The following is a 141,324-nucleotide window of genomic DNA, read 5'->3' on the forward strand; positions in this document are numbered from 1 at the left end:
GTTTTGAAACGTTTTTCTACAGTGCGACCCTGCTCATCTCAGGGTGGGGTAGGAGAGGTAAAATAGATCTTCATTGAGACTTCACCCAAGCACTGTAGCAACTGGACCGTTATACCTCCTAAGTGTTTTTACTCTACAGTTGGGGTTTCAGCATCATCCTCAACATACCACCACTAAATCTGACAATGGCAATGAATGTCATTTTTCCTAATTCACCTTCAAGTTCGATTTACTCCTCCCACTTACCTCAGCTCTCGTCTCGTGTCCACTCTCCTGCTCTTCTCTCTCCTCCCCTCCCACCCAGGAGATAGATATCTGGGGCCAGACTCTGGTGGACGAGGCCCGTGAAGGCAACATGTTGAGGATCACGAGGGCGTTCCACCCCGTCTTCACCGAGCAGCTCACCACCAAGCTGGCCTACCTGACCTGCAAAGCTCAAGCCTAGAGGAACAAGTAAAGGAAGAAGACTTTGATATGTGTCCTAAATGGCACCCTATACCCTAGTGCACTACTTTTGACCAGGTCCATAGGGAATTAAATAAACACTACTTTTCACCGGGGCGGGATAACACTTGAAGGAATGCACTTTGATTTCACGTATGTTCATACAGTTATTTTAGTTATTTTGCGTGTGATATATAGGCCTATTGCTACTACATTAAACAAAAAATGTTGAACAAATAGACAACGGGAGATGAGGGTATGAAAATAAAGGTTGGTATAAAATAAAATACATTTGGGGCTGTCGACTGCCAAACTTTGTTTGGTATCTTAATCTGCCTCTATACAACTTTGTATGTGTTGTTTGTTGATTCCTTTTGGAACGTTCCACAAATTATACCCACCCGATAGAGGAGGCGCAACCAAGAAGACTAGTAATACGTCGGGACTACATCAGATCTGTGTAGTTTAAGATCTGAAAAGTCAAAACGAGAGGATGTATGGTTAGAAATAATGACGCAGTTCGTTGGGGTTACAAATACATGGTACTGAAATTTAGTTCAGTTGAATTCCGACTCATATAGGAGTTTATTGAAATTATATAGTAGATATAATTGAAAAACAGCAGTGAAAAGTACAATTGTTGATATACAGGTGCAGTTGGGTAGAGGAGAAATTAAAACATTAATTCGAAAACAAAATGGGTTAGATCGCTGGCAGAGACAATGGGATGGAAGTAGTAAAGGAAGACGTTTTTATAGTACAAGGAAATCTGTACGGGAGATGGTGTCATATAATGAGAACAGAAGGGAGGAGGTTATGTTGTGTAGGATGAGATTCGGGCATATGGGATCGAATTTATATTTTGAAATTGATAGGGTAACATGGTACTGGAATGTGTAATGGCTATACGGTAGAGGAAACGGTTGAACATTCCATTTTGTGGAATGTGTGTAGGTTGTTTGACAGGGTCAGAGGTTGGACGGGAGTGGGTGGTATTTGGGGTGGGGGTGATGGGAGTAGTGAGGTTTGTACGGAGTTATTTTATTAGAAATCCGGGGTTGGTTAAGAGAATATCGTGGCATAGGTAGGTCTTCACACTCCAGTACAGTAGGTGGCGGTGTATGCGCTTGTCAGTTAATTGCGATTCGCCAATAAAACTTAAGATGAAGAAGAAAGGCAACGCAACTACTGCAGTACGTTTTGAGTTGGCCTGCCTACTTACTATATCCTGGAAACTTCCGTTAGAAACTGACTTTTTTTTCTTGCCATATGTAAGACATAGGCTACATTGTAGCCAATATGTTCCTGTCCGTAAAGTGGCCGGTTTAGATTGTTGTAGCATATATTTTTTGCAGTGAAACCATATTCAACTAAATTTAAAGACGTTGGATGTTTTTTTTACTTTATTGTTTGACTTTACGTAAGGCGTCTGAACAAAATGAAAGTGTGTTTCGTCGTGTGTGTGCTGAGCAGGGTGGTAGTTTCTTGTTCGGGAGAAAATAGTCGCTTCGAGAAGTCATTCAACTATTCCCCGGGAATGATGCAAGTCCTCCGGGAGACGCTCACGGATTTGTCCGAGGAGGCGCACGGTTACCTGGTCCACCTTCTCGGGGCAAGGTCCGTTGAAAATGCACAGAAGGTGAGGAACAAAGAATAGCCGGCTCTAAGTTTAGATTTAACAGTAGTCCGAATCATAAATTCTTAGTCTAATGATGTCAGTTCTTTTTTCGAATTAGGTAGGTGCAAGTAGTAACAAGTCGACCATATACGGGAACCCTTATGCACGCTTGTTTTAGTTCCGGATTTAGTGACCCATGTGTTTGCCTCAAACAGAACCCTCTCAACTCTCTCGACCCTCCTATCAGTGTTTCTTTCAGGTCGTCAAGTATCTGGCTGAGGCAGCGGCCAGTGGAGTGAATGTGGTTATGAAGTACCTCGCCCAGTTCCTGATGGCAGCAGGAGTTGATGGTAAACAGCTGGGATCATTCCTTATAATATTAAAGGCAAAACAGATGTTAGATCAACACTCCTATTCCCACTTTAGGAATACAGGCCCAGAAAGCTATTGCAATACTCTAGTCAGTCACCAACACTGTTCCCAGAGAGCTAAATAAACGTGCAGGCTTTTGTTTCAGCCCAGCACTAACACACCAAATCAATGTCTCGATGAGCAGTTGACTAGTTGGATCGTGTGTGTTAGAGCGGGGCTGGAGCAAAAAACCTGCACAACCAGTGGCTCCCTGGGACCAGGGCTGATAACCGGTGCACTATTCAATAATGGAACAGACAGTTGTCAATACAAAAATAATAATTTCAAATAAGTCATTCTATTGATTGATCCCACATCGTGCAACATCAACACACAACCCATATACAGAGCAATGGTACACTCACATTGTCACTTACTGTAACTGTTCTCTGTAGACACACAACACAAAACCGGATGAAAGTCTGACCTGCCAAGGGAGCCCTTTACCCACTGGCAGACATGCCCTGGATTAGGTGTGTGCGCCAGACGGGGAAACCTTTTTCTCCACATTGCCAACAGTAACCTACTAGGCTTTGACTATAACTACCGGTACAATAATTACATAGCAACATACTAAAACCACATTTTGCCAAGTCTTGGAATGGAGACAAGTAAAGGGAGCATTTTAAGATTGCTAGGCCAGAAAATGCACTAATATCATGTATCTATTTCTTTCTCTCCTCCAGTTGAAATGCCTGTTAACAGTATCACCCCAGATGCTGTGGTCTATATCGGTCAGTGGCTTCTGCTGGCTCTCATTGGCTACTGGCTGCTGTCCCTGGCCTTCCGATTGGTGGCGTCCACTCTGAGGCGGGTCCTGTGGCTACTGAAACTGGGTGTGGTTTTAGGACTGTTTTGCCTAATCCTAAGTGACAGCAGTGCTGGAACGGAGACTACGGCGCTGCGATTGGCCGGCCTGGTGAGCGTCTGCGTCCTATTGGGTATCGGGCATTCTGGCACCGGTGGCGACAACACCTACCTGGAGGATCAAGTGAGGGTGCTAGAGAGACGAGTGAGAGAAATGGAGAGGAGGAAAGACAAGTGAGGGGTGGATGGATGGGAACTGAAAGGCCTTGTTTTGTACATTAACCTAGGTCAAGGATCGTAACAAGGACGTTGTACATAAAGTTTTGTTTAAAAAAAAATATTGTTTTGCATAATGAAGCACTTTGCCTTTTTCATAAAGATCTTAATTTGTGTGTGAAACAGAATTGACAGCAAATATGATTAGCTTGTTTTAAAGGAAACAGACAGAGTATTGTGTCTTGTTTATTGAGGTGGACATATGCATGTCCTACAGACTGTTCTACAATAAATGCTTTTGATATTCACAGAATAGAAACACTAAACATTCCATAAGGTCTAACGATATGGCATTGGAAATCATATTTTCTTCATGTCTACACAGATCACCTTTCATTCTCGTGCCTTTCCAGTTATGGCAGCATACAACACAAACAAGTTCTCAAATAAAACAAAACGGATGCATACTTCCTATTACCTACATTTGAGATCTGTCCATTCCTTTTAAAGCGTGTTGGGTGTAGGGGGATGAGACAGTTGGTGAGAAAAGCAGTTTTGGGAAGAACGTTTTAAAAGTAACTCCAAAAGTTTAAGCGTAATCAAGAGGCCTTCTTATCTGCCCTTCTCCAATTGAGATTATCCCTTGACCAACTAGGGCCAGGAGTTTTTACTGTTCTGGTTACATGGTCTGGAAATGACCTCTCCCTGAATATAATCATGTAAAATACATTTCTCACCTCCTGACCTGACCAGAGGTTCCTAATGAATGTACCCAACGGAAGCAAATAGGTTGAAACGGGTAGGGACTAACTGAATTTGTCCCAAAAGGTTACTGTTTGCTTCATTGTGCACTTATGAATACACCCCAGGACAAGAAGGCACTGGATGCGTTTGCGTGATAAGGCTTAAGCAAACGACTAGATGAAATTTGAGGAGTGAAATCGGGGAAGGAGCAACTGCGACAGCCAAAATTTTGGGCACGTGGTTTTGTACCAAATCTCAGACGAACATAGCAGTGTTGCCATTGTTATAAAAGTATTTATTTGTAACGTTCAAATAATCATGTCTCCAACTCCCATATCACATGATCATAATTTGAAATCATGCGTGTGTACATTGTACAAACAATGAGAGACTCGTATCACATTCATTTTGTATATATCCACTGTATACATAAATCAAGGCAAAGTTGGTTCCTGTTTCAGTTATGTCTTTGGTCACGTTCGTGTGGGTCAAACAAAAACATCCTAGTGATTGGTTGACAATAGAGCCTCCCACAATGCAGGTGATGGCTGCAGGAGGAAGTTGGTGAAGAGCAACTGCAGAAACTTGCAGTCAAAACTTCATGACCTTTTTTTTGCAAAGTTCATGCAGTTGACATGTAGGCACAAGTGGGATCATTTTTATCCCCATAATGGGATCACACTTTGAAAGGTGGTGGCCACCAACTTAACAAAAGTGATCCGCTCAAACTGTCTGTAAAACCTTCAGGAGTGCTTCATTATTTAAGAGACGAATAGGATTTTATGTTTAAATACCAAAATGAGCCTTTTAAACCAAGATGATATGTGTTGCAAATGGCACCCTATAGTACACTACTTTTAAGGGGGATGCAGACAATGTATAACATCTTAATAAAATAGCGCCCTCCCAGTGTATTAATAAGTTATTTGACGCTACATGCCCACCCTGTTGAAATGACAGCAGTTTCATATGTAGAACTAAAATGATACACCATGCATATAATGAAAAATGGCTATACTTTGGGAAGTAAAGGCATTTCTGATCGTATTTGCATATATAGATAGATAGGATATACACACACATACACACTTTAAATATACACAACAGGAAGTGGCTACCTGACTGGCGGAGAGCTTTGCTTGGTCTACCGAGTGGATGATGAGTTGTCCTAGCACCTTCTGAATGTATGATTAGGAGTGATGTGGGTTCTGATACACTTAAAAAAAACATTTCCAAAAAGGTTCTTCGGCTGTCCCTATTTTTGGTTCCAGTAGAACCCTGAAAGGCAGTTATCGGTTGTGTTCCTCTCCTCAGACATGGCTGACGAATGCCAGATCTTACAACTCTTGGATAGCTATTTTACGTATCAGCTAACCACATGTTCGACTGTGCACGACTGCACAGCCAATGACGTGGCACGCAACCATTGGTTGATGCATGCAGCGTCTCCGCAGGGGAACACAACCAGTGTTTGATAGATGCCATACATTAAATTGGTGGAAGCCCTCAATGGCGCTGCCCATGCCAATACTGCCTTTTGGCCACTAGAGGCCTCTATATCATTCTCTATGGGCTACACACTGGCTACATTCCAATTCTCTTGTACACTCCCCTTCTAAAAATAAATGGACTGGGAATATGGTGGAAACTCCCTCAAGACAATTTTTTGCACCAATCCAATGCTTAAATGCATTAGAGGGAGTGGATCAGTGCACACTTCTGGAGAAGGGTGGGGATCATGGCCTCTGATTCAGTTTGACATGTTTTCCCCCCCACCCAGACATTTTGACTGACTTCATCACAGCTATACAGGAAATAGTCATTTTAAATGATCTCCTTTCCTTCACTAATATCCCATTTACACAGAGACAAAAAAAAAAAAAAAAAACTTTTAAATTTGGTTACTTTCGTTTTTGTATACGTGAAAGGTGTAGGGAGTAAAAAAAAAAAAAACATGGGTACATTTAAAAAAAGAGAGCTAGTAATGAAACCTGTTTTTTCACAGACCCTGTAACCAAAAAGAAAAACGGTATCTGTGAGAATAGATCTGTCTTTTTGCAGGGAAATTCATTAACACTTCCATTGTTTAACACCTCCCTAGTTTGAATCGCAAACGGGCCCCATGGTTTAACGGGGGTAACCTAAATATGCATTTTTAAATGTATAAATGTATAAATGTATGGGGACCGTCTTATGTCAGAAAACAGTATAATGTCAGAAAACAGTATAACACTCACCAGAAAAGGATAGATAGGTGATTTGAGGGGCAATGTCTAGGTCACAGTTACATCTACGACATACTGCTTCCTCTGCTATCTCTCCCCATTTATAGAAGTGGTCACAGTCAAGGAGATGAGCAAAGGAAGCCATTGAACCGTATTCGGGAGCCGTGGCAACATTACTAAGGCCGCTCCTGATTGGACCGATGACAGGCGTTCTACAGGAAGTTGGTGGGGGCGTTTTTTCCTGTGTCGATGTTGAACTGGAAGGCTCCGTCTGCGGAGTGCAGAGCTTCAGAGGTGGGCGGGGGGACCTGGGGGGGAGGAGGGAGGAACAATGTCAGAAGGTGTGTGTATGAGTGTGTGTGTGTATGAGAGAGTGAGTGAGTACTGACCTGGGGTGGTGGATGGGCAAGGAGGGGATCAGCAGGAGACATGTTCTCCATCTTTATCTCCTCCTTCCCTGAGGGGGCACTGTACATCACCGGCGCATACCCCTGAAACACACACAGTTACGCAAGCTTCCACACACACACACTAACTACACTCTGAGATGAGAAGGATCAAAACCAGAGTGGAATATGACAGCCACAAAGGAAAAGAGGGAAGTGGAGTGAGAAAAGACACTATGCAACGGTTAAGTAGAGATATACCATCGGCGCCACAGGGTACTGCTTAGGTGGCCCACTCTACTGTTAGTGGTCAGGCACAGTTAGATCGTAGAACAGGGGGAAGAGGAGTAGGGGCTGATTTATAGAGTTGTATAGAATCGAATAGGGTTGACTAGCAGAGTGGAATAGAACAGTACATGTTTTTTTCTATGTAGAACCTTGAAGGGTTCTTTGACTGTCCTAATAGGATAATCCTTTTTGGTTCCAGGTAGAACCCTTTCTACAGAGGGTTATACATGGAATGCAAAAGGGTTCTACCTGAAACCAAAAAGGACTCTTGTATGGGGACAGCCAAAGAACCCTTTTGGAACCCCTTTTTTCTAAGATTGTAGAGTATAAATCCCTACCATCGGAGGAGCACCAGGGTTGTACTGTGGCTGGTTGGGTGGTGGGCCAGTCCACTGTGGGGGCTGGGCAGGGGGGTACAAAGGGTCCTGGGAGGGGTAGCCTGAGTTGAAGCACTGAAACAAACCACAACAAAACACTGTCACACTCTTTTTGTTTCTTCTCCCGAGGAGTTTCACACCTGACGGGGGGGGGGGGGGGGGGGGGGGGGGGGGGGGGGGGGGGGGGGGGGGGGGGGGGGGGGGATTATGAGGGTTCACTAACAACCATACCAACCGCTGATATAATGAAGAGATGGGTGGACTCACAGAGAGAAACATAATGGAGGAGAGATGGATGGACTCACTGGTTGAGGTGGGGGTCCGGTCCATTGAGGCTGGTCTGGCATCCCAGGGTTGGGGGGAGGGTAAACCTGAGGGTAACCTCCCTGTACATGGAGGAGCACCACAGTAAAAACAGAGGGACTCAAACATACTCAAACACTATTGGTGTTGTGTAGTTGTGATTATGTTGTATGTTCTTGGATGCTATTTTTTACGTATCTGCACTCCTGCCTACACAATTAACCCTCGTGGCATAAATCAAGTATTTTGAATTGAATACTATATGCGATATACTCATACAAGTACTCTACATAAACAGATACTAACATGGACAACCACAGTTCCCAAAGTTAGATAGAAGGACTTATATACTCACATTATGGTTCATGACAAGACAAAGATAAGAAAACGACAGAGGCGTGGCCAAAAGTTGAGAATGACACAAATATTAATTCTCACAAAGTCTGCTGCCTCAGTTTGTATGATGGCAATTTGCATATACTCCAGAATGTTATGAAGAGTGATCAGATGAATTGCAATTAATTGCAAAGTCCCTCTGCCATGCAAATGAACTGAATCCCCCAAAAACATTTCCACTGCATTTCAGCCCTGCCACAAAAGGATCAGCTGACATCATGTCAGTGATTCTCTCATTAACACCGGTGTGAGTGTTGAGGAGGACAAGGCTGGAGATCACTCTGTCATGCTGATTGAGTTTCAATAACAGACTGAAAGCTTCAAAAGGAGGGTGGTTCTTGGAATCATTGTTCTTCCTTTGTCAGCCATGGTTACCTACAAGAAAACACATGCAGTCATCATTGCTTTGCACAAAAAGGGCTTCACAGGCAAGGATATTGCTGCCAGTAAGATTGCACCTAAATCAACCATTTATCGGATCATCAAGAACTTCAAGGAGAGCTGTTCAATTGTTGTGAAGAAGGCTCCAGGGCGCCCAAGAATGTCCAGCAAGCATCAGGACCGTCTCCTAAAGTTGATTCAGCTGCGGGATCGGGGCACCACCAGTACAGAGCTTGCTCAGGAATGGCAGCAAGCGGGTGAGAGTGCATCTGCACGCACAGTGAGGCAAAGACTTTGAGGATGGCCTGGTGTCAAGGGCAGCAAAGAAGCCACTTCTCTCCAGGAAAAACATCAGAGACAGACTGATATTCTGCAAAAGGTACATGGATTGGTCTGCTGAGGACTGGGGTAAAGTCATTTTCTCTGATGAATCCCCTTTCCGATTGTTTGGGGCATCCGGAAAAAAGCTTGTCCGGAGAAGACAAGGTGAGCGCTACCATCAGTCCTGTGTCATGCCAACAGTAAAGCATCCTGAGACCATGTGTGTGGTTGCTTCTCAGCCAAGGGCGTGGGCTCACTCACAATTTTGCCTAAGAACACAGCCATGAATAAAGAATGGTACCAACACATCCTCCGAGAGCAACTTCTCCCAACCATCCAGGAACAGTTTGGTGACGAACAGTGTCTTTTCCAGCATGATGGAGCACCTTGCCATAAGGCAAAAGTGATAACTAAGTGGCTCGGGGAACAAAACATAGATATTCTGGGTCCATGGTCAGGAAACTCCCCAGACCTTAATCCCATTGAGAACTTGTGGTCAATCCTCAAGGGGCGGGTGGACAAACAAAAACCCACAAATTCTGACAAACTCCAAGCATTGATTATGCAAGAATGGGCTGCCATCAGTCAGGATGTGGCCCAGAAGTTAATTGACAGCATGCCAGGGCGGATTGCAGAGGTCTTGAAAAAGAAGGGTCAACACTGCAAATATTGACTCTTTGCATCAACTTCATGCAATTGTCAATAAAAGCCTTTGACGCTTACGAAATGCTTGTAATTATACTTCAATATTCCATAGTAACATCTGACAAAAATATCTAAAGACACAGAGGCAACAGACTTTGTGAAAATGTGTCATTCTCAAAACTTTTGGCCACGACTATCTATTCCAATGACATAAAACACAAGGCATGCACAAACCAACACACCACAGTATGTAGTTAAGTGTATAAAGAATAAATGGATAATGTACCATGTTAGGATCTGGACCTGGGCCATGATAGAACGTCTGCAATAACCACAGAAAATAAAACTCGTCACGTTATTACCGCTCAACTACAAAACACCACGAGTTACTGCAACAATGTCATTATTATAGTAGTGCAGCATGGGAGACGAGGAGAGACCGATTAGAGGGAGGAACCTAAAGGGCAACTTCTAAATGGGATTTGTCCCAAACAGAACCATATTCCCGAGTGAACTAGTTTTGACCGGAGACCTATGGCGAGAATCGGGTGCCATTTCGTAGCCAAGCCACCATCTAACTATCCCTCACCGGCACACCAGGTCCAGGGGACACCCCTCCTCCGGGCATGTTGTAGCCGGGAGGGGGGTGCAGAGTCTCGGGGTTGTCCAGTTGGATGGCGGTGGTGTCGGGGGATTTGTTCTTGAAGATCCTCTTCCGGCAACAGAAACAGATACTGGCGGGGATACCAAGCAGGAGGAGGAGGGCCATGAGGGGGTTGCCTGCTTCACTCTCATGTTTGTCTGGAGGGAGGGAGGAGAGGGAGAGAGATGCAGAAGGAGCGAGTCGGGGAAGTTAATTTGAGAGACATTGCAAAGCCGTAAGGGGAACAGGAGGGAGTGATTGACAGGCGACATATGTTTCACTCTATGCATGTTGTATTCTATCCCCCCTCACCCCACCCCCCTCTTTCCCACTACCCCATAGCTTACTGAGCAGCCCTGTAGTCCTACAAATAACCAACTAATTAGTGACAAACAGGGACATATGAGCTGCGAGCCAAACAATGTGTATCCCGAATGGCACCCTATTCCACTATGGGCCCTGGTCAAAAGTAGTGCACTATATCAGGAATAGTGTGCCATTTGGAACGAAGGGCCAGTATACCAGACCATTGGGAAGGGATCCTGATGCTGTGTCTATTTCCATGACCTACTCGAACTTCAACATGACCTAACAGAGGTAATTTAATTCTAAGAATTCTATGCAGCCAACACCACTTGTCTCTCTCTATACAGCACCAGTTTGTATCTATCGGACTTGTTACTACTTACACTATGCACTAAGCATACTTGGATATTTGTGGACTAGTTTTGACCAGAGCCCAGTGTACCAAATAGGGTGCCATGGGGTGCTTATTACATATGCTGCGGCTACTGTTAATTATCTATCCTGTGGCCTAGTCACTTTACTCCTATCTACAGTGGGGAGAACAAGTATTTGATAACCTGCAAAATCGGCAGTGTTTCCTACTTACAAACCATGTAGAGGTCTGTATTTTTTTTATCATAGGTACACTTCAATCATTAGAGACGGAATATAATCTGTCCACACACTCAAACAGACTCCAACCTCTCCACAATGGCCAAGACCAGAGAGCTGTGTAAAGACATCAGGGATACAATTGTAGACCTGCACAAGGCTGGGATGGGCTGCAGGGCAATAGGCAAGCAGCTTGGTGAGAAGGAAACAACTGTTGGCACAATTATTAGAAAATGGAAGAAGTTCAAGATGACGGTCAATCACCCTCAGTCTGGGGCTCCATGCAAGATCTCACCTCGTGGGGCATCAATGATCATGAGGAAGGTAAGGGACCTGGTCACTGACCTGAAGAGAGCTGGGACCACAGTCTCAAAGAAGACCATTAGTAACACCACGCCGTCATGGATTAAAATCCTGCAGGGCACGCAAGGTCCCCCTGCTCAAGCCAACGCATGTCCAGGCCCGTCTGAAGTTTGCCAATGACCATCTGGATGATCCAGAGGAGGAATCATTAAGAGCATTGAAGATGGGTCATGGCTGGGTCTTCCAGCATGACAACGACCCAAAACACACAGCCAGGGCAACTAAGGAGTGGCTCCGTAAGAAGCATCTCAAGGTCCTGGAGTGGCCTAGCCAGTCTCCAGACCTGAACCCAATAGAAAATCTTTGGAGGGAGCTGAAAGTTCGTATTGCCCAGCGACAGCCCCGAAACCTGAAGGATCTGGGGAAGGTCTGTATGGAGGAGTGGGCCAAAATCCCTGCTGCAGTGTGTGCAAACCTGGTCAAGAACTACAGGAAACGTATGATCCCTGTAATTGCAAACAAAGGTTTCTGTACCAAATATTAAGTTCTGCTTTTCTGATGTATCAAATACTTATGTCATGAAATAAAATGCAAATGAATTACTTTTAAAATCATACAAATGTGATTTTCTGGATTTTTGTTTTAGATGTCATCTCTCACAGTTGAAGTGTACCCATGATAAAAAATTACAGACCTCTACATGCTTTGTAAGTAGGAAAACCTGCAAAATCGGCAGTGTATCAAATACTTGTTCTCCCCACTGTATATGTACAGTGCAGTCGCAAAATAGTCAGACCTCGACTTTTTCCCACATTTTGTTACGTTACAGAATTCCTGTAACGGAAGACTTGGTGGGTCCAAACTTCTTCCATTTAAGAAAGATGGAGGCCACTGTGTTCTTGGGGACCTTCAATGCTGAATACATTTTTTTGGTACCCTTCCCCAGATCTGGGCCTCGATAATCCTGTCTCGGAGCTCTAGAGACAATTCCGATATGGACCTTCGTGGCTTGGTTTTTTCTCTGACATGTACTTTCAACTGTGGGACCATAGAGACACGTTCGTGCCTTTTCAAAATCATGTCCAATCAATTGAATTTACCACAGGTGGACTCCAATCAAGTTGTAGAAACATCTCAAGGATGATCAATGGAAACAGGATGCACCTGAGCTTAATATTTCTGTATTTTACAAAAGCTTCTAAAAACTTGTCTTCGCTTTGACATTATGGGGTTTTGTCTGTAAAGTAATGAGGATGATTTATTTAGACAATTGTAAGAATAAGGCGTGTTACGTTACAGCCTTATTACCTCATACCCCTGCTCATCAACTGGGTATTGGTACTCTGTGTATATAGCTATGTTATCATTACTCATTGTATTTATTCCTCGTTATTTATTATTATTTTTTATTTTGCATTGTTGGGAAGGGCCCGTAACTAAGCATTTCACCAGTCCTACACCTGTTGTTTTAAGAAGCATGTGACAAATAACTAGAATTTTTTTTTTTTCATGATTTGGAACGCAGGACCAAGGTTTGGAGTGAAGTAGTATCCCTCCCAACACACTCACGATAACTCAGTAGAAGTGAGTAACGCTGCAGAGCTAACTAACAATCTATGGCAACACAGCGAAACCACAACCTGTGAGTTCCATCCTGACGATGGCGACCACCCGGTCTCGCGTGTCCTTCAGCATGTAGTAGCCCACGTCCGAGGTGTTGACGTTCTGGATGCTGATCTTGGTGGAAAGGGTCTTGACCCGGTTCCAATAGTCCGGGAGGTCCTGGGCCACCACTGCCCCATCATGCACCAGGGTGACGTTGACGTTGGCGCCCGAGAAGGAGAGCGTGGCGTCGGCCTGGTTGATGCCCTCCAATGAGATGTGGAGTTCCTCGCCCACCACGCACTTCGTGTACACACGCCTGGCTGAGAAAAGGAAGAACATGTTGCATTAGGGGAAAAGGGTGAGAAAAAGAGGGGAGGAGGGTGTACATGAAAGGTTGAGAGAGGGGGGTGGGTGAGAGAGAGTGAGAGAAAGAGAGACAAAAGGCCAAGACAATAACAAAGTAATTGTTATGGCTATCTAATTAAAGGGATAGCCATAGTCCCAGGGTCAGATGAACTCGTGGATTCCATTTATGAAGGACATTAGAGGTAGTTTTGCAAGCCAATGCTAACTAGCTCTAGAGCATGCGAGCTGTTCCTATAGACTTCCAGTCATTGCGCTAACGCTAGTTAGCAACTTCCTTCAAACTTAAGCAGAGACATAAAAATGGTATCCATGAGTTCATCGGACTCTGTGGAAGTAGGATGAAGGGCTTCGTGCCAAAATCCCGAAATGTCCCTTTAAACAACATGCAAAGCACTCACTGGTCACAGCCACTTTGAGCGAGGAGATCTCCTTGTTCCAGTAGTCTCTCTGGACATAGGTCCCCTGGTCCTTGTAAGTCACCTTCAGGGGGCAAAGGTCAAACACTTAACAGGGATGATAAAATCAAACTTTATTTATAAGTGCATTTAAAATCTCTTCACAAAAATGTTTAAATAATATATGAAATGAAGAGGTAGAGGATGGTAGGTGCATTGCTGGGACGGGACGGGTGTTAAGTAATATTAACAGTACCGGTCAAAACCAAGTGGTGAGTTTTGTTAGAAGTAGGATACCATCTCCTCAAATCCCCGCTTAATGACCTCTGGTATGATCCGAGTTGATATACTTTATTGTCCCCGGGGGGGGGGGGGGGGGGGGGGGGGGGGGGGGGGGGGGGGGGGGGGGGGGGGGGGGGGGGGGGGGAATTTGTAGACAATTAAAGAGACAGTCACTCACTTTGTCCAGATACCAGCTCCTGTCGGTTCCTGTCCCAGACACCTTTCCTCTGGTGGCCCGGGATCCACGGTCCCAGTACAGGTACGTCTTCAGGGGCTCTGCAGCGGGGGTGAACTCCAGCTTCTCAGCGCTCTTCGGGAGGTAGATCTTCAGCTGATGCCCGTGGGACAGACGCTTGTGCAGGTCGGGCACCACGTAGCCATCTGAGTGCGAGAGAGTGAGAGTGAGTGAGAGAATATGGATGAGAGCAAAAGTGGGGAGGGGGATAGAGAGAGAGAGAGAAAAAGGGTGTGTGGAAGTGAGGATTAACACATTTTACTCCACATTATCTGAAGCCGTGGTAAACACAGATAATGTAGCTTGAAACCCTTTTAAAAACAACTTTCATCTACAAATTCTTGGCATCTGCTGACATTGTCCCAAATGGCATCTTATCTTCACTATAAAAGTGCACTATGGGCCGTGGTCAAAAGTAGTGCCCTATATAGGGAATAGGGTGCCATTAGTGACGGGCCCTAGGTTTCTGCTGTTGCCTAATGCAGTTGGTGGTGTAGGAAGGTGTGGTGCAGGAGCCGTAACGGGCCCTACCAACACGGCAGTGTGCTTTTGAACATTCCTGACTATTCATCTTGAAATGTCAACCGAATATCATTTGTCCATTAACTGTGTTTTCACATGTTTTTTTTTTTTTTTGTTTTGTTCGTGACCTTTCAGTGGAATGTAAAAGAGCTAATAAAGCGGGAGTGCTGGTGACACTCCCCGCTCGCAACTCCCGGCTGGGGACCGGGTTAAAAATCATTATGTCATTCTTCCCAGCTTTCTCCCCTCTCCACCCCTGTGTCATTTCTCATTTATTTTATTTTCTCTTTAAAAAAAATATATATATATATGGGAATACACAGGAAGCTCCAACTCACCCACACTGAGAACAGTGCCCAGCAGGATCCAAAGACTCCACATCATCTGTATTGGCATATCACAAGAAATATGATAAATGATGTTATGAACAGGTTGTGGGGGGGTGTAAGACAGACAAACACCAAAGTAACTAAATTATGAATAAATAAAAGAATAACCCCAATTTACAGTGATGCTGATCATTTATACAGTAAAACTACACCAAAAAAATGTCTTCTGTGCAATCTAAATAGTCACAACAAAACCGGGGGGGGGGGGGGCATGTTAGGACAGTGTACCCCACCGTTTGGTCTTGGCTCTTTTGGTACTGGATAGAGGAGACTAGAGACTGAGGTTGCGTCCCAAATGGCACAGATTCCCTAAATAGTGCACTACTTTTGACCATGGCTCTGGTCAAAAGTCGTGCATTTGATAGCGAACAGGGTGCCATTTTGGCCGCAGCCTGTCCAGACTGGAAATGAGGTCTCTAGTGGGTCAGGAGAAGATGTGAAGAGCAACAGGGACGGGCAACTAGAGGTCCGCAGGCCCTTGGATCAATCCCCCCCCCCCACCCCCCAAAAGAAATATAGAATTGTAATCAGTAAACTTCATGGAACACAAAGTGTGACTGCCTTTAAAAAGCAACTAATCCATTTGAAAACAGCATGTGTGGCATCGATGTGAGTCAGAAGCAGTTCTTCTAGTGCAGTGATGGGAAACTGGAGGCCCTCAGATACATTTCCCCAAAACGTTGTGGGCAACAGCAGACCCTCATGATGAGTTCAGATTTAGAGATGAGCGCAAATAATGCAAATCGACGGAGCTCAAATAGTGATAAATAATGTAGGCTATTTGCAGCTTTACCTTTACAATTTGGAATGTTAAAGTAAAAATCGTAAAACTGAAATGATCACCCCCCCCCTCTTACTATAAAAAGTATAACTGATCCTAGATCCACGGCATTCCTACTCTGAGACACTTAGGGGTCCATGGAGTTACCAAGGTAACGTGGGCTCCCGAATCACAACCGTCCGTGATTGGGAGACCTATAGGGCGGCGCACAATTGGCCCAGCGTCGTCCGGGTTTGCCCGGTGTAGACCATCATTGTAAATAAGAACTTTCTCTGATTTGCCTAGTTAAATAAAGGTTACACAACATGGCCGGTCACACCGCTACCCCCCGTCATGTCTCAGAACAAAGTTTATTGTACAACCCTTCCTGTTGTTGTAATGCTTACAGTCCTCTCCCATACACAGCACAGCCAATGTGGAAAAATACACAGTTTACCCACATCCTCTGGAATTTGCTCGCTACTGAAGTGAGAGAGTGAGTGTGGAATTCGATGCTTCACATTTCGCGATTCTATGGCAATATGGCTCTGTGATACGCTATAATAGTTTTATACCTTTGTGTAGCCTAACCATCAAACAATTTCTGAAACTGTATTTTAATCATTGCCACACTAAACCGAAGGTGGGCAATATAATCAGTCACTTGAAATGATTACAGAGATGTTATAAAGACTCTGATCATATCTATGATTAGGCTACATCGACCATTCCACAGGCCTGTAGACCATCGCATGCAATTTATAATATGTATTTTTATTTTATTTTAAATTAATGATTTATTATGACGTATAACCTATCCTCGGGCATCTCTCCGGCATGATCTATAAAAACTAGGAAACAAGCATTACCGTTTGATAAGGATCGGACCATTCTCCCCCCCCCCCCCAAATCTAACTGCCTGTAGCTCAGGACCTGAAGCAAGGATATGCATATTCTTGATACCATTTGAAAGGAAACATTTTGAAGTTTGTGGAAATGTGAAATTAATGTAGGAGAATATAACACATTAGATCTGGTAAAAGATAATACAAAGAAAAAAACATGCGTTTTTTTTTCCATCATCTTTGAAATGCAAGAGAAAGGCCAATATGTGACTTAGGAATCTAAGGAATCTTTAGATTTTGGCCACTAGATGGGAGCAGTGAATGCGCAACGTTTTAGACTGATCCAGTGAACCATTGCATTTCTGTTCAAAATGTATCAAGACAGCCCAAATGTGCCTAATTGATTTATCAATACATTTAAGTTCATAATTGTGCACTCTCCTCAAACAATAGCATGATATTATTTCACTGTAATAGCTACTGTAAACTGGACAGGGCAGTTAGCTTATATTCTTGTTAATCTTTCTGCCCATTTCAGATATGTCTATGTCCTGGGAAATGTTCTTGTTACTTAAAATCATCATGCTAATCCCATTAGCGCACGTTAGCGATCACATAGAGGTTAAATGGCCTCAACCTGATGAGGATCCATAGAAAACTACAGTTAGTAGTGGCAGTCTCTGCAGAGAACTAGCAGTTCACATGGGGCTGTATAATCTACAGAGAATGATGCTTTTACTTTGGGAGTGGGACAATAGATTTTTGTTGTTGCTTAAATTCTAACAAACAATGATGAACCAGAACCACATTCAAGCAGATTTCTAGGAATGAAGGAAGTCTACTATTTTATACAGTGGGGCAAAAAAGTATTTTGTCAGCCACCAATTGTGCAAATACTTATTTTCCACCATAATTTGCAAATAAATTCATTAAAAATCCTACAATGTGATTTTCTGGGATTTCTTTTCTCATTTTGTCTGTCATAGTGTAAGTGTACCTATGATGAAAATTACAGGCCTCTCATCTTTTTAAGTGGGAGAACTTGCACAATTGGTGGCTGACTAAATACTTTTTTGCCTCTCTTTTAAAAAAGGTCCAATGCAGATGTTTTTATCTCAATGTCAAATCATTTCTGGGTAACAATTAAGTATCTTACTGTTATTGTTTTCAATGTAAATGGTAAAAACATTTTTTTTTTAAAGTAGCTTCTTAGCAAAGAGACATTTCTCAAGCAAGATTTTTGCTAGGACTGTCTTGGAGTGGTTGGAGTGGGGAGGGTAAAATTGAAAACTAGCTGTAATTGGCAGAGAGGTTTGGAGACAACGGGAAGGGAGGGAAATACTAGTTAATAGACCTTTCTTATTGGTCTATAAACTAATTTGACGCCTGGTGATGTCACAAAGCAGGCCAAAACTCCATCCCACCAAATCAGACTGTCTTTTCAAATAGCTATTACACTAAAAAGGGGATTATTATAATTTTCACAGTATTTATTCCGCGTTCAAATCTACCGGGAACTCGTAACTGGGAACTAGGAAATCTACGAATTCCGACTTTAGTGGGTTCGAAACAACTGAAATCGGGAAAGAAACGGGCTCCGACTGAAAAATCGATTTGAACGGTCAACCCGCTCGGAATTCCAACTCGGGAACTCTTTCTAGAGCTTCGACTTTCCGACCTGAAGATCACTGATGTCACGAGTTCCCAGTTGTCTTAAACGCGGCATTAACACTGCGAAGCCCGTCCAGGGCACACGTGACTTCCCACATTGATTCATTAGTGACAGAGTTCCAAATGGCACCCTGTTCCTCTTAGTGCACTGCTCTGGCCAATTCGTTTAAAATCTATCACTTGGTTTGTTTTTTTAACTTTTTATTATTTGGTCAATATTTTCTTAGCTCTTCGTGAACTGCACTGTTGGTTAAGGGCATTACACGGTAAAGTCTAAATTATAGCAGGGGTAGGAAGTCCGCAGGACATGGGCAGCAGGTAATAATTTATACTATTTACAACTGTAACAATGATAAATGTCCATTGGGGTGGAGGCAGGGTAAATGTCCATTGGGGTGGAGGCAGGGTAAATGTCCATTGGGGTGGAGGCAGGGTAAATGTCCATTGGGGGAGGGTCGGGTGTCAGCGGCATTGGAGTGGAGTGGCTGTACCAGGTTGTGATGCAGCTCGACAATATCTCGATGGTGTTCCTACACTGCGAGGACAGGTCACATTTCAAATCAAACTTAATTTGTCACATGCGCAGAATACAACAAGTGTTGACCTTACCGTGTAAAGCCCTTAACCAACAGTGCAGTTCACGAGGAGCTAAGAAAATATTTACCAAATAATAAGTAACTTTTTTTTTATCAATTGAGATTTTAAACGAATACGTCTAATTGAACAACCCCATGCCATGATTAGATAGTGAAAAAAACAATGTATTTAATCAACATTTCTGAACATGGATATGCAGTGTTTTGGAATGAAACACATTTACATAAAACACAGGATTGTCACGTTTTGGACTGCACTGTGCCATTAACGCCTATAGTGCGGTTCACTGTGACCGGGGAGATAGCGAGTCTGACTCAAAACAATATGCACACACGCACAACCCAGCTTGCACGAGACAGGGAGACTCGCACGCAAGCGCCCAGACACCATGGATTACGATGCAATAAAAATAACAAGAATCTCCAAAGCAAATTCCAAACAAACATCACCGAACAAGGCAATTGAAGTAAATCCTACAGAGTGTCAATTGCCTGTTGCAAAGAAACAGGCTGAATAAACAAAGCCACAATGGAACATTTCATTTTGAGCAGTAAACATGGATCTCACACACACTTCTTATTGTGCATGCAGAAGAAATAGATAGGCGACATACCTTGATATGAAAGAATCCAGGTGATTATTTAGCTGTTTTTCTCCTCATAACAGTGTCTCTCTCTATTTTCCGGGAGGAGCTTCACGCAGTGACGGGAGATGATAGAACTAAAAGGGTAGTCTGAGTTTAGTGGGAAAAAAACGCACGGGCGTGTTGAGGCTGCTAATGACGGACGGGCAGACAATGGACCTGATCGGACAGCTCAGAGCCTCTGCTCTTTTCTGTCCATAAGAAACAATTGGATTGGTGGAAGAGGCAGGGCAGGCCCGGAGCAAGGAAGGAGGGTGTGGTCAAGCAAGGCAGCAGAAATTCCTCGCGTATTTATGCCGCGTTCAAATCTACCGGGAACTCGTAACTGGGAACTAGGAAATCTACGACTTCCGACTTTAGTGGGTTCAAAACAACTGTGAACAAAAAAAAACGAGCTCCGACTGGAAATAATCGATTTGAAAGGTCAACCCGCTCAGAATTACAACTCGGGAACTCGGGCCTCTTTCTAGAGCTTCGACTTTCCGACCTGAAGATCACTGATGTCACGAGTCCCCAGTTGTCTTAAACGCGGCATTAACACTGAAGCCCATCCAGGGCACACGTGACTTCCCACATTGATTCATCAGTAAGATAGTCCCAAATGGCACCCTGTTCCTCTTAGTGCACTGCTCTGGCCAAAAGTACTGCATTACAGGGAATAGAGTGCCATTTGGGATGCAAGAGTCTAGAAGATACAGGAGGAGAAAATGTATCTAGATGATTCTCTCAAAATAATGGTAATTACTGTTTGAAAATGATAACTTGTTATAGCTTACTATTAATAGTCTTTAGAAGCCTATAAAACTTTGTTTTCTCAGAGCCTAGGCCTAAGTGATGTGCTCTAATTTAGGCGTTCATTCTAGTTTAGCTTACTCTAAAATGGTATTGCCTCTAACCTAAAGTGAAAGAAATTGTATTAATTCACATTGATAGCAATAAATTAAAGCAGGGGTAGGAAGTCTGCAGGACAGGGGCAGCAGGTAATCATTTATACATATTTACAACTGTAACAATTATGAATGTCCATTGGGGCGGAGGCAGCATAAATATCCATTGGGGCGGAGGCAGGGTAAATGTCCATTGGGGCGGAGGCAGGGTAAATGTCCATTGGGGTGGAGGCAGCATAAATATCCATTGGGGCGGAGGCAGCATAAATATCCATTGGGGCGGAGGCAGGGTAAATGTCCATTGGGGCGGAGGCAGCATAAATATCCATTGGGGCGGAGGCAGGGTAAATGTCCATTGGGGCGGAGGCAGCATAAATATCCATTGGGGCGGAGGCAGGGTAAATGTCCATTGGGGTGGAGGCAGCATAAATATCCATTGGGGCGGAGGCAGGGTAAATGTCCATTGGGGTGGAGGCAGGGTAAATGTCCATTGGGGCGGAGGCAGGGTAAATGTCTATTGGGGCGGAGGCAGGGTAAATGTCCATTGGGGTGGAGGCAGGGTAAATGTCCATTGGGGTGGAGGCAGGGTAAATGTCTATTGGGGTGGAGGCAGCATAAATATCCATTGGGGCGGAGGCAGGGTAAATGTCCATTGGGGTGGAGGCAGGGTAAATGTCTATTGGGGTGGAGGCAGGGTAAATGTCCATTGGGGGGGAGGCAGGGTAAATGTCCATTGGGGTGGAGGCAGGGTAAATGTCTGTTGGGGTGGAGGCAGGGTAAATGTCTGTTGGGGTGGAGGCAGGGTAAATGTCTATTGGGGTGGAGGCAGGGTAAATATCCATTGGGGTGGAGGTAGGGTAAATGTCTATTGGGGTGGAGGCAGGGAAAATGTCTATTGGGGTGGAGGCAGGGTAAATGTCTGTTGGGGTGGAGGCAGGGTAAATGTCTATTGGGGTGGAGGCAGGGTAAATATCCATTGGGGTGGAGGTAGGGTAAATGTCTATTGGGGTGGAGGCAGGGTAAATATCCATTGGGGTTGAGGTAGGGTAAATGTCCATTGGGGTGGAGGTAGGGTAAATGTCCATTGGGGTGGAGGCAGGGTAAATATGCATTGGGGCGGAGGCAGGGTAAATGTCCATTGGGGCGGAGGCAGGGTAAATGTCCATTGGGGTGGAGGCAGGGTAAATGTCCATTGGGGTGGAGGCAGGGTAAATGTCTATTGGGGTGGAGGCAGGGTAAATGTCTATTGGGGTGGAGGCAGGGTAAATGTCTATTGGGGTGGAGGCAGGGTAAATGTCTATTGGGGTGGAGGCAGGGTAAATGTCCATTGGGGTGGAGGCAGGGTAAATGTCCGTTGGGGTGGAGGCAGGGTAAATGTCCATTGGGGTGGAGGCAGGGTAAATGTCTATTGGGGTGGAGGCAGGGTAAATGTCCATTGGGGGGGAGGTAGGGTAAATGTCTATTGGGGTGGAGGCAGGGTAAATGTCCATTGGGGGGGGAGGTAGGGTAAATGTCCATTGGGGTGGAGGCAGGGTAAATGTCCGTTGGGGTGGAGGCAGGGTAAATGACCGTTGGGGTGGAGGCAGGGTAAATGTCCGTTGGGGCGGAGGCAGGGTAAATGTCCGTTGGGGCGGAGGCAGGGTAAATCTCTATTGGGATGGAGGCAGGGTAAATGTCCATTGGGGTGGAGGCAGGGTAAATGTCTATTGGGGTGGAGGCAGGGTAAATGTCCATTGGGGCGGAGGCAGGGTAAATGTCCATTGGGGGACGGTCGGGGGGGCCAGAGGCAGTGGAGTGGCTGTACCAGGTTGTGGGTTGGCGCCCCCCCCTTGGGTTGGGCCGTGGCGGAGATCTTTGTGGGCTATACCCGGCCTTGTCTCAGGATGGTAAGTTGGCGGTTGAAGATATCCTTCTAGTGGTGTGGGGGCTGTGCTTTGGCAAAGCGGGTGGGGTTATATCCTGTCTGTTTGGCCCTGTCCGGGGGTATCATCGGATGGGGCCACAGTGTCTCCTGACCCCTCCTGTCTCAGCCTCCAGTATTTATGCTGCAGTAGATTATGTGTCCGGGGGCTAGGGTCAGTCTGTTATATCTGGAGTATTTCTCCTGTCTTATCCGGTGTCCTGTGTGAATTTAAGTATGCTCTGTCTAATTCTCTCTTTCTTTCTTTCTCTCTCTCGGAGGACCTGAGCCCTAGGACCATGCCTCAGAACTACCTGGCATGATGACTCCTTGCTGTCCCCAGTCAACCTGGCCATGCTGCTGCTCCAGTTTCAACTGTTCTGCCTGCGGCTATGGAACCCTGACCTGTTCACCGGACGTGCTACCTGTCCCAGACCTGCTGTTTTCAACTCTCTAGAGACAGCAGGAGTAGTAGAGATACTCTTAATGATCGGCTATGAAAAGCCAACTAACATTTACTCCTGAGGTGCTGACATGTTGCACCCTCGACAACCACTGTGATTATTATTATTTGACCATGCTGGTCATTTATGAACATTTTAACATCTTGGCCATGTTCTGTTATAATCTCCACCCGGCACAGCCAGAAGAGGACTGGCCACGCCTCAGAGTCTGGTTCCCCTCTAGGCTTCTTCCTAGGTTCTGGCCTTTCTAGGGAGTTTTTCCTCGCCACCGTGCTTCTACACCTGCATTGCTTGCTGTTTGGGGTTTTAGGTTGGGTTTCTGTACACCACTTTGATATATCAGCTGACGTAAGAAGGGCTTTATAAATACATTTGATTTGATTTTGATTTGATGCAGCTCGATGGTGCTCCTGTAGAAAACTGTGAGGGCCCTCGAGGACAGGCCACATTTCAAATCAAATTGAACTTTATTTGTCACATGCGCCGAATACAACAAGTGTAGACCTTACTGTGAAAATGCCATTAACCAACAGTGTAGTTCAAGAAGAGTTTAGAAAATATTGACCAAATAATAAAAAGTAACACAATAAAATAACAATAACGAGGCTATATACAGGGGGTACCGGTACCGAGTCAGTGTGCGGGGGTACAGGTTAGTTGAGGTAATTTGTCATGTAGGTAGGGGTGAAGTGACTATGCATAGATAATAAAACAGCGAATAGCATTTGATTAATTGTTCAGCAGTTTTATGGCTTGGGGGTAGAAGCTGTTAAGGAGCCTTTTGGTCCTAGACTTGGCGCTCCGGTACCGCTTGCCGTGCGGTATCAGAGAAAACAGTCTATGACTTGGGTGAGTCTCTGATAATTTGATGGGCTTTCCTCTGACACCGCCTATTATATAGGTCCTGAATTGCAGGACGCTTGGCCCCAGTGATGTACTGGCCTGTACACACTAACCTCTGTACCGCCTTATGGTCAGATGCCGAGCAGTTGCCATACCAGGTCAGGATGCTCTCGATGGTGCAGCTGTAGAACTTTTTGAGGATCTGGGGACCCATGCCAAATCTTTTCAGTCTCCTGAGGGAAAACGTTTTGTCGTGCCCTCTTCCCGACTGTCTTGGTGTGTTTGGACCATGATAGATCATTGGTGATGTGGGCACCAAGGAACTTGAAACTCTCGACCCGCTCCACAACAACCCTGTTGATGTTAATGGGGGCCTGTTCGGCCCGCCTTTTGCTGTATTCCACGATCAGTTCCTTTGTCTTGCTCACATTGAGGGAGAGGTTGTTGTCCTGGCACCACACTGCCAGTTCTCTGACCTCCTCCCTATAGGCTGCTTCTTCAGCCTTCTGAGGTTGAAGAGTCAAAGTCGTGACTTCTTCACCATGGTGTCCGTGTGCTTTGACCATTTCAGCTCCTTGGAGTGCTGAGGAACTTGATGTTTTTGACCGTCTCCGTGGCAGCTCCGTTGATGAGGAAGGGGGCGTGCCCAGCCTGGTTTTATTTATAGCCCTAGCCCACTTGTCTAGACTATAAGTCTACTTCTTCTGGGTGTATTTATGTAACCTTTATTTAACTAAGCAAGAACAAATTCTTATTTAATTTGACGGCGTACACCGGACAAATCCGGACAACGCTGGGCCAATTGTGCGCCGCCCTATGCGACTCCAAATCACAGCCGGTTGTGATACAGCCTGAAATCAAACCAGGGTGTCTTTAGTGACGCCTCTAGCACGGAGATGGAGTGCCTTAGACCGCTGCGCCCCTCGGAAGCCCAGTGGTGAATGGTGAAAGCAGATTCACCCACATTTCAGCACTGCCTTTGACACATTTTGATGACTATATAGTATTTAGGCTATCTCTGTTATGTGTCCTTACCCCCATTGAAGTTTACATTAGGGTACGGGCGTCCCAAGGATTTTGAATAACACTATAGTTTGTTGGGGACTACAGACTAGGGGCGGGTTCGGAGGACCCGTGCTATCCCAGCATGCAATAGTCGGAGCTGTACCCATCACGCGCAGCCGCGGAACAGCGTGCATGAATACGGAAAGGAAAATTCATCCATCAAAATTTTATTTAGCCGGATTATTATTATATGAGAATCAACACAAAAACAAACTATATTTGGATCCGAAGAACATTCATTTATCTGTACTGATACGGTGATATTGGAGGAAACGAACGACCGAGGGTTTAGCTAGCTACTGAAAATGTCCCTGGTTTGTGCAAGTAAGTTCAAATGAATGAATGAGTTGAGCTGCCCTTCCGTAACGTTAGCGGTAACTATATAGACCGCACATATCACGTATGTTTGTGTATAAAAATGTCTCTTGAACCTTCCCTTATTATTGTCACCCTATGCATGTTATACATTTAAATTAGCAAGCATCCTTTTTCAAACATTGTACACTGGATCAGCTTGACATCGGTGTTACTAAACTCAGCAGAAAAAGAAACGTCCTCTCACTGTCAACTGCGTTTATTTTCAGCAAATTTAACATGTGTAAATATTTGTATGAACATAAGATTCAACAACTGAGACAAACTGAACAAGTTCCACAGACATGTGACTAACAGAAATTGAACAATGTGTCCCAAAGGGGGGGTCAAAAGTAAGTCAGTATCTGGTGTGGCCACCAGCTGCACTGAGTGCTGCAGTGCATCTCCTCCTCATGGACTGCAATCCCATTGACTTGCTCTGAGATGTTACCCCACTCTTCCACCAAGGCACCTGCAAGTTCCCGGACATTTCTGGGGGGAATGGCCCTAGCCCTCACCCTCCGATCCAACAGGTCCCAGACATGCTCAATGGGATTGAGATCCGGGCTCTTCGCTGGCCATGGCAGAACACTGGCATTCCTGTCTTGCAGGAAATCATGCACAGAACGAGCTGGTGGCATTGTCATGCTGGAGGGTCATGTCAGGATGAGCCTGCAGGAAGGGTGCCACATGAGGGAGGAGGATGTCTTCCCTGTAACGCACAGCGTTGACATTGCCTGCAATGACGACAAGCTCAGTCCGATGATGCTGTGACACACCGCCCCAGACCATGACGGACCCTCCACCTCCAAATCGATCCCGCTCCAGAGTACAGGCCTCGGTGTAACGCTCATTCCTTCGATGATAAACGTGAATCCGACCATCACCCCAGGTGAGACAAAACCTCGACTTGTCAGTGAAGAGCATTTTTTGCCAGTCCTGTCTGGTCCAGCGACGGTGGGTTTGTGCCCATAGACGAAGTTGTTGCCGGTGATGTCTTTAGAGGACCTGCCTTACAACAGGCCTACAAGCCCTCAGTCCAGCCTCTCTCAGCCTATTGCGGACAGTCTGAGCACTGATGGAGGGATTGTGCGTTCCTGGTGTAACTTGGGCAGTTGTTGTTGCCATCCTGTACGTGTCCCGCAGATGTGATGTTCGGATGTACCGATCCTGTGCAGGTGTTATTACACGTGGTCTGCCACTGCGAGGACGATCAGCTGTCGGTCCTGTCTCACTGTAGCGCTGTCTTAGGCGTATCACAGTACGGACAATGCAATTTATTGTCCTGGTCACCTCTGCAGTCCTCATGCCTCCTTGCAGCATGCCTAAGCCACGTTCACGCAGATGAGCAGGGACCCTGGGCATCTTTCTTTTGGTGTTTTTCAGAGTCAGTCGAAAGGCATCTTTTAGTGTGCTAAGTTTTCATAACTGTGACCTTAATTATCTTTGAAAGACAGGGTCCTGAAAAGGGGGGTTATTTCTTTTTTTGCTGAGTTTATTTATGTGCAAAGTACACTTAAACAGTAATGTGTTCTTCCATCTTCTGACTCTAGTAATGTTTGCCGTATTTATGTTGTAATTTCGGGCATGCTAATTTACCCCTCTCGCTCTACCGTCCATCCAGTCTCGAATGAGGTGCCGGAGCACCCCTGCGTGTCGCCGGTGTCCAACCAGGTGTTCGAGCGGCGGCTGATTGAAAAGTACATCGCCGAGAATGGAACAGACCCTATGAATGGGCAGCCTCTGTCAGAGGAACAGCTGATAGACATTAAAGGTGAGGGAGACATGGAGCAGAGTGTGTTCAGATCTGATGTAGAGCTGAAGTTGACACAGTAAGGGTTAGCCATATAATTGTACTTCCAACTATTCCTGCATGGTGCCCAGCAATCTCTAGGCTGGAGTGCATTCTGCCACTTCAACAATAATGATAACCCCACTAGTCAGGAGTCAAAAGATATCTCAACACATGAAGCTATTTTTGTCTCGCCCCCCCCCCCCCCCCCCCCCCCCCCCCCCCCGCGCTTCAGTCTCTCACCCCATCAGACCCAAAGCTCCCTCATCCACTAGTATCCCAGCCATCCTCAAAGCTCTGCAGGACGAGTGGGTGAGTCCATGTATACTCTCCTACACTCCCCTTTGCTGTGTCTGAACCGAGACACACACATAGACACTCCCCTTCGTACCACACAGTCTTCTAAATCTCTCTCTCTCTCTCTCTTTCAGGATGCGGTGATGCTCCACAGTTTCACCTTGAGGCAGCAGTTACAGACGACACGTCAGGAGTTAAGCCACGCCCTCTACCAGCACGACGCCGCCTGCAGGGTCATCGCCCGTCTCACCAAGGAGGTCACTGCCGCCAGAGAGGGTGAGAGACGTATACATACGCACGCACGCACACACGCTATACACGTATATACACTCAACACATGTGATTATACATACACTGGATTTCTGGTCGTAAAATTTGATTCGATCTTCATCTAAGTCACAACAATAGACAAACACAGTCTGCTTAAACTAATAACACAAACAATTATACGTTTTCATGTCTTTATTGAACACACCGTGTAGGGTGGGAAAAGTATGTGAACCCTTGCATTTAATAACTGGCTGACCCGCCTTTGGAATCAATAGCCTCAACCAAACGTTTTCTGTTGTTGCGGATCAGACCTGCACAACGGTCTGGAGGAATTTCGGACCATTCCTCTTTACAGAACTGTTTCAGTTTAGCAATAGTCTTAGGATGTCTGGTGTGAACCGCTCTCAAGGTCATTCCACAGCATTTTAAATTGGGTTGAGGTCAAGACTCTGACTGGGCCACTCCAGAAAGGCGTATTTTCTTCTGAAGCCAATCTGTTGTTGATTTACTTCTGTGTTTTGGGTCGTTGTCCTGTTGCATCACCCAACTTCTGTTGAGCTTCAATTGGCCGACAGATAGCCTAACATTCTCTTGCAAAATGTCTTGATGAACTTGGGAATTGATTTTTCTGTCGATGACAGCAAGCTGTCCAGGCCCTGAGGCAGCAAAGCAGCCCCAAACCATGATGCTCCCTCCACCATACTTTACAGTTGGGATGAGGTTTTGATGTTGCTGTGCTGTGCCTTTTTTTTCTCCACACATAGTGTTGTGTTCCTTCCAAACATCTCGACTTTAGTTTCATCTGTCCACAGAATATTTTGCCAGTAGCGCTGTGGAACATCTTGATGCTCTTTTGCGAACTTCAGACGTGCAGCAATGTTTTTTGTTGGACAGCAGGGACTTTTTCCGTGTTGTCCTCCCATGAACACCATTCTTGTTTAGTGTTTTACGTATCGTAGACTCGTCAACAGAGATGTTAGCATGTTCCAGAAATTTCTGTAAGTCTTTAGCTGACACTAGGATTCTTCTTAACCTCATTGAGCATTCTGCGCTGTGCTCTTGAAGTCATCTTTGCAGGACGGTCACTTCTAGGGAGAGTAGCAACAGTGCTGAACTTTCTCCATTTATAGACAATTTGTCTTACCATGGACTGATGAACATCAATGCTTTTAGAGATACTTTTGTATCCCTCTCCAGCTTCATGCAAGTAAACAATTCTTAATCTTAGGTCTTCTGAGATCTCTTTTGTTCGAGGCATGATTCACATCAGGCAATGCTTCTTGTGAATAGCAAATAAAAAATAAAAAAAATAATAGGGCAGGGCAGCTCTAACCAACATCTCCAATCTTGTCTCATTGATTGGACTCCAGGTTAGCTGACTCCTGACTCCAATTAGCTTTGGGAGAAGTCATTAGCCTAGGGGTTCACATACTTTTTCCAACGTACACTGTGAATGTTTAAATGACGTATTCAATATAAACGTGAAGAATACAATCATTTGTGTTTATTAGTTTAAGCACACTGTGTTTGTCTATTGTTGTCACTAAATTGAAGATCAGATCACATTTTATGACAAATTTATGCAGAAAAACAGGTAATTCCAAAGGGTTCACATGCTTTTTTTTTTGCCACTGTCCATTCTAACATACCTACACACTCTCTTTCACTTACACACACACACACACACACAAGCATACTTGCACACACTCTTTTATGTTCATCTGGAAACAGCTTTGGATGTTAGTGGCCATGGGGCGTCACTTCTCATTTCTCCTTTTCTATGTTTTACCCTTCTCTCTCCCCGTAGCTCTGGCCACACTGAAGCCACAGGCGGGATTGGTGGTTGCTCAGGCAGTCGCTTCCCAGCCCTCTGTCACGGTCAGTGATTAGCTCACAGCCCTCCAGTTAATGGGTTTAATTTGATAGTTAACTGGTTTGATGGTTAACTTCTCATAAACTTGAAGTCTTCTGTCTAACTAAGACCTGTAAAGTTGTATCTATTTGTAAAAATAAAAATATTTTTTTGGACAGCTGACGCAAACACACAGTTTCGAATAAGAAATATCCAATTCTCGTTTTGTTATTCATTCTGTATTTAATTTCACAGGCTGGAGGTGCAGGAGAGCCCATGGAGGTCAGTGAGCAGGTGGGAATGATACCAGAGATCATACAGAAGGTAAGAGATGATACATGACCTCACGCACATTCACATCCACAGTACAAGAGAAACGATACCACACCGTTATACTCGACCATCATGAGCGTTCATTGCAAATAGTACCATATAAGGCCGTGGTGTATAAAACCTTGAAATAACCAATCAACCATGCAGTCAACCATCCAATCAGTCAACGCAGCACAGAGTGACCTATACTAAGATGTCTGCCTCTCTCCACAGCTGCAAGACAAGGCCACTGTCTTGACCACGGAGAGAAAGAAGGTACCAATTCAAACTTCCCTGTTGTTATTCATAGAAGAACCGACCCAATGTCCAACCAGTTGTCAGCTGAGTATAAGCTATGGGCTGTGTCTCAAATGGCACCCTACTCCCTACACGGGGCACTACTTTTGAACAGGGGCCATAGGGTGACATTTTTGGGACATAGCCACGCTGGGAGACATTTTTGTCCGGACCTCACCTCTACCGTCTCTCCTCTTCCCACAGAGAGGAAAGACAGTTCCAGAAGAGCTGGTCCGAACCGAGGACCTCAGCAAGTACAGACAAGTGGCTACTCATGCTGTGAGTGAGTGAGTGTGTGTGTGTATGACCTCTACCTATGGCTGGTGTTGGAACACTTATTTTTCAAACCTTGGGCAAGTTCAGAAAAGTTCCTCCCTGTTTCAGATAATTTTTCTTCCGTTTCATGCCTACTGAACGCAGCCCTAAATGATGTTTCTATGTCTCTCTCTCTCTCTGTGTGTCTGTCTGTCAGGGTCTCCACAGTGCCAGTGTGCCTGGGATCCTGTCTCTGGACCTGTGTCCCTCCGACACCAACAAAGTGCTCACTGGTGAGACATACACACACACCGTCCACTGCCCATTGTAGATATACACACACACATTGTTTCTGTGTGAATTCCATCAAAGTGCTTCCTTCCTCAAGAAAAAATAATAATAATAAAAAAAGACTATGGCTGTGTCCCAACAGTTACTCTACATGTCCTATATAGTGCACTACTCTTGACCAGAAGGGTGACGTTTGGGATGGAGACCCTGGCCAGACCCAGATACAATCCCCTAACCTCTCTCTCTGTCTCCCTCTACAGGCGGGGCTGATAAGAACGTGGTGGTGTTTGATAAGAAGGAGGAGCAGATCATCGCAACCCTGAAAGGACATACCAAGAAGGTCACCTCTGTCATCTACCACCCCTCTCAGGTGAGACGCACACACTTCCTTTCCTTTTCTCTCCGTTGACGTAGTCAGCAGCAATGTCTTGCACTGGAATTACTCTGTAACTCTAATATGCCTTACCTCAACAATTTCTCTCTTTCTCTCTCTGCGCACTCTCCTCCTCTCACTCTCTTCCCTCCAGTCGGTAGTGTTCTCGGCCTCTCCAGACAGCACTATCCGCGTGTGGTCCGTTACCGGGGGCAACTGTGTCCAGGTGGTGCGGGCTCACGAGGCGAGCGTCACCGGGCTCTCCCTCCACGCCACCGGAGACTACCTGCTCAGCTCCTCCGAGGATCAGGTAAAAAAAAAAACACACACACACACACACACGTAACATATGTACACACACAAAAACACACACGTGGATTTGGATGTCGAGAACGCTACTGTTATGTAAAGACCTATTATTATGATTTTTCTCACAATCCGCCGTCTCCCCTTCTTTCTCCAATTGCTATCTCTTCCCTTCTCTCTCGCTCTCTCTCCATCAGTACTGGGCCTTCTCTGACATCCAAACAGGTCGTGTTCTCACCAAAGTCACTGATGAGGCTGCAGGATGTGGTGAGTGTTTCTATCTCTCTCCCACCCAATTATTATGTTTAATTGAGGAGATAAGACTGTGGTGAAAAGACATGAAAGATGGGAGTAAGTAAAAGTAGCTTTGTCCAAGCCAGAACGGCCCATATAGGGCAGGAGCATCTGTCCTGTTTCTGTAGTGTGAGGCAGCTTGATGTATAAGTACACCCCCCCCAGACATGACACTAGTCCACCACAGGGCGGTAGGGGGAGGGTGAGTGAAAGGGCAGTGGGCCGGATTCGAACCCATGGCGACTGTGGCAGCTCTAATCGCTGGACCACACCGTTGGACCCTCTCTCTCTTCCCAGACATTTTATTGGCCACATGTTGCTAGGGACAAGATGTTTTATTGACCACATGTTGCTAGGGACAAGATGTTTTATTGGCCACATGTTGCTAGGGACAAGATGTTTTATTGGCCACATGTTGCTAGGGACAAGATGTTTTATTGGCCACATGTTGCTAGGGACAAGATGTTTTATTGGCCACATGTTGCTAGGGACAAGATGTTTTATTGGCCACATGTTGCTAGGGACCAGCTTCCTCTCATTGTCTGTCAGTATCCAAAAGTAGCATTTTCTAAATGTGGGGTCAGAATTTGTTCTTAACTGACTTGTCGAGTTAAATAAAAACATATCAGGCCCCTTAAATGCCAGGTTGTCTTTCTTATGTAAATAAACAATAACATTTAACCAACCCTCCCCCTGTGAATTGACTGACCTAGTACCTAACTGTGGTAATATTTCTAACCAACCCTCCCCCTGTGAATTGACTGACCTAGTACCTAACTGTGGTAATATTTCTAACCAACCCTCCCCCTGTGAATTGATTGACCTAGTACCTAACTGTGGTAATATTTCTAACCAACCCATCCCTTGTACTCTCTGAAAGCACACTGATACATTGCAAATGCATGTTCTTTACACATCCTGTCTTGTGCCCCTCCAGCTCTGACCTGTGCCCAGTTCCACCCTGACGGTCTGATATTCGGGACGGGGACGGCCGACTCTCAGATCAAGATCTGGGACCTGAAGGAGCGCACCAACGTGGCCAACTTCCCCGGCCACATCGGCCCTGTCACCTCCATCGCCTTCTCTGAGAACGGATACTACCTGGCCACAGGTGAGATTGCTGTTTGTGTGTGTGAGAGAGAGGACTCTATGTGTGTGTGTGAGGGCACACATGAGAGAGAAGACTAGCGTGTGTGTGTCAGTCTCTGTTACTCTCTGAGTGACTGTGTGGAAAGTTGTCTTTGTTCCTGTGTGTTACACACGGGCAATTTTAGCATATACATTTTTGTGGGGCAAACTCCCCCACATTATTTGGGATGCAAGGCAGCAAAGCCACTACACAACGCAACACTAAACAATACATGAATTGCACTATAACGGTGACAACCGGTGCCCATAAACTGTTAGGGCCTACAAAAAGCTGTCCCAACAGCAGAGCTTTCTGTTCAGCACCATGGAGTGAATCCTTACCACTGCTACACCTGGCTATCAGCGGAGCCTTATCTGGCAGTGAAACAGTTCATTCAGCCTCATTTACTGCCTTTAAAAAAACACATAGCTGATATGGCTGACTGACTTAAACAAATGTGGTTTCTACTGACAATTGAGATGTACAAACTGTGTCATAAGGGAACGACGAGCAGATAAGAGGCAATCCGTAATTTCGATTAAGACATTAATGAGCGAGCTAGGACGGACGTAGTCAAAGCGACAGAATTCAGAAGATGGGCCGTTCTTACAGTGTTCTCCCTGTACACCAAGTCAAAACTGTAGGATAAATAAAGGGGGCATATAAGCAGACAATGAATGCTCTTACAATATTCAATTACATTTCTCTAAAACAGGCTATAGGCTACATGTGCACCAACAAGTCAGAACAGTTGGCTAAGTTATGAGGGGGAAAGGGACCAAATTATTAGGGTGAGGCACATGGGCTACTAACAGCTTACTACACAACAAACACTTAGTATAACTTTCTTGGCTACAGTATACATATCTCCCTGGCATATTACATAATTTATGCAGCAGCATACAATACATTTTTGGACTCACTTTGTTGTGCTGTGCTCACTTGAACAGGAAGGTGGTGACGTGGTCCTTTTTGTGGGCAAAGTTTGTCATCAAAGTTTAGCATTCTCTGGATTTATGGTGCTTTCAAGACAACTGGGAACTCGGGGAAAAAACAAGGTTGAATCATTATGTCAGTGATCTTCAGTTCGGAGCTCTAGAAAGAGGCCTGAGTTCCCGACTTGGAATTCCAAGTTGGAGGACCTTTCAAAACATATTTTCCCAGTCGGAACTCATTTTTTTTCCAGAGTTCCCAGTTGTCTTGAACTCACTGAAGTCTAAGATTTTCCAGTTTTGAATGCGGCAGATGTCATGCTGTATTGACAGCATAGCCAATGTATTCAACCTTTTCTGGCTCATGGCACGTGAATGTTTATACTTTCAAGAGACCCTTAAACCCAGACTTGGACCACACACCCACTCCACTGAGTAGCAGGCTAGTGATTTCTTTGCAACGCTTGCAGTTAACCACTGATTCCTTCCAAACCACTCATTGTTGAATTTGCGATTTCCAAGTTGTTGTATAATCTTTATGTCCAATGGCCCATGAGCACCGATATATTTTATTTATACTTTATCTTCATATGACAAGGATTGAAAAGGATTTGCCAGTAGATTGTCGACTTGATTCATGACGACGACTGCTTGTCTAGCTTGCTAGCTACAATTTTGAAAGAATGGACTGGTCATGTCGACATCAATCAAAGCTACGGTAGATATCACTTGATTTGATGGCCAATGACCTTGAGCCATCTTGGATGGGCACTTCTAATGTAAATCTATGGCAGCACCCAAGAGGCTTGAATTTTCAAGCACTCCCTGTAGATTTTGTAGTGAGGTAGTGTCCCCATGAGTGACAGAACACAGAGCCAATTACGGCGCAACTAGAGAACATTACCAACCCCTGCACTCCGTATTTTCCGCTGGCTGCCCCACCACCAGAGAAAGCACTGAGCTAGACTGAAACACCTGCATTTTGGAGCTGCCTTACTAAAGAAAGAGACCATGTTTGTATGCGGCTTTATTAACTCAATTATTATTAAAAAATGTTTTTACATTGTTTGCAAACTGATATGTGACACCTATTAATGTCCAATATATTTTTAGCTAAACAGGTGGGGCTCTGAATGACGGGTCGCCACTGCTCACCTCCATTTCACTCACATTTGTGAATAAAAATAGTCAAGTGTGATCACATTATAGCAAAATAAATGATGCAGCAGCTGTTTTCAAGGAATTTCTGCCGATTTTTGTTTCATAGCTGGAAAATGAATCGCAAGTCAAATCACTACAAATCCTATAGCCTATCCCACCTCGTGCTGCAACAGTGTAAGTGAAGAGCTGAGTTGAAATATTCATTTTTAGAAGCGCTGCACACTGGCATAAAAGTTGGTATAATTGACTTGAAACGAAAGTCTACCGAAGTGAGACTTTGTCCTTGTGTTTCTTGGCTATGTACATTGTTTTATTCACAAGCTAGGTTGTTTTTTTTAATGTTTGAGTTTAATCTGCTAGGAAAGAGAAAACAATGCCGTCTCACTTCGGTAGACTTTCGTTTCAAGTCAATGACACATAAATGTTCACCTGCCCCTTTAAGGGGGAGGTTACCTACTATTCAGACTCAATCTCACTGGCACAAACTTGATTTGATTCACGTTACCACGGTAACCTCCCCCTTAAAGGGGCAGGTGAACATTTATGTGTCATCTGATATTTTGGTTAAGAGACTAGGGTCACAAAAAAATTAAATTAAACAATATACCACTACTTCTTACTAGTTATAAATTGTATTGTTTTAAAAACATTAAAGTACACTCATCTGTTTTTTTTTTCTGTTTTGTTGGTGTAATTATTGCAAACCAAAATATTTTGGCTGGTTAAAAAAATCTGAGTACATTTTTGGCCCTGCTCGCCTCACCACCTCTTCTGTCTCCAGGTGCCCAGGACAGCTCAGTGAAGCTCTGGGATCTGAGGAAGCTGAAAAACTTCAAAACCATCACCCTGGACAACAACTACGAGGTAAAAAAAAAAGCAGAAGATAATTTGTGCCCATCTGAAATGACCCCTATCCCCTACACTACTTTCGACCAGAGCCTAGTGCACTATCTAAGAAATCCGCTGCTATTTGAGACAGTCGTTGTAGACTGTACACTGGACATTCAGAAGCTAGTCGTGCTACAATCAAGGCTGGTCCCACATCTGTGCTCTTGCATTCTTCATTTCTGTCACTGGCATGACAATTCCATAAGGAGTTTGCAAGAGAGCAGAAACCAACTGGCACCCAGGCTAGCAACGGTCTGCCCTGTATGACTACTGTAATCTCCTTGTACTGAACTACCCTGTCAATGTAGGTAAATGATATGCGAGTCTCTTTCCTTTCCCTCAGGTGAAGTCCCTGGTGTTTGACCAGAGTGGGACGTACCTGGCTGTGGGTGGCACTGACATCAGGGTCTACATCTGTAAGCAGTGGTCCGAGGTCCTCAACTTCACAGGTAAGAGAATGCACAGTGCGTGTGTGTTATACTGCTAGAGATGCAGTGGCAAGTGGTGCTGAGTTAGCTTGGGACAGAAACAGTGGTCTAGAGGTGGGTCTTCAGAGTGCCTGGGTTGATGATGATAGCATGTTTGTATGTATATACAGTACTTTATGAAATATTTTAAAAGTGTATCTGTGAAATGTACTATTCTGTTTATCAGCACCTCCCCAACTTTATTGGGTGTGCGTCAACTCATGCTTTTGAGTTGAGTTCAGGTCAAACATTTTTGCCTTGTTATTGTTTTGTTTTTCTTTACCCAGAACACACTGGGGTGGTGACTGGCGTGGCGTTCGGGGAGCACGCCCAGTTCCTCACCTCCACCGGAATGGACAGGAGCCTCAAGTTCTACAGCCTGTAACAACAGGGATCAAAGATCATATGGGCAGAGTGATGGATGGCTCTGATTGGCTGGCCTCTCTGAGGTCACACTGATGATGTACGCATGGGAAGAGACTTTGGCTGCGTCCCAAATGGCACCCTAGGGAATAGGATGCCATCTGGGGGACACACAGACCCTGCAGCAGTTGATCAGAAGGGAAATGCAGCCTGATTGGATAGTAATCTGAGGCTGGAATGTTAGAATGGATTTTTAACTGATATGCTCCATGAACAATGGTGAAACAGAGCACATCAGTTTGGATTCCGGGCGACTGGAATTCACCGAAAATACGTCATGCAACAATCCTACTGTATATGACCCATACTATACTAAGAGCCATGGGGCGTGTCCCAAATGGCACCCTATTCCCTATATAGGGCTGCACTACTTTTGACAGGAGCCCTATGGGGCCCTGGTCAAAGGTTGTACACGATAAAGGGAATAGGGTGCCATTTGGGACGCAAGCATTGACTGAATCACACCAAGAACCATACAAGGATATTGTAGACCATGTCCGTTCATCAATGTGTATATCGTACCTTGTAAGACCCCCCCCACATACACAGAGGTGACTTCAGAGTGAACATTATTGTTGTAGATATATATAATATATATCATTACAGTATAAGTATGTGGTATTAGTCTTTCCAGCTTGTGAATGTCATCTTGATTTCATGCCTTTTATTCTCCTCATCCTTTTTTTTTACTATCCATTGTTGTACAATGTGAATGATTTCGGTTAGTTGGTAAGTGATGCCAATGATTTGAGGAAATTCTAATATTTGTATATTTAAAAAAAAAACCTTATCTTTATTTTATTATCGTATTGTCCCTCTTTTCTTCATGAAATGCCTGTTTTATGCTTTATGCATTATGCTTTTGCCAGGTGAAGACTGTTTTTGTTTTTGGATCATCAATCAATAAACGTCAAAACAGTCTAATCCTCTCTCATTGTGTGTTGTCTATTAAAGGCTTATTACACACATTGTTATACAACGCAATTACCCCGGTGTGTGTGACAACACTGTCCCAGAATTTTAAACAGGTTAGGTGGGGGGGGGGGTCAAATAGTTTCAGCCATCTAACGTCGTTATCTAACGTAACGGTCATCTGTACTGTAGTCCCTTTGTTTACATACATCTCTGCATCGTGCACGTTGCACCACCTGCTAGAGGGAGAAACGCTGGGATAGCATGCCCCAGTTAATAGACTGCTAACCGGCGAGCTACCGAGATAACGGTAAGTTACAGAAGTTCCTTTTCGGTCCAGGTAACCGTTATCGCCCTACGACGTGAAGACGTTTCGATGAAATGGTCAACCATCTCTATTTTTGACGGGCATGTGTACAGCTATGCGAGCCAACGTCGGCTAGCTTGCCTTTACCAGCTAGGTTACTGCTAGCCGTTTTGATGCTGCTGATTGATGGCCGCTAGCCAGTTTAGCGTCTCCTACTGCAACGATTCGGGACAGTGTTGCATGACTCCAAAAGAGAGTAGTAGTTAGCGACATTGCCTCGTGGTGAGTAATTGTGTCGTCCTCGCATCGTATCCTAGCTAGCTATGCTGAATCCGATGAAACTAAAACTAGCCCATCACTGCCCCTAGGATTCCAGAGCTCTAGTTTCAGCGTTGATGTACTGTCTCTGCCTTCTTAACTGTAGCGGGGTGAACAGGCCGTGGCTCGGGTGGCTGAGGTCCTTGATTATCTAAATTGGCCTTCATGTGACACCGGGTGCTGTAGTTGTCCTGGAAGGAGGGCAGGCAGTGCGTCCCCGGTGATGCGTTGGGCTGGATGCCCCACCCTCTGGAGAGCCCTGCGGTTGTGAGCGGTGCAATTGTCGTACCAGGCGGCGATACAGCCCGACAGGATGCTCTCAATGGTGCATCTGTAGAAGTTAGTGAGGGTCTTAGGGGCCAAGCCGAATTTCTTGAGCCCCCTGAGGTCGCCTTCACCAAGCTGTCTGTCTGAATAGACCATTTCAAATCAAATTGTATTTGTCGCATAAGCCGAAATAAACAGGTTTAGACTTTACCGTGAAATGCTTACTTACAAACCCTTTCTCAACAATGCAGAGTTAAAACGTAAGAAAATCAGCACAAAAAAAATAGTAACACAAATAAACGATAAACCCGGCTATATACAAGGAGTAACAGTACAAGTCAATGTGCAGGGGAACAATGTAGTTAAGGTAATATCTACATGTAGGTAGGGGTAAAAGTGACTAGGCAGTCAGGATAGTTAATAAAGAGTAGGAGCACCGTATGTGAAAGTGTGTGCGTGAGCATATGTCTTGTGTGTGTGTGTGTGTGTCTGTGTTGGAGTGTCAATATAAGTATATGAGTGTGCATAGAGTCAATGATAGTCAATGGGAAAGAAAGGGTCAAATAAATTCCAGGTAGCCATTTGATGGCTGTTCAGCAGTCTGAACAGTTAACTCTTTTCACGAGCCTTTTGGTACCAGACTTGGTGCTCTGGTACCGCTTGCTGTGCAGTAGCAGAGAGAACAGTCTATAACTTGGGTGGCTCGAGGTGTTTGACAGTTTTACAGGCCTACCTCTGGATGGTAGGAAGCTTGGCCCCAATGATGTCCTGGGCCATCGGGACCACCCTCTGTGGCGTCAGATGCCAAGCAGTTTCCATACCAAGCGGTGATGCAGCCAGTCACGATGCTCTCAACGCTGTAGAACCTTTTCAGGATCTGAGGGGCCATTTCAGGTTGTCAGTGATGTGCACACCGAGGAACTTGAAACTTTTGACCCTCTCCACTGCGGCCCGTCAACGTGGATGTGGGTGAGCTCTTTCTGCTGTCTCCTGTAGTCCACGATCAGCTCCTTCGTTTTGTTGACGTTGAGGGAGAGGGCATTTTCCTGGCACCACTCCGCCAGGGCCCTCACCTCCTGACTCACCTCCTGTCTCGCCTCCTGTCTCGCCTCCTGTCTCACCTCCTGTCTCGCCTCCTGTCTCACCTCCTGTCTCATCGTTGTTGGTAATCAGGCCTACCACTGTTGTGTCGTCAGCGAACTTGATGATTGAGTTGGCCACGGAGTCATGGGTGAACAGGGAGCACAGGAGAGAGCTGTACTCCCCTGTGGGGCCCCCGTGTTGGGGATCAGCGTGACGGTGGTGTAGTTTCCTACCGCCAGGAAGTCCAGGGCCCAGTTGCACAAGGAGGGGTTCAGACCCAGGGCCTCCAGCTTAGTGATGAGCTTGGAAGGGGCACTATGGTGTTGAAGGCTGAGCTTTAGTCGATGAACAGCATTCTTACATAAGTATTTCTCGTGCCCAGGTGGGATTGGTCAGTGTGCAGAGCAATGGTGATTGCATCATTTGTGTATTTGATATGCGAATTGCAGTGGGTCTAGGGGTGTGTCGGGGAAGGTGGAGGTGATATGATCCTTGACTAGCCTCTCAAAGTACTCCATGATGGCAGAAGTGAGTACTACGGAGCGATAGTCATTTAGTTCAGTTGCCATTCGCTTTCTTGGTTTACAGCAACAATGGCGGACATCTTGAAGCAAGTAGGAACAACAGAGTGGGATATGGAGAGATGCTCTGAAGCTTGGGATGCCGCCTGGGCCGGCAGCCTTGCGAGGGTTTACGCGCTAAAACGACTCGCTCACGTCGGCCACGGCGAACGAGAGCACACAGTCCTCGTGAGAGTCCATCACTGTTGAATACAGCCTGTACATGTTTCCTTGCTATGTCTTCCTCTAAGTAGGTCTGAATACTTAATTCTATCAATTTAATTAAATGGTAACTAGCTACTATTTATATTAGTAGTGATAGTACTTCCATGTATACTAAAGTGTACTACAGCTCTCTGATTTCTTTTTCTTATTTGCAGTACATACGTGTGTGTGTATGTGTGTGTGTGTGTGTGTGTGTGTGTGTGTGTGTGTGTGTGTTTTAGGGCCCCCGCTACGCCTCAGCTGACTTTGATTATAGGTTTGAGAGACTGTAGTATTTCATCAGTGTCTCTCTCATTACCATCTCTCAGTCACATGGGGTGGTATCCTGTTCTCTTCCCCTCATCTTAACTCAATTACTGTCCGGCCATCTGTCCCAGAGTCACATATTCGAGAAATGAACTTTTCTGTGTTCAGTAGCTCGCGACAACTCCTCTTGCCTGGTCTTACCTCTTCTTACTCTCCATCTCTTGATGCTTACGCTCCTCTCCGGACGGTCTATATTAGCTTTTATTTATTGACATTTTTGTCACCGTTAGTTAACCAACCTGACAGGTAAAGTTGAGAAGAAACACCTTTTCTTTTTTTTAGCCTGGTCCCAGATCTGTTTGTGTTCTTTGCGAACTCCATCGCTGGTCAGCGTCAGGCCAAACATTGACACTCAGGCTATTGTCTTTTTCCAATAATGAGTCTATCGGAAGTTTTGAACAGGTCATTTATAATGTCTTTTATAGTTGATTGTTTATTTGACACTCATTTCTGCAGGCCGCCATGGGCGCTTTCTTTCGGAGCGAGGAGGTCTGTCTCGTGCAGCTCTTTCTCCAATCGGGGTCAGCCTACAACTGCGTCAGCGAGCTTGGAGAGCTGGGACTGGTCGAATTCCGAGACGTGAGTTCTTAACTTTGACATTTTAGTATTGAACATCTATTGTAAACGCTGATAGTAGACTAATTAGACAATAAGCTTACTTGGCTTATAAATGTATAATTAACGTCAAAACCATAGATATCCTATTAAATTACCGGAGGGGCTATGCCACAAATCCTCAGTTCCAGACTGGGGTGAAAATATCAGCCATTGGGGTCAGTGAGAAATCCAAACCAGTCTAATTGGAATGAATGGTATTAAATGCATAGGAGATGCATTTCCTGCTTATACTTAAGCAGTAAAGTGAAATTAAGGTATGTAGTACGACATAAATTGTCTAAGTCCTATCATCAACTGATTTCAGCCAGTGTGTGGCTGTGAATTGACTGCGTTGTTTGAATGGAGTGTTGGGATATTGGCAGTTAATCTGGAACAAATAACGGGATTATTCCTCTAAGACTGTATGGCTGGCTAGCTAGCTAGCGAACATACAGTGCAGATAATATTCACATTCATTGTTTTACACAATTATCTTATTACAGCACTGGCAAACTATGGTTGACCAACTCCCTTACTAAAATGGCTGACTTTTTAATCCGTCATAAGAAGGCTCACGTCCATTCTAGTATTCTAACTCCTCCTCTTCTTCCTTCTCCTTCTTTTCTTCCCCTCCCCTCCACTCCAGTTGAACCCCAATGTCAACTCGTTCCAGAGGAAGTTTGTGAACGAGGTGCGGCGCTGTGAGGAGATGGAGAAGACCTTCAGTGAGTCTCTGACCTCTGACCTTCACACCATACGATCAGAGAGCATTCCCATATGGGATATTCATCAAGCCTCCTCTACATATCCTCACTTCCTCTTTGATAATCTGCACCTGATGTCCACTTGCTCCCTCACCCCTCTTCCACTCTCCTTTTCTGCACATCTTCTTTCCCTTCTCCATCCCTCCATCCGCCCTTCTGTTCATCGCCTACTCCGTTCATTCATCTCTCCGCCCCACCTTTCCTTCTCTTCGTCCCTCTCTCCCCAGCGTACCTGGAGCAGGAGATCGTTCGGTCCCTGTTCCCCCCGCAGGCGGGTCCTCTCCCCACCCCCAGCCCTTTGCCCGCCGCCCCCCAGCCCAGAGAACTCATGGCCATCGAGGAGGAGAGCGAGAGGCTGGCCCGGGAGCTACGAGAGGTGAGGAGGGGAGAAAGAGAAGCTAGGAGGGGGGAGAAAATGGGAGAGGGAGAGGGAGAGGGGAGATGGGAGAAAATGGATGGGGAAAATGGGAGAGGAAGTGAGGGGGCATTGTTTTCCTACTTTGAAAATATATCCCTCCTTAGACATTCCAGTCGAAACGTTGCAATTGACTCTACAGGACCATATACAGCTGTACGCCAGGTTATTTTTGATTCCTTTCATTGTTTGGGCTATTCATACTGTTCTGCTGTCTGATTGGTCCAGGTGTCCAGGAACAGAGACTGCCTGATGAACCAGCTGATCCAGCTCAGCCAATACAGAGGGGTTCTGATCCAGACACACACTCTCACTGTCTCACAGGTAGGAACGACAGCTCGCAGCATGGCCTCTAATCACCTCACAGGTATGAACTACAGATCCCAGTGTTCTCTCTGCTGCTCTGTGGTCGGCCATTGTTGCACTCACACACTCTTGGAATTCTGAGTTTCCAATGTAAAAAAAAACGATTCAAGTAAACCTCGGTTATTTTCAAACGGGATGGGCCAAGTTTCCGAGGAACTCATGAACACAGCAGATGTGTATGGAAAAGCGTTGATTTCTTTAGCTGAAGCTTTCATTCTGATAAAGGACATTGACGGCCAAAACATCATGATTTTACCTCGAATTTGATAAATAATGGATCAAGATTAGAATTTTAAGCGAGAGTTGCACCTATTCCTTCCAAATGTTCTCATGATTTTTGGTTGTACTTATTCTCTCATTGGTTGAGCGCCTTGTACTCTTCTCCTATCTCCCTCTCTTGTCAGGCTCATCCTCCCTCTACTCTGGAGACTGCTGCCTTACTGGACAACAGACAAGACATCAGGCTGAGGTGACAGACGGACAAATATATATATATATATATACAGTGGGGCAAAAAAGTATTTAGTCAGCCACCAATTGTGCAAGTTCTCCCACTTAAAAATATGAGAGAGGCCTGTAATTTTCATCATAGCTACACTTCAACTATGACAGACAAAATGAGAAAAAAATCCAGAAAATCACATTGTAGGATTTTTAATTAATTAATTTGCACATTATGGTGGAAAATAAGTATTTGGTCACCTACAAACAAGCAAGATCTCTGGCTCTCACAGACCTGTAACTTCTTCTTTAAGAGGCTCCTCTGTCCTCCACTCGTTACCTGTATTAATGGCACCTGTTTGAACTTGTTATCAGTATAAAAGACACCTGTCCACAACCTCAAACAGTCACACTCCAAACCCCACTATGGCCAAGACCAAAGAGCTGTCAAAGGACACCAGAAACAAAATTGTAGACCTGCACCAGGCTGGGAAGACTGAATCTGCAATAGATAAGCAGCTTGGTTTGAAGAAATCAACTGGGAGCAATTATTAGGAAATGGAAGACATACAAGACCACTGATAATCTCCCTCGATCTGGGGCTCCACGCAAGATCTCACCCCGTGGGGTCAAAATGATCTCAAGAACGGTGAGCAAAAATCCCAGAACCACACGGCGGGACCTAGTGAATGACCTGCAGAGAGCTGGGACCAAAGTAACAAAGCCTACCATCAGTAACACACTACGCCGCCAGGGACTCAAATCCTGCAGTGCCAGACGTGTCCCCCTGCTTAAGCCAGTACATGTCCAGGCCCGTCTGAAGTTTGCTAGAGAGCATTTGGATGATCCAGAAGAAGATTGGGAGAATGTCATATGGTCAGATGAAACCAAAATATAACTTTTTGGTAAAAACTCAACTCGTCGTGTTTGGAGGACAAAGAATGCTGAGTTGCATCCAAAGAACACCATACCTACTGTGAAGCATGGGAGTGGAAACATCATGCTTTGGGGCTGTTTTTCTGCAAGGGGACCAGGACGACTGATCCGTGTAAAGGAAAGAATGAATGGGGCCATGTATCGTGAGATTTCGAGTGAAAACCTCCTTCCATCAGCAAGGGCATTGAAGATGAAACGTGGCTAGGTCTTAAAGCATGACAATGATCCCAAACACACCGCCCGGGCAACGAAGGAGTGGCTTCGTAAGAAGCATTTCAAGGTCCTGGAGTGGCCTAGCCAGTCTCCAGATCTCAATCCTATAGAAAATCTTCGGAGGGAGTTGAAAGTCCGTGTTGCCCAGCAACAGCCCCAAAACATCACTGCTCTAGAGGAGATCTGCATGGAGGAATGGGCCAAAATACCAGCAACAGTGTGTGAAAACCTTGTGAAGACTTACAGACAACGTTTGACCTCTGTCATTGCCAACAAAGGGTATATAACAAAGTATTGAGATAAACTTTTGTTATTGACCAAATACTTATTTTCCACCATAATTTGCAAATAAATTCATTAAAAATCCTACAATGTGAATTTCTGGATTTATTTTCTAATTTTGTCTGTGATAGTTGAAGTGTACCTATGATGAAAATTACAGGCCTCTCTCATCTTTTTAAGTGGGAGAACTTGCACACTTGGTGACTGACTAAATACTTTTTTGCCCCACTGTACATCAAACATATGGAAACCACGTTGGACTCCGTTCCTTCCATTCCAGCCGTTACAAAGGAGCCTGTCCTCCTATAGCTCCTCCCACCAGCCTCCTTTGATATCAATCACTTCCTTGTCAATGGCTGCATCTCAAATAGAACCCTAATTCCTATGCAGTGGTCTGGCTCTGGTCAAAAGTAATGCACTATAAAGGCAATTGGGCTGGGTGCCATTTGGGAAGAACACTATCCAATGGACTTTCCCTGCTGGCTTGACAAGCAGCCTAAATAGAGTTCGCATTGCAATATATAAAAGAGAATATGTGATCAGCAAAAGTGGTTGCGTCCCAAGTGGCATTCTATTCCCTAAGGGCCCCGATCAAAATAAGTACACTATATAGTGAATAGGTTGCCATTTGACGCAACCAGTGTCAAGAGGAGAAAAGATGAAAGATATTTGGTCAAACGTTATTTGTATATTCCGGATTTTCATATGATCAATAGACTATCTGTTGATAAGCAACTGCTTTCTAAGGTTAGGGTTAGGTTAAGCATAAGGTTAAGGGTTAAAGTTGGGGTTAGAGTACGGGTTAGGATAAGGGTCGAGGTTAAGATAAGGGTCAAGGTTAGGGTTAGAGCTAGGGTTAGGGTTAGGTTAAGCATAAGGTTAAGGGTTAAAGTTGGGGTTAGAGTACGGGTTAGGATAAGGGTCAAGGTTAAGATAAGGGTCAAGGTTAGTGTTAGAGCTAGGGTTAGGGTTAGTAGATAGTTGGCCGAAATGTTACTGATAGTCAGTAGACAGGCGGACTATCCAAATAAAGTGTTTCCGGGTATTTTTTTCCCTCACGTGTCTTCTTTCGTCTCCTTCCCAGTTTTGTGGCTGGCGTGGTCCACCCGTGGAAGGTTCCGTCGTTTGAGCGGCTGCTCTGGCGAGCGTGCCGCGGTTACATCATCGTCGACTTCAGGGAGATGGAGGAGAGTCTGGAGCTTCCTGAAACGGTAACAAATGAGAGGGTGGACAGTAGAGGGATGAATACAGGAAATAAGGAATAAAGATGGACGAGCCAAGGAAAGAATGTCGGAGGATCCTTATGAAGAATGGACGTATTTCCCTTTCCACACACATCAGCAAAATTATGTTTCCCCCCCTTCTAAATCCCACTTCCTTACTTCATTTTTTTTACGACCAATCACAGGGTGAGATGGTCCAGTGGACAGTTTTCCTCATCTCTTTCTGGGGCGAGCAAATTGGACAGAAAGTCAAGAAGATCTGTGATTGGTTAGTGAGAGCAGATCCAAAGTTTCTAACAATTTTCAGTTACATGTTGAATTTGTCTAATTTATTGTCTAATCTAATGATTCTTGGTCTCCTTTTTTTTCTTACCCCTTCTCTCTCTCTCTCTTCCTGTCTCTCTTTCTTTCTTTCCTCCGTCTCTTTCTTCTTCTGTCCTTCTCTCAGTTTCCACACCCACACCTTTGACTACCCAGAGGGTACGACGGAGAGAGAGAAGATTCTGCACGGGCTGCAGGGAAGGATAGTAGACATCAAAACGGTAAGAAAAGAGAGCGAGATTGAGCGATAGAGAGAGATGGGCAGAGACAAGCAGATCATTTTGAGCTGGAACAATCATTATCTCTCAGTTTTCTGTGTCTTCGTCAGTCGTCATCGATGTTGGGTAGATATCAGGCTACGCCTGTTCTACCTTGGGCTCGCAAGTGGCGCAGCGGTCTAAGGCACTGCATCTCAGTGCTCGAGGTGTGACTACAGAACCGGGTTCGATTCCAGGCTGTATCACAACCGGCCGTGTTTGGGAGTACCATAGGGCGGCGCACAATTGGCCCAGCGTCGTCTGGGTTTGACTGACTTAACTGACTTGCCTAGTTAAATAAAGTTTACATTTAAAAAAATACTCCTATGGCAGCACCCTGGTTTGTTAACCCCTTCCTCTTCGCCATGATTTATTTCAGGTCTCCCAGACAGGAGGTTCTGCCCCAGTGGAAGGTGTTCTATTCATATCATTAGAATGGTTCTCATTCTATTTGTATGGATTCTTATCTATTCTGTGTTTATTAAACCCCTTCCTTCCCTCCATGGTTTCCCTCAGGTCCTCTCCCAGACGGAACACTACCTGCAGCAGTTGCTGTGTCGCTCGATGTCCGTGCTGCCCCAGTGGAAGGTGCGGGTCCAGAAGTGTAAGGCCGTCCAGGCCGTGCTCAACCTCTGCAGCCCCTCCGTCACTGACAAGTGTCTGATCGCCGAGGCCTGGTGTCCCGTCAGGAAACTGCTACTGTTGCAGAGCGCCCTGATAGAGGGAACGGTGAGAGAGGAGGAGGGAGGGGAGGAGATAGAGGAGGGATGGGCAAATGGCGGCTTTCTCTCTCTCTCTTTTTTTTCTCTCTTTTTTAGCTTTTGTAAGCCCTCGGATCAATTTCCAAAAACATTTCTTTTTGTATTTCTTTTAAGAACTCAGTCGAGGTCTCAACTTACGAGTTAGAATAGTAGAATATACAAGGTGCAATTTCTACATTTGGTTGTGCATCAGCAGTTTTTCCTCTTGTTATGTCAGTCACTGACAGTCACTCAATTATCCATGTCAGCTCATCATTTTTAGATTGGTAAATTAGTCTGTGAAATAATCTGTCTGTAACCAATTGTTGGACAAATGACTTGTGTCATACACAAAGTAGATGGTCTAACCGACTTGCCAAAACTATAGTTTGTTTACAAGAAATTTGTGGAGTGGTTGAAAAACGAGTTTTAATGACTCCAACCTAAGTGTATGTAAACTTCCGACTTCAACTATATATACAATTCCTGGAGGCTGCAAATGACCATTTTGTCCATGGCCTGCATACTCACCAGACATGTCACCCATTGTGCATGTTTGGGTTGCTCTGGATTGACGTGTACAGCAGCATGTTCCAGTTCCCGCCGATATCCAGCAACTTCGCACAGCCATTGAAGAGGAGTGGGACAACACTCCACATGCCACAATCAATAGCTAATCCATAGATTAGGGTCTAATTTAATTATTTTAATTGACTGATTTCCTTCTGTGACCTGTAACTCAGTAAAATCATAGAAATTGGGCTCCCGAGTGACACAGCAGTCTAAGGCACTGCATCTCAGTGCTAGAGGCGTCACAACAGACCCTGGTTCGTTCCCGGGCTGTATCACAACCGGCCGTGATCGGCAGTCCCATAGGGCGGCGCACAATTGACCCAGCGTTGTCCAGGTTAGAGAAGGGGTTTGGTGGGGGGGGGGGGCTTTACTTGGCTAATTGCGCTCTAGTTACTCCTCGTGACGGGCCGGGCGCCTGCAGGCTGACCTCGGTCGTCAGGTGAACAGTGTTTCCTCCAACACATTGTTGCGGCTGGCTTCCGGGTTGAGCGGGCGGGTGTTAAGAGCGGGCGGGCGGGCGGGTGTTGACTGGTCACGTTTCGGAGGATGTATGACTCGACCTCCGCATCCCAAACCCACTTCGGGAGTTGCAGAGATGAGAGAAGATCGAAATTGGGGAGGAAAAAAGAGGGTAAAATACCAATAAATAAATAATATAATAATTTGAAAAAAATCTTTTAAATTGTTGCATGTTGCTTTTATATTTTTTGTTCAATGTAGTTTAACTGCACAGATGGATTGATTGCACAAATCAGTCGACTACATGTGTGTGTATGGATGTGGGTACGCAGACCCGCAAGTTTACTGCAGCCCCTCATGACCAGTTAGGATTTTGTGTGGCCCCCACCCCCATCAAAGTTGCTCTGAGATGGGAGGGATAGGGAGGACAGGGATGATCAATGTGAAAGAATAGACAGGGATGATCAAGGTGAAAGAAATGAGACTTTGGTCAGGTAGAAACGTCATAAGAATGCGTAATCAGATTTTGGTGTTATGATTACTTTAACAGGAATATCTCTCTCTCGCATCTCTCCCTCTCCCACAGAGGAAGAACGGTAGTGGTGTGGACTCATTCTATAACCGCCTCCCGGACCCCAGCACTACTCCTCCCACCCTCTTCCACACCAACTCCTTCACAGCCGGCTTCCAGAGCATTGTAGACGCATACGGTGTTGCCAGATACAGAGAGGTCAACCCAGGTATATATATATACATACACACAAACACACACACGAAAACTCAACAGTCATCCACCAACTCTGTCAACCCTAACTCTCGCTCTGTGTATGTTTTGTGTGTTTGTCCCTCCTGTGGCTCCGTCCGTAGCGGTGTACACCATCATCACCTTCCCCTTCCTGTTTGCGGTGATGTTTGGGGACGTGGGCCACGGCCTCCTCATGACCATGGCCGCCCTCTGGATGGTGCTGCAGGAAAGAGACCTCAATCTCAGGACCAACGACAACGAGGTACACACAGCTTACCACTCTCCTTGTGGATGGTACTACAGGAGAAAGACCCGAAACTCAGGACTATTTTATTTAAAAAAAAATAAAAATGTAAAAAATTAAATCGGCAAGTCAGTTAAGAACAAATTCTTATTTACAATGACGGCCTACACCGGCCAAACCCGGACGACGCTGGGCCAATTATGCGCCGCCCTATGGGACTCCCAATCATGGCCTGGATTCGAACCAAGGTGTCTGTAGTGACGCCTCTAGCACTGAGATGCAGTGCCTTAGACCGCTGCGCCACTCGGGAGCATCAAGGTAAACAGGAGGAGGGGAGAGCCCTCTAATGCAGGGGTGGGTGACTCCAGGGTGTGTCACCCATCAGGCGCCGGAGGACTGGAGCGGAAGCTAGAGCCTCTTCCCAAACACACAATCATCCCAGTTTCCTGTCTCTAGTTTGTATTCATGTAAAATCAGTACTGGAAATGAAAGTGTTTCAACTGGCCCAGCCACACACTGTACCTCATCCAACTGAAGAGCAACTCTCTCACTCTCTCTCTCACTCTCTCTCAGATCTGGCAGATGATGTTTGGTGGTCGGTATCTGATCTTGTTGATGGGTCTATTCTCTATCTACACCGGAGCCGTCTACAACGAGTGTTTCAGTAAAGGCCTCAGCCCCTTCCCGTCGGGATGGCACCTACAACCTATGTTCCAGCACTACAACTGGACGTAAATGGATACACACACACACATGTATGCGTACACACACACAGACGCACACACACGCTAACATTGTCCTCTCCATTCTGTGTCAGTGATGAGACTCTGAGAGAGAACCAGTATCTTACTCTGGACCCGAACGTGACCGGAGTGTTCCAGGGACCCTATCCGTTTGGCATCGACCCGGTAACTAACTCTAAACTACATCCGTCCATCTCTTTTATCTATATCGGTTTGGCCTGTTTTCCCGTTCGACGTCTTCATTCCATACTGAATGAGCCGGCACTGGGAACCCCCTTGAAACATGTATCCTAGCTCTTTCATACTGCTGCTTTGGAGTGAGTCGGCTCTGGTGATGCCACATCAACATTTTCCAGGACTGAGTCAAATGGAAACATGGCGTTAACATTACGCAATTCCATTTCCTTTTATTGTCCTGCAATGGCGATTACTAACAGGCATAGGCCTATAACCGTACAAATATGTTAGGTACTGTGCTGGTTTCAACAAGAAATGAAAAAGAGAAACAAAACTAAACGTAAAGAAACATTCTTGTGTGCGGAATACTTGAATTCGACACATTCCAAAACGATGTCTGTCGGGCTCTGTTTTCTGACCTTTGACCTGTAGATCTGGCGGCTGGCCAACAACCACCTGACGTTCCTGAACTCGTACAAGATGAAGATGTCCGTCATCATCGGGGTCGTCCACATGACTTTCGGAGTCTGCCTGTCCTTTTTCAACTACATGTAGGTCTCCACTTCTACTCCGACACAAACACACCCTAAAACCATTACCGTAACAAATCAACAGTGATTTACTGTGGGGCAAAAAAGTATTTAGTCAGCCACCAATTGTGCAAGTTCTCCCTCTCCTCTCCCAGAGGCCTGTAATTTTCATCATAGGTACACTTCAACTATGACAGACAAAATGAGGGAAAAAAATCCAGAAAATCACATTGTAGGATTTTTTATGAATTTATTTGCAAATTATGGTGGAAAATAAGTATTTGGTCAATAACAAAAGTTTATCTCAATACTTTGTCATTGCCAACAAAGGGTATATAACAGAGGTCAAACATTTTCTGTAAGTCTTCACAAGGTTTTCACACACCGTTGCTGGTATATTGGCCCATTCCTCCATGCAGATCTCCTCTAGAGCAGTGATGTTTTGGGGCTGTTGCTGGGCAACACGGACTTTCAACTCCCTCCAAAGATTTTCTATGGGGTTGAGATCTGGAGACTGGCTAGGCCACTCCAGGACCTTGAAATGCTTCTTACGAAGCCACTCCTTTGTTGCCCGGGCGGTGTGTTTGGGATCATTGTCATGCTGAAAGACCCAGCCACGTTTCATATTCAATGCCCTTGCTGATGGAAGGAGGTTTTCACTCAAAATCTCACGATACATGGCCCCATTAATTCTTTCCTTTACACGGATCAGTCGTCCTGGTCCTTTTGCAGAAAAACAGCCCCAAAGCATGATGTTTCCACCCCCATGCTTCACAGTAGGTATGGTGTTCTTTGGATGCAACTCAGCATTCTTTGTCCTCCAAACACGACGAGTTGAGTTTTTACCAAAAAGTTATATTTTGGTTTCATCTGACCATATGACATTCTCCCAATCTTCTTCTGGATCATCCAAATGCTCTCTAGCAAACTTCAGACGGGCCTGGACATGTACTGGCTTAAGCAGGGGGATATGTCTGGCACTGCAGGATTTGAGTCCCTGGCGGCGTAGTGTGTTACTGATGGTAGGCTTTGTTACGTTGGTCCCAGCTCTCTGCAGGTCATTCACTAGGTCCCCCCGTGTGGTTCTGGGATTTTTGCTCACCGTTCTTGTGATAATTTTTACCCCACGGGGTGAGATCTTGCGTGGAGCCCCAGATCGAGGGAGATTATCAGTGGTCTTGTATGTCTTCCATTTCCTAATAATTGCTCCCACAGTTGATTTCTTCAAACCAAGCTGCTTACCTATTTCAGATTCAGTCTTCCCAGCCTGGTGCAGGTCTACAATTTTGTTTCTGGTGTCCTTTGACAGCTCTTTGGTCTTGGCCATAGTGGAGTTTGGAGTGTGACTGTTTGAGGTTGTGGACAGGTGTCTTTTATACTGATAACAAGTTTAAACAGGTGCCATTAATACAGGTAACGAGTGGAGGACAGAGGAGCCTAGAACAGAGAAGTTACAGGTCTGTGAGAGCCAAAAATCTTGCTTGTTTGTAGGTGACCAAATACTTATTTTCCACCATAATTTGCAAATAAATTCATTAAAAATCATACAATGTGATTTTCTGGAGAGAAAACAATTCTCATTTTGTCTGTCATAGTTGAAGTGTACCTATGATGAAAATTACAGGCCTCTCTCATCTTTTTAAGTGGGAGAACTTGCACAATTGGTGGCTGACTAAATACTTTTTTGCCCCACTGTATATATAGTCTACATCTTTTGGCATTATTTCTTCTAACCCTATGAATTGAGGTTTGTATTATAATGAACCCTGTCTTTTCCAAGGAGACCTTAGTAACACATCTGATCACAGTCATGTTCTTTGTCTCTCTCACACCCTCCAGTCACTTGAACCAGCTGAGCAGTGTGTTCCTGGTACTGATCCCAGAGCTGTTGTTCATGCAGTGTCTGTTTGGCTACCTGGTCTTCATGGTGTTGTTGAAGTGGGTGGTGTTCAGCCCCCAGGACTCCGACCTGGCCCCCAGCATCCTCATACACTTCATAGATATGTTCCTGTTCACTGAGAATGAGGATAATCCGCCCCTCTACCGCGGACAGGTGAGACCCGCACGCACGTCACGTGTGGACGGCAGACAGACATGCACACACACACGTGATCGTACCTGTCCTCTCCACCTAGCTGCATTGAAGCTCTAGCAATGGACAACTTGAACAAATGTCTGTTTCTCTTCTGTCCCCTCCCTCCCTCTAGATGATAGTCCAGAGGGTCCTGGTGGTGGTCGCTCTGGCGTCAGTGCCTGTCCTGTTACTAGGGAAACCACTCTATCTCTACTACAACCACAGGAGACGAGCCAACACAAGAGGGGTAAGGGGGGGGAGGGAGAGAGAGAGAGAGAGAGAGAGTGAGAGAGAGAGAGAGAGAAAGACCGGGATTGGAAGTGGATAACTACATTTTTGCTTGTAGGCGAAGGAGTTAAGTGTGTGTGATTGAGACATGAAGCCTGTTTACCCCACTGAGTCATTGGTTCTAGACCTCAACCCTCTGATTGTAAGTAATAGATGCCACATGTGTGTGTGCGACAGGGAGAAGGGCGCCACCTTGTGACGGACACCAGCTCCATCAACGCGTTACAAGGAGACCTGGAAGAAGGAGGAACCAGAGAGGAGGAGGTGAGGGAGGGGTAGAAAGTAGGAGGGTTCATTTGAGGAAACTGGGTCTTGTTAATTAATGTAAACCGTACCAACTGAAAACGAAAATGGGTTTTTCTTATTGGACAAGGTAGTCCCTCCAGGTTTCGGTCTGTGTCTCGTAAATATGGACCAGGGCTAAGTGTTGATTTGGGATTCTGGTTTTAACCCTTTCTATCCTCCCCTGCAGGAGTTTGATACAGCGGATGTGTTCATGCACCAGGCCATCCACACTATAGAGTACTGTCTGGGCTGCATCTCCAACACAGCTTCCTATCTACGACTGTGGGCCCTCAGCCTTGCACATGCACGTGAGTCTCACTCTCTCTCTCACACACTCACACACACACACACAGTCACATTGTGCCAGTGACGTTTGTGCCTGTGTGTGACATTGTCATAACACACACGCACACACATAAACTTAAATCTTAAGTCTCCTGCTTTATCTACACAATTGTTTTTCAAATCCATCCTTCATGGCACTGATCTGAAAGAACTGACCAGGTGAAAGCTGGCCTAATGATGAAAGGGGGGATACCTAGTCAGTTGGACAACTGAATGCACTGAATGCAATCCAGCTTCCATCACATGACATTCTTTCACCTGTCAAGTACTTCCTTATCAGAATAGATAAAGGGCGGGAGACAAGGAGAAGACTACTTATTTTATTTTTTATCAGGAAACCCTTTTCCTATCACCTTTAAGCAATCGAACGAGAGCCCACATTCTATTCCCAAGTTGACTCCAAATGTTGAACAATGCCAACATAGCACTGCAGTTCATGGACACACAGTATGTTGTGGTTGAGTCCAAAACTAAAAGGCTATCGGGATGCCATTTTGAATGCAATATCCAAATAACAAGTAACATAACTATTACAGCATCGAGTCGTCTTGGGTATGATGCTACAAGCTTGGCACACCTGTATTTGGGGAGTTTCTCCCATTCTGCTCTGCAGATCCTCTCAATCTCTGTCAGGTTGCGGCACAGCTATTTTCAGGTCTCTCCAGAGATGTTCGATCGGGTTCAAGTCCGGGCTCTGGCTGGGCCACTCAAGGACACACTTGCCCCAAAGCCACTCCTGCGTTGTCCTGTCGGAAGGTGAACATTCGCTGCAGTCATAGGTCCTGAGCGTCTTAACAGGTTTTCATCAAGGATCTCTCTGTACTTTTCTCCGTTCATCTTTGCCTTGATCCTGACTAGTCTCTCAGTCCCTGCCGCTGAAAAACATCCCCACAGCATGCTGCTGCCACCACCATGCTTCACCGTAGGGATGGTGCCAGGTTTCCTCCAGACGTGCCGCTTGGCATTCAGGCCATAGAGTTCAATATTGTCTTCATCAGACCAGAGAATCTTATTTCTCATGGTCTAAGAGTCTATAGGTGCCTTTTGGCAAACTCCAAGCGGGCTGTCATGTGCCTTTAACCGATGAGTGGCTTCTGTCTGGCCACTCTACCATAAAGGCCTGATTGGTGGAGTGCTGCAGAGATGGTTGTCCTTCTGGAAGGTTCTCCCATCTCCACAGATGAACTCTCGAGCTCTGTCAGAGTGACCATTATGTTCTTGGTCACCTCCCTGACCAAGGCCCTTCTCCCCCAATTGCTCAATTTGGCTGGGCAGCCAGCTCTAGGGCGGAATGATGTAGGCCACTTTCTTCTTGGGGACCTTCAATGCTCCAGAAATGTTTTGGTACCCTTCCCCAGATCTGTGCCTCGACACTATCCTGTCTCGGCTCACTATGGAAAATTCCTTCGACCTTATGGCTTGGTTTTTGCTCTGACATGCACTGTCAACTAAACTATGGGACCTTATATAGACAGGTGTGTGTCGTTCCAAATCATGTCCAATCATTTGAATTTACCACAGGGGGACTCCAAGTTGTAGAAACAGCTTAAGGATGATCAATGGAAACAGGCTGGACCTGAGCTCAATTTCAAATATCATAGCAAAGGGGTGGAATCCTTACGTAAAAATGTTTTATACATTTTTGTTTGAGGATTTTTGATTTATTTAATCCATTTTAGAATAAGGATGTAACGTAACACAATGTGGAAAAAGTCAAGGGCTCCAAAGTTTTGGCCGGTACTGTACACATATATTCACTACCGTTCAAAAGTTAGGGGTCACTTAGAAATGTCCTTGTTTTTGAAAGAGCAAATGTGTTGTCCGATAAAATAACATCAAATTGATCAGAAATACAGTGTAGACATTGTTAATGGTGTAAATGACTATTGTAGCTGGAAACGGCAGATTTTTTTAAATGGAATGTGTACAGAGGCCCATTATCAGCAACCATCACTCTTGTGTTCGCTAATCCAAGTGTATCATTTTAAAAGGCTATTTGATCATTAGAAAACCCTTTTGCAATTATGTTAGTACAGCTGAAAACTGTTGTCCTGATTAAAGAAGCAATACAACTGGCCTTCTTTAGACTAGTTGAGTATCTGGAGCATCAGTATTTGTGGGTTCGATTACAGGCTCAAAATGGCCAGAAACAAAGACCTTTCTTCTGAAACTGTCTATTCTTGTTCTGACAATTGAAGGCTATTCCATGCGAGAAATTGCCAAGAAACTGAAGATCTCGTACGACTCCCTTCACAGAACAGCGCAAACAGGCTCTAACCAGAATAGAAAGGGGAGTGGGAGGCCCCGGTGCATAACTAAGCAAGAGGACAAGTACTTTAGAGTGTCTAGTTTGAAAAACTAGTCAACTGGCAGCTTCATTAAATAATACCCGCAAAACACCAGTGTCAACGTCAACATTGAAGAGGCGATTCCTCTGTCCAGAGTGTGTTCTTTTGCCCATCTTAATCTTTTTATTGGCCAGTCTGAGATGTTTTTTTATTTGCAACTCTGCCTAGAAGTCCAGCATCCCAGAGTTGCCTCTTCACTGTTGTCAATGTCTAGACTGCATTTCTGATCAATTTGATGTCATTTTAACCTCCCTGGACCCCAAACTTTTGACAGTAGTGTACATTTTAAGCAGCTCTTCTACATACATAATCATTTATATATTTGTGTGACCTGGTGATTATATAAAATAAGAGCCACATATTTGTATGCTCTTTGCTAAATGGAAAAGTGACAGCCTACTTATGGTGCTTTCAAGACAACTGGGAACTCTTTAAAAAAAACAAGGTCAAATCATGACGTCAGTGAGCTTCAGGTCGGCGCTCTAGAAAGATGACAGTTTCCGAGTTGGATGACCGTTCAAAATGACTTTTCCCAGTCGGAGCTAGTTTTTCTCAGAGTTACCAGTTGTCTTGAACTCACTCAAGTCAGAGTTCCCAGTAGTTTTGAGTACGGCATAATACCAGTTGTGTGTGTTGCAGAGCTGTCGGAGGTGCTATGGGTGATGGTGATGCGTATCAGCCTGTCGTGGCAGGGCTACGTGGGATCTGTAGTTCTAGCCGTCATCTTTTCCTTCTTCGCTACACTCACCGTCTCCATCCTGCTCGTCATGGAGGGGCTGTCCGCGTTCCTGCACGCCCTCAGATTGCACTGGTGGGTCACACACACCCTGTTGTCATTCACATACCAAACTGTTGCCCCTCAATGTTTTCCATCTCTCACGCCCACAAACACAACCAGTTGATTTGTATCCCACGCACGCACAGCACACACGGGGACATGTGAAACTTCTCAGCCTGAAGTGTCGCAGAATTGTGAGCGTTTCGGTGGCGCGGATGGTAAGACGCTTCGGGAGGGCAGTCACGTGTGCTAGCAAAGCAGAGATGCTTGGTTCGAGCCTCAGCTCGAGCCACGTCAGGAGGAAGTGGTCGTCGCTGAATAAGCAGCGTGACGTCCTTCAAGCCACACCATTCTCCATCCCTAATATTCCTATTTTTCCTCTTCCCAGGGTGGAGTTCCAGAATAAGTTCTACAGTGGAACGGGATACAAGCTCAACCCTTTCTCCTTCTCCTCCATCCTGAACCCTGTATAGGCTTTCAACACAGGACATTGTTACAGAGGAATTGCAGTACCTACACAGATATAGCCCAATAATAAGCTTGCATTGTTCTATATACCGCTTTCAACACAGGACGTTATGTTACATATGAAATACTGACAGATGTAGGGTGTTTGGGATGGCAACCTATTCCTTATATAGTGCACTACTTTTGACAAGAGCCCTATGGATCCTGGTCAAAGGTTGTGCACTATATAGGTTTTAGGGTTCCATTTCAGATACATGTATAGCCTAATAAGCTATTGTTTGATACTAACAATTTTTGACTTGAATTTTCATCTTGCAGATGGTATCCTTCTTAAAAAGGAGAGGAACTTGTGAATATAGTTAGCGTTTGTTTTGCTCAGGAAGCGGTTTTTGACTTGCAAGTTTCTCTTTAATGGTGAGCCTACAACAAAGATGGCTACTGTAGGAGTGCACTACGTTTCCCAGGGTACAACTGGGGCACCATTATGTGCATGGGAGCTTTCTATGTTATTACCACTTATAAATGAATGCCATTAAAGGATTGTTTTATAATCCCTAAAAGCTTGTGGATTGTCTCTACTTTACTGAAAATCCACTACAATGTTGAGTATAAACACGGCAGCCAACATAAATGATAGTTTAGATACCTACTTATTCAAGGGTTTCTTTACTATTTTCTACATTGTAGAATGAAGACAAAACTATGAAATCATGTAGTAACCAAAAAGTGTTAAATCGACATTTTACATTAGAGATTCTTCAAAGTAGCCACCTTTTGCATAATCTCAACCAGCTTCATGAGGTAGTCACCTGGAATGCATTTCAATTAACGTGTGTGCCTTGTTAAAAGTTCATTTGTGTGATTTCCTTCCTTAATGCATTTGAGCCAATCAGTTGTGTTGTGACAATGTAGGGGTGGTATATTATGGCAACAGCTCAAATAAGCAAAGAGAAACGAGAGTCCATTACTTTAAGACATGAAAGGTCAGTCAATACAGAACATTAAGAACTTTGAACCCATCAAGCGCTATGTTGAAACTGGCTCTCATGAGGACCGCCACAGGAAAGGAAGACCCAGAGTTACCTCTGCTGCAGAGGATAAGTGCTTCAGAGTTCAAGTAACAGACACATCAAAATCAACTGTTCAGAGGATACTGTGTGGATCAGGCCTTCATGGTCAAATTGCTGCAAAGATACCACTACTAAGAAGACTTGCTTGGGCCACGAAACACGATGGACAATAGAGCGGAGGAAATCTGTCCTTAGGTCTGATGAGTCTAAATTTGAGATTTGTGGTTCCAATATCCGTGTCTTTGTGAGCCACAGAGTAGGTGAACGGATGATCTCCGCATGTGTGGTTCCCACCGTGAAGCATGGAGGTGGTGGTGTGATGGAGCTTTGCTGGTGACACCGATTTATTTAGAATTTAAAAAAAAGGCACACTTAACCAGCATGGCTACCACAGCATTCTGCAGCAATAACGCCATCCCATCTGGTTTGCACTTAGTGGGACTAACATTTGTTTTTCAACAGGACAATGACCCAACACACCTCCAGACTGAGTAAGGTCTATTTGAGAGTGATGGAGTGTTGCATCAGATGACTTGGCTTCCACAATCACCTGACCTCAACCCAATTGAGATGATTTGGGATGAGTTGGACCGCAGAGTGAAGGAAAAGCAGCCAACAAGTGCTCAGCATATGTGGGAACTCCTTCAAGACTGTTGGAAAAGCTGTCATCAAGGGAAAGGGTGGCTACTTTGAATCTAAAATCTATTTAACACTTTTTTGGTTACTGTGTTATTTCATAGTTGATGTCTTCTCTATTTTTACTATTTTCTACATTGTAGAATAATAGTGAAAAACCCTTGAATGAGTAGGTGTCCAATTTTTTTTTGAAATGGTACTGTATATGGATACTGACCTCCGTTTAATTTAAAAATCAAGACGTGCACGCACACTACTCATTGAAGATTTGTTTTATTTCTCTTTTTTTCTTGTAAAAACCACAAATGAACAACAAACAAAAAAGAATTTCTGCAAAACATTTCAGAAAATATTTATATCATTGATTGCAATGCTACAGGCATGTTCCAAGCCCATTGAGCAACTGCAGTAGGGCAACCAACACAATACCAAGATCCGCATCCCAAATGGTATCCTATACTCTATATAGTGCACTACTTTTTCAAAAGTAGTGCACTATACTGGGACTAGGGTGACATTTGGGACGCATCCCATGAGCCCTCCGGTTCAACAATAACATTATGGGTGATAGAGCAAAGGGATGAACAAAACGTTACCCCTCTGAAAAGGAGTGACAGAAAGGAAAGAGATGAATACGACAGGAGGAGGAAAATATTCTGTCAAATAAGGGAATTCAAAGACTATAACGTTAAGACCTGTAGTGGCTGGTAGTGAGAAAAGGGAGTCAAGTAAAACTGAAGAGACTATGTATTCATCCCAAATAGCACCCTGTTCCCTATATAGTGTACTACTTTTGAACTAGGGCTCCATTTGGGACGCACCCTAATGAGCGATACAGTACGGTTTTCATCCAACAAAACTCACGGCTGTGAGCGTATCAAACGGAGAGGGGTGAGGATGGGGCGGGGGGGTTTCTAGGACAGGTTTGGCACCTGTTCGGTTTCCCAAGGAGTCCATGGAAAGTTCAGTCTAGACCTAGTGGGACACCAGTCATGTCCGGAGTCTTCTCCAGTCCCCTTCCCTCTCAACCCCCTCTGAAATCTATACCCTGATTCACTCTACTGCTTTGTGGGACCACGTCGTACAAACACCCACATTCAATCCATCGGGTTCCCATTTTCAGCCATGTAGCGTGAACAACACTAACAAGTGTCTCTGTGCTATTCATAACTCCTAACCCGCCTAATAAACACATGATGCTGCAACAGCACAGTCGACCCTCTCCCTCCACCATCCCTCCATGTCTTCCTTCTATCACCCTAAGTGAGGAGTGTGAACGTCTTTTCACGCCCCCCCTTTTCTGGAGCGCTTGTTCTCCGTATCGGGGGAGGGGTGTTTGCTGCTCCCCCTCTCTCCCCCCTGCCTGGCTGGTGTGGGGTCTCTGTGCCCCTTGCGTAGGGGTACGAACGAGAGGGGGGGGGGGGGGGGGGGGGTCAGTTTTACGATATCCTCTGGATGAGTTTCTCCTCCGTCATACAGAACAGGACGCAGTGAGAGAGGTCCGAGATGAAGCCCTCACAGCCCCGCCGCGTCACACCTTTGCAGCCCCGCAGGTCCAGCAGCGCCAGGCCAGACGCCCTCTTCAGGTACGCCAGACAGCCGTCCGTCAGCTTGTTACAGCCTGGGGGAGGAGGAGGAGGGCTGTGACACAGGTAGAGGCAAACAACCTGTAAGAGGGAATTGAGTGTGTGTACTTGCGAGGTTGATCTCAGGGATTGCAGTGTGTGTGTGTACCTCCAAGGTTAATCTCTATGTTTTTCATGGGATGCGTGTGTGTATGCGCCTACCTGAGAGGTTGATCTCCGTGAGTGTGTTACGCGTGTGTGTGCCGGCGGCGGTGAGCAGGCAGACGGACTGGTCCGTGAGGTCTCCGCAGTGAGCCAGGTCCAGCCGCTCTAGCAGGGGCATGTGACGGAGAATCAGCCTCAGGGTGGAGTCACTGATGTCCAGGCCGGCTAGACGCAGCACCACACAGCCACGCAGCCGGGACCGACTGTCACAGCCTGCAGGGAGAGAGGGGTTAGATACAGTACACCCTTCAATACAAATACTTACTTGCCAACCCAACCCCCTAAAACACTAGATTAATTTATCATAGGGGAGGTGAGGCAGCTAGATAATTCCCCAAAAGAAACCACTACAGTCAAAAACACACGCGCGCCCACAAACCGGTGGCCTGCAACAGCCTGTCAGAAAAGGAGAGAGATGTAACTCCTAACACCTCAGTCAGTTAGTATTGACTAGTGACCTGGTGGTGTGACCAGGTCCCTGATCTGGGTGTCTTTGACCCCCTCTGCCCAGCGCAGGTCCAGGGTACGGAGGCACGGCAGGCTGGGGGTGGACAGGGCTGACATGGACGACCAGGAGCAACCTGCTATCATCAACTCCTTCAGACCTGAGAGAGGAGAGGAGGTGGGGAAGGTTAATTAATCTCTCATTGTTCAGGTGTGTGTGTGTGTGTGTACACCGGACAGGCAGCAGGGTTGAGGTGTGTGTGTCCTACCTGGCAGGCGGTGTATGAGCAGGGTGATCTGTTTCTTGGACACGGGGGTCCAGGAGAGGTCCAGGGAGGTGGGCTGGCGTTTGATGATGCCCTGCAGGGCCTGGGAGGAGAGGGAGGGACAACGCGATACATCCACACCACTCCAGAGACGCTTGTCACAACTCCTACAGAGGAGAGAGAGGGAGGAAGAGGGCAGGAAAGGAGAGGGGGAAGCCAGCAGGGTGGGGGGGGTAAAGATATGAGGATCTGGACACAGTCTTGTTGGATGTCTCCCGTTTCTGGTTCAACAAAGCTCAAGTATTTTCCCAGCCATAAAAATGACATCACCGTCTCATCCTCAGGTGTAAAAAAAACCCTGCTTTATGGAGAAGCCCCATAGAAAGTGTCCTTTAGTCCACAGATTACGGAGACAGTCATGCAACTTTATCGGATGAAAAATCCTAAAACTGCATTGAAGCAGAAAGAGGAAATAAACTCCTTTATCTATAGAAACAATAAGTAGGGCTGGTAATTGCCAGGGAGCTCCCCGTGTGATATTATCGCAACACTTCGGTGCCGATGAGATTCTATTTGTAACGCGATTCGATACTGTGATTTTAATGCGATTCGATGTTCCAAACGTTTTGCTCAGAGAGCCACGAGAAAACGAGTTTTAAATAAGTGCTGAAAACAAAATTTGCTCCATATTTGAAAAAAAGACAGAGAACAAGCTATGAAGGAAAAATGAGCACAAAAATAATATTGCGATATTGTTAATACGATATATCGCCAAAAAATAATATCCCAATATGCAACTGTATAGCCCCCCCCCCCAAAAAAATTCACTAAAACAAGCCATGCGAATGGCTGTGAATGTTACTCTAATAACAGAGGGACGGGTGTGACTCACCATTTGTACCAGGCCTTACAGACAGTCATACAGCTAGCCAGCTCGGCTCTGCTCAGGTAAAGGAACACCGCCACCCACACCTCCTTCTCCCCTCCTTTCTCATTTCCTACATCCTTGAAGGAGGGCAGCGACAAGAGTGAGGAAGGAGAGTGGGAGGAGTGGGGAGGAGGGGTGGGGGAGGCCGAGGAGTCTGAGGAGGAAGGAGAGGCAGTGTCCCTCTCCCTGTCTGCTGTGTCGCCGTGGGGATTGTTGATACGGTGACGAGGCGGCCGGCCGACTGGATTCTTGGCGGGCTGGGCCAGGCCATTGCCGGCGGCGACCGTGCCGTTTTTGTGCCGCGTCTTCCCGAGGGTTTTATGTTGGACGTAACCTGGACCGCCGCCGTGGGTTCTGGGAGACATGGCGGCCTCCAGCTTGGGTACGATGGAGCCGGGGTGGCGTTTAGCCCTTGGAGGGCGCTGTAGGGTCACGGTCAGGTACGAGCCATTTAGGAAGTCGTCGTTAAGGTCAGACACCAGGAGAACAGGAGGCTCTGGTTCGGAGTCTGACTGGTTCTCGTCATCTTCCTCATCCTCGTCTTCATCGTCCACGTCCTCATCCTCCCCCTCCAGGTCCCGGGCCGAGCTGTCTTCCTCATCGTCTTCATCGTCGTCTTCTTCGTCGTCCGTTCTCCTCCGCCTGCGGCGTTGCCGGTGGTCTTTATGCCGGTGGTGATGCTGCGGATCTTCCTCGCTGTCGTCATCTTCATCGTCATCATCATCATCATCATCGTTGTCGTCCTCCTCTGACTCGTCCCTGCGTCTCTGCATCCTGGTGCCTCCCCGGAGGCGCACTCTCCCGCCTCTCTCCCTGTCCCCTCGCCCCACCCCCAGCCCCCCTCTGCCACGCCTCATCTTCAGGGAGGAGTGAGGGGCCAGCCCACTCCCACGGCCTGCCCCTCTATGGGAGGAGCCTCTCCAAATGCCTCGCCTCCCAGTCCCGTAGCCTCTTCGAGAGGCGGAGCCACTGCCGCGAGGGCGTGGTCCGGACATCTTCCTTCCCGCGCCGCCTCCTCCGCCCCTGGAGCCTTCATCATCATCATCCTCATCATCGTCGTCATCATCATCATCGCTGCCCGAGTCATCGCTGTGACCACCGCGACGGTAGATCTTAGCTATGCGGCCGTCGAGATACGAAGAAGACTTGCGTTTCTGGAAGGAGAGAGGGAGGAAAGGAGAGAGGAAAGGAGAGAGGGAACGAAGTATCCGTTAGGGTAAGGATGAAAAACGGTCTTCGGTTTAATTGAATACATTTTTATTGGCTGGCATGCTTACCGCGTGTAACATTTTATTCTTGTCCCCTTTCACCTGAAATCAACAAACAAATAAGAAAAACATCAATGCAACAGAAATGCACTGTTCATTGAATACTGTAACATCTCTGTTGACATAATGCCTGCTGCACTGTGAAGACAGACAAGTACATTCACATCACAAGCCGCCGTTTCTCTCACTCAACCTCCGCATGCTTTGGGCTTTCGTTCAGGCTACAAACACTTTCTGCTTCACAAATACTGTCTCATATGGACTAGACCTGGGTTCAAAGGGTTGAAAACCTCGAAATACTTTTGAGTTTGCCTGGAGTGTGCAGATTTGGGACTATTCTATTGGAACATTAAGCTAGGGAAGCTCAAAACAAGAACAGATAAAGTATTTGAAATGACTTAAAACTCAGGTCTGATATCAACCCTAAAGCAAAGGGTTCTGCATTCGCCCAGTATTTGTGGAGCCCAAAGCACCACGTCTCCCCCAGCCCCTCCCCTCGTCAGTCAGAGCAGCGATAGGCGCGTGATGATGATGTAACGGGCGGGGGGAAGGACGGTGGCGGCGGTAGGCCTCTCACCCTCTTCCTGCGCCCGCTTGCCCATCTCCCCGCCCGCTTGAGGCCGCGCTGCTGTGGTAGTAGCTGACCAGGGGAGGGAAGGGGCGCCTCTGAGGACCAGGAGGAGGAGGAGGGGGGGTGGTTGGGAACCAGCCCTGGGTGTAGCAGTAACGCCCTGCCCCAGCCCTCATCCCCCAACCCAGGAGCAGAGCCTGGCTCCATGGAGACCCCTAGAGGCCCCTGGGAGGAGGAGAGGGCGGCGGGGGAGAGGGTGCTTGCGCCAGCGCCGAGGCCAACGGACGCCCCGCTGTCGTCATCATCATCGGTACCCGAAGACTGACACACAGCACAGGGAGAGAGTCACGGCCGTTAGCTAGCCGGGACACAGTGGTGTGTGTGTGTGTGTGTGTGAGAGAGTGTGTAGATAAAGGAGGAGGGTCTACCTCAGTATCGGTGATTCCTAGAACACATTTTGGACACTCCCAGCAGCTGGGCAGATCTGTGTTCACCACACCCTCCCCTGTTACCTAGAGAGACAGAGAGAGAGCGAGAGGTGGAGAGCATTTTGTTTGAGAACAAAAAGAAAGAGGTAAGAGGGAGAGTTTAACTTTCATCTGTACTGATGTCACAAGACAACAAGAAAGTGATTGTGTGTGTGGTCATGCGTGTTTGCATGCGGATTAGATTGCGAGAGCTCTGGTGAGTAAGATGTACTTACGGCGAATGAAGCTGAAACTTGAAGGTAAGGTATAGTTTGAGGAGTGTGTCGGGGGTTACCTTGAGGCAGGCGGGGTGGGCTATCTGGGCACAGTTGGAACACTCCATGAGGGTGAGGGCGAAGACTGGCCCCTCTCCTCCCTCCTGGTTCCCCTCTCCACAGAGCTCACATACCACTGACAGGGGCAGACCCGGCTAGGGGAGAGAGAGAGAGAGAGGAGTTAATACACCGAGACTAGTATATTCTGTCAGAAAGAATCAAAAAACACACACACACACACACACACACACAGTATACTAGCTGGGAAACAGATAAAGAGTAAGGACACAGGCATCAAATCCAAGCAGTAAGTGACACACACAGCTAGCAGAGGGAGAGTGACAATGCTTCAACTGTACAAATCTGACAGCTCACACAGATCAAACACACCCCCCCCCCCACCCCTCTTTCTCTCACCGCCAGACACTGTCGGAGCACGCAGGTCTGTTTGAGTTTCCCCGGCCCGCCGAACTTCTTCATGTCCCTGCAGAAGTTACAGTCCCCGCACTCCGTCCTGACGCACGCCTCGCAGCGCTTACACCGCACGCGCCGCCGCCGCAGCACGGACATGGAGGAGGCGGGCTTCTGAGGTCGCGGGGTCACCACCGTGGCAGACAGCTTGGGACGAGCCACCGGGGGAGGAGGGGGAGGAGGCTGGTACCACGATGGCTGGAAGGGTGGGAGGGATGAGAATGAATGGGATAAAGACACATTCAAAGTTTTAGGGGGCGAAGGAAGGCAACAGTCCAGCACAAGGCTTAATCTCTGTCTGGAAAAGCATCCCTCTGTGGATTAAATGACCCTTCGATTTGGGAGTCAGATAAGTACATGGATTTTAAGCGTTTGGGGTGTGGAGAAGTCTAAGAACGTGGCGTGATTCGCTCTCGTCTTATGACAATGTACAGTACACGCGTGTTAACCCTTCAGACTTGTGGGTAGAGGCCTATATGGACAGGGCTACATTGAAATGGTTCTCACAGAACAAAATGCATAAGAATGGCAGCAACAGTTATGGGTTATGATGGAAAAATGATTCAACCAAAGTTGAGGACAACAGTTTACCTGACAAGATTGAATCCAAAAATTAAACTTGATTTTATGTGCATTTTACATTTACTGTATTCTGGATACTTATTTAATTCAATGCACTTTTATGTGAAGAGTCTTCAACTATATAAAGGTCCTTTTTGAGCTCTCCTAGTTGTGCCGTTGAGGAACTAGAGCAAGTACACTTGTAGATGATTTGTTTGGAACACAGCCCTGTGTCCCCGCCATCACACAATTACTGCTGTGGTTCACGCTGTCCAAAAACATCTCATTATAAACTGCAGTCTGGGTCAAGTGGGCATCACTTGAAAACGTGTTTCTACTGCCAACATGACTGGCTAAGTTGTCAAATACGATCTTACGGTGTCAGGCTTTCACACGGCAATTCAGAGAAACAGATGGGAATTTCGGTGTGCGTAGAACGGAGTCGGGAGTGCATTCGTGTGCGTGACGCGCCTAGAAATTCTCTTCACGATAGACAAACATACCCTGTTCTGAACAGAATGAGCCTATGACACCATGCCATCTTATACATCAAACAGTGATCATTAACGCTGTATATGACATGACTTTTATATGGAAATGTGCAGTTCAGGTGTTTGGCTTGTATGATGTCAAAGCTGTATTTATTATCAACCTCAACACTTCATCTTTCAAAATACATTGAGTCCTCATAATTTAAAATGCATTTCCGTCACTCAGACGATCCCCCCCCCCCAAAAGGAGGGGTGGGAGGTCAACTTCTTGTCGTGCGGTGCTCAAGTTTATAATGGCTGTCAGGAGCCGTGAAGTGGAGAACCTGAGCTCTGACGTCAGGTACAGCATGTTACCGTACAGCCGCTGGTGTCCCAATTAAGGCGCTTATCAGTGGCCAAACCTGCCAATCTGAACCTGTTTACGGCGACGAGTGTAAACGGTTACTATGAGCATGTGACTGAATGTGGCGTGTCCTTCTCACCCTAGTGGGCCACTTGACGATGGGCTTCCCAGTGTAGGACAGTTTGGGGATGTCATTAGCATGCTCCTTCAGCAGGGCCTTAAGAGAAGACAGCAAGGTTAATACGTGAACAAAAAAGACACACACTTTATAATACATGCCAATCACCAGACGCTTTCATCTAAAGTGACTTACAGTCAGTCCTGCATGCATCCATTTTGATATTAGGATATTTAACTCTGTCAGACACACCCCATACCCACCCTGATGTCGTGCAGCAGCGCGGGAGCATTGTGTATGCCCGCCGGGACACAGTTCTTCTGTGAGGGCAGCGACTCCAGCTTCCCCAGCAGGTTCCACAGCCCCTCCAGCTCAAAGGGCGTCAGGTGAACCTTCACCCCGGGCTTAGAGCCCCGCGTCGGGGGAGCCTCCTCTTCATCCTCCTTCTGGGTGTGGCCGTTGACTGACTCACAGGTGGAGGGGTCTCTCGTAAGACCTGGAAGGGGGGGGGGGGCAGACAGAGATTAAGAAGTGTAGCTGGAAAGAGAAGACACTTCACAGAGCAATTCAAGGTTTGTAGTCTAACATGCAATATGGAGAACGCACGCCTCAAGCTATAGATCTCGTGTTGTCATTCAAACGGAATCACCTAATATAGAGTAATGATGGTTAGAGAAGTGTTGAGAGAGGGAGGGAGGGAGGGGGGTGAGAGAGGGAGGGAGGGGGGGTGAGAGAGGGAGGGAGGGGGGGTGAGAGAGGGAGGGAGGGGGGGTGAGAGAGGGAGGGAGGGGGGGTGAGAGAGGGAGGGAGGGGGGGTGAGAGAGGGAGGGAGGGGGGGTGAGAGAGGGAGGGAGGGGGGTGAGAGAGGGAGGGAGGGGGGGGGAGGGAGGGAGGGAGGGGGGGGGAGGGAGGGAGGGAGGGAGGGGGGTGAGAGAGGGAGGGAGGGAGGGGGGTGAGAGAGGGAGGGGGGTGAGAGAGAGTTGAGAGAGCGAGAACATAGAAACAAAGAGAGAAAACGAGAGAAACGGAGAAACAAAGAGACAGAAACAGAGAGAAGGTAGTGTTGGCACTGACCGATGCCCAGGGAGTGTTTCTGGAAGTCAGGCGTGAGGTAGGAGGTGTTGGTCAGACTGAAGAGGTATCTCTCCAACACGTACCAACACATCTCATAGTAGAACGGGTAACGGAACTTAGCTGGTACCTGCACAGACACCAAGTTTAATTTATTAGTAACCGCCACTACATACATAGGAACTTCTCTTCTACGAGTGCTCAGGAATAAAAACATTCAGTACATTTAGGAGAGAGAGATTAAATGGAAGAGTGTGTGTGTGTGTGTGTGACCCACCCGTGTCCTGTCCTCGATGCTGTAGATGTTGAGTTGCATGGGGATGTTGAAGCTGTGGAGAAAGTTCCCCCCAAACACCAGGGTGTCCACTGGAGTGTAGACCGCATGGATCCAACCTGACAGGACACAAACAAAGATCAACATCAGAAACAGGAACACACAAGACTAGGTTGAAGTTCAAACGGTTAAATATCTGAATGTACCAAAGCACAAGTACAATTCAAAGTGTATTTATTATGGATCCCCGTTAGCTGCTGCCAAGGCATTACAATATATGTACACCAGATTTCACTACATATTAAGTGGGTACCTGAAGGTATCATGAAGGTATAGCCCTGCTTCAGCTCTATCCTCTGACAGTCCTGGGCCTTGTCTCCCAGGAAAATGTCTCCCTGTTTCCCTGACAACACCCAGTCCTCATACAGCTCCAGGTTCTGAGGCGTGGGCGGGATCAGCCAGAACACCTGACAGGAAGCAAGGGGTCAGAGGTAAGAAGTGAGGGGAAACAAGTCGCTCTTACTCAAATCCCAAGTCGTAGGGGTCCGAGTCTTAAGTAGAGACTCGAGTCAAGTCTTGCAGTGTGAGATTAAGTCTTTCGCTCTTACCTTGCCTCCCCGCAGTATGTGGTACCAGACCGAGGAACCTCCGAAGTCAATGTGGAAGTCCGTGTAGCAGCCCTGCACACTCATTAGACAGTACCTGGAACAGAGGTTGGAGGAGGGAAAAGAAGGGGGAAGGAGAATGCAGTTGATGAGGGAGAGGGTCTCACTTCCGCACTTTGGGGTACTGCATGTCTGTGATGGGAGTTGGCAGAGCCTGCAAACCCTGGTCAATAGTTGGCACCCTATTCCCTATGTAGTGCACATTTGGGGACACATTTGAGCCTTACTTCTGCACTTTGGGGTACTGCATGTCTGTGATGGAGTTGGTAGAGTCTCTCTGTCTCTCCTTCAGGTGCCGAGGCCACATGTTGTCCACCCAGTCTATGATGTCCACCTGATAAGATACACAGGAGGAGGTAAGAACAGACAGGAGGGGGTGTGTGCGCCGATTTGCGTGTCTGCGTGCTAATATGCCTATGTGTGTGTGTCTCAGACTGGCAAACGCGGGCCTCCGGATCGTCAGCTCGGTGTGTGTGTGAGAGAGTGTCCGTGCGTACGTATATATATCAGACTGACCGATGTAGGCCTCTGGACCAGGTTCTCCAGTTTGGTGTGGCTAAACTCCAGGCTGATGACGTTGTAGAGTTTGTCCCTCTGGGAGGGGGGCGTCTCGTAGTAACGTCGCCACTGGGCCATAGACATCTCTATACCCTTCTGAGTGCTCACATCCATCACATCGATCATTCGTCTGCTGCCTGGGAGAGCCAAGGGGGGGGGGGGGGGACGGGGACAGACAGATGGGTGATACGGTGAGGGAGGAACAAAGGAGAGAAAGAGGAGACAGACAAAAAGATGAGAGGAAAAGGTCAGAGTGTATTTAGTGTTTTATTGGGATCCCCATTAACTGTTGCTGAAGCAGCAGCAGCAACTCTTCCTGAACGTGAAATAATACAGAACATCAACAGACAAGAACAGCTCAAGGACTGAACGACACCAATTTAAAATGAGAACAGGACAACAACAAAAAGGTCCTGCTGACAGGTACCCACACATCAGTACATTCTAAAAGCATTCAGACACGTTGCCCGTTTCCACTTTTTGTAACGTTACAGCCGTACTCACAAATGGATCAAATCTACACACAATACCCCATAATGGCAAAGCAAAAACAGAATTCAGACCCTTTGCTAAGAGATGTGAAATTGAGATCAGGTGCATCCTGTTTCCATTGATCATCTTTGTGATGTTTCTACAACTTGATTGGAGTCCACCCGTGGTAAATTTAATTGAATGTACATGATTTGGAAAGACACACACCTGTCTATATAAGGTGGACAGTCATGTCAGAGCAAAAACCAAGCCATGAGGTCGAAGGTATTGTCTGTAGAGCTCCGAGACAGGATTGTGTCGAGGCACAGATCTGGAGAAGGGTACCAAAACATTCCTGCAGCATTGTAGGTCCTCAATAACACAGTGGCCTCCATCATCCTTAAATGGAAGAATTAAGGAACCACCAAGACTCTTCGTAGAGCTGGCCGCCCGGCCAAAACTGAGTAATCAGGGGAAAAGGGCATTGGTCAGGGAGGTGACCAAGAACCAAATGGTCACCAACAGAGCTTGAATTCCTCTGTGGAGATGGGAAAATCTTCCAGAAGGACAATCATCTCTGCAGCACTCCACCAATCAGACATTTATGGTAGAGTGGCCAGACGGAAGCCCCTCATCAGTAAAAGGCACATGACAGTCCTCTTGGAGTTTTCCAAAAAGCACCTAAAGGACTCTGACCTTAAAAAACAAGATTCTCTGGTCTGATGAAACCAAGATTGAACTCTTTGGCCTGAATGCCAAGCGTCATGTCTGGAAGAAACCCGGCACCATCCCTACGGTGAAGAATGGTGGTGGCATCATGCACAGCATCATGCTGTGGGGATGTTTTTCAACGGCACGGACTAGGAGACTAGTCAGGATCGAGGGAAAGATGAATGGAGAAAAGTACAGAGAACCTTGATGAAAACCTGCTCCAGAGCGCTCAGGTCCTCAGACTGTTCACCTTCCAACAGGACATCGACCCTAAGCACACAGCCAAGACAATGCAGGAGTGGCTTTGGGACAAGTCTCTAAATATCCTTGAGTGGCCCAGCCAGAGCCCGGGTTGGAACCCGATCAAACATCTCTGGAGACCTGAAAATAGCTGTGCAGCGATGTTCCCCATCTAACATGACAATGCATAAAAACCTGTTTTTGCTTTTTCATTATGGGGTACTTCATCAATTTTAGAATACGAATAATGTGATAAAATGTGGGGAAAGTGAAGGGGTCTGAATACTGGCTATCGGTTAATTAGGTCAGATGGGGAGAGGCCTTGTTCTGTGAGGTCTTGTTTTGAAGCAACATTTTTGAGATGGGTGTTCCATGAAATAATGGCTCTATAGAATACTGTGCGTTGCCTTGAATTTGTTCTCGATTTGGGGACTGAAGAGACCCCTGGTGGCATGTCTGGTGGGTAAGTACACCTGTCAGAGCTATATGTAAATGATTTTACAACCAATTTGGAAATTAACACTTTCTCACAAGAATTGATGCAGTCAATCTCTCCTGTACTTTGAGCAGAGAGAGACTGACATGCAGACAGTTGACATTAGCCCCCTGTGCACATTGAAGGACAAGACATGCTGCTCTGTTCTGGGCCAGCTGCAGATTTTCTAGGGCCAGCTGCAGATTTTCTAAGTCCTTCTTTGCAGCACTTGACCATATCACTATTAGATCAAACTAGAGCCTGCAGGCTTGTTTCTTCGACTGTGTGGTTAAAAATGGGAGGGAGGGAAATAAAGGAGATGAGTAAATGAGGGAGTGTTAAAAAGCCAAAAGAAATGGAGGAAGAGTTAGCATAGAGATAGAGTGTGGGTGAAGGAGAGAGTGTGGAAAAAAGGGGAAGAGGCGTGATTGGATAGAAACACTGGAGGGGGGTGGAATCTTACCAACAAATATCTTGACGTCATTCACACTGAAGTCTGGATCTGGCATCCTTTAGAGAACACAACAAACCGGGGTTACATACTACTCAAGGAGACTTACAGACTAACGCAATTTCAGCCATTCTAATTGCCCCAGAGAGAATAAAGCGAGTGCGTTTCCAACAGAGTTTGGAGGGGGGGGGGGGGACGTACTTGATACCCAGTCCGTCTGGCTTCTCAAAGATGATCGGGTCCCTCAACCCACCTCTTTGGATGTACTCAAACGTGAGGTCTGGAAAAACCACACACACACAAGATAATCCATAAACTAAACAGGAATCCTCAAAGCTACTCAAGTTTGTAACCCAATAGCATACTACTACTGTCAAAAGACGTGCATTATATTGGGAATAGGGTGCAATTTCAGACGCAGCCAATGTCTCCAATATTTAGCCACAGCCAAACCCTCCACTGTAGAAGGACACAGATATAGGATTACGATGACCCCCCAACACTGACCTTTCCCCTCCATGCGTTTCACCCTGTCTGAGGTGAACCTTTCGCTCCTCAACTTCTCCTCCAGGTCAAAGGTCCTCTTCCCCTCGATCTCGTCGTCCGAGATACCATCGTCATGGTAGCGCCGCCTCGTGCCCGACCGCTGGAGTGAGGAGGGGGAAGAGGAAAGAGATGAGGGGGGAGAGGGGGAGCAAAATAGAATAGGAAAGAGGAATGTGAGGAAGAGGGAATAAAGAGAAGAGATTTACCTCAATGTGTTCAGCAGCTGTAAACCCTTTAAATCCCATTGAGCACTATTTTCAGGTATTTACGGTACTTTGTAATAGTTAGGCTTAATACTTCTAGGTTCTTTAAGGTCTTTCTGTCAAATGTAACGCTACTTAAAGACAGCAGCGTTTGGCTGTGTTAACAATGCTCCCACACAGTTGCCTGCTGCTCCCTCCTACAAAAAGAAACCTGCTCTCGTGCCAAGAGATTGAAGTCGCAATACAACAACACACACTGGGGCAAGGAAGAATGAACATACCCACACAAACCCATATCAACACAGACAACACACAGTACATTGATGTTCAGACTAGGGTATCAATTCTCTAATGTAGCCTATATTAATTTCCCCTCACACTGACTCTCCCTTCTCTCGGGGATGGGGGGATAAAGCGAGAGGGAGAGAAAGAACAGGGGGGGTACTTGGAACCTTTCTTTACCCAGTGCTTCAAGGGCACAACAGATGATAGAAGGATAATATCCCACCCTCCCCTAAACCTGACTTAAGGACCATGCCCCTTTCCCCTGCTCCTCCGCTCAATATTGTCAACCTAGGTTTATAAGATATTAGGTAGAAGTCCATAGATTTTAAGTTTGTAAAGCAGTTCACGAGGACACATAAAATTTGGATAAATATGAGGGAAAAAATGATCTAGTTATCCAATGTCCACCCCGACTCATCATCCTCAAGAACACATGCTAGGTTATAGTAAACCCCCTTTTAGTGTCCATCCATTCTCACCGCCTTGCATTGGGTTGACAGCTTCAATGATTTAAAAAGCATGGTGAGTTCAAAGGGGACTTTTCAAAAAACCTAGGTAGGTAATAAAATGAAAGCAATCTGTGACATGTAGGCCCCCATAAAATTGTTAATTTTTGGCCTGAATCCACATAATTTCCCCCCCAAATTCCATTTTCTCAGTTTTGTTTTTCCATGTTTCTGTTAAAATATTGATTACAAATTTTTTTTTTAATTAAAGAAATACAACATTTAATGTTCTAAGTGCACAACAATGGATACACCACATCAGGAGACTACTTTTGAGGTCTTGGAAAATTCGAAGACATTTTTAATTATGTGTGTAGTTACCCTTTAAAGCAAGTGTGCATGCCCTTTGGTTAGCAGTGTTTCTGCAAAAACAAATGGCCATTGGATTGACGCAAATAATCATGATATCATTCTGCCAGAAAGGCAGAGGCTACTTTTTAGTTAACATTTAACTGAGAAGGTTTTTCAGAAAGCCTTTCCATCTACCAGCAGATGGTTATCATTAGCAGTATCGCTAACAGCTACACAAAGTGGACCAGGGAGTGGGCCAGGGTTGCCATAGCAATGCACCAGCTGACCCTGGGAGGGAGGGGGGGGTCCAGCAGCCCAGAGCTCTGTGACAACAATAAGAGATGTCGGAGAACGCAATCTCTCCACCCGTCTCTCACACATACAAACATCCTCAGCTGGCCCTGAACACACACACCTCTAAACATATTCAGCCTGAACATGACACACACAACTCCTTGCAAACACTGCACAATGTGAAACGACCTCACTGTATTGTCCACCAGTCAGCCACTCCACAGCAGGACATTAAACAGCACTAGTATCCACCGCTGTAGCAGCCAAATCAGTGACACCAGATGCAGCACGAGGCACCTGCCCTACCTCCAATATCTCACTGCCCATCTGCCAGCCGCCGCAATCCTCCTTGGCTCCGGGCAGCCCAGCCCTTCAACAAGACAACCGTGGCCCAGTAAATTCAAAATCCATTATCCATCTTTAAGCCTGGTTTGACGAGAGAGCTTTGTTCCATTCAGGCGGTTTGGTAGAGGAGACGGACACAACGGCATTGCAGTGAATTGCAGCGAGCGGTGTAATGCAGTGCGCCTGTCCGTCTGTGCTCCCCTGGGCCAGTGCCCAGTACAGTGGACAGTGGCTGCGTGTACCCAAATGGCTCCCTAGATAGTGCACGACGTAGGGAATAGGGTGCCATTGGAGACACAGACAATGACACAGCATACCGTCTCTCAGCGACGCACTACGCTGCCACAGCACCCGGCGAAACCAACCACCTTTAACGGAGACATCACACAGACCAGCTGCTGGTCACACACACACCGCAGTGTCCAGCTCCACCTAGTATTCCCAAGGCGGGAACTCGGCTTGCATGACGACAAACTCTAGAGAGAGAAACAGTCTGGAGGGATGCGGGAGGGATCCGTCTGGGAGATGCCTTGGCTGCGGAACGACGGACAGCCATGGCCCCTGTCTAGATCCTGGGTCTCCAGGCCGCCCACTCACTCAGCTACTGAAGAAACAATGGACGACCCTGAGCTACACAATCACACCACGACGCCTGAGCAACCAGAGTGGGTAAGGGCCGACGCAGTATCTAACCGCATTGTTCATGTTTATTATCAAAGATCATCGCCAAGAGACGGTGGGTCTCGGAGCCAGTACAAGCAGGGCTACAGATGCGCTCTCTCCCCCTCACTGCAGCAATCCAGTATCCTTTTTTCCTCTCAATTTTATTCTAGTTCTCTCCTTTTCTCTTGCCCTTTCCCTCTCTTGCAGTGCGCCTTGGGGAATCCTGTGGGATGGAGAGAGACTCGACACACCTCGCACCTTCAGTGTCACCATTACATCCCTCTTCCTCTCTTTATCTTTCTTCCTCCTCTTTTCCCACATCCCTTCGTAGTGCAGCAGCATCTCTGTTCGCCATCCTCCGCTCCCCCTCGCCTCTCTTTTTAGAGTGGAAAAAAGGCCTGCGGTCTATCCAGCTCTGTCATCCTTTCGCCTCTGCAGTGCCCCCCCCCATCATCATCATCTCCTCCATCCGCATTTCTGCTCACATGGCCAGTCAGGCAGCCAGCCTCTCCAGTAACTTCTCCTCTCGCTTCACACAGAGCAGACAGCGTGCGCTCACCACAGTGTCTTCTCCACACACACACACACACACACCACCCTCCCTCCAATCCACTTACACCGTTGTACTGCATGCAATATGCCTTCTGGAGATGCATGGCTCAAAGTACAGGTAAAGAAAAAGAGCTCCCTCCCTCTCCCTAACAGACCAGAGACTAAGAGATGTAGACCTGACCACTACTGCCTAAATCTCATCCTATTCATAATTGATAAAACTTTGTCTCTGCATCAGAGGAGTGATGGTGCCTGGCTACTGCTCTGAGCGATACATGTTCTGCTTCTCCTCCGACAAAACGTGACTATCGTCTGAAATGCAACTTTAACAATCACAACACTGTACATTATAAACATAATGTCCACGGTCCACTGTCTAGTAAAAGCCTTTGTGTGTCACCTCACCTGTAACTATCCAGATTCTACACAGTCAGGTAGGCTGAGATCCTAGTCACCTTACTAAACCCTGCAGTACACATTCAAATTCGCTCAACAGGCGTGAAGCCAAGGATACTCCTGTCTGATACCCAGAACAAACCAAAAATGCAATTACAATCGAATGCAAAAAACCCCCAAAAAAAGATAACTCACCTCAAACACAATCAATAATCTTATCTGACATGTTGGACACTCAATCAAAAACGCACCATGTAACAAAAATGTGCAATATTCCTTTTCAAGGCTTTAGCTAGATCTGACACTAATCCCAGCCATTGCCCAACCCAACCCTGTGATCACTGCTCCAGACATAGTCGATCTGGTCCTCTTTAACCAAATGTCTTCTGCTCGGTTTGCTTTTACAATGTTTTGGTGCGACTGTGACATGATTGCACACTCCTGGCAGGGTTTAACCTCCCAAACAATGGACACATGAACCTGAGTCGTCTTAAAATGACACCCGCTCCCCTTTATAATGCACTACTTATGACCAAAGAGCCTGTTTTCCGTGCTCTCTCAAATTGCAGTCAAGAGTGCCAATATGGACTACATGACACCATCAAGCAAGACAAGTCAGAGACAAACTTCTCAGCTTTTTGGTATTGGAAACAAATTAAATTGTTACTTAGGGGGGGGGGGAAAAACACTAGTTATTCCCATAACCTAAATGATGAGGTATTGGAATTTAAACGTAGACTAGTAACGTTAACTCACTTCCTCTCTGACTGTCTTTATAATCCCAACATCTCAATCCATAGTTTAAAAACACACAACAAATAATTAAATATCCATACCACGCACCTTTCAACATAGTTAGTGACTACCGGTAGTCCATGCCATTTCAGATCGTTCATCACCAACGTCTAAAGTAACGTTAGCTAAGAACTCTTACTACAGACAAAACAAGGAGACATTGAAATAACGCTGGGCCAAATAGTTACTTACCAGTCGCTTGCTGAATCGTGGACGACGCTTATCTTCCATATTTTATGGACAGTCACTTGAGACAGTGGACTGCTTTGGTAGGCGATTCGCCGATACACGTGGGTCCCCGACTGCGCTGTCAAGCTGCTGAACACTACAACTAACTCGTGATTGGAAATAGTTTGACTTTATTTGACAGAGCTAAGCTAACTTAAACAATGCACTACTAGAAATCAGCTGTGTCTCCTGTCACTTGCGGGTTAAAAACAGCCTTTCAAATCGGACAAACTAAATCTAAAATACACAGTCAGCAATGTAGCCAAGTTAAGACATTTTAATTTGATTCAACAACACCGTACGAATAAAGAGCTAACGATAGATAATTACCACTAGGACATAGCTAGTGAAATAGTAAAGAGGCTAGCTATCCCCCACTAAAGGGAAGCATTGTTGTCGATCACCAAAACAAAACCCTACCGATAGAATGGGATTAACCAACAAGTTTTAGTTTGTGTTTGTAGCGCCAATATTGCATTTTGGATTATAGTGTGGTTCATTATCTAGCGTTTAGCGTGGTTATAGCTAAAGTTAGCTATAGAGTGTAGCTTACTATTGACACAATTTAGACACTTGTCTGGCTAGTTTTAGGGTGGTGAGGGGGGTAAGGGGGTTACCAGTCCTGGGTTATTTGCGGCAAGTAACGTTAGTTCACACACATTTTCTTATGCTGAACAACAAACTGTTAGCTAAACTAAAACGAACGTCCGAGTTTAAAATGGAACGGCAGACAGCGAGTAACCTATTATTTCCAAGGGAACTTTCCGTTTTGTCTTTTGGAAAACTCTAGTCAAAGAGTTTAGGAAATCGTTAAAAAAATCGGGTAATATTAAGTGACAATTAAGTTCTGTTAAAATCGACAGAGAACGCCGGTTTAAATCGCAGTTATATATGTATAATATCCGATAGTCGGCGGTCAGCCATCCGCCGCCATTTTCATCTCGTCACAAAACACCACTAGTTTCTCAAGACCCGCCTACAACAATAAAATTGTCCAAAGGCAGCAAAGCCGGCGAGGCGCTAAATGGTCGGTAAGTATGTCACTCAGAAATACATTGTCGATAGGGATTGGACAAACATACAACAAAAAGTGAAAACGACACGTGAATGACCAATTACATTGCAAGTTATTGGACGACTCGAACTCCAATTGGCGACCATTTTGCTACAGTCTTCAGAGGAGAATAATAATTGGTCAACATACAAAAGGGGTCAATATGGCAGCCAATGAACTATCACGCAATTCAGACATCGTGTTACCCAACTCAACCTTACAAAAATTGCCAGACCAGCCGTACAACTTATGAACCCATAAAAATAAAATGTATTTCTGTTACACACCACCATGATTGAGTAGAACTGTTCAAGGACGGTCGACCGGGCCAGTCTGCGTAGTCTGCTTCCTGGCTTCTGCTGTGTCTTGACTCCCGGAGCTTTGCATTGCTGAGACACGTTTTCTGGGTAGCTACTTCTGTCTTGGGTTGCTACAGCAAAGCCGCCCATTCATGGCAGTTGTAATCCGGAAGCGGCTGTCTATTGGTCCCACAGTTGGGTGGATGGCAGCAATTGGAGGCTTTGGCCTGCCAATTAAACAATATACAGACGGCGAGAGATGTCAAAGGCAATCCGTTTCGTTTTATTTTCTATTTTTCAAATCAGTTTAAAATAATTGAATAATGAAAACTTACAAATAAAAACACTTGGCAAAGGGCGAATCTTTTTATTTTATTTTATTCTTTGTCAACAGAGGGGAAAGGCTACAAAAACTGAAATCTGACCTTACATTTTGATCAGATAACATTTTCCATATAAATGCCTACAAAATCACAACAAACGTATGCGACTGAAGACACAAACACATATATTGGCTATTCACTTGATACTGCTTGCTTGCTCACATCACAACAAAAATACTATCTTATCTATTATTAGATAGGATAGAGCAATGACTTACATAAATAAACCCTGGACTGTTGATGCTATGTATTGGCCAATGAAATGCTTTGAAGCCACCGGTCGGCCATATTGGCATTCCCTTGAAGGCGCAGTCCTCCATAGGAATGAATGGAATTCTACGGTATTTCAAGGACAAAATTACATGTATTTAAGTTGTTGTTTTTATGTAGTGGTGACAGTAACATAAGTACTCTCCCCATATATATATATTTTTTTTAGCTCACATAATATTATTTAAAAGTATGCATTAAAGTGTATTTAATAAAAAAAGAAAATGTGTCAAAAACGAATGTAGACATTAATTAACAAATCCATTTCTATTGCTTCCAAAATATTTTTAATGCTTGAGGAGGATTACCAAGATGGCTGCACGGTGGCTTCAATACAGCGCCCCCTGACAGTCATCCAGGGTTTATACACATCATTCCTAGAGAGAGTGCATGTGACAGTTTGACACAGGCATGCCCCCTGGTGGTACATGCATCGATACACATGTAGGATAAAAATGAAATGCGTGGGTGAAATATTATGCAATAACTTCAACACACAATAATACAATAACAACATAAAAGCGTGCCATTTTGGGGTCATTTTGATTACTAGCTGTCAGTAGGGCAGTGAGAAATTGTATCGTTTTTTTAATCATCGTTTTATCTTCATATTATTTTGTTTACCAATATCTTTAGGCTACTTGACATGACTACACAGTGTTAACGTTCACCTGTCTTCGCCAAGGTTATTAAGGAAGCACACTACCAAAGTTAATTGACACAAATCCTTGAAGTGGGAAAAGGAGCTGTGGGGGGAAGCATGCCTTAAAAGAAGAACGAGAGAGAGAGGGAAAAGAGGGAGAGAGAGTGTGTGTGTGTGTGTGTGTGTGTGTGTGAGAGAGAGAAAAAGATGGAAGGAAAGAGAGAGAGAGAAGACGAAAGACAATGTAGGGTGGAAGGCCTTTAGCCGGACTGAGGTGTATCTCCTCTGAGTAGCGCTGAATGTATCTCTTGACAGACAGTGTCCACTGTTGATCCATCCACCCAGGTTAGACTGGGGGTAATCTGGGACACTCCTCTTCAACTTCACCTGAGGCCAGAGTCACAGGTGATTATCACATTGAGGCCAATGATACAGCCTAAGTCTACATCCCAAATGGCACCCTATTCCCTATGTACTACAAAGGGAATAGGGTGCCATGTGGGACAAAGACTAAGAATAACCTGGATCTAACGTTATCTAATCTGGTCCCGTATTCATAAAGCATCTCAGAGTAAGGAGTGCTGATCTAGGATCCTGCCCCGCCTGTCCATGTAATCTTATTCATTGTGATCTAAAAGGTTAAACTGATCCCAGATCTGCACTCATACTTTGAAAGGCTTTATAAATACAGGCCCTGATCACACCTGGAAATCCTTTACGCACATCTGCATCCTTTTAGCCTGAGTGCCAGCCTGTTTGTGCTATCATGCCAACGCCTTGTCACTCATCGTCATGCCACACGTTTGGCTTGACAGGGACAGGAATGGAGTTTGCAAGAGTACAAACACATTTGTGACCAGGCTGACATCCTTCTGCATCATTACATGATTTAAAAGTGTACGTTTTGAGTTTTGAACACATCTCAGTTTTACAACCAGTTTTACCCGGACGGTATTTCCTATTTGATAAAGCTGTAGAGGAAGGACCCTCCGATGACACAGAGAATGACACAGCAACACATGATCATCATCTGCTTCTAAAGGGTCGGAAGACAGAACGAAACAGTCAAAGAAAGACAGAGGATGCGAGAGAGGAAGAGGACACAGAGGAGGAAGTGGAGGAGGAAGAAATATAAAGAAACAATGAAGGGAAGGGAGAGAAGAAACAGAACGAGAGAAACCTCAGAAAAACGAACGGGAAAATTGACCTGAGCATAGAGAGAAAACATAAGCCAAGATAAGTATTTCGAGACTAAATGTGGCATTGCAGGTTCTGAAGTTTTAAGAGATTCTTTGCATCAGTGAGAATGCTGAACCCCCTGTAGCAAGACAGTAGATTTAGCGTGCGTCCCAAATGGCACCCTTTTCCCTACATAGTGCAGTACTTTCCTGTATAGTGCAGTACTTTCAAAGGCAATGCACTATGAAGGTAATAGGGTGCCATTTGGGACAAAGCCAATGTATCCCTTCACCTGTATGAACCAAGGTGATAGGTAATAGGTCTAGGGTCCGGACTGAAGTGGACCTATAAACAGGACGTTTCAGCTGTAGAAATAGAATCACCTATTATCGCATCATCGACCGACCCTCATTCTAATTCTATGGTTTCAGCCCCACTCACCCTACGGGCCTCCTGCTGAAATTTGGCTGCTTTCTTGGTGTCGGCAACCGCCCGCTCTACGAAGCCCACCGATTGGTCCATGTTGCTCTCAATCTTGTCAATCATACCGCCCTTTGAAGGGGGTGGGCGGAGCGGAGTGTTGGGAGAGGCGCACACACAAACAGCAGTCAAAAGCAGTGTACTATGTACGGAATAGTGTGGGATGCACACTAAAAGGTGTGAAGGGTTACCTGGTTCTCCACCAGCATAGCAATGTCCACGAACATGTCATGAAGCTCTTTGATGCTGCTCTCCAGCCTCACAATGTCTTTGTGCCGCGCCTCAATCTCATTCAACGCCTGCTTTGATATACCCGACTCCATGATCTACAAAACACATACAAGAAGATATACACAACGGTTTAACACACACACATAGGAGAAGATATACACAACGGTTTAACACACACATAGGAGAGTATACACACAACGGTTTAACACACACACATAGGAGAGGATATACACAACGGTTTAAAACACACACATAGGAGAAGATATACACAACGGTTTAACACACACATAGGAGAGTATACACACAACGGTTTAACACACACACATAGGAGAAGATATACACAACGGTTTAACACACACATAGGAGAAGATATACAGAACGGTTTAACACACACATAGGAGAATATACACACAACGGTTTAACACACACATAGGAGAAGATATACACAACGGTTTAACACACACATAGGAGAGTATACACACAATGGTTTAACACACACATAGGAGAGGATATACACAACGGTTTAATACACACACATAGGAGAGTATACACACAATGGTTTAACACACACATATGAGAAGATATACACAACGGTTTAATACACACACATAGGAGAGTATACACACAATGGTTTAACACACACATAGGAGAAGATATACACAACGGTTTAACACACACACATAGGAGAAGATATACACAACGGTTTAACACACACATAGGAGAAGATATACACAACGGTTTAACACACACACATAGGAGAGGATATACACAACGGTTTAAAACACACACATAGGAGAAGATATACACAACGGTTTAACACACACATAGGAGAGTATACACACAACGGTTTAACACACACACATAGGAGAAGATATACACAACGGTTTAACACACACATAGGAGAAGATATACAGAACGGTTTAACACACACATAGGAGAATATACACACAACGGTTTAACACACACATAGGAGAAGATATACACAACGGTTTAACACACACATAGGAGAGTATACACACAATGGTTTAACACACACATAGGAGAGGATATACACAACGGTTTAATACACACACATAGGAGAGTATACACACAATGGTTTAACACACACATATGAGAAGATATACACAACGGTTTAATACACACACATAGGAGAGTATACACACAATGGTTTAACACACACATAGGAGAAGATATACACAACGGTTTAACACACACACATAGGAGAAGATATACACAACGGTTTAACACACACATAGGAGAAGATATACACAACGGTTTAACACACACACACACATAGGAGAAGATATACACAACGGTTTAACACACACACATAGGAGAAGATATACACAACGGTTTAACACACACACATAGGAGAAGATATACACAACGGTTTAACACACACACATAGGAGAAGATATACACAACGGTTTAACACACACATAGGAGAGTATACACACAACGGTTTAACACACACATAGGAGAGGATATACACAACGGTTTAACACACACACATAGGAGAGTATACACACAACGGTTTAACACACACATAGGAGAGGATATACACAACGGTTTAACACACACACATAGGAGAGTATACACACAACGGTTTAACACACACATAGGAGAGGATATACACAACGGTTTAACACACACACATAGGAGAGTAGACACACAACGGTTTAACACACACACATAGGAGAGGATATACACAACGGTTTAAAACACACATAGGAGAGTATACACACAACGGTTTAACACACACACATAGGAGAAGATATACACAACGGTTTAACACACACACATAGGAGAGTATACACACAACGGTTTAACACACACATAGGAGAGTATACACACAACGGTTTAACACACACACATAGGAGAGGATATACACAACGGTTTAACACACACACATTGGAGAGGATATACACAACGGTTTAACACCCACACATTGGAGAGGATATACACAACGGTTTAACACACACACATTGGAGAGGATATACACAACGGTTTAACACACACACATTGGAGAGGATATACACAACGGTTTAACACCCACACATTGGAGAGGATATACACAACGGTTTAACACCCACACTCGCATGCATGCACGAACATACATGGACTCACAATCATTTTTGCTTGTACACACCCACACTCACAAGCATTCTCACTTGTACACACACACACACACACACACACACACACACACACACACACACACAATCATTCTCGCTTGTACACACACACTCACAAGCTTTCTTGCTTGTACACACACAATCACAAGCATTCTCGCTTGTACATGTAACAGTATAACTTTAGACCATCCCCTCGCCCATACCCGGGCGCAAACCAGGGACCCTCTGCACACATCAACAACAGTCACCTACGAAGCATCGTTACCCATCGCTCCACAAAAGCCGCGGCCCTTGCAGAGCAAGGGGAACCACTACTTCAAGGTCTCAGAGCAAGTGACGTCACAGATTGAAACGCTATTAGCGCGTACCAATGCTAACTAGCTAGCCATTTCACATTGGTTACACACACACACACACACACACACACACACACACAGAATTACCCCTGCGGTGAAGACGGCTGCGTTCCCTCCTTCCAGCATCTCCTCCAGCTCCTCGTCGGTTGTTGTTTTTCCCGCTGTGGAATGAAGATATCACAGAAAAGGGTTAATAACATGTATGAAAGGGTTAATAACATGTTTAAAAGGCTTAATGACAAGTTAACAACATATAATAGGCCCTTAATGCTGGCATAGAATAAACTAATACATACCATCAAAAGTAGATCTGGGTTTCAAATACTTAAACAAATACAGTGCCTTGCGAAAGTATTCGGCCCCCTTGAACTTTGCGACCTTTTGCCACATTTCAGGCTTCAAACATAAAGATATAAAACTGTATTTTTTTGTGAAGAATCAACAACAAGTGGGACACAATCATGAAGTGGAACGACATTTATTGGATATTTCAAACTTTTTTAACAAATCAAAAACTGAAAAATTGGGCGTGCAAAATTATTCAGCCCCCTTAAGTTAATACTTTGTAGCGCCACCTTTTGCTGCGATTACAGCTGTAAGTCGCTTGGGGTATGTCTCTATCAGTTTTGCACATCGAGAGACTGACATTTTTCCCCATTCCTCCTTGCAAAACAGCTCGAGCTCAGTGAGGTTGGATGGAGAGCATTTGTGAACAGCAGTTTTCAGTTCTTTCCACAGATTCTCGATTGGATTCAGGTCTGGACTTTGACTTGGCCATTCTAACACCTGGATATGTTTATTTTTGAACCATTCCATTGTAGATTTTGCTTTATGTTTTGGATCATTGATCATTGGAAGACAAATCTCCGTCCCAGTCTCAGGTCTTTTGCAGACTCCATCAGGTTTTCTTCCAGAATGGTCCTGTATTTGGCTCCATCCATCTTCCCATCAATTTTAACCATCTTCCCTTCCCTGTCCCTGCTGAAGAAAAGCAGGCCCAAACCATAATGCTGCCACCACCATGTTTGACAGTGGGGATGGTGTGTTCAGCTGTGTTGCTTTTACGCCAAACATAACGTTTTGCATTGTTGTCAAAAAGTTCAATTTTGGTTTCATCTGACCAGAGCACCTTCTTCCACATGTTTGATGTGTCTCCCAGGTGGCTTGTGGCAAACTTTAAACAACACTTTTTATGGATATCTTTAAGAAAGGGCTTTCTTCTTGCCACTCTTCCATAAAGGCCAGATTTGTGCAATATACAACTGACTGATTGTTGTCCTATGGACAGAGTCTCCCACCTCAGCTGTAGATCTCTGCAGTTCATCCAGAGTGATCATGGGCCTCTTGGCTGCATCTCTGATCAGTCTTCTCCTTGTATGAGCTGAAAGTTTAGAGGGACGGCCAGGTCTTGGTAGATTTGCAGTGGTCTGATACTCCTTCCATTTCAATATTATCGCTTGCACAGTGCTCCTTGGGATGTTTAAAGCATGGGAAATCTTTTTGTATCCAAATCCGGCTTTAAACTTCTTCACAACAGTATCTCGGACCTGCCTGGTGTGTTCCTTGTTCTTCATGATGCTCTCTGCGCTTTTAACGGACCTCTGAGACTATCACAGTGCAGGTGCATTTATACGGAGACTTGATTGCACACAGGTGGATTGTATTTATCATCATTAGTCATTTAGGTCAACATTGGATCATTCAGAGATCCTCACTGAACTTCTGGAGAGAGTTTGCTGCACTGAAAGTAAAGGGGCTGAATAATTTTGCACGCCCAATTTTTCAGTTTTTGATTTGTTAAAAAAGTTTGAAATATCCAATAAATGTCGTTCCACTTCATGATTGTGTCCCACTTGTTGTTGATTCTTCACAAAAAAAATACAGTTTTATATCTTTATGTTTGAAGCCTGAAATGTGGCAAAAGGTCGCAAAGTTCAAGGGGGCCGAATACTTTCGCAAGGCACTGTACTTCAAATACTTTATCTGTGTCCTTTTCCGCTTGCCTGGCTTAATAAACCAGAAAAGAAAATGAACAAAACTGCAACCCTGCCCAACTCCAGGCAGATTCAAGCAAACACTCAAAGTATTTGAAAGGATTTTCCAAGTATTTTAACTGGTAAAGAGCACTGTATTGGCTTGAGTCTGTCTGAGATAGGTCGAAACATGCACTCCCGTCTTCAACTTAATGCAACTTGGGCCTGGATTTTTTTCCTGACAATTGACTTGTCCAGGAACAAAAACCCTGGCCCTAGTTATACCCGGTATCTTGTCTCTACGACTGGCATCAGACTCACTGATCTCCAGCTGCCGGGCGATGCGGCCTTTGCTCTTGTCTCTAAAGTCCGTCTGAGCCTCGTTGTACTTGGTCATCACCTCCACAAACTTCTTGGCCAGGATGGCATGCTGGGGAAAAGGTGGAGATGGGTAAAGAGGTTGTTATGGTAACCAGTGGGAATGAAACCCGAGTCTCCAACCCCGGTCTCCAACAGGAAAAATGATGGGGGACATGATTGACGTGCAAACCGATAGGGTTAAAGGATCTGGTTGAGGTTAGTTTGTTTTTTAAAGGGTTACCTGGGACTTCCGGATCCTCATGTCTGCTGACGACCATTCCTCTGTGTTTGTCTCAAGTTGCTTCTCGATACCTGCCAGGGATGGGAACAGGCACCCGTTACCATGACTACGGCCATCGACAACAATAACAACCATGGTTTTGCCGTCCATGGGCAATGAAGAAACACACATGATCTTGACAGGGAAAACTACCTTTATACATTTATGTTGGTCGTCAGAATACGGTTGGTCGTCAGAAAGACTGTGGGGTAAGATAATGGTGCGTTTAATATTTAAAGGGGCAGGAAGGACTTACTCTTTAGTTTGTTGCGAGCGGTGCCGGCTGCTTTCTTGATGTCGTTGGTGACCGCCTCCAAGTCATCTTGCGTCTCTGGTGAAGACAGAGAAAGAGAAAGAAAGAGAGAGAGAGGTTGAAACGTAGAAGTATCAACAAGCCACAAAGGACGGAAAAATATGGAATGGGAATGAAAGGGGGTGAGATAACAAAGAGACGAAGAGCGGGAGAGTGAAGGAGAGAGAGAGAGAGAGAGAGAGAGAGAGAGAGAGAGGGATTGAAGGATGATGTTTACTCTGCTCTGATGTAGGAGCGGAGAGGATGGTCGAGTACAGCTTCTTTGCTTGCGCCACACTCTCATCTATCTTATCGATATAGCTGCGAATCTCCTCAATCTGAGACCGAGACGGGCAATGATGACACACCGGTGAACACACACGCACACAGTATGGCGAACACCTACACACGCACACACATCAGGAGTATGGCCGGAAATACCTGGGCGAAGAAGTCATCCATAAAGGCTTGGTTCTCCACTGGAACCTCCACATCGTCCCCAGCCACATCACTTTTCTGTTGACACACACACACACACACACACACAGCCAGCAGAGTTGTTGTGGTGGTGCGTTTGTGGTGAGATAATCACACTCACAGTCTTTTTAGCGGTTCCTACATCAGTGAAACAATGTGATTTGAATACACTATAACGTTTTTTTTTTTTTAAACCAGACCCAATAAGGCTTGCGGTGCACATAAACTACAATGAATAGCCTACATCGATAACCTTGAGACCTTGGAAGAGGTGGAGGAAATGAGGAGAAAACAATAATTTCATATTTCCTTAATCGACCCTTCTGTTCCCCTCTCTCTACCCACCCACCTCCATTTGTAACTCACCACCAATAAACAAGTGCACAGCCTAAATATCATCACACCCCAATTAGGCCTACCTACTTCCAAGAGTAACTTAATACTCTAATGTTTATTAGCGCAATATTCAACTAGACTATTTCTGCTTTTCTAGGCCTGAAAATGGGATCAACAGTTGATCGAACGTTGTGGTCAAACCGCTCAACCGCAACCAACCGCATCTAGTGCGCAAAAAGAAAACGATTAATTCAGATACTTCCCCAAAAACAAACGAGTAAATCAGATACGTCCCCCATCCCTATTATATCATTCTATATGATTAGCAACGGTTATATGTTAAGCTAATAGCAAGCAAGGCCACGAAAACATGAACAAGTGTATAAAAAGACTAAGCTTACCGCCTTCAACTGTTCCAGTCGGTCCTTCATCTTCAAAACTGTGTTGCCACTGTCACAATCTCTAAACTATCAAAAATAGATATTCTAATCTACAACCACTAAATTAAACGTTTACCAAATGAGACCATTACAATTTATTAGCCTACTGATTAATCCAGTGATTTGTCCGAAAATAAGTTTCAAAGTTAGTTGTAAAAATACTCAGTAGACTAAATAGTCATTAGAATATGGTAATCAAATAAAATAAAATAAATCGTTTTTTTTTATTTTTTTTTTTACAAAATGTCTGTTCAATATGGCTGCAGCAGTGTTTCCAGCCTGTAGTTTTACTAAGCCTATCCTCTCAAGGAGGATTAGAGTAACAGTTGTGTAGAGGGAGATTAATCTCTCTCTCTCTCTCTCTCTGATCAATAGCATGCGTAAAAACGTATGCAAAGTAAATATCACGCATGCTTTCTGTTTTGGGCACACTACTCAAACATGTCACCGAATGGAAAGGTAGTAGGTTAAATTCTAAATCTGTAAAGTCAACCCAGTGGATTGTCCATCTATAAATAAAATTGAGGCTGTATTTGTATTGTTATTTCTTGAACACATCTGCTTGCTAAATATTGCTAAATGAAGGTTAGGTCAACAAAAGAAAGTCATGCAACGATTATTGATTAATGAAGAGATTTTTGTATTCTTTTTTTATTTGCTAGTCAAGCAATGCACAGTGTTTCATAGTACAAACAAGTGAAGCAGCATTTTATCAACACAATTCCCCCTGAAAATAGATTGGGTTACACTGTTTTCTGACAATAGGCCTAGATAGGATTCTCAAATGCAGTGGTGTAAAGTCCGACTTATGTCGTTTTCTGGGGAATCTGTACATTACTTTACTATTTCTATTTTTGACAACATACTTTTACTCCACTACATTCCTAAAAAAAATAATGTACTTTTTACTGCTTTAATTTTCCCCGACACCCAGAAATACTCCTTACATTTTGAATGCTTAGTAGGACAGGAAAAGTGTCTAATTCACACACTTATCAAGAGAACATCCCTGGTCATCCCTACTGCCTCTGATCTGGCAGACTCACTAAACACACATGTTGAAATGTTGAACTGTGCCCATGGCTATGCTTAAAGAAAAAATAAAAAAATAAAATCATGTTGTCTGAAAATCATGTTGCTTAATTAATATAAGACATTATAAATGATTTATACTTTTGAATCTTAAGTACATTTAAAACCAAATACTTTTAGACTTTTACTCAAGTTTACTGGGTGACTTTCACTTTTACAGTATCTTTACTTTTACTCAAGTATGAAAATTGGGTCCTTTTTCCACCACTGCTCAAATGCAATGTGTTTAGAAGTTTCTAAGACAATCAGTTGTTTCATTAAATCTTTGGGCGGACTGAAACTGACTGTGACGGTGAGAACTTTTAGCTGACAAAGGCTTTGTCTTTGAGCAGTGGGTTTTCTCTAACATTTTACAGGGTCCTGGGGTCGTGATGTCGGAGAAAGCTGTAATGCAAAGCGTATCTGACAGGTAGTATATACTGCTATACTGCTCATCTGTCATCTACTTTAAAGGATAAACCTCCCACTCCCTTTTTCCACCATCCCCTCTTCTTCTCCTCCATTCGGTTCCTGTCTTTCCTCAGGTTTCAAGGCACACAGAAAGTAATTGGTTTGGCTGCATGACTTATCATTCCAGCCCCCTTGGACTGAGATGTAGATGAAACAAAAACATTATTTTTATTCATTATTAGTCCCTTTTTGAGCTATATAATTAGCTAAGCAGCCTTGTCCAAGCCAGAACGGCATGAGCCTATCTACTGTTTCTGTACCATGAGGCTTTTGATGTGTTGTTTAATATAAGTACACCACCTGGACACTAGTCTATCGCAGGGCCTTACCCCGAATCCTTCTCTTTAATGCTGAGTGCCAAGCAGAGAGGAATCTGGCCCCTTTTGGTATGACTCGACCTGGGATCGAACCCCCAACCTTCCAAGTTCAGGACAGTCACTCTAGCCACATGGTCGCTGAGTTATATAATACAAAACATGTGAGATTTGTCATGCTTCAAATCAAAAACCTCCCACTCCCTTTTCCACAATAGTTAACACAATTCTGAATACATCAGCATACTGGATCTGGTGCAGATGGTAGCTTAGAGGTTAAGAGAGTTGGTTTAAAACCCAGAGCTGACTAAGTGAAAAATCTGTTGATGTGCCCTTGATCAAGGCACTTAAACTTAATTGCTCCTGTAAGTCGCTCTGGATAAAAGCGTCTTCTAAATGACTAAAATGTCAAATGTCTTTTCAAAACATTTAATGTCCCCTCTTCCCCTTGCCCCCTCCCTTTCATCCATCACCCCCTCTCTCTCCCTCACATTATCCCTGCCTTCTCTTGCTTCCTCTGCCAGATTATTTCCATGCACTGTCCATCACCGGATGGTTGCTTGGGCTTCTGAAGCCAGGAAAAGTAGTCCATGCATGACCCATCAGTCCAGAGGTAGCGGTGAGGCTGTGAGAGAGAGAGAGAGAGAGAGAGAGAAACAGAGACAGGAGAGAGAGAGAGAAACAGAGACAGGAGAGAGAGAGAGAGAGAGAGAGAATGAAAGAGACAGAGATAGTATAAGTATAAGGACAGAAGGAGTTGGGGGGCATGGACACTGTTGTCCACCTGGTTTTTATCTAGATGGTCAAATTGAATGGTGAGCACTATGGGTTTGGGTTCCTGGATACAGATTAAGCCTAGTCCTGGACTAAAAAGCAGACTCAATAAAGAATCTCCATCAACAATAATTGTACAGCATGCTGCTTTGAGAGTTAGTTATGGTGGTAATTTTGGTAATTCTGCATATCATGTAGAGTTACAGAGGTACACTACAATATGTAGTGAGACATTGGTATCAATGGGACTCGCTTGCCTAAATAAAGGTTAAGTAACTGAGAAAACATGAGTAGTACTTACTATAGAATGTTGTAGTATACTGTAGAATACTATAGTAAATACTACAGTATTATCCACACAAAAAAAAAAAATTGTAGTAAAAAAAAATATATTTTTAATTTTACCTTTATTTTACTAGGCAAGTCAGTTAAGAACAAATTCTTATTTTCAATGACGGCCTAGGAACAGTGGGTTAACTGCCTGTTCAGGGGCAGAACGACAGATTTTGTAAATAGTACAGTAGTTTCCGCAAAGCACTCCAGTCTGCAAAAACACTACACTTTTTTTTAACTACAGTAAATACTACACTATCTTATTTTCATATAACCTGCCCATTTCCCTCACCCATTTCGCATTTTTTTCCACCCATAAGTGAGAAACTTACATGCCAGAACCTACATGCAATTTGGGTTGTTAAGTATATAACAAATATTGTGTTCCCTACAGGTTATAGAAAATGAGCTCTTAGCTCTTATTTCTCCAGTAGGTTTCCTGGAGGAGAAAGCCTCGACTTCTATGTCAAAGATGATAAAACAAAAACTCCAGTAAATACTACAGTATACTACAATCCACAAAAACACTACGTCAATTGCCATAGTATATACATGTACATTTTAGTCATTTAGCAGACGCCCTTGTCCAGAGCGCCTTACAGGAGGATTTAGGGTGAAGTGCTTTGCTCAAAGGCACATCGACAGATTTTACTACAGTATATATACTACAATTAACTGTAAATACTACAGTAAATAAAACTGTATACTACAGTAAATACTACAGTAAAGTCAGCAAAAACGCTACAGTGAATACTATAGTATATATTTTCTTATGTGGGCAGACACAGAACTTCACATGGCTATTCTAATTTGAGCGTGCTTTTCAGTCCAGGATTAGGCTTATTCTCGGGTCAGAGTAACCGGCCTTGAAAATACATCTTCTACTGAGAGAATCTACATCAGTCACTGTGGTGTTGAGATGATGAGGGAAGGCTACTGTACCGGTGGAGTTTAGATCATTGAGCACCATGGCAGACGTCCCGAGTAGCATCACGGCCAGAATGGGTAGGACCTTCATCATGGGATCTTCACTTCTCTTCAGCTGTTATGAAAAGAGCAATGCTATTATATGTGTTTTTTAAATGAAACTGGGAGTTCCGATCTGTGAGGGCACGCAACCAGACTCCGGCACACTCAGAGACAAATGAGGGAGAGGTGCATTTTCTCATTACAGAATCAAATATTTGGGTTTTACCTTGGTGTATGTAAATGTCGTCTTTTTCCTCTATTCTTGCTTCTCCTTGCTTCAGATGCTCTCTTTCACTCAGCTCTGCTTCCTTATATACCTATTCCATACCTCTTAATCTCCATCCTAATCTCAAATAAATTTCCTCTTTTCTGCTGTCTCAACCTCTTACATATAAAAAGTTTGTCTAGACAGTATGTGCAATCCCTGGCTACAGTTGTCACCCTTTCACTTTTCAACAACAAAAAATCTCCAGTTATTTGTTTTACTTGTCCCATTGAAAAATGATATCTCAAGTATAACTACAGTAACATATCACCAAATGCAGCATTCCTACAGCATTCCTCCCTTCAATCAAACATGGGAGAGTTTCGATAATGCTGTGGGGTTGGTTTGCTGCCTCTGGTACTGGGGGCCTTGAACATGTGCAAGGCATCATGAAATCAGCAGATTATCAAGGGGTTTTGGAGTGGAGTGTTCAACCCGGTGTCCAAAAACTAGGTCTCCGTCGATGGTCGTGGGTATCCAGCAAGACAACGAACCCAAGAACATAAAAAAGCACCCAGGAATGGTTCAAGAAGAAACACTGGATTGGAATGGCCACCAATGAGTCCAGATTTGTGTCCCATCAAAAACCTACGGTGAGATCTGAAAACAGCAGTTGGTCAAAGGCAACCATCAAACATTGAAGATTTAGGAGCAGTTTGCAGCTGAAGAGTGAGCAAAATTGCCAGTAGAAAGGTACAGCAAGGTGAGCTTCAGGGAGGGCTACAAGAAGCCTTTGCCGGCAGTTATGCTGACCAAAGGCTGTGCAACCAAGTACTAGTAATGGGTGATAATAATTCTGTCAATGCCATTTGTTTTTCTTTTCTAAAATGTGCTACACAGCCGTTGTAAATTGTAGACCCCCCCCAAAAAAAATGGTTCTGCAATGTGGAAATAAGAAATAACCAGGTGTGGAGACAAATGTATTTTCAATTTCAACTTATTTTAGACAGAATTATGAATTATTCAAGAAAAGTGCAAGGGTAGCAATATATTAGGCCACAAAATGTTCATCCTGTCTGCTGGTTGTTTCAAAAGAGAGCAACTTGTCAAGACAACTTTTCACGATAGAACAAAACATGAGAAAAGTACCTAGTGCCTTCAGAAAGTATTCACATCCCTAGACTTTTTCCACAGTTTGTCGTGTTAAAGCCTGCATTTAAAATTGATTGAGGTTTTGCGTCACCGGTCTACACACAATACCCCATAATGTCAAAGTGTAATTATATTTTAGAAAGGTTGACAAAAAAAATATATACGAAAAGCTGAAATGTCTTGTCTTGAGTAAGTGTTCAACCCCTTTATGACAAGCCTAAATTTGTTAAGGTGTAAAAATGTGCTTAACAAGTTACATAGACTCACTGTGTTCAATAATAGGGATTTTTGAATGACTACCTCATCTCTGTACCCCACACATGCAATTATCTGTAAGATCCCTCAGTAGAGCAGTGAATTTCAAACACAGATTCAACCACACAGATCAGGGAGGTTTTCCAATGACTCACAAATAGCACCTATTGGTAGATTGGTCTCAAAAAATGTTTACCAAAAAAAATACATTAAATATATCTCTTTGAGCATGGTGAAGTTCACTGGAGGCTGCTGAGGGGAGGACGGCTCATAATAATGTCTGGAATGGAGCCAATGGAATGGGATCAAACGCATGGCAACCATGTGCCTGATGCATTCGATACCATTCCCCCTATTCCGCTCCGACCATTACCACGAGCACGTCCTCCCCATTTAAGGTGCCACCAACCTCCTGTGGTGGTGAAGTTAACACACCAGCCAAAATGTAATTAATACACACTTCCTAACTCAGTTCCCGGAGAGTAAGGAAACCGTTCAGGGATTACACCATGAGGCCAATGGTGACTTAAAAACAGTTTAATGGATGTTTCAATAACATTGTAGTTACTCCACAATACTAACCTAAAATGACAGAGTGGAAAGAAGGAAGCCTGTACAGACTAAAATATTCCAAAACATGCAAAAGGCCCTGAAGTAAAAATTGAAAAAATGTGGCAAAGAAATTAACTTCATGTCCTAAATAGAAAGCGTTACGTTTGGGTCAAATCCAACACAACATCACTTAGTACCACTCTTCATATTTTCAAGCATTGTCATCAGCAATAAAAATAAACGGAATAGACCTAAGCACAGGCAAAATCCCAGAGGAAAACCTGGTTCAGTCTGCTTTCCACCAGACATTGGGAGACAAATTCACCCTTCAGCCGGACAATAACCTAAAACACAAGCCCAAACATACACACGGGTTTCTTACCAAGACGGCATTGAATGTTCATGAGTGGCCTAGCTTTATTTTTGACTTAAATCCACTACAAAATCTATGTGAAGACTTGAACATGGCTGTCTAGCAATGATCAACAGCAAACTTGACAGAGCTTGAAGAATTCAAAAAATATTGTATTTATGTAATCGCTGCAAAAGGTGATTCTAACGTGTATTGACTCAGGGGTTTGTAATGTCATTACAGAGTATTGTTTGTAGATGGGTAAGAATTTGTTATTTTTTTATTTAAATCCATTTTAAAAATTCCGGCTGCAACACAAAATGTGGAATAAGTCAAAAGGTATGAATACTTTGAAGGCACTGTATATTACAAATAGTACAAATGGATTATTGTACACAAATATGTATTAAGGTATTTACTATACAACTTTGTTGTGGAACCAGTACATTTTCAATCCTGATCAACCACACCACAGGCACCTCTGAAGAATAAAATGCTGTCAAACAATCAGTCCCACAAGGAAGTGAAATGTGCTTTTTGCTAAATTCCAGTCACACGCCCATTTTGTTCACATGAATTGATACAGCAAATAGTTTATATTCAAATACTTTTTGTTTTAGTGTGATTTCATATCACCCTAAGTCAGTATCGTACAGCGAGTGAACAAAGTATTTTGTTTGTATGTGTGTGTGTGTGTAGCGCCTACTGTGAGCAGTGTGAAATTCTACTCTTGTTTGTCTCTACTAAAATCTTCACGCTACCAGAGACGCATTTTCAGTTTGAAACACAAAAAAACAAAACATTGGGGGGGGCTTTTACAATTAAAGGTCAAGGTCAGCAATAGGCCACACCCCCAGAACACTGAAGAGGCCAGAGAGAGGTCACAGGTTAAAGGTCATCGTCTTCATCTGGGAGCGCTGTTTCTGCGGCAACCTGGAGGTGTGAGTAAAAATTGTGTATTCATTATTTTTGTCACCTGTAAAACTAAATACTAGAATGCAAGTTCCTGATGTAAATAAATGACCTAGCCTGTGTGTGTACGGCATGTGCAACTTCTGCATTTGTGTGTGTTCTGCCTGCGGGTCCCCTGCATGTGTGTGTGTGTGTGTACGCTTTCAGCATGCGTGTGTGTACTCACTTTAAGGTCGTTCTCGTACTGCGCGGCCAGGGAGGCGTCCATGACGACCTCCGGGGGGGCGAGGGCAGGCATCTCCACAAACTCCAAGTTGGGGTCTCCTACCAGCTTCCTGGCCAGCCACAGGAAGGGCTTCTCAAAGTTGTAGTTACTCTTGGCTGAAATGTCGTAGTACTGATGAGGAGGTGGAGAGAGAGTCTTGATTAGGTATAGTCATATCTCTCTCTCTCATATCTCTCATTTTTTTTTTAGATGTGTATGTGTGTGTGTGTGTGTGTGTGTGGTATATATATATATATATATATATATATACATACCACACACACACACACACACACACACACACATCTAAAAAAAAAATGAACCAGGAATGGAGAAACACTGCAGACACACAACACTCCAGCTGAGGAATATAGACTTGTACAGACAGGTGTGGTAGTTGGCAGGTACAAAACACTTTCTAAAAGTGTGTGCGTTGGGTTGCCACGGTTACCTGAAGGTTCTTCTTGCGGTGGAACACGATGCTCTTGGCTTTGACCTTCCTGTCCTTGATGTCCACCTTGTTGCCGCACAGGACTATGGGTATGTTCTCGCAGACGCGCACCAGGTCACGGTGCCAGTTGGGCACGTTCTTGTAGGTGACGCGAGAGGTCACGTCGAACATGATGATCGCACACTGGGCTGGAGAGAGGTAGGGTACAGAAAAGTAGAAGAGGGAGAGTGATTGAGTGTTTCAGATAATCATTAAATGTGTGGTGCCCGTAATCATCTGAGTCATTTTGCACCAGAGGGTAAGATTGTGTAGAGATCTGACGTCGGGATGTGACCTATAAACAGATGTGACCCACACAAATGTGACGTACCCTGTATGTAGTAGCCATCTCTGAGCCCCCCAAACTTCTCCTGGCCGGCTGTGTCCCAGACGTTGTACTTGATGGTCCCTCGAGTGGTGTGGAAGACCAAGGGGTGCACCTCTACTCCCAGAGTCGCTACAGGGGGAAGAGGAGGGGGAGCGAAGGGCAGGTCAGCCATGGTTCAGGGATGTAGAAGGGTTTCAACTCTTGTATGGATAGCATATTTTGTTCATCATGCTACCCTTGCCTGCAAACTCAATTTCCCTCCGGAGAGAATTAAGTGTGATTATTGATTGAAGGTATGGTGGGGTTATGAAGGAGAAGAAGCAGAAGACGGCAAATAAGAGGTGTGTAAAGCTGAGAGAGAGAGAAGAGGGAGAGAGAGGACTGTCTGGATTCTAAGGAACTCACCAACGTATTTCTTTTCAAACTCTCCCGTTAAATGCCTCTTCACGAAGGTGGTTTTTCCTGTGCCTCCATCTCCACACAACACTAGCTGAAACACGGGTAGTAATTAAACAACGCATTGATTAAAAGGATTAGCAACTAAACACCAATGTACTACTGGTTAGGGCTAGACCAAGGAACAATTCCAAATGACACCTGTATTTTATTTTAGTCAGTTGAGAACAAATTCTTATTTACAATAATGGGCTACTATAGTCAAAGACTCACCTTAAATTGTACATCTGGTTCTGCCATAGCGGTCTGTTCTATGAGTTGGTGATTAAACACTGGAATAACAAGAGGAGAAGAAGAACAGGTCAACAATTGGTAGTGTTTTGTGTCCCACCCTTTTCCCTTTACAGTGCTGCTCAAAAGACAGCATCAATCATCAATATTAGAAGCCACAAAGGGTGCTGCTGGTGTGATGTGGCGTCACAACAATACCTGCCAAAAGTGGCAACAGACGGACAACCATGTCCTATTAGTGTTAACTACTTGAGTAATTCACATGTTATTCAGTTATTGACACTTGGTTGACATGACTGTCTTGGCACTAGGAAAGCCATTTCAATGTGTTTTGTTTGAGACATGGTGGAGAAAGAGGCTGAAAAACCAGCCTGGTCTCAGACTAGGCGTAACATTGTAAACATACATCCAGGACACTCAAATTAGTATGATATGTTACGTTTGGCATGGTTACATAAGACAGAATGTTACTTAAGGCAAATATGATAGGAGGGTGGTTGGTCGGGGTGGATAGGTAGGTACATAATGCGAACGTCTAGCAACCAAAGTTTGTTAAAATGGTGATGAGATTCGAACACGCGAACACTTACTTCTTAGCTACTTTGCAACTACTTAGCATACTAGCTAACCCTTCCCCTAAACCTTTAACCTAACCCCTAAACTTAACCCCTAACCTAGCTAATGTTAGACACCTAGCTAAAGTTTTACAAATGTATTGGTTGCATACGTGTTTAGCAGATGTTATTGCGGGTGTAGCGAAATGCTTGTGCTTCTAGCTCCGACGGTGCAGTAATAACTAACAAGTATTACTGCACCGTGCTTCTACACCTGCATTGCTTGCTGTTTGGGGTTTTAGGCTGGGTTTCTGTACAGCACTTTGAGATATCAGCTGATGTAAGAAGGGCTATATAAATAAATTTGATTTGAAATTTGATTTGAAGTAATATCTAACATTTTCACAACATATATCCAAAATACATGTAAATCTAAGTAAGGAATGATTAAGAATATATTTACATATATGTCAGAGCGGCATTGGACTAAGATGGTGGCATAGTATAGAATACAGTATATAAACTCAGCAAAAAAGTAAGAGCCCCTTTTCAGGACCCTGTCTTTCAAAGATAATTCCAAAAAATCCAAATAACGTCACAGATCTTCATTGTAAAGGGTTTAATCACTGTTTCAAGTGCTTGTTCAATGAACCATAAACAATTAATGAACCTGTGGAACGGTCGTTAAGACATGAAAACTTAGGACACTAAAGAGGCCTTTCTACGGACTCTGAAAAACACCAAAAGAAAGCTCCCTACTCATCTGCGTGAACATACCTTAGGCATGCTGCAAGGAGGCATGAGGACTGCAGATATGGCCAGGGCAATAAATTGCAATCTCCATACTGTGAGACACCTAAGATAGCGCTACAGGGAGACAGGGCAGACAGATGATCGTCCTCCCAGTGGCAGATCACGTGTAACAACACCTGCACAGGATAGGTACATCCGAACATCATACCTGCGGGACAGGTACAGGACGGCAACAATGCACAATCCCTCCATCAGTGCTCAGACTGTCCGCAATAGGCTGAGAGAGGCTGGACTGAGGGCTTGTATAGGCCTGTTGTAAGGCAGGTCCTCACCAGACATCACCGGCAACAACGTTGCCTACGCACACAAACCCACTGTCGCTGGACTGGACAGCAGTGCTCTTCACTGACGAGTCGCAGTTTTGTCTCAACAGGGGTGATGGTCTGACTGGCCCACCCATTCCCCAGACCTGAATCCAATTGAGCACATCTGGGACATCATGTCTCGCTCCATCCACCACAGACTGTCCAGGAGTTGGCGGATGCTTTAGTCCAGGACTGGGAGGAGATCCATCAGGAGACCATCTGCCACCTCATCAGGAGCATGCTCAGGCGTTGTAGGGAGGTCATACAGGCACGTGGAGGCCACACACACTACTGAGCCTAATTTTGACTTGTTTTAAGGACATTACATCAAAGTTGGATCAGCCTGTAGTGTGGTTTTCCACTTTAATTTTGAGTGTGACTCCAAATCCAGACCTCCATGGGTTGATAAATTTGATTTGCATTGATAATTTGTGTGATTTTGTTGTCAGCACATTCAACTATGTAAAGAAAAAAGTATCTAATAAGAATATTTCATTCATTCAGATCTAGGATGTGTTATTTTAGTGTTCCCTTTATTTTTTGGAGCAGTGTATTTATATGTACATGGAATTGTATTTGGGTTTTCTAATCTTTACAGGAAAATGCCACGGGCACTATCTGATGTAGAGCAACATTTATCTGCAGCTGATGTAGAATGAAAAGCGGTGTACTTTTGCAAATACTGTTTCAAATCATATGTCAAGAATGCAACAAAGATGCAGAATCATCTGGCCAAGTGCATAAAGTTCCCTCAGCGCTCACAACAAGCAATCTCTGACTAAAGTCCATCTACTTCTATTCGAGGTGAAAATGGTGAATCAGACACCTTATCGATTTGCAACAGCTCACGGTCCTCCTGGAATCAGAAGTGTTTTTGACTCAACGGAGGAACGTAGTCAGGGAAATGCTGATTCATGTTTTGCTCGAGCTGTATATGCAACTGGTTCACCTCTGATGCTCACAAGCAGTGTGTATTGGAAGAGATTTCTGAATGTTCTTCGCCCAGCATACACCCCTCTAACCAGACATGCTTTATCTACTCATTTGCTGGATGCAGAGTTCAACAGAGTTCAAGTGAAGGTCAAGCAAATCGTAGAGAAAGCAGACTGTATTGCAATCAGCTCTGATGGGTGGTCGAATGTTCGTGGGCAAGGAATAATTAACTACATCATCTCCACCCCTGAATCAGTACTCTACAAGAGCACAATGAGCAGATGAGCTGAAGGCAGTCAATGACCCTTGACCACAGAAGGTTTTTGCACTGGTGACAAACAATGCTGCGAACATGAAGGCTGCTTGGTCTAAAGTGGAGGAGTCCTACCCTCACATCACACCCATTGGCTGTGCTGCTCATGCATTGAATCTGCTCCTCGTGCTTTGAATCTGCTCGTCAAGGACATCATGGCATTGAAAACAATGGATACACTCTACAAGAGAGCCAAGGATTATTTTTGTACCTTTATTTAGGCAAGTCAGTTAAGAACAAATTCTTATTTTCAATGAGGAACAGTGGGTTAACTGCCTGGTCAGGGGCAGGACGACAGATTTGTACCTTGTCAGCTCGGGGGTTTGAACTTGCAACTAGTCCAACACTCTAACCACTAGGCTAGCCTGCCGCCCCACAACGGGTGTTGCTGGGCAGCTTCAACACATACCTAAATGGTATGTGAAGGGTCATCAAGTTATAACAGCAATCTACCTCACCAAGCAAAGTGAGAAGAATAAGAGCACCACATTGAAGCTGCCCAGCAACACCCGTTGTGGTTGTGTTGATGTCACCATCTCTCCTGTCTCCTGGAGGGGAAGGAGTCTCTCCAAGAAATGGCCATATCACAGTCTGCCGATATGGACAGCACCATCAAGAGGATCCTCCTGGATGATGTATTTTTGGAAAGAGTGGTAAGCAGTCTGAATCTCCTGAAACCTATAGCAGTAGCCATTGTGCGAATTGAGGGAGAAAATGCCATCCTGTCTGATGTTCAGACTCTGCGTGCAGATGTAAGAGAAAAAATCCATACTGCCTTGCCCACTGACCAATACAAGGGTTGAAAAATTGGTGGCCAGCCAGGCAACTTTGAGGCTTTTTGAGCCTGACAACGAGCCATCATCAAGGTTGGAAAGTGACAGTGAAGATGAGGCCTCAGAGTCTGATGTTGAAGAGGTGGACATTGAGAAGGTCCAGGGAGAAGACATGTAAGCCCGAGGAAGACAACCAAAGCTTTAATTTCTAGACTATCATTTTACAGATGTATGTTGAAAACGTTTTTGGGAGAGTCAAATAATTGAATTACAGTTCAATTTTTTTTTTTTTTTACATTTCTATTGGAAGGATTTAATCATTTGCAATTATGTCTACTTATGATAAGTTAAAATGTTTATGTTTCTGTCTCCATATGATACGGTAAATATATCCAATGCAAAAAATCTACATTAAAATGGCAACTATTCGAACGTTTGCGTAGAAAATATACTGAACAAAAATATAAACGCAACGATTTTACTGAGTTACAGTTCATTTAAGGAAACCAATCAATATTTATGACACCTTGAGTCTGGACCAGCCCCTCCTCCAAATACGGACATTTCTATTAAAGAAAAACGCACCGGTCATACGAATACAAATGTTGTTGAGCTTTAAAAAACAGCCATTATATCTATCGTTTCCATTACAAGTTGCAATGATTTTATTTGCGACATTTTTGTCGAATAAACCTGGGCCAATAGAAACCTACCTACTGTTGCCTTATGGAAGTGGTCCAACTGTATACACCGTTTTGCTGCAGTTATAGCGTGATATAGTTACATATGCAATAAGTCCAGTCAAACCGCCTACCCCCTATATTTAGCGAACTACAGCACTTTTTCACGAGGCTTCGCGTCACACTTGGTCCAGTACCTAACAACTTGTTTTTACGACATTGTATCAAAACAAAACTGTTGCATTTACAACCCTGCATGACCATGATGCACTGATAAATCTCAGCTCGAGTGGAACAAGTCGATATGCTAACGTTAGCCACCGTGAACCAACGTCTTCTCTGACTATGCTAACAAGCTATACAACGTTAGCTAGCTAAATAACATAATTGCAAACGTTGTTTAGGACGAGGCACGAGTGTCAATACAACAATTCTAATTCTGTATTCAGATCTTTGAATTGATGTCTGTGTTCTGACATGGATGAGTAAATTTCGAATATTTTCAAAAATCTTACGTCCACACTTACCCCCACGATTTCGGATGGGACAGTTAGCTAGGCGCTATTGGCCTTCGATTAATTTGGCTAATGAATGTGACGCTTTTGTGTCTATCACGTGATCTCTGACGGTCAACAGAGAAGGTTGTTGATGGTTTTATCAAAGAGTACAATATGAGTATAGGCAGAAACTGCTTCTCCAACAGACGGGTTGTTTGTTAAGCAACAAAACCGACGGGGGTTGGCCTAGATTGTTGACAACATGTAAACGACACTGAGTGAGTGTACAAAACATTAGGAACACCTTTTCCCACGACAGACTATCCAGGTGAAAGCTATGATCCCTTATTAATGTCACTTCAAATAATGTAGATGAAGGGTAGGAGACAGGTTAAAGAAGGATTTTTAAAGCCTTGAGACATGGATTGTGTATGTATGCTATTCATAGGACATAGCAGAGTCGATTTCCGCGCGTATAAACCCAGGGTCGTTACAATATGAATGGGAAAGACAAAATATTGAAGTGCCTTTGAACAGGGTATGGTAGTAGGAGCCCAACAGTTCATGTTCAACAGTTTCCTGTGTATCAAGAATGGCTCACCACCCAAAGTACATATATCCAATTTGACACAACTGTGGGAAGCATTGGAGTCAACATGGGCCAGCATCCCTGTGGATAGCTTTCGACACATTACGAAAAAGTGCTATAGCATTCCTATAAGAAACTGTATGTTTTGAATAATAGCTTATAGTATGCTATGATATATTATTTTGCCATGAAAATACTATAGAATGATTATAGGAGTCTCTATAGTATGTATTTTTGACCTATAATAACTTTCAATGGTAAGAAGATTAATGGTATACATATTCTGCAGTATCTCTATAGTATTCTTCTGAATTTAAATAGCGTTCCTGCATTATTTTTTGTAGTATTCCCCTTTAAGTTATTGAAGACTATTCCTGTCGGGTTTGTAATAGTATTCTAGTTGAGGCGATGAAAATGATCCAAGCCAAAACATTTCCTGCAAGCAAAAACAGAAAGCCAACCAATATTTATTTTATATGCCAACATGGGTATAACCAGGTTACTTTTAAAGTAGTGTGCATTTTTGGAATGGATACTTTCAATACATTACATCAATTAAAAACACGCTGCATCTTAGTAAAAACAGACCAGTAATATTAATGTTAATTTATTTTTTATTTAAATATTTTTTTTTTTTACTGAACATGTGGTTAACATGTACAATACAATATATAAGTCATGGCCCTTGCATCACTGATGTATGTCCCTGATAAGTTATCAATGTGTGATACTATTAGAATCACACAGATTCAATTCAACACACATTCTGTGATCTCCAACTATTACTCAAAACTAAATGCATGCGTTTTACCTGGAAGCTGCCCGTCCCTAACATGTCCTCACACTGGACAGACCTGAACTAAGGTACAGTGCCTTGCGAAAGTATTCGGCCCCCTTGAACTTTGCGACCTTTTGCCACATTTCAGGCTTCAAACATAAAGATATAAAACTGTATTTTTTTGTGAAGAATCAACAACAAGTGGGACACAATCATGAAGTGGAACGACATTTATTGGATATTTCAAACTTTTTTAACAAATCAAAAACTGAAAAATTGGACGTGCAAAATTATTCAGCCCCCTTAAGTTAATACTTTGTAGCGCCACCTTTTGCTGCGATTACAGCTGTAAGTCGCTTGGGGTATGTCTCTATCAGTTTTGCACATCGAGAGACTGACATTTTTTCCCATTCCTCCTTGCAAAACAGCTCAAGCTCAGTGAGGTTGGATGGAGAGCATTTGTGAACAGCAGTTTTCAGTTCTTTCCACAGATTCTCGATTGGATTCAGGTCTGGACTTTGACTTGGCCATTCTAACACCTGGATATGTTTATTTTTGAACCATTCCATTGTAGATTTTGCTTTATGTTTTGGATCATTGTCTTGTTGGAAGACAAATCTCCGTCCCAGTCTCAGGTCTTTTGCAGACTCCATCAGGTTTTCTTCCAGAATGGTCCTGTATTTGGCTCCATTCATCTTCCCATCAATTTTAACCATCTTCCCTGTCCCTGCTGAAGAAAAGCAGGCCCAAACCATGATGCTGCCACCACCATGTTTGACAGTGGGGATGGTGTGTTCAGGGTGTTGCTTTTACGCCAAACATAACATTTTGCATTGTTGCCAAAAAGTTCAATTTTGGTTTCATCTGACCAGAGCACCTTCTTCCACATGTTTGGTGTGTCTCCCAGGTGGCTTGTGGCAAACTTTAAACGACACTTTTTATGGATATCTTTAAGAAATGGCTTTCTTCTTGCCACTCTTCCATAAAGGCCAGATTTGTGCAATATACGACTGATTGTTGTCCTATGGACAGAGTCTCCCACCTCAGCTGTAGATCTCTGCAGTTCATCCAGAGTGATCATGGGCCTCTTGGCTGCATCTCTGATCAGTCTTCTCCTTGTATGAGCTGAAAGTTTAGAGGGATGGCCAGGTCTTGGTAGATTTGCAGTGGTCTGATACTCCTTCCATTTCAATATTATCGCTTGCACAGTGCTCCTTGGGATGTTTAAAGCTTGGGAAATCTTTTTGTATCCAAATCCGGCTTTAAACTTCTTCACAACAGTATCTCGGACCTGCCTGGTGTGTTCCTTGTTCTTCATGATGCCCTCTGCGCTTTTAACGGACCTCTGAGACTATCACAGTGCAGGTGCATTTATACGGAGACTTGATTACACACACGTGGATTGTATTTATCATCATTAGTTATTAAGGTCAACATTGGATCATTCAGAGATCCTCACTGAACTTCTGGAGAGAGTTTGCTGCACTGAAAGTAAAGGGGCTGAATAATTTTGCACGCCCAATTTTTCAGTTTTTGATTTGATAAAAAAGTTTGAAATATCCAATAAATGTCGTTCCACTTCATGATTGTGTCCCACTTGTTGTTGATTCTTCACAAAAAAATACAGTTTTATATCTTTATGTTTGAAGCCTGAAATGTGGCAAAAGGTCGCAAAGTTCAAGGGGGCCGAATACTTTCGCAAGGCACTGTATGTTGATGCTTTTCTTGGCCAGGTCACCATTGCAAATGAGAATCAGCTCTAATGATCAACTCAGCTCAATAACATCAACCAGCTCACTAAAAAACAGCCATAACTAATCTCTCTCATAAGTGTTTGGCAGAGGGACAAGCCAGCAATCCACATAAATACATTTACACTTGATATCTTTTTTGTTGTTGTCTCGACCTCTCAACTTCACACTTTTTTTGATGATGAGATGCCTAGATTGCGGTTGATGAACAAGCTGTCAGCTTGAATTACATATGGTTGAACCACAACAATGGGAACAGGTGGACATAAGCAGTTTGTTTGACAAATGCAATTCAGTCTAACAAAGAAAAATAACAGCAGTTGTCCACAACGTCCATTTTTGAACACGACTGAGGTATTATCCCTTTTTTTCTGAGATTTTGTAGTTAGTTGTGTGATAAACAATCTGTTCATAAATTAATTGGCCTTATGTCTCCACAGGCTGGGACGAAGCAGATCTGCTAATTAGTTATTCTACAGCAAGTTTTACACAAGCTCTGAGGTGAAGAGGTACAGATTTTCCAAGAGTGTTGAGGGAGCCTGAGATTTTTTCTCCTTTCAGTCTCCTGTCTGCAAGCTTTGTAAGGAATATACCGAACTCTAACTCTGGGTGAAATCCTAAAACACTAAGACGCTTGGGAATGACTCGCCAAAGAAAGAAAAGCTGGCAAATTCGTTGCGGAACGCACTGCGTCCCATGGAAAAGAGATTTCAGACTCCCATTGTTACCCTCAAATGTAAAAGATGACATTGCCTTAAGATGTCTCCAATTCAGTACACTATCAGTAAGGTGGATTAGCTGATGACAATTGAAAGAAACATTTTCTTGACAAATACGACTAAAGAAATGTGAGCTAATCTAAGGTCACGCTGTGAAATAGATCCTTGAAGCAAAATATGCATGCTGAATGGCAGAACAGTCATTGAATAAAACAGGAAATCCACAACACTCCGATGCTTTTCAGAATGTTCTTATATGCAGTGATCGCGGCATTCTTGTGGTTTCCTTTGAGGGCTTGAGATTTGGCAGTCGAGAGTCTAATTCTGCCATTTGTCGACCTATGTACCGTGGATTCAAACAGTTGCATGTATCCTGTTTTTGCTTCCGTTGTTCAACATTGTGTTTGGTTTTGTGCCTGACTACATGCATTCCTCGTCATAACTCTACAACTTCTGTCTCTTCGGTTGGACAACAGAAGCATAAACAGTGTTGACAACCCCTTTGCACCATTTTGCGGAATGTCAGTGCGAGCAGCGTGAAATGCATTATCACTTAAATTGATTGTGTGATCTTTCAATTTGGAGTTGTTGACTGTAAGGATCTTACATATCTGCCTTTGGGGACAACTTTACTGGGGTGCAAGCACCAGTCACAACCATATTCACCATTGAATTGCTTACAGTAATGAAGGATTGGCCTGGCAATTGCATCTGAGGAACAAATCAAGGAGAAGACCTTTGTCCTCTTCAGAATCCCACTGTTCTCTCTCCAAAGTTATGGGATTAAATCGCAACATTAATCAATAAAAAGGTATCCATTCTGCAACCATCACATTTTCTTTCCAATGTATGTGAGGCAGTTCATTTATGGTAAATTGGAAGGGGCCAAACTGAGTAATTTGAAGAGTTAAAAATGGGTACTCCATCACAGTTCCAGGTTCATGCAGATAGCCTCTTCTCTTTCAGTAATGTTTGGTACATCTTTCCATCCATGACATCCTCGATTTCATATTCTTCTTCCTTCACCGTTTTCCTCAAAACATCTATTCTATGGTTCTCCAGTGTATCTCGCAGAAGGAGCCTCAAAGGTATTGACAAAATTAAAACATTTCGTTTCTCTGATGAAGAACATTCCACAATGTGAGCAATTTGTGTCTTCGGGTTGCTTTCCTAAGTAATTTTGGCATTCATCACAAAATAAACGAGAGACAGCTGTCAGGGCTGGATTACCCAAAAACTTTTTGAATAGATATTTAGATGTTGGAGACAAGCAAATTCAGCAAGGCAAGTAGGTCTATCAGGGCAGTTCCAGTCAGGTGATGACGCAGAAAAAAGAGCATTATTGCCATAAGGCATTGCCCCTTTGTTACTGATTCCCCAGGGTAAATCCTTTCTTCATTCTGAAAAGAGTTAGATGCAAAGTATATTTAGACATTTGTTTAAGCCAGAAGGAAACCTATAATAACCTGACACTAACCATCTCAGGGGCATCATCATAGTCTAAATGATCAGAGCCATGTTGACTGGGGTGTGTCTGGGGGTCCTAAATTAGGAATACATGGAGAAAACCAACACAGAACATCTAACTGAAATATTTGCTAGAATACATAACACTGACTTCACAAGGGTGAGGCTAAAAACTGAATGGCTGTGTGTGTTTGTACCACATTTATGTGGGTACCTGATGTCCACACATGTATACAGAAACCTGACAAATTGGACCTTGTGGGGACATTTGGCAAGTCCCCATGAGGGGAATTGCGATTTTTGGCTTGGGTGTTAAGTTTAGGGGAAAGCATACAATTGGATATAGAGTTAGAATTGGGGTTACTATTAGTTTGAGGCATTGCGGGTTAAGTTTAGGGTTAGGCATTAGGGCCAGGTGATTTTTAACCTTAACAATTAGGTAATTGAGGTTAGGGTTAGGATCAGAGTTAGGGTTATGTTTAGGGCTATGGAACATGTTTTTTGGGTCAAGTTTAGGTCTCAAGTCCCTATAAGGATAGAAAAACAAATGTGTGTGTGTGTGCGTGTGTTTGTGCACTTGACACTAACCATCTCAAGGGCATCATCACGGTCTAAATCATCAGAGCCAGGTTGATTGGGGTGTGTTAGAGGGTCCTACAAAAGTAACAGAGAAAACCAACACAGAACATTATCTAATGAAAATATTAGCTAGAATACATGACACTGACTTCACAAGGGTGAGGCTAAGAAACTGAATGTCTGTGTGTGTGGGTCAACATGACTCTAAATAATCAGAGCCATGTTGATTGAGGTTTGTAAGTAGCTAGCTAGAAACTAGATACTGAATACAAACACTGTCAGTGTACCATCTAGCTAGCAAGTTCATTAGCTACTGTATCTAGCTAGCAGATATACAGCTAGTGTATACATACCAGTAACAGCATAGCATAAGCAATTGAACACACCAAATAGTAATAGGGTTGTAGCTACATAAAAAAATGAATCTAGTTTTCTAGAGCTCACACCGAGCGAAGGCAATATAACAACAACACTTTAATGTTCCTGCTTGACCTGGTGTGTCGAGGAAAAGGAACGTTTTCATCACGCATCCATTTTTTATATGGTCTCCTTAAATCACTCAGACTGGAGGCATTTCTTACTAAGCAAATGAGCTAATTGTTGAAAACTGCTTGCATCATGTCAACTGCTAATGAAACTGATTCCGTAGCTAGCCATAAAATAAACTTTGCGGCAAAGCATGAAAGGCGAAAGTTTTAAAAAACTAGGTGCAAGCAAAGAAAACGGTTTACTCTCAGAGCTAACATCAGGAACCTAACTAATTCGCTATAGTATTAACTGGTATACAACTCCTTGCCGCTCAAGTTATAACACGTTAGATGCTTACTGGACCCTGGAAATCTGTGTGAAATGTTAAATAGCTATCGAACAAAACACTATCTGTTAACTAATGTTTTCCCTCTACAGTATGTGGTTCATTTTTGGAATGAGAGAATTAGGTGAAAATGAGTGGATTCAGGGATCAAGTGGAGCTGGAGCTGGGCCTGGCTTAAGCTGGATGCCACTATAGATGTGAAAGGACCACCACACACTTTCCCTCTTTCTCACTTTTGCTCAAACACATTGTAGAACAGATGTCCACAGGCAGAAAGTGTATAATTTGCAGTGTAGCCCAAATATATTGTTTTTGTTGTGTTGAACTTGACAGTAACACGTGTGTGAGTGAGGGGGATTATATACTGCTCAAAAAAATAAAGGGAACACTAAAATAACACATCCTAGATCTGAATGAATGAAATTTTCTTATTCAATACTTTTTTCTTTACATAGTTGAATGTGCTGACAACAAAATCACACAAAAATGATCAATGGAAATATAATTTAGCAACCCATAGGGGTCTGGATTTGGAGTCACACTCAAAATTAAAGTGGAAAACCACACTACAGGCTGATCCAACTTTGATGTAATGTCCTTAAAACAAGTCAAAATGAGGCTCAGTAGTGTGTGTGTGGCCTCCACGTGCCTGTATGTCCTCCCTACAATGCTTGGGCATGCTCCTGATCAGGTGGCGGATGGTCTCCTGAAGGATCTCCTCCCAGACCTGGACTAAAGCATCCGCCAACTCCTGGACAGTCTGTGGTGCAACGTGGCGTTGGTGGATGGAGCGAGACATGATGTCCAAGATGTGCTCAATTGGATTCAGGTCTGGGGAACGGGTGGGCCAGTCCATAGCATCAATGCCTTCCTCTTGCAGGAACTGCTGACACACTCCAGCCACATGAGGTCTAGCATTGTCTTGCATAAGGAGGAACCCAGCGGCAACCGCACCAGCATATGGTCTCACAAGGGGTCTGAGGATCTCATCTCGGTACCTAATGGCAGTCAGGCTACCTCTGGAGAGCACATGGAGGGCTGTGCGGCCCCCCCAAAGAAATGCCACCCCACACCATGACTGACCCACCGCCAAACCGGTCATGCTGGAGGATGTTGTAGGCAGCAGAACGTTCTCCACGGCGTCTCCAGACTGTCACATGTGCTCAGTGTGAACCTGCTTTCATCTGTGAAGAGCACAGGGCGCCAGTGGCGAATTTGCCAATCTTGGTGTTCTCTGGCAAATGAAAAACGTCCTCCACAGTGTTGGGCTGTAAGCACAACCCTCACCTGTGGACGTCGGGCCCTCATACCACCCTCGTAGAGTCTGTTTCTGACCGTTTGAGCAGACACATGCACATTTGTGGCCTGCTGGAGGTCATTTTGCAGGGCTCTGGCAGTGCTCCTCCTGCTCCTCCTTGCACAAAGGCGGAGGTAGCGGTCCTGCTGCTGGGTTGTTGCCCTCCTACGGCCTCCTCCACGTCTCCTGATGTACTGGCCTGTCTCCTGGTAGCGCCTCCATGCTCTGGACACTACGCTGACAGACACAGCAAACCTTCTTGCCACAGCTCGCATTGATGTGCCATCCTGGATGAGCTGCACTACCTGAGTCACTTGTGTGGGTTGTAGACTCCGTCTCATAATACCACTAGAGTGGTATTCAAAAGTGACCAAAACATCAGCCAGGAAGCATAGGAACTGAGAAGTGGTCTGTGGTCCCCACCTGCAGAACCACTCCTTTGTCTTGCTAATTTCCTATCATTTCCACCTGTTGTCTAATCCATTTGCACAACAGCATGTGAAATTTATTGTCAATCAGTGTTGCTTCCTAAGTGGACAGTTTGATTTCACAGAAGTGTGACTGACTTGGAGTTACATTGTGTTGTTTAAGTGTTCCCTTTATTTTTTTGAGCAGTGTATATATATTTTTTTAATTTAGTGAACGTTATTTTTGCACACATGTAGCCTTGTGCACTTGATCGATGTCTATAGTATAGTGTGTATATATATATATATATATATAATAGAGAAAAAATAGAATGCATTTTGGTTTCATTCTTTTCTACTTTAAGATGTTTTTTTCCCAAGTGCAATATTTATGTTTGTGTGGTCACAAGTGTTCTATTATAAAGGCTGTCATGGCTAACTGCAATATTAGTGTATAGTTTTTTTCTCAAGACTTAAGTGGCATTTGCAGTAAAGTTTAGGCAACAAATGACATTGGATTGCTATCTTGAATTTTTTTAGCTGTGAGTTAGGTTCCCATTAACCACTTTATTTTACACACAGAGACTGATCATGTAGATCATATTCTTTGTTGTTTAATTAGTTAAAACCTGCATTTCTCCTTATAAGTTTTTTTTTTTTTCATTTTTCAGTGCAAAAAAAAAGTGTCTCGGAAGACTAACGGGGCATTCATCAACCCGTACGGCATGATGAGGTACTCATAATGCCCTGAGGTAGTACTGAACTCTGTCTTCCATTCGTCTCCCTCCCGGATACGCACCAGGTTGTAAGCGCTCCTGAGATCTAGTTTGGTGAAGAAGCGCGCCCCGTGCATTGACTCAATCGCTGTGGCGATGAGAGGTAGCAGGTAACTGTACTTCACAGTGATCTGGTTTAGGGCACGATAGTCAACACACGGGCACAGACCTCCCTCCTTCTTCTTCACAAAAAATAAACTCGAGGAGACGGGTGAAGTGGAGGACCGAATGTACCCCTGATGCAGGGATTCAGAGACATGTCTCCATAGCCGCCGTCGCCGCCTGTGACAGGGGATACACGTGACTCCTGGGAAGTGTGGCATCTACCTGGAGGTTTATTGCACAATCCCCCCTACGATGGGGTGGTAATTGAGTCGCCTTCTTCTTGGAGAAGGCGAGAGCCAAATCGGAATATTCGGAAGGAATGCGCACGGTGGAGACCTGGTCTGGACTTTCCACCGTAGTAGCACCAACGGAAACCCCTAAACACCTCCCCAAGCACTCTTGCGACCACCCCGTGAGAGCCCTCCGCTGCCACGAGACAGTGGGGTCATGACAGGCTAACCAGGGAAGGCCTAGCACCACAGGAAACACAGGAGAATCAATGAGGAAGAGACTGATTCTCTCCTTGTGACCCCCCTGCGTCACCATGCCCAGGGGAGCGGTGGCCTCCCTAATAAACCCGGACCCTAAGGGTCAGCTATCTAGAGCGTGAATTGGGAAGGGCACAGCCACTGGAACAATGGGGATCCCTAAACTATGAGCGAATGCTCTGTCTATAATGCTGGGAATGCGGGAAAACTCAGGAAAAATTACATGCAAAAACAGGTGTGCAACAGAGGGCCGCTCTACCCTCAGGCGGGTGGTTGAAGACTGCTCGGAAACGATGGGTAAACTCCTCGAAGTGGTCCAGCACCGCATCTCCTTCCACCCACACGGCGTTGGCCTACTCCAGGGCTTTCACCGAGAGGCACGAGACAAGGGCGGACACCCTCTCACGGCCCGAGGGAGCCGGGTGGACGGTCTCCAGATATAACTCCAATTGCAACAGGAAACCCTGGCAGCGGGCAGCCGTCCCATCGTACTCCCTGGGGAGGGCGAGACGAATCCCACCGGAACCGGGTGCAGGGTTAGTGGTTAGTAGCGATTAGTGGAGGCCCCTGTTGTGCTGCTGGGGGTGCTGGAGGGACTCCCTGTCTCTCCCAGCGGTCCATTGTTTGGACGACGCGGTCAATGGCGGCGCCGAGATGGTAGAGCATTGCTGCATGCTCCTGGACGCACTCCTCTACCCCTATAACAGGGGCACCTGCTCCTGCTGATCCATCATGGGTATGGTATTCTGTCAATGGTGGGTGCAGTTGATGCATGGAAGTTAGGCGCAGGAGAGCAGAGATGAGTGAACAACAAAGCACTTTACAGAGGCAATAGTAAGAACTAGAGGTCGACTGATTAATCGGAATGGCCGATTAATTAGGGCCGATTTCAAGTTTTCATAACCTTGTCAGCTCGGGGATTCAATCTTGCAACCTTGCAGTTAACTAGTCCAACGCTCTAACCACCAGATTACATTGCACTCCACGAGGAGACTGCCTGTTAAGCGAATGCAGTAAGAAGCCAAGGTAAGTTTCTAGCTAGCATTAAACTTATCTTATAAAAAACAATCAATCATAATCACTAGTTAACTACACATGGCTGATGATATTACTAGTTTATCTAGCGTGTCCTGTGTTGCATATAATCATATAATCGATGCGGTGCTTACTCGCGGTGCTTACTTACCATAAACATCAATGCCTTTCTTAAAATCAACACACAAGTATATATTTTTAAACCTGCATATTTAGTTAATATTGCATTCTAACATGACTCATTGCAAACTGTGAAGACTATTTCTTCCTAACAAAGACAGCCAACTTCGCCAAACGGGGGATGATTTAACAAAAGCGCATTTGTGAAAAAAATTCACAATCGTTGCATGACTGTACCTAACCATAAACATCAATGCCTTTCTTAAAATCAATACACAGAAGTATATATTTTTAAACCTGCATATTTAGTTAAAAGAAATCCAGGTTAGCAGGCAATATTAACCAGGTGAAATTGTGTCACTTCTCACGTTCATTGCACGCAGAGTCAGCGTACAGTGGTGGCTGACCAAATACTTTTTTGCCCCACTGTATATGCAACAGTTTGGGCTGCCTAATTTGCCAGAATTTTACATAATTATGACATAACATTGAAGGTTGTGCAATGTAACAGGAATATTTAGATTTATGGATGCCACCCGTTAGATAAAATACGGAACAGTTCACTGAAAGAATAAACGTCTTGTTTTCGAGATTATAGTTTCCGGATTCGACCATATTAATGACCAAAGGCTCGTATTTCTGTGTGCTATTATGTTATAATTAAGTCTATGATTTTATAGAGCAGTCTGACTGAGCGGTGGTAGGCACCAGCAGGCTCGTGGGCATTCATACAAACAGCACTTTTGTGCGTTTTGCCAGCAGCTCGTCGCTGTGCTTCAAGCATTGAACTGTTTATGACTTCAAGCCTATCAACTCCCGAGATTAGGCTGGTGTAACCGATGTGAAATGGCTAGCTAGTTAGCGGGGTGCGCGCTAATAGCGTTTGAAACGTCACTCGCTCTGAGACTTGGAGTAGTTGTTCCCCGCAGCTTTTGTGGAGCGATGGGTAACGCTGCTTCAAGGGTGGCTGTTGTCGATGTGTTAATTGGTATCGGTATCGGCGTTGAAAAATCGTAATCGGTCGACCTCTAGTAAGAACAGAACCCAACCGCGTCACAAAAACAAATGTCCAAAGAACAAGTGAGGCAGCACAAAGTACAACATCCAAGTACAAAGTACCGGCTGCCACAAATCACGGGTAACAAATAAAACCAGGCGCAAACCAGCCGGAAGCGTGCCAACCTAGACAATAAACAATACCCCACACAGACATGGGGGGGAACAGAGGGCTAAATATACATAGTAATCATGAGGAGATGTAAACCAGGTGTGCAAGAAAAGAAGACAAAACAAATGGAAAATGAAAGGTGGCGCGGCGGTGACATCGACCGCCGAACGCTGCCCGAACAAGGAGAGGGACTGACTTCGGTGGAAGAAATACCTGGGCGAAGAAGTCATCCATAAAGGCTTGGTTCTCCACTGGAACCTCCACATCGTCCCCAGCCACATCACATTTTCTGTTGACACACACACAGAGCCAGCAGAGTTGTTGTGGTGGTAGGTTTGTAGTGAGATAATCACACTCACAGGCTTTTTAGTGGTTCTTATGTCAGTGAAACAATGTGTTTTAAAACCACTGTAAAGTTTTATAAAAATAATTACCAGACAGAATAAGGCTTGCGATGCACACAAGCTGCAATGAATAGCCTACAGTACATCGATAACCTTGAGACCTTGGAAGAGGTGGAGGAAATTAGGATAAAACAATCATTTCATATTTCCTTAATCAACCCTTCTGTTCCCCTCTCTCTACCCACCCAACTCCATTTGTAACGCACCACCAATAAACAGCCTAAATATCATCACACCCCAATTAGGCCTACCACCTTCCTAGAATAACTTAATACTCTAATGTTTATTAGCCCAATGTTCAACTAGGCTATTTCTGCTTATCTAGGCCTGAAAATGGGATCAAACAGTGTGGTCAAACCGCTCATCCGGAACCAACTGCATCTGGTGCGCAAAAACAAACTCGTAAATCGGATACCTCGACAAAAACACACTCCTAAATCTCGGATACCTCGACAAAAACACACTCCTAAATCTCGGATACCTCGACAAAAACACACTCCTAAATCGGATACCTCGACAACAACAAACGAGTAAATCAGATACCTCGACAACAACAAACAAGTAAATCAGATACCTCGACAACAACAAACGAGTAAATCAGATACCTCGACAACAACAAACGAGTAAATCAGATACCTCGACAACAACAAACGAGTAAATCAGATACCTCGACAACAACAAACGAGTAAATCAGATACCTCGACAACAACAAACGAGTAAATCAGATACCTCGACAACAACAAACGAGTAAATCAGATACGCCCCCCATCCCTATTATATCATTCTATATGATTAGCAACGGTTATATGTTAAGCTAATAGCAAGCAAGGCCACGAAAACATGAACAAGTGTATAAAAAGACTAAGCTTACCGCCTTCAACTGTTCCAGTCGGTCCTTCATCTTCAAAACTGTGTTGCCACTGTCACAATCTCTAAACTATCAAAAATAGATATTCTAATCTACAACCACTAATTAAACGGTTACCAAATTAGACCATTACAATTCATTAGCCTACTGATACATCCAGTGACTTGGCCAAAAATAAGCTTCAAAGTTAGTTGTAAAAAGATTTAGTAGGCTAAATGGTCATTAGCATATGGTCATTAAACAAACAAAACAAGCAATCTTTTTTACAAAATGTCTGCTCAATATGGCTTTATTGTTATGGGAAACATATATGTTAACATTGCCAAAGCAAGTAAAGTAGATAATAAACAAAAGTGAAATACACAATTCAAATTTACAGTAAACATTACACTCACAGAAGTTCCAATAGAATAAAGACATTTCAAATGTCATATTACGTGTATATGCAGTGTTGTAACGATGTGCAAATAGTGAAAGTAGGAAAGGGAAAATAAACAAACAGAAATATGGGTTGAATTTACAATGGTGTTTGTTCTTCACTGATTGCCCTTTTCTTGTGGCAATTAGGTCACAGTCTTGCTGCTGTGATGGCACAATGATATTTCACCCAAAATGGGGTTTGTTTTCAAATTCTTTGTGGATCTGTGTAATTTAAGGGAAATATGTGTCTCTAATATTGTCGTACTGTATATTTGTCAGAAGGTTTTGTGGGCAGTGTTGCACATAAGCAGACCTGGCTCTCAAGAGAAAACAGGCTATGGTGATCTTTCTCAATAGCAAGGCATAGTCCTTAAGTTTAGGTCAGTCACAGTGGTCAGGTATTCTGCCACTGTGTACTCTCTGTTCAGGGCCAATTAGCATTCTAGTTTGCTCTGTTTTTTAATAATTACTTCCAATGTGTCAAGTAATACTTTCTTGTTTTCTCATGATTTGGTTGGGTCTAATTGTGTTGCTGTCCTGGGTCTCTGTGGGTTCTGTTTGTGTTTGTGAACAGAGCCCCAGGACCAGCTTGCTTAGGGGACTCTTCTCCAGGTTCATCTCTCTGTAGGTGATGGCTTTGTAATGGAAGGTTTGGGAATTGCTTCCAGAGTCTCAATTTGGTGTTTGTCCCATTTTGTGAATTCTTGGTTGGTGAGCGGACCACAAACCTCACAACCATAAAGGGGAATGGGTTCTATAACTGATTCAAGTATTTTTAGCCAGATCCTAATAGGTATGTCGAATGTGATGTTCCTTTTGATAGCATAGAAGGCCCTTCTTGCCTTGTCTCTCAGCTCGTTCACAGCTTTGTGGAAGTTACCTGTGGCGCTGAAGTTTAGATTAATCTCTCTCTCTGATCAATAGCATGCATAAAAACACACGCAAAGTAAATATCACGCATGCTCTCTGTTTTGGGCACACTACTCAAACAGGGCACCGAATGGAAAGGTAGTAGGCTAAATTCTAAATCTGTCAAGTCCACCCAGTGGGTTGTCCATCTATAAATAAGATGAGGCTGTACTGTTATGTATTGACCCCTTGTCCCCATCTGGTTGCTAATTAAGGTCAGGTCAACAAAAGAAAGTCATGCAACGATTATTGATTAATGAAGAGATTTTTGTATTCTTTTTTTATTTGCTAGTCAAGCAATGCGCAGTGTTTCATAGTACAAACAAGTGAAGCAGCATTTTATCAACACAATTCCCCCTGAAAATAGATTGGGTTACACTGTTTTCTGACAATAGGCCTAGATAGGATTCTCAAATGCAGTGGTGTAAAGTCCGACTTATGTCGTTTTCTGGGGAATCTGTACATTACTTTACTATTTCTATTTTTGACAACATACTTTTACTCCACTACATTCCTAAAGAAAATAACTGTTTTACTGTTTTCTGACAATAGGCCTAGATAGAATTCTCAACTGCAGTGGTGTAAAGTCCGACTTATGTCGTTTTCTGGGGAATCTGTACATTACTTTACTATTTCTATTTTTGACAACATACTTTTACTCCACTACATTCCTAAAGAAAATAACTGTTTTACTGTTTTCTGACAATAGGCCTAGATAGAATTTTCAAATGCAATGTGTTTAGAAGTTTCTAATACAATCAGTTGTTTCATTAAATCTTTGGGCGGACTGAAACTGACTGTGACGGTGAGAACTTTTAGCTGACAAAGGCTTTGTCTTTGAGCAGTGGGTTTTCTCTAACAATTTACAGGGTCCTGGGGTCGTGATGTCGGAGAAAGCTGTAATGCAAAGCGTATCTGACAGGTAGTATATACTGCTATACTGCTCATCTGTCATCTACTTTAAAGGATAAACCTCCCACTCCCTTTTTCCACCATCCCCTCTTCTTCTCCTCCTTTCGTTTCCTCTCTTTCACCAGGTATGAAGGCACACAGAAAGTAATTGGTTTGGCTGCATGGCTTATCATTCCAGTCCCCTTTGCCTAGATAAATAGAGATGGAGAGATAAAATGAAAAAGTTAGTTTTATCCATTATTAAATCCCTTTTAGAGAGTTTTGAGCTACATTAGTAGCTAAGCAGCCTTGTCCAAGACAGAACGAGATGAGCCTATCTACTGTTTCTGTAGCATGAGGCTTTTGACGTATCATTTAATACAAGTACAATGCCTTGACACTAGTCTATCGCAGGGCCTTACCCTCAAAACCTCACTTTAATGCTGAGTGCCAAGCAATGAGGAATCTGTCCGCTTTTTGGTATGACTCAAACTCAGGACAGTCACTCTAACCACATGGCCACTGATCTATATAACACAAAGCTATGAGATTTGTCATACTTCAAATCAAAAACATCCCACTCCCTTTTCCACAATAGTTAACACAATTCTGAATACATCAGCATACTGAATTTGGTGTAGCTGGTAGCTTAGCGGTTAAGAGCATAGGTTCAAATCCCAGAGCTGACTAGGTGAGAAATCTGTCGATGTGCCCTTGATTAAGGCAATTAACCCTAATTGCTCCTGTAAGTCGCTCTGTCATGTCCCCTCTTTCCCTTGCCCCCTACTCCCGGGTGGCGCAGCGGTCTAAGGTACTGCATCTCAGTGCTAGAGGTGTCACTACAGGCACTGGTCCAATTCCAGGCTGTATCACAACCAGCTGTGATTGGGAGTCCCATAGGGCGGTGAACAATTGGCCCAGCGTCGTCCTGGTTAGGGTTTAGCCAGGGTAGGCTGTCATTTTAAATAAGAATTTGTTCTTAACAGACTTGCCTAGTTAAATTTAAAAAAATACTCCCTCCCTCTCCGCCTGCCTTCCCTCCATCACTCTCTCCCTCCCCTCCCATTATCCCTGACTTCTCTTGCTTACGCTGCCAGTTCATTTCCATGCACTGTCCGTCACCGGATGGCTGCCTGGGGTTCTGAAGCCAGGAATAGTAGTTCATGGGGGACCCATCAGTCCAGAGGTAGCGGTGAGGCTGTGAGAGAGAGAGAAAGAGAGAGCGATACAGAGAGAGACAGACCGACCGAGACAGACAGACAGACAGACAGACAGACAGACAGACAGACAGACAGACAGACAGACAGACAGACAGACAGACAGACAGACAGACAGACAGACAGACAGACAGACAGACAGACAGACAGACAGACAGGCAGGCAGACAGACAGACAGAGACAGACAGACAGACAGACAGACAGACAGACAGACAGACAGACAGACAGACAGACAGACAGACAGACAGACAGACAGACAGACAAAGAGACAAAGCATAATGACAGAAGGCGTTGGGGGGCATGAACACTGTTGTCCACCTGGTTTTTATAATGATGATCAAATTGAATGGTGAATCTCTGGGGTGGTTTCCTGGATACAGATTAAGCCTAGTACTGGACTAAAAAGCAGACTCAATAAAGAAACTCCATCAATAATCATTTTTAGTCCAGGTCAATCTGTGTCCGGGAAACTGCCCCTTTTTAGTCTAAAACCGCCACCTGAAGGGGGTCAGATACTGTAAAACCGCCAAGCCAGATGCGAGGGGAATCTCTGCTGAACGTCTGAGCAAAAACGTCCACATCCTTGTTCTCCTGGCTGGAGTGGATTGATATCAGATGAGATTTGTCCTTTTGAGAGTGGCAGAAACCCTGTGTGGGTGAGAATGAATGAATGAGAAAACGAAAGAGAGAGTTGTCATCATCAAAATCCATTTAGAGTTAGACACTAATGCACAACACTGGACACGGGTAAAGACAATGGAGTGGATAACCTGAACTAGAGTACAGCATGCGGCTTTGAGAGTTAGTTATGGTGGTAATTTTGCGTATCATGCAGAGATACAGAGGTTCACTACGGTATGTCTACCTTTAACGAAAAGAGACATTGGTCTCAATGGGACTCTCTTGCCTAAATAAAGGTCAAGTAACTGAGAGAACATGGGTCTGTAGACTAAAACCTTAGAGAAGTCTGAATTTACCTCAGCAGATTGAAAGTCCAATTCCTCCCTGAAGTGCTTAACACATTTGTGCCCCAGTTTATACCAGGTAGAATGGCCAGGACATTGAGGAAAGTCCTTGACCTTCCCAGAGACTTGCCTCGGTTCTAAAAGGACAAGGGGAGAACAAGGGAGAGATTAAAAGGACGGATATGAGAGAGAGGCTCCGTCCATATACTCACAGGGCTGGTTTCCCACCCACATGAAAAAAAAACTACAGTTTACTATAGAATCTTACAGTACTTACCATAGAATTCCATAGTAAACTGTGGAACACTACACTACACACTGTTGTATCTCTCAAGCATGTGTAGTACTTACTATAGAATGTTGTAGAATTCTATAGTAAATACTACAGTTTTATCCACACAAAAAAACACTGTTGTAAATAGTACAGTATTTTCCGCAAAACACGACACTTTTTTAAAACTATAGTAAATACTATACTATCTTATTTGCATATAACCTGCCCATTTCCCTCACCCATATTGCAATTCAATTTTTCCACCCATAAGTGAGAAACCTGCATGCCAAGTATATACCAAATATTGTGTTCCCTACAGGTTATAGAAAAGAGCAGAATCGAGGTCTGTCTTAGACCCCTATAGTATTCACGCTGCAGTGAATACTATAGTATTTACATGTATACTATAGCATATATTTTCTTATGTGGGCAGACACAGAACTTCACATGGCTATTCTAATTTGAGTGTGCTTTTCAGTCCAGGATTAGGCTTATTCTCGGGTCAGAGTAACCGGCCTTGAAAATACATCTTCTACTGAGAGAATCTACATCAGTCACTGTGGTGTTGAGATGATGAGGGAAGGCTACTGTACCGGTGGAGTTTAGACCATTGAGCACCATGGCAGACGTCCCGAGTAGCATCACGGCCAGAATGGGTAGGACCTTCATCATGGGATCTTCACTTCTCTTCAGCTGTTGTGAAAAGATCAATGTTATTATATGTGTTTTTTAAATGAAACTGGGAGTTCCGATCTGTGGGGGCACACGACCAGACCCCGGCACACTCAGAGACAAATGAGAGAGAGGTGCATTTTCTCATTACAGAATCAAATATTTGGGTTTTACCTTGGTGTATGTAAATGTCGTCTTTTTCCTCTATTCTTGCTTCTCCTTGCTTCAGATGCTCTCTTTCACTCAGCTCTGCTTCCTTATATACCTATTCCATACCTCTTAATCTCCATCCTAATCTCAGATGTATTTCCTCTTTTCTGCTGTCTCAATCTCTTACACATAAAAAGTTGCAACCCCTCTGGGTTTGTCTAGACAGTATGTGCAATCCCTGGCTACAGTTGTCCCCCTTGCACTTTTCAACAACAAAAAATCTCCAGTTATTTGTTTTGCTTGTCCCATTGGAAAACAATATCTACAGTAATGTATCACCAAATTAAGCATTCCTACAACATTCCTCCCTAAAATCAAATATGGGAGAGTTTCGATAATGCTGTGGGGTTGGTTTACTGCCTCTGGCACTGGGGGCCTTGAACATGTGCAAGGCATCATGAAATCAGCAGATTATCAAGGGGTTTTGGAGTGGAGTGTTCAACCCGGTGTCCAAAAACTAGGTCTCCGTCGAAGGTCGTGGGTATCCAGCAAGACAACGAACCCAAGAACATAAAAAAAGCACCCAGGAATGGTTCAATAAGAAACACTGGACTGGAGTGACCACCAATGAGTCCAGATTTGTGTCCCATCGAAAACTTACGATGAGATCTGAAAACAGCAGTTGGTCAAAGGCAACCATCAAACATTGAAGATTTAGGAGCAGTTTGCAGCTGAAGAGTGAGCCAAATTGGATCTGCAGAGAAGAATGGGAGAAACTCTCCAAATACAGGTACTTCAAGCTTGTTGCATCATACCCAAGAAGACTCCAAAGGTGCTTCAACAAAGTACTGAGTTAAAGGGTCTGAATACTTATGTAAATGTGATATTTCAGCTTTTTTTTGTGCAAACATTTCTAAAAACATGTTTTTGCTTTGTCATTATGGGGCGTTGTGTGTAGATTATTGAGAAAAAAAATAGTTAATCCATTTTAGAATAAGGCTGTAACGTAACAAAATGTGGAAAAGTCAAGGGGTCTGAATACTTTCTGAGTGCACTGTATGTACAGTACCAGTCAAAAGTTTGGACACACCTACTTATTCAAGGGTTTTTCTTTATTTGTACTATTTTCTACATTGTAGAATAATAGTGAAGACGTCAAAACTATGAAATAACACATATGGAATCATGTAGGAACCAAATATATTTTATAATTGGCATTCTTGGCATTCTCTCAACCAGCTTCATGAGGTAGTCACCTGGAATGCATTTCAATTAACGGGTGTGCCTTGTTAAAAGTTCATTTGTGGAATTTCTTTCCTTTGTAATGCGTTTGAGCCAATCAGTTGAGTTGTGACAAGATAGGGTTGGTATACAGAAGAATTTGCCAAGAGTTAGCCAAACACAAAATCTCAATTTAATCGATTTTATGTTCAGGCTGTACCACAACCAAATTTGGCAAAAGTCAAGGGGCGTGAATAATTTCTGAAGGTACTGCAGGAGGGAGGACATGCAGGCTGTCGCCAATTTATTTATGCACAATTTGCCTAAATGGCAAACACTTCAACAACTTCATTTTTATTCGACACTGTAGTTTATTTTAATTGTTTTGTTGTGATGTCATTATGTCCAGTTGTTTAAATCGAGACAAGACTGTTAAATGGAAACACATCGCAGCAGGCAATTGTCAAATTTATTTCCTATGTAAACGTTCTAAATGTCAACAAATTCACTGGACAAGTTGATGGAAACGCAGCTCTTGTTACGACGAGGAGATACTTTTGTATTGTACAATGTAACGAGTTCGTTGTGAAATGTAGCTTGTGAGCACCTGAAAGAGACGCACGCATTACCTTTGTTATTGTGCAGGTCATTTTGGAGGTTTGCAGATTGTGGCCAGCGGGGTTGGCTGGACCACACTTTATCTGGAGTTACTCTAATATTTCAACATGTCTCATGTAAGAGCGCTGGTCTATGATGCATTTCTTAACATGGCTAATGTTTACTCGTAGAGGCCGATAGTGTCGGCTGAGAAAACTATACTAGCACCGAGTTTCTAAACCCAGAGTCACAACATCATGAGACTTCTGAGAATGCTTGTGAAACAGACAAAAGCAGACCAGGCCAGGGTTTGCCATTTGAGAAGCCAATGAGAGAAGTGAAAAATGATTCCTTCGTTTTTCATTTTCTCAATCTAAAAGGCACAACTTAGATTGGAGCCATTGTCTTCAGTAGTTGAACATGTTATTACTCCAACCTTGTGACAAACTAATGTTTTCATTTGTCAAAACAACTTCATATCGAAGGAGGGACTTTGATTTGACGGCCTGCACATGCACAGTTCGGCGCAAGACGACCATTAGACTCCATGACGTGTTTCTGCACATAAGCTTAGCTGACCAACGTCGCCGTGACATCTCCTACAAGCATTATCGGGCATTTTGATAGAAGACTCAAAATGCCTATAGAATAGAGAGTGTAAAAGTGCCACAGTTTCCTCACTAAATATGCCTACAGATAGTCGAGCACTGACATCTAACTTAGTTATCTTTTTGTTTTCTACAGAAACCCACAACAAAGGGGAACTGCTTGACAAGTGGGAGGCCGAGATCTTTGCCAACATACAAGCTGATTATCTCTATCGATAGACAGACAGGCTGGCTGACTCTTCTTCTTCTACATACATTGTGTTCCAAATGGTACCTTACCTCCTACATAGTGCACTACTTTTGACCAGGGCCCATAAGACTCTGGTAAAAAGTAATGCCCTATATAAGGAATAGGGTGGCTTTTGGGACGCAGTCCTACTCTTTGTGTTTTAAGGGCAGAGTGTTGTCATTTTGTTAGAAAACTTTACACAACCAGTTGGCACATGATAGACTCAGGCACGTGTGTGTTGCTCTATTAGAACTATTATCATTATTATTAATATTATCCTCAAACTCTAGTAGATATATTAGCCTTCTGCAAACAAAGTTCAAGGTTTTTTTTTTTTCATGAGAAATGTACAAAGGTTACATACTCGTGGACTCGATGTTGAATAAATCATGTTTTCAAATGGCCTGCGGCATCTTCTTTTAAAGGCCCAGTGCGCTCAAACACTTTATTTTATATATACTTCCACACTATGAGGTTGGAATAATACTGTTAAATTGTGGCTAACGCCCTTTTAGTGTAAGAGCTGTTAGAAAATATCGCCTGAAAGTCCTCTGCCTGGTGACATCACCATGTATTAAATGAGTTCTATATTTTATACATCTGTTAGCAGACACTTTAATCAAAGCAACATACATTCACGCGTGCATACATTTTATGTGGGGAAGACTCCAGGATTTGAACCCACTACCCTGATAGTGTGAGCACCATGCTCTACCAACTGAGCCATACAGGACCAGTTCATAGACCAATTAGAAAGAGAGTTACAAGGCTCTCCGCCAACAACAGGTCATTTTCCATTTTCCCCTCCCCACTCAGAACACTCTCAGACGGTGTTAGAAAAATGATTACTTGAGAAATTGCTATTTGCTAAGAAGCTATTTCTTTTTTTGTCATTTTAATAGAAAATAATCACAGTAAGGTAGTTAATGATTTGATAATGAGATAAAATGGCTGCATTGGACCTTCAAGTCACACATGACTTTCTAGCTTTATGCTCCAAATAAGGTTACAATTACATGAAGCTTGCTCTTGCATCTCAAAACTTGGTTAATTGATGGTTCAACCCAGGCTATCCAGGCTCCAATCTAGGCCAACCAATTGGTCAAACCAGCCCCTACCAGAGTGGCCAACCCTACCCCCAGGACTCTTACACTCTCCAGGCAGCCAGTTACCATCACCAGGTTCCAGCCCAGGCCCCAGCTCAGCCCTACCAGCCCCTGGCCCAGCCAAACCAGGCCCCAACTCAGCCCTACCAGCCCCTGGCCCAGCCATACCAGGCCCCAACTCAGCCCTACCAGCCCCTGGCCCAGCCAAACCAGGCCCCAACTCAGCCCTACCAGCCCCTGGCCCAGCCATACCAGGCCCAGCTCAGCTCTACCAACCCCTGGCCCAGCCATACCAGGCCCCAACTCAGCCCTACCAGCCCCTGGCCCAGCGAAACCAGGCCCCAGCTCAACCCTTCCGGCCTCTTGCCCAGCCAAAACAGGCTCCAGCCAAGGCCCCAGCTCAGCCCTACCAGCCTCTTGCCCAGCCAAAACAGGCTCCAGCCAAGGCCCCAGCTCAGCAATCAGCTCAACCCCATTAGCCTCCGGCCCATCCATACCAGGCTGGAGCCCAGGCCCCAGCTCTACCAGTATCCGGCCCAGCCCTACCTGACCGCAGCTCAGCCCTACCAGGCCCCAGCTCAGCTTCTACAGCTCACCATACGCAGCCTGCCCTTTATGCTTGCTTCGAGGCAAGCAACACATAAGCACCAGCTGTTCTGGACAACTGTGTGATAACGCTCTCGGTAGCCGACGTGAGAATGACCTTTAAACAGGTCAACATTCACACAGCAGCGGGGCCAGACAGATTACCAGGACGTGTACTCAAAGCATGCCCGGACCAACTGACAAGTGTCTTCACTGACATTTTCAACCTCTTCCTTGTTTCAAGCACACCACCATAGTCCCTGTGCCCAAGGAAGCGATGGTGATCTGCCTAAATGATTACCGCCCCGTAGCATTCACGTCGGTAGCCATGAAGTTGTTTTGATGGCTCACTTCAAAAAATTGTTTTTTTAAACTTCTCCCATTGAAAAACGATATCTCAAGTATGACTACAGTAACATATCACCAAATGCAGCATTCCTACAGCATTCCTCCCTACAATCAAACATGGGAGAGTTTCGATAATGCTGTGGGGTTGGTTTGCTGCCTCTGGTACTGGGGACCATGAACATGTGCAAGGCATCATGAAATCAGCAGATTATCAAGGTTATCAAGAAAAAACAGCCCGGTCTCAGACTAGGCTGGCATTGTAAACATACACCCAGGACACTCATTAGTATGATATGTTACGTTTGGCATGGTCACATAAGACAGAAAGTTACTTAAGGCAAATATGATAGGAGGGCGGTTGGTCGGGGTGGATAGGTAGGCACATAATGCGAACGTCTAGTAACCAAAATATGCGCGTTTGAATCTCATCACCATTTTATCAATCACTTACTTTTTTGCTACTTTGCAACTACTTAGCATACTAGCTAACCCTTCCCCTGAACCTTTAACCTCTCTCCTAAACTTAACCCGTAACCTAGCTAATGTTAGCCAGCTAGCTAAAGTTCAAATAAAATGTATTGGTCACATACACGTGTTAAACAGATGTTATTGCGGGTATAGCGAAATGCTTGTGCTTCTAGCTCTGACAGTGCAGTAATATCTAACCAGTAATATCTCACAGTTTCACAACATATACCCAAAATACACGTACATCTAAGTAAGGAATGGATTAAGAATATATACATATGTCAGAGCGGCATTGGACTAAGATAGTGTCATAGTATAGAATACAGTATATACATATGAGATGGGTGATGCAATATTTACACACAATTAAAGTGACTAAAATACAGTAGAATAGTATAGAGTACAGTGTATACATTTGAGATAAGTAATGCAAGATACGGAGACATTAGTAATGATTCCTAATCTATGTTTATAGGCGGTCTGCCTACCCATGTCAGAGACGCAAACTCTGTCTCAACCTTCCATCTCTTCAGTGGGTCATATGATTGAGTGTAGTCTGGCCCAGGAGTGGGAAGGTGAACGGAAAGGCTCTGGAGCAACGAACCGCCCTTGCTGTCTCTGCCTGGCCGGTTCCCCTCTTTCCACTGGGATTCTCTGCCTCTAACCCTATTACAGGGGCTGAGTCACTGGCTTACTGGGGCTCTCTCATGCCGTCCCTGGAGGGGGTGCGTCACCTGAGTGGGTTGATTCACTTATGTGGTCATCCTGTCTGGGTTGCCCCCCCCCCCTTGGGTTGTGCCGTGGCGGAGGTCTTTGTGGGCTATACTCAGCCTTGTCTCAGGATGGTAAGTTGGTGGTTGAAGATATCCCTCTAGTGGTGTGGGGGCTGTGCTTTGGCAAAGTGGGTGGGGTTATATCCTTCCTGTTTGGCCCTCTTTCTCTCTCTCGGAGGACCTGAGCCCTAGGACCATGCCCCAGGACTACCTGACATGATGACTCCTTGCTGTCCCCAGTCCACCTGGCCGTGCTGCTGCTCCAGTTTCAACTGACCTGAGCCCTAGGACCATGCCCCAGGAATACCTGACATGATGACTCCTTGCTGTCCCCAGTCCACCTGATCGTGCTGCTGCTCCAGTTTAAACTGTTCTGCCTTATTATTATTCGACCATGCTGGTCATTTATGAACATTTGAACATCTTGGCCATGTTCTGTTATAATCTCCACCCGGCACATCCAGAAGAGGACTGGCCACCCCACATAGCCTGGTTCCTCTCTAGGTTTCTTCCTAGGTTTTGGCCTTTCTAGGGAGTTTTTCCTAGCCACCGTGCTTCTACACCTGCATTGCTTGCTGTTTGGGGTATTAGGCTGGGTTTCTGTACAGCACTTTGAGATATCAGCTGATGTACGAAGGGCTATATAAATAAATTTGATTTGATTTGATTTATCCTCAAAGTGAGCAAAGAAGGTGTTCAGTCTGTCCGGAAGCAAGACGGTGTCTGCGATGTGGCAGATTCAATTTTATAATCCGTGATTGTCTATAGACCCTGGCACATACGTCTCGTGTCTGAGCTGTTGAAATGGGATTTAACTTTGTCCCTTGTGGCAGACCAGGGGTTGTGGTCTAGACGTTTACACAGATCAGACACGGACAGAGTAGGATTAGCTCCGTTTCAAAGGTGTTTATTTAAATAATAGTTCAAAAGAAAAGAATAGGTCTCCCCCATGAGACCCTCTCCGGGATACCATCTTCTGGGTCTGGCTGTATCCTGTCGGGCACAAGAACTGAACTCCCTCATTGTAGCTCTGGCACCATTTCCAACAATACAGAAGTCACCTTTCTTCCCCCAGTTCCTCCCCTGTTTTCTGTGCTTAAGCCATTTTGTCACAACTTTGGAAGTATTCTTGGGCTCATTGTCCATTTGGAAGACCCATTTATGACCAAGCTTTAACTTCCTGACTGATGTGTTGAGATGTTGCTTCAATATATCCACATAATTTTCCATCCTCATGATGCCATCTATTTTGTGAAGTGCACCAGTCCCTCCTGCAGCAAAGCACCCCCACAACATGATGCTGCCACCCCCATGCTTCACGGTTGGGATGGTGTTCTTTGGCTTGCAAGCCTCCCCCTTCTCCAAACATAACGATGGTCATTATGGCCAAACAGTTCTATTTTTGTTACATCAGACCAGAGGACATTTCTCCAAAAAGTACGATCTTTGTCCCCATATGCAGTTGCAAACCGTAGTCTGGCTTTTTTATGGCGCTTTTGGAGCAGTGGCTTCTTCCTTGCTGAGCGGCCTTTCAAGTTATGTCGATTATAGGACTAATTTTACTGTGGATACAGATACTTTTGTACCTGTTTCCTCAAGCATCTTCACAAGGTCCTTTGCTGTTGTTCTGCGATTGATTTGCACTTTCGCACCAAAGTACATTCATCTCTGAGAGACAGATCGCATCTCCTTCCTGAGCGTTATGACGGCTGTGTGGTCCCATGGTGTTTATACTTGCGTACTATGGTTCGTACAGATGGACGTGGTACCTTCAGGCTTTTGGAAATTGCTCTCAAGGATGAACCAAACTTGTGGAGGTCGACAATTTTTTCTGAGGTCTTGGCTGATTTCTTTTGATTTTCCCATGATGTCAAGCAATGAAGCACTGAGGTTGAAGGTAGGGCTTGAAATACATCTACAGGTACACCTCCAATTAACTCAAATGATGTTAGTTAGCCTATCAGAAGCTTCTAAAGCCATGACATCGTTTTCTGGAATTGTCCAAGCTGTTTAAAGGCACAGTCAATTTAGTGTATGTAAACTTCTGACCCACTGGAATTGTGATACAGTGAATTATAAGTGAAATAATCTGTCTGTAAACAATTGTTGGAAAAATTACTTGTGTCATGCACAAAGTAGATGTCCTAACCGACTTGCCAAAACTATAGTTTGTTAACAAGATTAACAAGAAATTTGTGGAATGGTTGAAAAACAAGTTTTAATGACTCCAACCTAAATGTATGTAAACTTCCGACGCTCAGTGTAAATTAAGTTTGATTTTATTTGAATGATGATGTAATGATTCAAATGTTTTAGGCTATTATTTGGGGACATAAATATGGGGGCATCTTTAAAAGTATTTTTGTGGTACCAAAAATATGTAGAATTGGTTTGTATGTAGACCTACTGATAGTTTATTTATTAGACAGATAGCTACTGTAAGTTCTATTTCAGCTGACAGTGATCACCGAAAAGTACACTTCCTGAAGAGAATGTGAAGTGCTTGCTAAATTGTTTTAAAATATGTATGGTTTTGAAATCAGTTATAGTAGTGGTATTGTGCCTGCAGTAGTAATGGTTGGTAAAATAGCTTAAAGTGTGGGTAAGATGGGTGGGAGGTAACGCAATGGGTATGTCTGCAAGAACACAAGGAGAGGGTAGCCTTTTGACCTTTTATTGAAACAGGTTTGTTGGTCTTTTATAGGCTTCAAATTATAAGAAATGTCACAGGTGAGTAAAGCTGGTTTGTCTAGGAACAAACAGAGGAAACAATCACTTAACATCAAGGTATAACGGTTAAATAGCACTATTAAATCAGGAAGTAACTACAAACAATATACAGTGCATTCGGGAATGTATTCAGACCCCTTCCCCTTTTCCACATTTTGATAGGTTACAGCCTCATTCTAAAATGGATTTAATAATTGTTCTCTCATCAATCTACACACAATACCCCATAATGACAAAGCGAAAAAGTTTTTTTCCAACTGAATCAAAAATAAACAACAGAAATACCTTATTTACATAAGTATGCAGACCCTTTGCTATGACACTCGAAATTGAGCTTAGGTGTATCCTGTTTCCATTAATCATCCTTGAGATGTTTCTACAACTTGATTGAGAGTCCACCTGTGGTAAATTCAAATAATTTGGACACAATTTTTTAAAGGCACATACCTGTCTATATAAGATCCCACAGTTGACAGTGCAAGTCAGTGAAAAAAAAAGCCATGAGGGCCCCCGAGTGGCGCAGCGGTCTAAGACACTGCATCTCAGTGCTGGAGGTGTCACTACCGACCCTGGTTCGATCCTGGTCTGTATCACAACCGGCTATGTTTGGGAGTCACATAGGGCAGCGCACAATGGACCCAGGGAAGGGTACCAAAACATTTCTGCAGCATTGAAGGACCCCAAGAACACAGTGGCCTCCATCATTCTTGAATGGAAGAAGTTTGGAACCACCAAGGCTCTTCATAGAGCTGGCATCCTGGCCAAACTGAGCAATTGGGGGAAAAGGGCCTTGGAATCTGATGATCACTCTGTCAGAGTTCCAGAGTTTCTCTGTGGAGATGCTCTCATTTTTTTTTGGGGGGGGGGGGGGGGGGGGGGGGTATATAGTTATGCACGTTTTCAGTTTGTCTTATTTATTGTTTGTTTCACAAGAAAAAAATATTTTGCATCTTCAAAGTGGAAAGCATGTTGTGTAAATCAAATTATACAAACCCCCCAAAATCCATTTTAATTCCAGGTTGTAAGGCAACAAAATAGGAAAAAGCAAGTGACGCCCGGTTTATACCGTCCATCTGCTTGGTCTCTAATTGATTATTCAGGGTTCAGCTCGAGACCACTTTACACGCCAGCAGCAACCTGGCATGTTTTGGTCTGGTTCACAAAGTTTCTAACCATTTCAACATGTGGACCGCAGCCTCACGTTCTCTGGACTGTATGCTAATTCTTAGCGAGTCCTTTTAAGCACTCTGGCCTTGGAGGTCATTCAGTCATGTTGAAAAGAACTGAGCTCACTTGGGCGTGGCTACTGACTGGGCACAAGTTCTCATAAAAAACTATTATAATTTAGAAGGCTAAAATCACAAAAGTATTCTCATATTTAATCATATAATTTCTACAACATTTAGATGCTAACTTAATACATAGGACACGTACACTTTCAGAGTTACAGTTACCTTGATATAACATCCTTAATGACATCACAAAATATACAATGCGACAGGTTTATTCTTGAAGTCCCCACTGACCATTTCCCACATTCTTTATGTTAGAAAAATTGTTCCAAAGTTCTTCTTTGGCCGTTAGACCTTTTAGGCAGGCCACACTCTGTAACAAAGGGATTTCTTTCCCAATACTGCAGGCCAGAAAGAGAAAGTTCTCTCTAAATTTACGACCGGTTGTTAAGTCCCAACTCCTCCTCCCCCTCTCACATGTTAACATTGATGAATGGAAACAGGATGTACCCGAGCACAATTTCAAGTATCATAGGGGTCTGAATACTTATGTAAATAAGGTACTTGTTTTTGTTTTTTATAAATGCGCAAACATTTCTAAAAACCTGTTTTCGCTTTGTCATTGAGAAAAACATTTTTGATCAATTTTAGAATAAGGCTGTAACGTTACAAAATCTGGATAAAGTCAAAGGGAATGAATACTTCCCGAATGCACTGTATAACTAATTTACCACCTGGTAACATGCAGTCTTTTCAACAGCTATTACACTAAAAGGGCATTATCAATTCCACAGTACTCTTCTAACCTCATAGTATGAAAATATAAAAACACAGGAAAATCACACCTTTGACTTCAATGGGACTTTAAAAGACAACGCTGCAGGCCATTTTAAAACTTAGGACAGAACAATATTTATTCTTCATAATTTCAAGTCCACAAGTACTTAACCTTTGTACAATTATCATGACAACAAACCCCCATGTAACTTTGTGTTTGCAGCAGGCTAATATATTCTCTAGTTTGAGGATAATAATAATAATAATTATAATAGAGCCCGAGTATCATGTGCCAACTGGTTGTGCATTACTCTCCGACAAAATGATAACACGCCGCCCTTAAAACAGAGTAGGACTGCGTCTCAAAAGCCACCCTATTCCTTATATAGTGCATTACTTTTGACCAGTCTTATGGGCCCTGGTCAAAGGTAGTGCACTATATTTGAGGTAAGGTACCATTTGGGACACAGAGTAGGTAGTTGTCCCTAACCACTAACACATGGTCAGATTTTTTTCCCTTGTCCCTACTGGTTCAAGTTAATTTGATCTGATCCTAGATCTGTGGTTTGGGGCAATATCTTACCTCGAATCAGATAGACAGTACTGTTGAGCATAGACATCAGGGGTGCGTTCAGCAGGGCACAGCGTTGTGGAACATTCAGACATATGGTATGTAGAACAAACATGCCTCATTGACAAGTAGAATAAAGAATCATGTCAACTCTATTGATGTAATTTCTTTATGAAAATTTCCACAACATATCCCTATTGAATGTGCCCCAGGATAGGTATCTGTGGGCTGGCTGCCGGTACAGGAGACCGAGGGTGCATCTCTCTGTAGGTGAGCTGAGCTTATTTTGACAGTGGTCCACACAGACCTGGTTCTGGAGAGCTGTGGCTCCCTGCTGTTTATTTTGTCCCAATCATCCAAGTCACATTCAATATCTATGCAATATAGATAAACAGTGCTGTCTGGATCTCTGGAAACAGGTCTGGGTGTGAACACTGATTTGGATCAACAGTACAGTATGGATGGACGTGTGTCTGTGTCAAAGAGGCTGAAGGATATCTATACAATGTGTGTGCCAGTTTGTCATACCGCATCTGTGTGTGTTTCATAGTTATCAACAGAGCACGGTCGATCAGTCTGTCGGTGTGTGTGCGCTCGTCAGCCAGCCTGTCTGTCTATCGATAGAGGTAATCAGCTTGTATGTTGGCAGCGATCTCGGCCTCCCACTTGTCTCCGTTGTTGAGCAGTTTCTCTTTGTTGTAGAGCAGCTCCTCATGGGTCTCTGTGGAAAACTCAAAGTTGGGGCCCTGAGGGAGAGAGAGGTGAAAGAGACAGAGAGAGGGGGGGGGGGGGGGGGGGGGGGGGGGGGGGTGGAGGAGAGACACCACACCAAATAGTTTTACAGGTCCTTCACGCCAACCTCAGTCACAGGAATTTGAACATCCAAACATCTACAGAGGAAGCTATGATAGAGGGGCACTCTTTAACCTACATAGTGCACTCTCTTTGGTGAAATGTAGTGCACTCAGTAGGGAATAGGGTGCCATTTGGGACACCGACCACAGTAGAGGTGTAGAAGATTCTGCTCACCTCCACGATGGCATCAACAGGACAGGCCTCCTGGCAGAAGCCACAGTAAATACATTTGGTCATGTCGATGTCGTAGCGCGTTGTCCTCCTGCTGCCGTCTGAACGGGGCTCTGCCTCAATGGTGATGGCCTATGCATTGGGAAGGGGGGGGGGGGGGGGGGGGCAGACATAGGATTAGTCCCAAATGGCACCATATTCTGTAAATGGTGCACTTCTTTTGACCAGGGCCTATAGAGTGCAATATGTAGGGATCTGCGCAGCCATGAATGTATTTACATTGCAAAGTGCAGGTGTTTTAATGCCCTGGGAATGGTAGGGATATGCAGATGTGAATAGTACAGTCGTGTAAACACTACAGGGTATGGTTGCTCCAGTTGGTCGTAACTCTACTCAGACGTAAAATGCACTTAACGCCGAAAAAGAAATCATACCCGTTGCACCACCTGGGCGTAAGCCGTCTATGAGCTGTCTAGTAAGGAGCAGGAGTATGACTTCATCCCCCCTCTACTGGTCGGGTGCCCAGAGCAGAAGACTCTGCTGTGCACCAATGGGGCTCCTGCTCTGGCTAGAGCAGGTCCGCCTCCAACCCTTCGGGACCATTCAGAAGGCGTCACGACAAGACTCTACCTACATTATTCTATGTATAAAAACTGCTGTAACCTTTGTCTAAGCCCCTTTTTCAGCTAACTCCTTCTGAGCTATATGAATCAGGTCCGTGCACGTTAAACTGCAGGACAAGATATCTTTTGACCAATAAACTGCCTTTTTGTTACAACTGAAATCCACTCTGTCCAGCGTCCATGATTTGGTCTCACTCTCCTGTAAGTTAATCATCAACAATTGCCAGGGTCCAGTAAGCAACTAAAACGTTATAACAGCAAGGAGTCGTATACCAGTTAATACTATAGCGAATTGGTTAGGTTACTAATGTTAATAGCTGTCTGACTTTATTAGCAAGCAAATTTTCACACCATAAACTCAATTATTTGATCAGAGAAGTTGGAAAATTTTGCTCAACATGTCTCTGGCTAGCTAACGAAGAATTTGATCCAGCTAGCAAGATACTTAACAAGCCACACCTTCTCCCTCACCTCAAACTTTCCAAATGACAGTTGTTTTTCGGTTACAAATCATGAAGTACAGTCGTGGCCAAAAGTTTTGAGAATGACACAAATATTAATTTTCACAAAGTCTGCTGCCTTAGTTTGTATGATGGCAATTTGCATATACTCCAGAATGTTATGAAGCGTGGTCAGATGAATTGCAAAGTCTCTCTTTGTCTTGCAAATGAACTGAATCCCCCCAAAATATTTCCACTGCATTTCAGCCCTGCCACAAAAGGACCAGCTGACATCATGTTAGTGATTATCTCGTTAACACAGGTGTGAGTGTTGACGAGGACAAAGCTGGAGATCACTCTGTCATGCTGATTGAGTTCGAATAACAGACTGGAAGCGTCAAAAGGAGGGTGGTGCTTGGAATCATTGTTCTTCCTCTGTCAAACATGGTTACCTGCAAGGAAACACGTGCCATCATCATTGCTTTGCACAAAAAGTGCTTCACAGGCAAGGATATTGCTGCCAGTAAGATTGCACCTAAATCAACCATTTATCGGATCATCAAGAACTTCAAGGAGAGCTGTTCAATTGTTGTGAAGAAGGCTCCAGGGCGCCTAAGAAAGTCCAGCAAGCATCAGGACCGTCTCCTAAAGTTGATTCAGCTGCGGGATCGGGGCACCACCAGTACAGAGCTTGCTCAGGAATGGCAGCAAGCGGGTGAGAGTGCATCTGCACGCACAGTGAGGCGAAGACTTTGAGGATGGCCTGGTGTCAAGAAGGGCAGCAAAGAAGCCACTTCTCTCCAGGAAAAACATCAGGGACAGACTGATATTCTGCAAAAGGTACATGGATTGGTCTGCTGAGGACTGGGGTAAAGTAATTTTCTCTGATGAATCCCCTTTCCGATTGTTTGGGGCATCCGGAAAAAAGCTTGTCCGGAGAAGACAAGGTGAGCGCTACCATCAGTCCTGTGTCATGCCAACAGTAAAGCATCCTGAGACCATTCATGTGTGGGGTTGCTTCTCAGCCAAGGGAGTGGGCTCACTCACAATTTTGCCTAAGAACGCAGCCATGAATAAAGAATGGTTCCAACACATCCTCTGATAGCAACTTCTCCCAACCATCCAGGAACAGTTTGGTGACGAACAATGCCTTTTCCTGCATGATGGAGCACCTTGCCATAAGGCAAAAGTGATAACTAAGTGGCTTGGGGAACAAAACATAGATATTTTGGGTCCATGGTCAGGAAACTCCCCAGACCTTAATCCCATTGAGAACTTGTGGTCAATCCTCAAGAGGCAGGTGGACAAACAAAAACGCACAAATTCTGACAAACTCCAAGCATTGATTATGTAAGAATGGGCTACCATCAGGATGTGGCCCAGAAGTTAATTGACAGCATGCCAGGGCGGATTGCAGAGGTCTTAAAAAAGAAGTGTCAACACTGCAAATATTGACTCTTTGCATCAACTTCATGTAATTGTCAATAAAAGCCTTTGACACTTATGAAATGCTTGTAATTATACTTCAGTATTCCATAGTAACGTCTGACAAAAATATCTAAAGACACTGAAGCAGCAAACTTTGTGGAAATTAATATGTGTCATTCTCAAAACTTTTGGCCACGACTGTACACTTCATCACCTTCTCACCCCCGTCTCCGTGGTCAGGCTTCTCACCTAACATTGCCTCTTCGTTATCGTTCAGGCAAGCTGCCTTTCCAGAGCATGCACTGATACTGTAACGGACAAGTTGGTTCTCTCTTCTCTCTTCAGTCACGTGCTGCGCTGCATTCTGTTACGTGAACGATTCGCTGAGCCCTGGATACAGACAGTATTGCTCCAAAATGCGCATCACTCGTTCGCTTACAGCCAGTAGTGATCCAGCCAGTAGTGATCCAAAGTCACCCCCACCAAACTTTTCTCATCGTCTCTACACGAATCACGTAGGTCATCTATTTTGGTTTCAAAACGCCGAATTGTGCCGAAAGGTGACTCGATTGCATCCCTGATTATGAAGCATTAAATCTCATGAACGCACATTGCTTACACGGGACTTAGCTACGACGAGTCTTATTTTAGGTTGGTGCAACAGGTGGAAATTCTGATCACAAAGTCTGACGTAGCTACGCCTGACCTAGCATTTAAGACCACGTTTTTACGCCCAACTGGTGCAACAGGCCAAAACAGGTGTGTTTCTATGTACCTGGGCGGGGCAGATGGCTTCACACAGCTTGCAGGCGATGCAGCGTTCCTCTCCAGAGGGGTACCTGCGCAGGGCGTGCTCACCGCGGAAACGGGGAGACAGGGGCCCCTTCTCAAACGGGTAGTTTATGGTGGCCGGCTCTCTGAACAGGTAGCTCATGGTCATGCCCAATCCTGGCGGAGCAGGAAGTGATGTTATACACTACACCGGCTGCATCCAAAATGGCACCGTACAAGTACAGAGTTCAGGTAAAGACTACTTTGTCAGTATGTAGCCTTTATAACAGTCATTGCAAGGCTGGTCCCTGATCTTTTGGTGCCCTCTTGTCAACTCCTATGAAAGTTGTCATAGGAGTTTGCAAAATACCAACAAAAAAATGTGGGACCAGGTTATTCAGTGGCTGTGTCTGAAATGACACCCTATGGGCCCTGGTCAAAAGTAGTGGACTATATAGGGAATATAGCACCATTTCAGACATGGGGGTTGGTGTCACGAAGAGTCAGGAGTGAAACTGACCTCTGAAGAGCTCCGTCCATAGCAGAGTCTGAGCGGCTCTGTCTGTTATGGACTTCATGTCTGTGGGCAGATCCTGAGCATTCACATACTCTACAGAGAGAGGGACGGGAGGGAGAAAGAGAGGGGCGTAGAGAGAAAAAGAGTGATATTAATGTTGAATGCGTGTCTGAACATTCATACTAATCAAAGGCAAATAAAGTGCAGCTGTGTGGGGAATACAGTGGTCAGGTGTATTTGAGAGACACTGGGTGTGCTCGTTTTGAATTTCCCGGTGCCCCGGATGGGTGGGGGATGTCCCTTGAGGACTAATGGAATGTGCAAATGCCGCCCACCCGGGGCACCCAGTGATGCAAAACTAACGTGCCTTGAGAGCCGGGGGAAGAGGCAGTACTTACTGAATCCCTCTCTCTGGGCCGACAGACTGATTGGACGCACAAGATTGTGTCCAGCCGCAATGGTGCCTGTGAAAAAAAAAAGAAAGGAGTAAAATTATGACATAAGGCAGAGGATGGAATGGCGCTACCAGGGAAATGTTTTCACCACAAGAGGTCAACAATTAGCAAGAAGACTTCAATGACAACTAACAAATAATAGCATTGACTCGTCTTACAGTTTCACATTTAGCAGACACTCTTATCCAGAGCGACTTATAATCAGTATCTTCATAGACAGTTGAGATGTGTTTTGGGTATCTGTAACCACTGTTACCCCAAATAACTGAGTAGAGCCTAAATTTGAACTGTTGATGACCAATTTGACTTTCCTATCAATAAAGCAGTGCACCACATCATCAATATCCATCCATCTTTCCATCCCTCCCTCTTCAGGTGAGGTCTTACCTGGCCGGGACACAGAATATAGTACACGCAACGCTGCAGACATGCCTGGAAAATTCCAACGCCACAGGAAGAAAGAGGTAGAGAAAGAAACAGAAACATGTTATTATTAACCATGTGACACGGAACAGGTGCAATACAGGGTCTATGCACATAAATTGGCCAATATTTTTTTGTAAAGGGTCAATGATCTATCAAACCGACAATGTGAAATCTATTGCCAGATAAGACAGTACATTGCATTCATTCAGAAAACCGGCATTGGTCTTACTTTGTTTGTCATGACATGATGTAAAGATGTGCCTGGTCAAGAAATAGGTAGATAGCTAACGAAGTTCCATAGCTAACAGGTTCGAAATTGTGCTTGTTAAACAGGTTCGTATTTGTGCTTGTTAAGAAAATCGTTAATGTGTGATGATCATTATGACCCTTATGTCAGCGCTCAGCTGGTCCTTGTGATGACAGCATGCGATGCGAGAGAAGCTACTACACTGCTGAATATCTGTTGACATCAGAGGTTAGCCAGTACGTTATCTCGCTAGTTGAGGATATAAGTGTTCTAGCAAGACTGTTGTCCCCGAAAACAAAAGTCAACCGTCTACCCAGGTGACCCAGGCCCCGTGACATGATATATTGTAGCAAATATATTGTAGCAAAATGTCTTACTCACAAAAAGCTAAATACCAAAACGCTATACACTATGACAAATGCTTATTAGATAGGTATTAGCGAGCCGGCTAGCAACTGGTTAGCCATACCATCCTCAAGGACTTTTCCAATGACTGACGTTATGTCACTTAGCTGTAAAAACAGCGGTCATACAAGCACCAAAAGTAGGTATAAATATAAAATATATTATTGTAAAAAATATATATTGTTGTAAAATATATTTAAAATCATTGCAAATAATGATGTAGTTGATAAAATAACTTGAAACTCACTGACCTGTCGCTATTTGGCCTTCTAAACCAGAACAGCGGACGAATTAGGAAGCGCAATCGGCGTGGGCAGGAAGTGAAAGAACGTTATGACAGAGATCTCGTGTTGAACGTCAAAAAGTCACCATGTTTGATGTGGCGAGTTCAAAAGTTTGAGAATATTATTTTCTATCCTAAAATACAGTGCTACGTGAAATTATTAAATGCATCGTTGTTGTTTTGAATTGATTGTGCTCCATTCAGTATGTAGTAGTGATATTTCACAGACACACACACACACACACACACACACACACCAATGCTTGATACGGCATTTGCTAGTAAATGAAGCAGGATAGTTTTAATTGGAGATGGTGTTTTTGGTGACGTCACTTTGTGTAATCTTCACTCTCCCATCCATAACTCCCTCTATCTCCTCATGGTTGTGGACTAAATATCAGTCTTAAAAGTAAGTACGCTACTGTATTACAATTACATGAATTATTCTATAATATCAACGATTTTTCTACACGTTGTGAGGCTTTCAATATTGTATAATTTGACTAACCAACAGTAATTGGCTGAATTCATTTATATCTAAGTTATAATCACTGTTCTTTCTCTTCTCCATCGCTCAGTGAACGAGTGGGCCAACAGTACAGCAGTAGTGGACGAGGGTTGAGAGGTCAGTGCTGGTGGCAGTTCTGAGCATGGAGATGGTGCTGGGGGTCATTGGGAACTGTCTTGTACTACTGGTAAAAATCCTACAGGTAATTGTTATTAACTCTGAGCGTGACTTCTCTATCTCTCACATACACACACTTCTCTCCCTGAGTTACTGTTAGGAGATCAAACTAAGGACTCGTATATCCTCTTTTTATCCAGTGTTCTGACTGTAGCTTACTTCTGTGAATGTGTTTTACTTTACATATACCTGCCTGATGGTGGCACTCTTTTACAAATGTCATAGTACAAACAAGCTCTATCTGCTGATAGAGGCAGAGCCCATATATATAAAAGCTTGAAATCTCTTTCTCAGTGTAGGGGTCGGTTTCCCTGTAGATACTGGGTCCCCTTCGTCAATCTGACCCCTCTCACCACAGCGGATACTCCTGGTTAGACTGGACCTATCCCCTGCACCTGATTAGCGGAGAACCTGTCGCCGGTGATGCTCTACCTGGACTGCGAGTTGAACCCCATCATCTACTGTGCCAATCAGGACTTGCGGGACTTGCTCTGTTCTAGACCAGTAGGAAGTTGTTATTCTCAGAGCCTGTGCTGACAAGCATGACAAAGTTGGAATTGGAAAGAGTGACAACAAAATAAATTACAGTGGGGCAAAAAAGCATTTAGTCAGCCACCAATTGTGCAAGTTCCCCCACTTAAAAAGATGAGAGAGGCCTGTAATTTTCATCATAGGTACACTTCAACTATGACAGACAAAATGAGAAAATAAAATCACATTGTAGGATTTTTAATGAATTTATTTGCAAATTATGGTGGAAAATAAGTATTTGGTCAATAACAAAAGTTTCTCAAAACTTTGTTATATACCCTTTGTTGGCAATGACAGAGGTCAAACGTTTTCTGTAAGTCTTCACAAGGTTTTCACACACTGTTGCTGGTATTTTGGCCCATTTCTCCATGCAGATCTCCTCTAAAGCAGTGATGTTTTGGGACTGTTGCTGGGCAACACGGACTTTCAATTCCCTCCAAAGATTTTCTATGGGGTTGAGATCTGGAGACTTGCTAGGCCACTCCAGGACCTTGAAATGCTTCTTACGAAGCCACTCCTTCGTTGCCCGGGCGGTGTGTTTGGGATCATTGTCATGCTGAAAGACCCAGCCACGTTTCATCTTCAATGCCCTTGCTGATGGAAGGAGGTTTTCACTCAAAATCTCACGATACATGGCCCCATTCATTCTTTCCTTTACACGGATCAGTCGTCCTGGTCCCTTTGCAGAAAAACAGTCCCAAAGCCTGATGTTTCCACCCCCATGCTTCACAGTAGGTATGGTGTTCTTTGGATGCAACTCAGCATTCGTTGTCCTCCAAACACGACGAGTTGAGTTTTTACCAAAGAGTTCTATTTTGGTTTCATCTGACCATATGACATTCTCCCAATCTTCTTCTGGATCATCCAAATGCTCTCTAGCAAACTTCAGACGGGCCTGGACATGTACTGGCTTAAGCAGGGGGACACGTCTGGCACTGCAGGATTTGAGTCCCTGGCGGCGTAGTGTGTTACTGATAGTAGGCTTTGTTACTTTAGTCCCAGCTCTCTGCGGGTCATTCACCAGGTCCCCCCGTGTGGTTCTGGGATTTTTGCTCACCGTTCTTGTGATAATTTTGACCCCACGGGGTGAGATCTTGCGTGGAGCCTCAGATCGAGGGAGATTATCAGTGGTCTTGTATGTCTTCCATTTCCTAATAATTGCTCCCACAGTTGATTTCCTCAAACCAAGCTGCTTACCTATTGCAGATTCAGTCTTCCCAGCCTGGTGCAGGTCTACAATTTTGTTTCTGGTGTCCTTTGCCAGCTCTTTGGTCTTGGCCATAGTGGAGTTTGGAGTGTGACTGTTTGAGGTTGTGG

The 141,324-nt window shown here is 44.3% G+C and overlaps 9 protein-coding genes and 2 long non-coding RNA genes across 20 annotated transcripts; 3 read left to right on the forward strand and 8 right to left on the reverse strand.

Moving 5' to 3' along the window:
- Positions 1-1,604: 1,604 nt before the first annotated feature.
- Positions 1,605-3,975, forward strand: LOC110497433 (transmembrane protein 109). Its single transcript, XM_021573536.2, has 3 exons — positions 1,605-2,083; positions 2,310-2,412; positions 3,160-3,975. The coding sequence occupies exons 1-3, from the start codon at positions 1,883-1,885 to the stop codon at positions 3,516-3,518; spliced, it is 663 nt and encodes a 220-aa protein (XP_021429211.1). The 5' UTR covers positions 1,605-1,882; the 3' UTR covers positions 3,519-3,975.
- Positions 3,976-4,729: 754 nt separating this feature from the next.
- Positions 4,730-20,128, reverse strand: LOC110497432 (cleavage and polyadenylation specificity factor subunit 6). 2 transcript variants are annotated; one of them, XM_036954357.1, is made up of 11 exons: positions 19,686-20,125; positions 15,149-15,194; positions 14,232-14,434; positions 13,775-13,856; positions 13,046-13,330; positions 10,152-10,363; positions 9,849-9,884; positions 7,822-7,902; positions 7,478-7,591; positions 6,855-6,956; positions 4,730-6,773 (listed from the first exon to the last, which is right to left on the reverse strand). In XM_036954357.1, the coding sequence occupies exons 2-11, from the start codon at positions 15,192-15,194 to the stop codon at positions 6,678-6,680; spliced, it is 1,257 nt and encodes a 418-aa protein (XP_036810252.1). In that variant the 5' UTR covers positions 19,686-20,125; the 3' UTR covers positions 4,730-6,677. The 2 variants fall into 2 exon arrangements, with proteins under 2 accessions (XP_036810252.1, XP_036810253.1); XM_036954358.1 differs by lacking the exon at positions 9,849-9,884 and having other exon boundaries at positions 19,686-20,128.
- A 4,784-nt stretch (positions 20,129-24,912) lies between these two features.
- On the forward strand, positions 24,913-37,491 carry LOC110497435 (pre-mRNA-processing factor 19). The gene is made up of 16 exons (XM_036954362.1): positions 24,913-25,198; positions 26,853-27,002; positions 27,256-27,332; positions 27,452-27,593; positions 29,395-29,465; positions 29,695-29,763; positions 29,986-30,027; positions 30,253-30,327; positions 30,521-30,596; positions 30,855-30,964; positions 31,122-31,277; positions 31,471-31,540; positions 32,505-32,678; positions 35,571-35,653; positions 36,021-36,126; positions 36,432-37,491. The coding sequence occupies exons 1-16, from the start codon at positions 25,180-25,182 to the stop codon at positions 36,527-36,529; spliced, it is 1,518 nt and encodes a 505-aa protein (XP_036810257.1). The 5' UTR covers positions 24,913-25,179; the 3' UTR covers positions 36,530-37,491.
- Positions 37,492-37,617: 126 nt separating this feature from the next.
- On the forward strand, positions 37,618-57,717 carry LOC110497434 (T cell immune regulator 1, ATPase H+ transporting V0 subunit a3a). 3 transcript variants are annotated; one of them, XM_021573538.2, is made up of 21 exons: positions 37,618-37,789; positions 41,002-41,124; positions 41,789-41,867; positions 42,134-42,282; positions 42,550-42,645; positions 43,092-43,156; positions 45,644-45,770; positions 45,968-46,050; positions 46,231-46,324; positions 46,877-47,089; positions 48,719-48,872; positions 49,000-49,139; positions 49,695-49,852; positions 49,939-50,029; positions 50,474-50,592; positions 52,411-52,624; positions 52,779-52,892; positions 53,111-53,197; positions 53,406-53,526; positions 56,551-56,722; positions 57,078-57,717. In XM_021573538.2, exons 2-21 carry the CDS (start codon positions 41,008-41,010, stop codon positions 57,160-57,162), a joined length of 2,478 nt encoding a protein of 825 aa, XP_021429213.1. In that variant the 5' UTR covers positions 37,618-37,789; positions 41,002-41,007; the 3' UTR covers positions 57,163-57,717. The 3 variants fall into 3 exon arrangements, with proteins under 3 accessions (XP_021429213.1, XP_036810256.1, XP_036810254.1); XM_036954361.1 differs by lacking the exon at positions 37,618-37,789 and adding an exon at positions 37,940-38,068; XM_036954359.1 differs by lacking the exon at positions 37,618-37,789 and adding an exon at positions 40,655-40,791.
- A 1,402-nt stretch (positions 57,718-59,119) lies between these two features.
- On the reverse strand, positions 59,120-78,443 carry LOC110497438 (lysine-specific demethylase 2A-like). Of its 3 annotated transcripts, none has more exons than XM_036954363.1 (21): positions 78,218-78,443; positions 72,280-72,418; positions 71,974-72,052; positions 71,785-71,831; positions 69,383-69,561; positions 69,094-69,200; positions 68,810-68,903; positions 68,515-68,668; positions 68,205-68,320; positions 67,931-68,057; positions 67,120-67,352; positions 66,878-66,955; positions 65,290-65,541; positions 64,893-65,027; positions 64,559-64,642; positions 63,569-63,601; positions 62,256-63,445; positions 61,367-61,530; positions 61,112-61,258; positions 60,651-60,866; positions 59,120-60,484 (listed from the first exon to the last, which is right to left on the reverse strand). In XM_036954363.1, exons 1-21 carry the CDS (start codon positions 78,377-78,379, stop codon positions 60,303-60,305), a joined length of 3,918 nt encoding a protein of 1,305 aa, XP_036810258.1. In that variant the 5' UTR covers positions 78,380-78,443; the 3' UTR covers positions 59,120-60,302. The 3 variants fall into 3 exon arrangements, with proteins under 3 accessions (XP_036810258.1, XP_036810259.1, XP_036810260.1); XM_036954364.1 differs by lacking the exon at positions 78,218-78,443 and adding an exon at positions 76,841-78,133; XM_036954365.1 differs by lacking the exon at positions 78,218-78,443 and adding an exon at positions 74,204-74,371.
- A 149-nt stretch (positions 78,444-78,592) lies between these two features.
- Positions 78,593-90,330, reverse strand: LOC110497437 (syntaxin-3). Of its 4 annotated transcripts, XM_021573543.2 has the most exons (11): positions 88,026-90,329; positions 87,253-87,327; positions 87,050-87,149; positions 86,776-86,850; positions 86,481-86,551; positions 86,201-86,309; positions 83,994-84,067; positions 81,376-81,510; positions 81,146-81,256; positions 80,470-80,561; positions 79,777-79,912 (listed from the first exon to the last, which is right to left on the reverse strand). In XM_021573543.2, exons 1-10 carry the CDS (start codon positions 88,053-88,055, stop codon positions 80,484-80,486), a joined length of 858 nt encoding a protein of 285 aa, XP_021429218.2. In that variant the 5' UTR covers positions 88,056-90,329; the 3' UTR covers positions 79,777-79,912; positions 80,470-80,483. The 4 variants fall into 4 exon arrangements, with proteins under 4 accessions (XP_021429216.2, XP_036810262.1, XP_021429217.2 ...); XM_021573541.2 differs by lacking the exon at positions 80,470-80,561 and having other exon boundaries at positions 78,593-79,912; positions 88,026-90,327; XM_021573542.2 differs by having other exon boundaries at positions 79,774-80,561; positions 88,026-90,330.
- A 43-nt stretch (positions 90,331-90,373) lies between these two features.
- Positions 90,374-92,380, reverse strand: LOC118941460. Its single transcript, XR_005037668.1, has 3 exons — positions 92,223-92,380; positions 91,970-92,069; positions 90,374-90,545 (listed from the first exon to the last, which is right to left on the reverse strand). It is a non-coding gene; the product is annotated as an uncharacterized LOC118941460 (long non-coding RNA).
- Positions 92,381-94,129: 1,749 nt separating this feature from the next.
- On the reverse strand, positions 94,130-102,272 carry LOC110497439 (GTP-binding nuclear protein Ran). Of its 2 annotated transcripts, none has more exons than XM_021573545.2 (7): positions 102,081-102,272; positions 97,177-97,235; positions 96,913-96,997; positions 96,511-96,636; positions 96,141-96,328; positions 95,651-95,821; positions 94,130-95,445 (listed from the first exon to the last, which is right to left on the reverse strand). In XM_021573545.2, exons 2-7 carry the CDS (start codon positions 97,201-97,203, stop codon positions 95,401-95,403), a joined length of 642 nt encoding a protein of 213 aa, XP_021429220.1. In that variant the 5' UTR covers positions 97,204-97,235; positions 102,081-102,272; the 3' UTR covers positions 94,130-95,400. The 2 variants fall into 2 exon arrangements, with proteins under 2 accessions (XP_021429220.1, XP_021429219.1); XM_021573544.2 differs by having other exon boundaries at positions 102,093-102,271.
- A 4,582-nt stretch (positions 102,273-106,854) lies between these two features.
- On the reverse strand, positions 106,855-115,582 carry LOC110497441. Its single transcript, XR_005037669.1, has 3 exons — positions 115,431-115,582; positions 114,369-114,444; positions 106,855-107,299 (listed from the first exon to the last, which is right to left on the reverse strand). It is a non-coding gene; the product is annotated as an uncharacterized LOC110497441 (long non-coding RNA).
- Positions 115,583-116,988: 1,406 nt separating this feature from the next.
- LOC110497442 (C-type lectin mannose-binding isoform) lies at positions 116,989-121,078 on the reverse strand. The gene is made up of 6 exons (XM_021573546.2): positions 120,950-121,078; positions 120,697-120,796; positions 119,842-119,966; positions 119,363-119,512; positions 118,737-118,845; positions 116,989-117,856 (listed from the first exon to the last, which is right to left on the reverse strand). The coding sequence occupies exons 2-6, from the start codon at positions 120,773-120,775 to the stop codon at positions 117,717-117,719; spliced, it is 603 nt and encodes a 200-aa protein (XP_021429221.1). The 5' UTR covers positions 120,776-120,796; positions 120,950-121,078; the 3' UTR covers positions 116,989-117,716.
- Positions 121,079-131,709: 10,631 nt separating this feature from the next.
- Positions 131,710-138,867, reverse strand: LOC110497443 (NADH dehydrogenase [ubiquinone] iron-sulfur protein 8, mitochondrial). The gene is made up of 7 exons (XM_021573547.2): positions 138,760-138,867; positions 137,818-137,862; positions 137,374-137,439; positions 136,979-137,068; positions 136,463-136,635; positions 133,200-133,328; positions 131,710-132,916 (listed from the first exon to the last, which is right to left on the reverse strand). The coding sequence occupies exons 2-7, from the start codon at positions 137,858-137,860 to the stop codon at positions 132,785-132,787; spliced, it is 633 nt and encodes a 210-aa protein (XP_021429222.1). The 5' UTR covers positions 137,861-137,862; positions 138,760-138,867; the 3' UTR covers positions 131,710-132,784.
- Positions 138,868-141,324: the final 2,457 nt, after the last annotated feature.

The sequence above is a fragment of the Oncorhynchus mykiss genome, chromosome 19, assembly GCF_013265735.2.
Source record: "Oncorhynchus mykiss isolate Arlee chromosome 19, USDA_OmykA_1.1, whole genome shotgun sequence".
NCBI lineage: Eukaryota > Metazoa > Chordata > Actinopteri > Salmoniformes > Salmonidae > Oncorhynchus > Oncorhynchus mykiss.

Coding starts and splice junctions, on each gene's coding strand:
- LOC110497438 (XM_036954363.1), bottom strand. CDS start 78,379: ATGGGCGGCTTTGCTGTAGCAACCCAAGACAGAAGTAGCTACCCAGAA. Junction 72,419..78,217: donor AGTTCTACTCAATCATGGTG/GTGTGTAACAGA, acceptor TCCTCACTCCAG/CGGTCGGGCACGAGGCGGCG. Junction 66,956..67,119: donor CGCTGCTGCACGACATCAGG/GTGGGTATGGGG, acceptor TCTTCTCTTAAG/GCCCTGCTGAAGGAGCATGC.
- LOC110497434 (XM_021573538.2), top strand. CDS start 41,008: ATGGGCGCTTTCTTTCGGAGCGAGGAGGTCTGTCTCGTGCAGCTCTTT. Junction 42,646..43,091: donor ACACTCTCACTGTCTCACAG/GTAGGAACGACA, acceptor CTCTCTTGTCAG/GCTCATCCTCCCTCTACTCT. Junction 47,090..48,718: donor GCGCCCTGATAGAGGGAACG/GTGAGAGAGGAG, acceptor CCTCTCCCACAG/AGGAAGAACGGTAGTGGTGT.
- LOC110497437 (XM_021573541.2), bottom strand. CDS start 88,055: ATGAAGGACCGACTGGAACAGTTGAAGGCG. Junction 86,552..86,775: donor CGCTCGCAACAAACTAAAGA/GTAAGTCCTTCC, acceptor CATCCCTGGCAG/GTATCGAGAAGCAACTTGAG. Junction 86,310..86,480: donor TGAGGATCCGGAAGTCCCAG/GTAACCCTTTAA, acceptor CCTTTTCCCCAG/CATGCCATCCTGGCCAAGAA.
- LOC110497439 (XM_021573545.2), bottom strand. CDS start 97,203: ATGGCAGAACCAGATGTACAATTTAAG. Junction 96,998..97,176: donor AACCAGATGTACAATTTAAG/GTGAGTCTTTGA, acceptor CCCGTGTTTCAG/CTAGTGTTGTGTGGAGATGG. Junction 95,446..95,650: donor AGTACGAGAACGACCTTAAA/GTGAGTACACAC, acceptor TCACACCTCCAG/GTTGCCGCAGAAACAGCGCT.
- LOC110497442 (XM_021573546.2), bottom strand. CDS start 120,775: ATGATGAAGGTCCTACCCATTCTGGCCGTGATGCTACTCGGGACGTCT. Junction 118,846..119,362: donor CAGTATCTGACCCCCTTCAG/GTGGCGGTTTTA, acceptor TCTCTCTCACAG/CCTCACCGCTACCTCTGGAC. Junction 117,857..118,736: donor CATGGAAATGAACTGGCAGC/GTAAGCAAGAGA, acceptor CTATTTATCTAG/GCAAAGGGGACTGGAATGAT.
- LOC110497435 (XM_036954362.1), top strand. Junction 30,597..30,854: donor CACCAACAAAGTGCTCACTG/GTGAGACATACA, acceptor CTCCCTCTACAG/GCGGGGCTGATAAGAACGTG. Junction 31,278..31,470: donor TCAGCTCCTCCGAGGATCAG/GTAAAAAAAAAA, acceptor TCTCTCCATCAG/TACTGGGCCTTCTCTGACAT.
- LOC110497433 (XM_021573536.2), top strand. CDS start 1,883: ATGAAAGTGTGTTTCGTCGTGTGTGTGCTGAGCAGGGTGGTAGTTTCT. Junction 2,084..2,309: donor CCGTTGAAAATGCACAGAAG/GTGAGGAACAAA, acceptor CCCTCCTATCAG/TGTTTCTTTCAGGTCGTCAA. Junction 2,413..3,159: donor GATGGCAGCAGGAGTTGATG/GTAAACAGCTGG, acceptor TCTCTCCTCCAG/TTGAAATGCCTGTTAACAGT.
- LOC110497443 (XM_021573547.2), bottom strand. CDS start 137,860: ATGTCTGCAGCGTTGCGTGTACTATATTCTGTGTCCCGGCCAG. Junction 137,440..137,817: donor ATATTCTGTGTCCCGGCCAG/GTAAGACCTCAC, acceptor TTTTTTTCACAG/GCACCATTGCGGCTGGACAC. Junction 133,329..136,462: donor AAGCCATCTGCCCCGCCCAG/GTACATAGAAAC, acceptor CCCAATGCATAG/GCCATCACCATTGAGGCAGA.
- LOC110497432 (XM_036954357.1), bottom strand. CDS start 15,194: ATGATGTGGAGTCTTTGGATCCTGCTGGGCACTGTTCTCAGTGTGG. Junction 14,435..15,148: donor GGGCACTGTTCTCAGTGTGG/GTGAGTTGGAGC, acceptor TCTCGCACTCAG/ATGGCTACGTGGTGCCCGAC. Junction 7,903..9,848: donor CAGGTCCAGATCCTAACATG/GTACATTATCCA, acceptor CTCCATGTACAG/GGAGGTTACCCTCAGGTTTA.